Source organism: Diabrotica undecimpunctata, chromosome 3, assembly GCF_040954645.1.
Source record: "Diabrotica undecimpunctata isolate CICGRU chromosome 3, icDiaUnde3, whole genome shotgun sequence".
Taxonomy (NCBI): Eukaryota; Metazoa; Arthropoda; class Insecta; order Coleoptera; family Chrysomelidae; genus Diabrotica; species Diabrotica undecimpunctata.
This window is the reverse complement of record NC_092805.1, coordinates 29,589,835-29,734,013: the sequence shown is the minus strand read 5'-3', so window position 1 is coordinate 29,734,013 and position 144,179 is coordinate 29,589,835. Positions and strand designations below refer to the sequence as shown.

Here is a 144,179-nt window from a genome sequence, read left to right as displayed (position 1 = left end):
CCCCGTGGACGACTATGAAAGCAAACGAATTGGTTCTTTACAGAGTAGATTCGGCATATGAGTTGATTGATAGCGTCAAATCTAGCAAAATATCATATTTTGGACACATCTTTTTTTCTTTGAGTACCGTGCCCAAGTTTTAGGCTTGGTCCATAGGCTTCCATGACGATTTGCCAATATCGTTCTCGATCTTGCGCGGCATATAATAATTCATCTGCTGATAAGCCAGTCCATTGACAAAGGTTTCGAAGCCATGAGTATTTCTTCTTACCAATTCCTCTTTTTCCGTCGATATTTCCGTTGAGTATCAACTGCATTGTCCTGTATCTGCTTCCTCTCATTATATGCCCCAGATATTCGAGTTTTCTCTTTTTATCGTCTTTATTAAGTCGCCTTCACCTTGACCTACTCTGTTCAAGCCTTCTCTGTTTGAAATGTGTTGAACCCATGATATTCTGAGCATTCTACGATATAACTACATCTCGAAGGCTTCTAATTTGTTCATCATGTTAACCTTCATAATCCAGGTTTCACATGTATACAGTAATACAGGATACACATAACATTTTAGGAACTTAATTCTCAGCTGTAAGTTCAACTGAGAATTGTTCAGAATAGATCTAAGTTTCATAAATGCTCCTCTTGCAATTTCTATACGAGTTTTAATTTCTTCATCCGGATTTAGTGTCTCGTTTATCCAACATCCTAGGTATTTAAAATGGTTAACTTTTGTTTTGGTTTGTATTAGTATGGACACATACTACAGAAAAATTATTATAATATTCTTCAACTGATTCATCATCATAATTTTTTCGACAATACTTTGGGCATCTTGGCTTGCTCGCAGGGACGTCACAACTCCCGTCAATTCCTAGCAACTTCCCTCCATCTTTTGACCCTTATAATCTAAAGGTCTTCTTTCACATTATCAATCCATCTTCGCGCTCGTCTTCCATTCCTTCCGCACTCTGGGTTTGAGGTTGTTAGTCTATTCATGTACTCATTATCTGACATCCTAGCAATATGTCCAGCCGATCTTAGTCCCTACACCTTAATAAATTTCATAGTATCTGGATCTTAGTATAGCTGGTATAATTCAAAGTTATATCTTCGGCGCCATAAACCATTTTCATTTACGGATAAGGGGATCAGAACAACTGTTAAGAATAGATGAAGAGTGCAAAACAGTGAGCGTGTTGTTACGTTAATCGTTAACGTCAAGGGGACTTGATTAAGCACAGAAAGAAGGTGAAGAAAAATGATTATCATGATTTTTCGCTTCGTTCCATTTTTCTAGTTCACTATGGTTATTTTTATTGAATTTGTTAATGTAGATCATCTTAGGGTCTTGTAGATTTTAATTTTGTGTAAAGGTGTTGAGTTTTTAATAGTGTATGGTTTCACAATTATTATTTACGTATTCTGTATTGGAAGTTTTTACCAATCTTTAAAAATGCTGCTTCGTTGAAAGTTTACATTCCATAAATCTTCTGCATCGTCGCTAATAATATATAATCGCTGAAGTGTTTTTCAAAAACTCTGTTCTGTTTCGCGAAAATAAATTTCTAAACTTCAAAACCATACAAAAATTACTTAAAAGCAGAAAGTCCTGTTCATCGTTTACTCGTTTTTAAAAAACAATCTTCCATAATTAATTTAAGTGCAGTTATTTAGAGTGTTGATTAAAAATTAAATTTTTTCGCGGAAAAAACCCTTTTTCATGATTATAAATTAAATCAAAGCCAGACTCAAACCCCGTCCTGTTTCACCATTATCACGGTTGACTAATTTTCAATTTGCTTACATAGATTGGATAAAAAAAGGCCAAAATAACGACGTAAAAATAAGTTCGACGGATTCAGTCAATTCGACTGGGCTATATTTTTATTTTTCTAAAAACAGAGCTTTCTCCTTAATCAATTTTAAGTGTTACAGAAACAATATTGTATACAGGGTCTTCCAATAGACACTTCCGAACTTTGACAGTTGATGGCGGAAATCTGTCAAATTGACTGTCACTTATTTATTGTCTTTTGTCAAATCACCATGGATGGATATAGAGTACAACAACACGTGCAAATGATATAAAGTGTTTTATCAAAATGAGTGTTTAGCCGAGTCAGTCCAGTTCACGTCGCTTACAAGAACTCGGCATTTCACACACCACAACTTGGCGGATTACATCGTCACTGAAAAATTCGCGAACGACACCCATACAAAATTAAACTGACCCAGGAGCTGAAGGTAAACGACCATAGACAACGGCGTGTGGTGTTCGCTATCAAATTGTGGAATTTGGGACAATACCAATGCAGATAAGATTCAAACGCGTCCATGCCGAAAGTATCACTTTTTGGGCTGGCGGCGTCATCAATCCATATTTTTAACCGTTGGCTAGTGCTATAGGTCGATGATTACAAACTTGTTTTGGACTGAGTTGAATGATATGGATACCAACGTCATGTGGTTTCAACAGGACGGCACACAATGTGATGAATTGCTGAAAAGGTGGCCAAAAGTCTAAATATATATCAATTTGGTCATGAATGTTTATTATAAAATTTTCCACCTTACTGATTACAAATTTAATGTCAAAATTAAAAGTATCAAAATCGGGGATCCAATATGACGGACAAAATTTCATATATTTCCAAAGAAATCAAATTAATCGAAGTCGTACTTGTCAAATTTTTTGAAGCCTTTGCGCCACTTGCATTGTGTTTAGAAAGTTTATTTGTTTATTTAATAATGTTTGTGTATTTGTTTTGAGATAGAAAGTTTATTTATTTATTTATTATTTTGTTTGTTTATTTGTCTCGTTTGTTTCTTGCACAAAAAATGGAATATATTATCTTTTCTACCTTGTTAATTTCTTGTTCAATAGAATATAAGTAAGTGCAATAATCCGTACGATAAAATACAATAATTTAATTCGAATATGCACGATTTTCTGATTGCCATGAACTGACAACACTGACTTCTTTCCTCAATGCAATGGAAGCACAAGAGACCCAAACGACAAATAGTAGAATAAAACCAAACGTACTAGAGAGAAAATAAGTAAATACGCCAGAGAGAAAACAAAACACTAGAGAGAAGACACTACAAAAAACAACAAAAACAACACACCAAGAAGATAGTTCGTAGCTCAAAAAACTCGTGGACAATCGCAACGTACAGCGTGGACCCAGTTAATTTTAAGTAGATAATTATTATACTAATATGCACTAATTCTAATTTTATGTTTCAGGCATCCTACAAAAAAAATCTAAAAAAAAACACAGAAAACGGCTGCAGCCACCAAAAAAATAAAAAACTACTAACAAAAACCGGCGCAAGCCACAAAAAAAATAATAACAAAAACCATTAAAAATCCGGGCACGTAGGGCCCAACCCCTTGAGCACCAAGTCGCCGAACTGAGCCTAGCTCAGAGCAGAGTCTTGAGGCCCAAGTAAGCAATTTTAGTTCGCGGATAAGCCATACTAAGATAACAGGATTATAGCGACAATGCACTGTTCTGAGTTTTGAATTCGGTTAGGAAACCATGGTGGAGTTCTATTACCCAGGACTCCCACATGAAGAGCATTTGGCTGATAGTTGTGCCCCTATCGTGCATCAGAGTGCTATAGGGTGGAAAGGGTTGGTCTGGAGCATTGGAGCGTGGTAGAGTGACTCCTGTTTTTACTCGAGTTAATACACCTCGCTCCAATGAATTGTTACACCCTAACGTAATTCTTAGGGGTGAACATGTCTCACAGGCTGGGTTTAATTAAATTGCTTGCTTGCTTGATAGGAGTTGTTTGTCTAATGGTTTAATATCTCTGCATATTTCGGATTATTTTGATATAAATAGGTACTCGTCTAGTTTTTGACCTCGATTATTACGAATTTTATGTCAAAATTGAGAAATTCAAAATTATGAATCCAATATAGCGCACTAAATTTCATAAAATTTGAATTAACTGGACCCAAATTGGGTCTGGAAAGTTTTCAACCTCGGTGAATACGAATTATGTCAAAATTTAAATATTCCAAACGGCAGATCATAAATGTAGAACATAATTTATTGAAATTTAGAACAATTAGACGTAACAGAGTAATATAAGGTTTTTGACATTTTTGAATACGAATTTGATATCAGAAGCGAAAATCTTAAAATGCTAAATCCTGGATCTAAAATTCGCGAATAAAATCCTTTCAGTTGTATTAGAAAGTTTGTATACTTGAGACATATTATGAGAGATGAAAAATATGAACGGTTAAGGAATATAATACAGGACAAAATCAAAGACAGAAGAAACGTAGGAAGACGTAAAAGGGTACTCCCCGTTAAGACACAAAATGCACTTATTCCTAAAATTCAATTTTTTTACGTTCTATGTGATTAAAAAATAAGACTCAATTTTTTTTGTGGGATGTAATCAATTTCACAATTTCAAAACAATTGACACACATGTTTTACAAAACATGTCTAGTTTTTATAGACTTGTAGGTTGAGTGTGCATAAAGTAAAAATTCATTTTTATTTTATCTATTTCATCAAAAACTGTATTTCCATAAATCGCGCTATCATCAAAAATTGAAAAAACAGGTTTTGTAGGGGTTTTTGTGGATTTTTCCCATTTTGTAGATTTAAAAAATCAAATCACTCACATTTAAAATCCAATAAAATCCCCAAAAATATTTAAAAAACGGATTTTTTGCATGTTATATGAAATCTTTAGCTTCTCTGAATATGGAAAATACCTCGTCTTATGTTATTTTATAAAAAAAAAATTATAAAAAACATGCTGTTTAATCTTTTAGAAAGATAAAAATTGGGGTACACGTAAACTCATCACCAATTACCATAAATACCCTCGTAGAATAGGTACATAGTATTATACATAGTACAAACTGATCACCGCCATAAAAGTAAGGATTCTCAAATAGACCCCGAGAGATTGGTAAACTCATCACTGGTCTACCTGCACCAGTGGCAGGTATAGACCATACCATTGCAAACAGCTAAGATTTGGTAATTTGACAGAATAAATCTAAAATAGATGTATTGAATGCAAATGTAATTTATTGGTTTTTATTTGTGAATTCCTCAAAATTCTATTGATAGCTACCTAAAACTATACGCCTAGAAAAATTTCTCTTCATTTGCCCTGGTTCCTTTAACATGGATAGTGAGCTGCTCATTGCGTTTTGAGCCGACGCGGACGAAAAATAATAAATATCAATAATTTTAAATTTCAATTGCGAAAGACTCTAAAATCGAATTGCTTTTGTGGACAATTGCAATAAGAATAAGAAAATTAATATTTACAAAACTGTTGAATACAAACCAAAGTATGTATATAAAATATCTATGTTACTTATGCATTATCCATTTCAGAAAAGTATGGTAATAATAATAAGTGTAAATCGGTGTAATATTGAACATGGTGTTCTATTAAAAACTACCTAAATCATGCCACATTCCACATCTCGTATAGTCGAAAATAATTTTTGGTGATCTACCACTTAAATCTAGATAATTTCGCAATTTTTTTTTACTTGACACAATGTCCATATTTCGTAAACGGTTTTAGAGTCAAACACCCTGCATATTTAGAAGTTTAAATCTAAACACAAATGTATGTCAATATTGTTCTTTAAAGTTTGTTAAGAAATACTCTACATTTCTATTGCTAGATATTTTTAATAAAAATTCAAAGTGCCAGGATTGGAAAATTATTTAGTATAAATAACTAATATCTGTGTAGAATTGCAATTGTATTCTTATAATAAGTTTTGCAATACCAGCTGAAGATACAAATATTTTTTTGACTTAACCATAAATGGATCATTTTTTATAATTTATTCAAGTAATTTTTCACACGAAATGTAAAAATAAGCAAAGAACTTATTAAAATTTTAAAACTAAAGAAGACTTTATTTTATGTAATAAAGTCCAGTTTTCTGAAAATGACCAGTATGTGTTTATATTTCTATAATTATTTTAGTTGCGAAAAATATTCTGCACTGCATCTTGGGACACAATTAAGTAAGCGACCTTCGAAAATTAAACCGTCAATCAGCAAGATGAAAGCTCAAGGGAGGCCATCAAAAATCATTCCCAAAAGATTGCAACTTCTTCTTTCAAAGAACACATCTCTTGTATTCGGAGGAACATGAGCAACGATCGTTTCCCTTTTATGTCACCTGTACCTAAGACAATGGGAAAGCGCATCAAGCAATCCAACAGATGAATCTAAAGACGGACCGCGATAAATGTTTTATGTTGGATAACGATTCGCAACAAAATATTATTATTTTTGGCATTCTTGAGAATTTACGATACATGGCGAAAGCATAGGCATATTACTTGAATGTTACATTTCAATAAGCTTCAAAAATGTTCTTGCAATTTTGTGGCTGATTTCGTAATATCCGTTCGACCATCTGTTAACCGAATTGGGTGTTTATTTCACTTGACTCAAAGCTGGTTTCGCAAAATTCAAAAACTTGGTTTGGTAACTACTTACAAGAGGGAAGATTCCAACGGCAAGTGGCTGCACCACTTATTTGCCTAGCCATTTTTGGACCCAGAACGAGTCGGCGATTGTTTTGTCAACGATTTCATGCGGATATCCCTAACCTGCCTTCATTTATGAAAATGGCCGATTATATGGTAGAGAACTACGTAAGTAATGGGTCTCTTTTCCCTCTAACTGTTTGGGCATTCCAGTCTAGCCATATACATTTTACCACAAATCCATGCGAATCCTTTTATTGCCATTTTTCCAACTATTTTTACCATTCTCATCCCAATATCCTCACTTTTGTATCTACGCTTCTACAGTACTCAACAATGGTATACATAAAACTGTAGAGTTTACATGTACCTGTCCTGTTTTCACAGGATAATGTTTCTTTAAGTAGGCTTTACCGTTTATAGAAGCCAGGAGATTGTACTAAAGCATTTTGATTCATTCTGCCATAATAAATAGATTTCTAATTAGTTAATAAGTTGAGGACTATTTCCGATATATACGGAAATAGCACATGCTCATAAATATTTTCATTATAAAGTCACTATCGAAAACCTATGCAACTGAATTTTCAGATCTCAAAACCGCTTAGATTGGCAGATATGTCGAATAGGCCACACCGTAAAAAAATCGATATTAATATCTATTTTAAAGCAATTTGCTTAAAATAATTTCTGAATTTAATAAATTGCCACATAAACGAGAAGTGTAACAGGTAACTGGCAATCTTACGCATTAGAAACCAGCGCCTGCCGGGCAAAAATACTGGTGATGAGTTTACTTATCTGCGGTGATGAGTTTACCTATCTGCGGTGATGAGTTTACTTATCTCCAAAGGATGCCGGTGATCAGTTTACTATATCTCGGAGGGTCTAATAATTTTATGGGGGGCTATAAAGTGATGAGTTCGTAAACGTCCAAAAATTGTTGGGTAAATCCAATAATAAACCACCGAATAACCCTTAAAAACCTAGCTTTTAAATAAAGATGTTGCTTCTTTGTGGCTTCAAAATATTTTTTTTATATATTTTTTGAATATAAATTGGAAGCACATTGATTCAGATTGTAGGATAATTTTTTGGGGGTTTCAACGTGCTTTGCAAAATTTTTGAATGTCCTAAAGAACTCAATTACTTCAAATTATATGTAACCTATAAAAAACCTTGATTTAATCTATTTTGAAGCCTATAAAATTAGAACATACCCAAAACACTCTAAAAAAACCAGTTTTTCGGATTTTTGAATGTGACGCACCTTACGGAAAAATCTGGAAACAATCACTAACATAATTTTTGATTAAATACACGAAATAAAAAAACATTATATCTACAGTCATCTCCAAAAAAGGTAATTTTAAAAAAACATCTTATTTTTAATTATTTGTATGTTGATTGTCAGGAATGATGAAAAATTGTAAAATATAATAAAGATTAGGTATAAAATTAACTGTCTTACTAATGTTTACCAAATAAAAAGTATGTTTAGACTTGTTCTTTGGAGGTTAGAGGAGTAGGTACTTGATAGTCCCACAAATAAAGAGAAAGGCAAGTGGTCGTTCAAAGAAGCAAACAATACAGCACATAAAGTTGAAAAGAAGTGTAAGATTAAAAAAATGACTAGATTAAAGTGTGGATATGGACACAAACATGGATTAGAGACGGGATTAATTTCTAACCTGACACTAAGAATATAAAAGTTTTTTGTATTTTTTACGAAAAAACAATTTTTATCTATATTGCTCTTTTTACATATATTAAATATTCTTACTAATATATCTACAGGAGACCCCTTTTACCACTTAATAAAAGGATTTTTTATTGAATCGAATAAAAGCTGAGTCGAATGAACATTGTCCCGAAAAACTGCGAGTAAAAATAAAATTCATTTCCCGGGATTATAAAAAATCATTGATTTACTGCAAGTCTTTACAGTTGGAGAGCGCGGTGGGGGTAGATGCGAACCAATCAAAATAGATTATTTCCGAGGCACGCCTTTTATAAATGTGCTCTCTTATGTTTTTATTTCTTTTTTATGAGGATTTTATAGCCCCTACCACCGCAACAAAAGCCCTCTTGTTTTTATTTCGGTATTGCTCTGTGCTGTGATGCTGTATGCCACGTTACTATATGGTCCGACAGGGTTGCCGCTCGAATTCGCCCGAATTTTCCGGGAAATATTTTTGTTTTCTTTTTCTTAGTATCTGGTTTACACTTATTGGAGCTAGAATTATTCCAAAAAAATAACAGATGAACGTATTCATTTCCAGAAAATATAACCTTATATCTAAAAATGTGAAAATATTGAAAACATTCAATCAGAATATTTCACGTCATCTAAATTGCGCTCTTATTCTTCTTAGATTTTGTGAGTCCCGAATTGCGGAAGTAGTTCATTCTCTACCTGCTATTAGATATTTGGTAGACAACTAATCGTTCTAATATTCATCTCCTTTTAATAACTACTAAAGCGAGATTCTAATCTGCGTCTCCAGGCCGTAACTATAGTCATATTCTTAATTTCATTTTCTTATCCAGATCGAAATCAAAGATTTTTATAATGGTTGATATTTTTAGAAAAATCTTTATTTTAATAGCATTTTTTAAAAAGTAGTAACCTCTTGAGCTTAGACACTTGTTAACTATGGTTTGTTAGTTCACAACTTAATAACAAAACTTAAATAAAAATAAAACTTAATAACAAAATAATGTTATACTCGATTTGGAAATGCACGATAGCACAATTTTTATTGCCTTTATACAGAATTGCTTTTGTATAAGAATTATCAAAAATATGATTACCCGGATATACAGGGTGACCGAAAAGTCCCTTTACAGTAATGAATTGGTTTTGTTACTACAGAGGGAAAAATAATAACACAATTTTGTTTTTGAGATATTTATTATTTATTTATCTAAAACATCGGTATTCGTACTTCGACTATCACTACACAGCTAAATGCGACGATATGTTCGTATGTTCCTCCGTTTCAGCATGTCCGGAGTCACTGACGTAAAAGCTTGACGAACTTAATTTCCCAAGTCCTTATTCGAAAGATATCTTCGTCTTCTAGCCTCCTCTTTAATGAAATCCCATAGTGCATTGTCCGGCGTTATCAAATCTGGACTTCTTAAAGGAAAAGGTATTAATGCAGGATAGTTGGAAGAACCTCGACCAATCCATCGGTCGGGGAAGATTTCAATCCGACAGTTGCGGACAGCGAGAACCAAATTTGATGGAGCGCCATCTTGTTGGAAATAAACAGTCCCAGCAATTCCTTGAGCTCTTAATTGCAGTATTAACCACTCGTTGATCTGTAACAAACAAGCTAGCAAAAGTAGATAAATAAAAAGCTGATCGTTACTTAATGAGGAGCACATTGCTCAAGTTAAATCAGAATTAGATCAAATGCTGTAGCACCCAAATGAAAAATAAGATCCGTAGATCATTGTGCCACCATACTTTTTTTTAATTATCTTGGGAAACTTGGAAGAATGATGTCCAAATTGATCTACTAATATATAGAACTTCGATTTGATATATACATATCTTAGACCCGAACTCACGATTATGTCTATAAAATAATGTTTCCAACAGTTTGGTAGTACCCCTTCTTATTCATTATTAATCCCTTAGTTTTGAGTGCGTTTATTATTACTGAGCTCTCCAAAAAATTTGTTTAACTGCTTTGCAAAAACATTGTCTTATGGAGTGCTTGGGAAAATATTTAGTATTTATTTTCATATTTTACATTTTTTTTACTTTTAGTACTGTACTATAATATAATCTTATTTAATGGTATATTCTAACGACTTATTTGCTTTAGAAGATATTATTTACTTCTATTCAGTAAAATTTCATTGGTCAACTGACTTAAACATATGTAGTCTGTTTTAAGTTCTAAAAATCTGACTTCTCTTTGTTATTTTGGAACTTACGTCGCAAACACAGGCTGTAAAGTATCATATTTCTGTGACCATTTAGTTGAATTAGAAGTATGGCCAGAGAGTTTCTGACCATTTTATACCAAGAACTACACTTTCTGTCGAGACAGCAAACGAAACGCATCCAGTTTCTCGGTTACGTCACTTTTTCGAGCCTTGGCGCCGAGCGTCACGACGGGCAGATACAACTCTACAATTCTACTGCTTGCTGCGATTAATACACCAATATTTCAGAGGTAAGTTCTTTTCTTTGTACATATAACAGCAATGAGTAAAAATAGCTAATTTTCGTAATATTTAAATTAATTGCTAATTTATTCACAATCAGAATATTGCATTTTTTCTTCTTTATTATTATAATTTCATTTAATCAGCTACACAAGTTTTGCACAAAACATGAGAATAAAAAAAATTATTTTCAAAGAACTGTTAATTCTACTGAAATCAGTGACTACAGAGAACATATTGCAACATTGTCCACATTCGATCCACTATGTTACAGAGAAAAATGCATTTTTACATTTTAAATACATCGATTTGAGTTGCCCTTTCATTTAACTTGTTCATATCATGTTTTACAGTACATTGAATAATCAACAGATAAATAAATATTTTTGCTATATCTATTAATATGGGATTTTATATAAAATTGTTCAGTTTAATTAATTTTTTATCCAACTAACAGTCAATTAGACCATTTAATCGGAAATCAGGAAACGAATTAAATTAACAGGTAAAATATTTAATTTTATTTAAAAAAATCGTTTAATATTTATAAATATCTGCTCTTATAATGTAATATGTGAATACGTATGGACTAGTAGGAAGATATGGGCAATAAACATTGGCTAACAGAGCAATCTTTAAAGTAATGATATTAGCATGTAAAGAAAAGCCTAGGTAAGTGGGAGGTATAACTATACTACTGCACTTTGGGCGTATTAGTAGTGTGTAGACTGATAGAACAGAAAATATGCAGTTATAGCACTGAAAAAAAAAATTCTTCCAAAAAAATCCAAAAAAGAATCTACTCAAAAGAGGTGAGATGTATCTTAAATGGAACACCATCTTTTTTTCTTCGTGTGCCGTGCTCGATTATTATGCATTAACTATAAAATTGGCTATACTAATTTTGATGACGGCAGCTCGGAAAAGAGATGCACAGGATCTGTTAAGCCATTCCCTCAGGTTTTTAAGGCATGACGTTCTGCTTCGATCTGGTCCACTTCTTCCATATATATTTCCATGTATTATTAAGTGAAGTATATTCTCTCTGGGTAATGCATAACATGACCAAAATATTACAGTTAAATATGTATTACAAACCTCATTACGAACTCTATATACAAAATTTATTCGTAGGATTTTCCGCTATATCCAGATTTTAAAGGCTTTGAGTTTTCTAATAAGCGTCCATAATAAAGTCCATTCAGTTCTACATAAAATGCTACTTCTGATTGTATTGACAATCTTGATATTTGCACGTTGATGCCAGTAAAGATTTTTAATGATATATAGGTCTTTATCATCAATACCTACCTGCTGAAGAATGACTTTGAATTTCAGTATGTTTTACTCAAACAAATACCTTCTCAAAGTCGATCAAACACATATAAACTAGATGGCCGATATCTCTGCATCTCTGTACCATAACCTGAATACTAAATCAGACCCCACGTGTGTGAAATTATCAGATAATTAAGCCCTATATGTGCTGGTTCACTGATAAAATTTAATTAGCTGTGTAGGTAAGGTACCAGCGAGACTGCTTTTTAAAAGGCTTATACTGTATATTTTCATACCTCTTTTTGTTAAGTTTTCATTTAGAATAAATGTGCTAAAACCACTTCTCTCTTTAATATTTATTGGGCTAGATTTAAGCCTTTTAAAATGCTGTCTCGCTGGTACCTTACCTACACAGCTAATTAAATTTTATTAGTGAACCAGCACCTATAATACTTAATTATCTGATAATTTCACACATGTGGGGTCTAATTTAGTATTCGGTTTATGATACAGAGATGCAGAAATGTTGGCCATCCAGTTTACATGTGTTTGATTGACTTTGAGAAACATGCTCTATTGGATTTTTGTCGGGCTCAACGCAGGCCAATTTATTGTAGGTATACCGATATAAGTCAGATAGGTGATGGTAACTCGTGCGGTGTGGCATCGTGCATTATTGTTTAATAAAATAATGGTACCACCGATAAATCCCGCGTATGGAACCATATCTTCCTCCAAAATGTCTCTGATGTAACGCTCCGTCGTTAAACTTCCTCTACGTCCTCCACCAGGCACAAAAACTAATTCGGTTTTTGTGCCTGGTGGAGGCACATTGGTCACAAAAACACTGGCGACATCCACTCGCTTAAATTGGAAAATACTCAAGAATTAGTCCCGTTTGCTTCCTTATCGTCTTTGCAACGTGACGTTGCATGTTCTATCTCTTGCACGATTAGAGACGATTTCTATCGATTGTGCTTTATTGCGTCGCGTTGTATTATTGTTCTGATTTTTTCCTTTATTGTTTTGATAGTGTTCAGCGGCAAACTTGCCATTTATTGTATTTTCATTGTTATACTGTTGATTACTAGCGCAAAGAGGTGCTTGGAACTTCTTCTGTGCACTTCGTCTTTACATTGAAGAAAAACATGGTCATACTAAAGATGAAGCAATAGATTTTACCACGAAAAAACGTGAAGACTACGACATTCCCACCCAAAGACGAATTCGATGTCAAAAACGAAAGGATGGTGAATTAGCTACCGATACAGGACTCACACTTCGAGCCAAACTTCAAAAGGATATGTTGGAATGTTTTGACCGATTCAATGTTGAACTCGAAAGCAGATTAAAGTCCATTCATGATGTGACTTCATTGTTCGAGGCTGTGCAGATACACACTTTGCTTTCCGCGAACAGTGAACAGTTGAAATTAGGTGTTTCAACATTTTGTGACTTTTGCGATGAAGAGGTATCAGAAGCAGACCTACTGCTGGAAATACCAAGGCTCAGAAGACATTTTTAAATGGCCAATATTACAACCTCTAAATGGTTAACTGTAGACTTTTTAAAATTCATTATGGAATGGGATTAGTCAATAAAAGAAAAGTAGCTGTAACAACATCGGTTAAGAAAATATGCTCAAACACAAAAACAACCAAAACATCTAAAACAAACGGAGTACCAAAAAGAGCTAAGCACAAGACTAAACTCAATAGAGACACTGAAACAAATGGATATAAACGGACTAGCCAATAAAATAAAAGTAAATGTAACAACATCGGTTAACAAAGAATACTCAAACACAAAAACAGCCAAAACATCTAAACTCCAACCTAATACAATTAAACTACTCCAAGGAAGACGAAACAGAACAGATCGAACTTCGGACAGCTTCAAAAGTTTAAACAAAAACGTAAAGAAAAAGAAATTAGGAACGATCATAGAAACTATACTAACAATCCAATAAAAGATATAATACAAGATAACTGCAATATGAAAGTACTGAAAGCAAAAAACTCAAGCGGTATAACAAAAATCGTAGAAATAAAAAATGAGAAAACGTCACCGTCCGAGACAGAAAGGAAATAAGCGAGGCCATTGAAAAATTCTACACTAAATTATACTCGGTAAATACACAACTACAACAACGACGCGTCGTACTGAATGAACAATAATTAACACCGGCTCAGAAGAAATACCGGACATAACCGACTAGGAAATAAGAATGGCCGTAAATCAACTTAAAACGAATAAATGTCCGGAAGAGGATAAAATTACAGTTGAAATGTTGAAAATTGGTGGCAGCAAAATGGAATAGGTATTAAATATTTTATTTAATAAAATAATTGATGAAGGAAAGATTCCTCAAGAATGGTACAACTCCGAAGTCATTCTACTATTCAAGAAAGGAGACAAAGCAAACATCGAGAATTACCGACCAATATCCTTGCTATCACATCTGTATAAATTACTAACTAAAATCATAACCAACCGCCTAACACATAAGCTCGATTTTTATCAACCTATCGAGCAGGCTGGATTCAGAAAACATTTTAGTACCATAGACCACTTGCACACCGTAAGAATACTGATAGAAAAATGCACCAAGTATAATTTTCCAATTCATATGGCGTTCGTCGATTTCCATAAAGCATTCGATTCCATCGAATTATGGGCAGTGCTTGAATCTCTAGAAAATGCACGTATAGATTCAAGATACAGTAACATAATTAAAAACATATATGAAAATGCCACCATGCAGATAAAGCTGGACAGGGAACAGCTGAACGGGGAGTAAGACAAGGAAACATCATCTCTCCCAAACTATTTACCCTTGCTCTAGAATACATTTTTAAGAAACTAGAATGGAACAACAAGGTTATTATATTATATATATACAACGTCGAGGGATCATACTTAAACCACTTGAGATTCATAGATGACATAGTTTTAATAGCCGACAATATCCAGGAACTAAATGATATGTTACAACAATTGAATGCAGTTTCAGGAGCGGTAGGCTTAAAAATGAACTACAACAAAACAAAAATACTGAGCCGAGACCAGACAAATATAACAATACAAAATCATACCATAGAAAATGTTGAACATTATGTATATCTAGGTCATGTCATCAAACTCGGAAAACCAAATCAAGATGCTGAAATTAAAAGAAGAACACAACTGGCATGGGGCGCTTTCGGCAAACTAGCATATATTTTGAAAAACACCTCCATTCCTGTAAACTTAAAGAAAAAGGTGTATAACACATGCATACTACTAGCTTGTACCTACGGCTTGGAGACAGTAGCTTGGAATATCACTGAGATTCAAGATTAGAAACACCGAGATAAGACGTAGAACGAAGATTAGGGATATTGTGGAAGAAATTACAAAAATGAAATGGCGCTGGGCAGGTCACGTAGCCCGATATAATGACAACAGGTGGACACGGAGAATTCTAGAATGAAGACCAAGGACGACAACAAGAATCATGGGAAGACTAAAAAAAATGGGTATATGACATAGGAGCAGTGGCAGGCAAACAGTGGATTAGATTGGCGCAGGATAGAGAAAGATGGAAGCGATTGGGAGAAACCTACATTAAGGAGTGGATAGAAAATGGTTGACAAAGAAAGAAGAAAGCTAGAAAAAAATATTTTAATTCATTTACATACTAAAAACAAAAAATAAACTGTTGTACACTATTTACTTCAATTTCATTAACTATAATACTTAATTTTTTTATTATTCAAAACATACGTTTATCGGATTTTCGTTGATTTTAACAATATTTATTTTTAGGAGTTGGATTGGAGTGACACCATCGATTACCGCCCCGGGTGTCACCCATACCAACTACGCCGCTGGTATGCATACACAGATTTGTTTACAATTGTATATATACGGTTATGTATAACTTTTAGGAATTATTTTAGTACGTGAGTCATCAAACTTTTTGTACTATGACTTTTACACTCTTTAGCATTCTTCCTCTTCCGAATTGGAACGAAAGTCGTAGTCATCCAGTCGTCCAGTACTTCTCCAGTTTCACAAACCGCATTAAATAATTCAATAAGCATACAAACATTATTTTCATTAAGTAATTTTATGATATTTCACTTCGATAGGCATTTCGTCTAGACTCGGAGATTTTCCGTTTTTCATATTTTTCAGTGCATAAATCACTTCTTCATTTGTTATATGATGCCCGTTATCTGTTTTGTCTGTTGTTGTTAGTCGTAAAAGAATTCTTTTATATATTCAATTTAAGTTTTAAGTTTCGTCCTCATGTCCACTATTATGTGCCCATTGACGTCTATTAGTTTGTTGTAGCTGCTTCTGTACCGGTGAAGTCTTTGATAGCCTTATGTATATTAAAAATGTGTAATTCCTGCAATCTTTCAATTTCACAGTAGTTCTCATTCAGTTAATTTTCATATGCTTCCTTTATGTTCTTTTGTATTTCTCGGTGAGATTTACTATATACCAATACAATACACTCTTTTGTCTTGATTTTTTACTAATCTTCTTTTTTCCATTAACTGGAGAATTTCTTCGGTAATTTTTTCCTTCTTTTGTTCAATTTGCTTTAATTGTTGTTTGCTTATTTTTAGTACGTTGCTTTTAAAGTTATTCCATTGACTGCTATTGTTCTGATTTTTTCTGTTATCATCTCTAGTTTTATCGTAAATTTTCGTTTATACTTTTTTCTATGTTTAGTTTAGTTTCTCTGTTTCTTAATTTTCTTCTTCTTCTTCTTTGGCTTTTCCCATTATGAGTTCGCCGTTTTCGTCCTCCACAGCACTCTATTCTCCCAGTCACCTTCTCTGAGGTCTCTATCTATCATAGCATTTCCGACGTATGTTTTCCATCTTGTAGCAGGTCCTCTCCGTCTTCTTCCCGGCGGGTCCCAGTTTAATATTCTTTTCGGCCACCTATGCTCTGGCATTCTTTGTACATGCCCGTACCACTGCAGGGCTCTGTTTGTCAACTTTTTTGTAATTGAGCATTTTACTTCCATTATGTTCCATATTTCCTCCGTTCTTATTCTATCCGCTCTTGTGATTTGTAGACATCTTCTCATAAAGTCCAGTTCAATTGTTCTTATTTTATTTCGTATTGTTGTTGTCATTGGCCATACTTCCGCTCCATATAGGGTAATATTCATCACTATGCTTTGAAAGATCCTCTTTTTGTTTCCTTTGGTTAGAATGTTGTTTCATATCACTCCATAAAGTACTCTTGTGGCTTGTTTTCCCCGTGCTATTTTCATTTCTATATCTTTCATACAAGTACCACCTCGGCTAATCATTGACCCTAAATACTTAAAAGCCTTACAACTCTTAATAGTCTCTTCTTCTAAACTTAAGTTCAAATCTGCAACCTCGGATCCAATACATAAGTATTCGGTCTTGCACATATTTATCTTGAGTCCCCAAAGTTTATATTCTTCCTTTAATTTCCTTATCATATATTCCATATCCTCCCTGTCTTGTGCAAAAATGACTTGATCATCTGCGAAAAGTAGTGAATGTAATATATTCTCTTGTACTGGTATGCCCATTGTTCCGCATTTTCTATACCATCTTTTCAAAGCCTGATCTATATATATATGTTAAAAAGTGTACGTGAGAGACCACATCTCTGTTTGAGGCCTTTTGTTGCGGTGATTGTTTTTGTTATTTCATTACCCAACTTTATTTGCACTTGTGTTTCTTTATACAGTCTTTGTGTTATATTCACCCATTTCTCTCTAACGCTCATTCTTCTCATTGTTTTCTATAGTTGTTTCTTGGGCACGCTATCGTATGCTTTCTTCAAGTCGATAAAGGTCATATGTGTCTCATTGTTTTTTTCTTTGTTCTTTTTTCAATCACCTGTCTCATAATGAATATATTATCTAAACATGATCTGGCTTTTCGGAATCCGGCTTGTTCTTCGCTATAATGGTCCATGTGTTGTTCTAGTTTTTCTTTTATAACTGATGAAAAGATTCTTGCTATTGAAGGCATTACACTGATCCCTCTGTAGTTATTTGGTGATCTTTTGTCACCTTTTTTGAAAATGGGGGACATGTATGATAAATTCCACTTATCGGGAATCTTTTCTTCCTGCTTCGATTTTAAGAATTTTTTATACAACATTCGTATAAAGGATATTATCCTTGCGCCTCCATATTTCAGCAGTTCCATTTTTATGTTCCCTGGTCCTAGTGCTTTATTGTTTTTGGATTTCTTTAGTGCTTTATTTATATCTTCCCCTGTGATTTCTGCTTCCTCAGTTATTATTGTCACAGGGTCGTATGAGATATTCTCCTGTAATAATTTTGTGTAATGCTTTGTCCACTCTTTTGATGTAATTATCTGTATGGTATTTTTACTTCGTTTATTACTTCTAATGTTTTTTTATTTTTTTCCATGCTTCCGTTGATCTGTTATACCCTATCGTGTTGTCTATGTCTCTGCACATTATCTCCCAGTATTCCTTTTTCTCGAGCTTTATTCTTTGTTTAACTTGTTGTCTGAGGGTATTATATTCTCCCCGTGTTCCTGGGGTTCTGTCGTTTAGCCATTTATGAAATGCACTTTTTTTTCTTTTAATCATCTCTTCTAAGTCGTCGCTGTATTTCTCCAAATATGTATTCTTATGTTGTTCAATACCCAGCACTTCGTTTGCCGCTTTGTTTATTTTTTCCTTTAGGTGTTGATACATTTCTGTTGGGGTCCATTCTTCGTTCATCTGTAGCATATTCTGTAGCCTATTCTGATATAGTGTTCGAGTACTAAATTGTTGTAGAAGTTCTACTTTATACCTCGTATTTGCGATTTTTTGCATCTCCTCATCTTTCTGGATATTGTCTTTTTGTCGTCTTTCCGTGCATATAAATTTTTCTAGCACTAATCGGTGGTTACTTGCACATTCTGCTTGTCTGTATACTCTTACATCTTGTATTATTGTTTTGCTGGCTTTTCTTACTATTATTAAATCAATAATTGATCTTTGGTTTTTACTAGGTTCTTCCCATGTGTATCTATGTATGTTTTTATGCTGGAATCTTGTGTTGGTTATGGCTAAATCGTGTTCTCGACATATTTCGATTAGCCGACTTCCATTGTCGTTTCTAATTTTGTCTTCTCCGAATCGTCCCACTATATCTTCATCATCCTTTCCTATGTGGCTGTTAAGATCTCCAATTAGTAGAATATCTTCTTTTTCCTTTGTTCTGTCTAATACATCTTTTAGTGCGTTGAAAAAATCTTCCTTTTTCCTTATGGTCGCATTGTCATTCATTGCATAAACTCCAACAACTATTGTTGGTGGTCCAAATATGTTCCTCCTAATTTCCATTATTCGTTCATTTATTTGCTGGTAATCTTATATGTATTTTCTCCATTTATTTTTTATTAATATTGATACTCCTTTGGCGGCTCTTTCATGTTTGCAAACTCCACTCCATATGTGTGTATATATTTCCCTATAATTTCCTGTCCTTGACCTTTTTTTTTGTTTCGCTTAAGACTATTATATCTGTGCCTAGTCTTTCGATTTCCGGGATTATTTCATTTTGTTTAGATGCGATTTCTTGTATATTCCACGTTCCTATTCTTATAGTCCTTTTTCTTCGCTTAAGTCGTATATCCTTGTTTTCATCCAAAATCCAAGGCTGTGTTGGATTGGTTTTTGCATAATGACTTTTTCCGAGTGTCGGGTATCAGGCCCGGCGCCTCAAACCCGTATTCTTCGGAGGACCATCTTCCTATTCGGTAATCAAAAATCATTTCCTTATTCAATCTAGGGTCGTTATCGGTAAATCCATCCAGGGTACTGGGAGAGAAAAGGTAGGTTTGGATATGGACTGAGGGTAGGACAATGGTTTCCCCTGTATGGTATTAGGAGATAAACCAAGACTCGCGTGGGCAGGGGCATATCCCTGAAGTAGATTTGTCACCTATCGGGATCATAGATGAGTATCTACCCGCTACCTGTTTCTTAATTTTGAAATGTCAATATTCGTTCCTCTTGAGTCTTCTGGGCTTTTTAAGCGTTAACCTAAATGTTTTAACCACTGGGTTGTTATAAGAAGCTATGTCTTGGCGGATCTTATGCAGTTGCTAAATTTTTTCCAATCATAATGTAGTCTGTTTGGTTTTTTATAATTTTTATGATACACGAATGACACTCATAATTATTCGATGGAAGAAATCGGCCCGTGTGATATGGATGTAACATAACTCTCAATATAAAACACTTATATTTACAAAAATACTAAAATCTGTCTGAAATTTATCAAAGAAGAATCTAATAACAATCTTCCTGAAAACCTAAAAACATTATTGGATGAGAACTGTAATAAAAAAAAATATTGTAAACTCGTCTCTTTCAATAATTGTAAATTAATTATACAAATGTACCAAATATTGTTTTATAGATTTCTTATTTTTTACAATCTGTTATACTCCATTCGCTTAGCTCGGGCATATTTTGACAGATTCATTGTCGGAAACCTACAACACAATAATTCCTACTTCTCAGTATTAATAGCTCAAGTATCCTACTATTGCAGACTTCTTTCTTTAAAAAAAGAAGAACTATTCTAAATAGTGGAAGTGTATACTAAACCCATTTATTTTATTTACTATTAATATTGGCTATGAGTACGTGTGCTTGGTTGTATAGTAATTTCCAGCCACTTTTAGTCTGTCAAAAAGTAACTAACTTCGCAAAAAAATAATTACTAAATTCACTAGACAGTTCGGACTGGGAATAGCGAACCGAGTATATCAATATGACACAGTGTGAGCACCAGTGGTGAGCACCCTTTACTTATATTTAGTGAGCGTTACCAACCGACTTTTATAAAAATGAGTATCTTCTATCTAGTTCCTGTCAGTGGAGAGATCCAGAGGATCCAAAATTTTTAGTATTCTAAGCAATGGTGGGGTCAGGAGGTCATTGGCGAGTGGATTTGGATAAGATGATTATGATAATCTTTCGAAGTAGTTTGTACACTGAGTGACAGTTGTTTCTTAACAGTTTCAACATTCAGGTCATGATGAATAACATAGTTTGGCACTTACCATGAGCATTGCAGATATCACAAAGGACTTTGGATTGGAATCTTTGTATTCTTTACATATTTGTATTACTTACAGTTCCTGAGATTGGAATCCTGTTACATCCATGCCGATCCTAGTATTCCCTTGTAGAGAAGAAGTTTGTTTTGGATATTTAAATCTGACTTCCAATTCATAAAGCAGTACATTTTCTTCTAAAGCATGTCCAGTTGTAGCCCTTTGGACCATATAAGTTTTCTCCAATTTAGGTGATTATCTATGTGGATACCTAAATATTTGACATCGTTCCTAGCAGGTAGTTATTTTTGGTTTATAGATAGCAAAGCTTTGACACATAGTTTTAACCATTTTTTAATTGGTTTAAATGGTTTTGAAAATTTTTGGATGCTAAAGTTCGATTCACATGAGGCCATTATGACGGTATCGACTGCATACGCAGTAATCGTTTTATTATTTATGGTAGATATGTCAGCTGTGTACAGTATATATAGGATTGGACAGAGTACACGACCTTGAAGGGTATATCTGTTAAATATGACTGTAGAATTTTGGCTACGGAATAAGGTAGCTGTGACTTGATTTTGGAAATTATAACATCTTTTCAAATGTCTGCAGGACGTCTAGGAAGGGAGCTATACTGTAGGACTTCTATTTAAAGGCATCTCTCGCTGTTCTGACTACTCTATGTATTCACTTGATGGTACCATGTTTTTTATTATCAGGGTGATATGGTGAACAAATAAGTTAAGCCTTGTAGAAGACAAGAAATTGTTTATTTAAACGAAATAAAAATACACTTCTTTCAGAAAACATATTGGAAACAACTTAACATTCTCATAGTTGACAAAGTTGGCAGCTAATATATTTGATCCAATCAATGTTCTTTTAAGTGTAACTGTACAGTTCACAACACCATACACAAGAACAATCTTTATCGTCAACGTCATCATCATCGTCTTGCAAGTGGATATCCAGCGATGAGTCAGATTCGGTGTCAGTAGTATATGCTTTTCATTTCTTAGGTTGCTTGGTTTTGGTATTTTCTTTAGTAGTCCTTTGGTTACTCTTATTTCTTTGACCTTCCGTTAGCACAGAGTTAATCCACTATTCACTGACTCAATTGTTTTATTTTGTCGTTTTATCTTTTCGAAGGTTTTTAATGTTTTCTGGAGGATTCAAAATCTCAGCTAAAGCTCTAGAATTCTTCTTGGCAAATGTAACTTTATCTAGGAAAGGTATCGGCGAAATATGATGCAGGAGTTTCCCAGGGGTTGTGTGATATTTTTCTGTTGCTACTGTTAACTTCAGAACTAATGCTTCTGATGAAGGATACATAATTTCTTGTGAATTTTCTGCACAGCCCAGTTGTAATGAAGTTTGCCTGTGTTCCTGATCTTTATCTACTTCTGCTGTTAGCTTTTCTGAGAAATTCGTGGTTTCCTGCCAGTGCGCACAACCTGGTTGAGGTGAAGTAGGTCTATTTTCACGTCGCTTGTTGTTTTTCTGTTGTTGATCTAAATCTGCAGAACTGAGAATGGAACAACAGAGAGAGATGAAAACGGTTGAGCGAGGGAAGGCAGTGAATACTGTAGAATCCCTAAATATATATATATATGATCTAAATCTGATGTTAAAAAGGCATATTCGGGAATAGCATCACAATTAAACGAAATGATTACTGTACTTTTGAATCCTGATATTGCATTTTCTGTCGTAGCTGCTTGTACCCATGTTTTTGTAAGCAGTTCTCCACTAATCTCGAAATTTTTATATTTGGATTTTAAAATGCTCTGTCCAGTGGCTGCAGATAATGGGTCATGTGGCTGGGTAGACAGAACAAAACTATGTTATTTTCTTCTGCAAACTCTAATGTATCCACACTGCTGCAATGGAAGCTAAATCCATCCAAAATGATCAAAAATATTCCCTTAGGCTTTCTCGGTGTAAAATAGTCCCTTAGCCAGAGAAGGAAAATGTCAGTTCTTACGTACGCCGACTTTTGTGAAATGAAAATTATGGAACCAGGCGGCATACCGTCCTTTTACTCGGTTTTTTTATTTTTCCCTTCAAAGCACATGCTGGAAGTAAAAACACACCCTCTCCGTTGCAGCAAGCGATTACAGAAATGGTTTCACCCTTTTCACCGAATGTTATTGCAGCTACGCTCTTAGATCCCTTTGTTGCCAACACATAACCTGGTCTATTATTTAGTTGAAGTCCTGATTCATCAAGGAGGTTGTTGTCTCAACTCTATCAAGATGTTATGCAGCAATGAAAAGTAGTTTGCAACATTTTTCTTGTTTAAACCCCTTCATCGTGGCTGTGAAACTCCTGCCGATTTGCAGATTGAGAGTTCAGGATTTCGTTTTAAGAATAAATGTAGTCAATCCATTCCAGCAGTTTCCTTTTCACCGTTAAGCTTGTAATGCAGATTACATTTCTCGGTCAGTTTATATCCAATCGTACGTACTTCTGTTCTAGTCGGTGCAAATCCGAATTCTTCTGACATTTCAGTATTTAGACAAGTTCTCCTAAAGGCTTTTTTTGTAAAGCACCGCTTTGCTATTCTTCTCTTCAGCGTTGACCATGGAACGCCAAACTTATTTGATGCTTTATTCAGGCTCTTTCCATTTTGTACTGCTTTTACGGCATCTTTAATTTGCTCTTCCAGAGTACGTCTAGTCAGCACGAATGGATCCTTTTATAAAACATAGGCATCTTTGCCTGAAACAATGATGATAAAAGTTTTACTTGTGCCGAGAAATACGAGTACAGTTTGTTTTTTTTTTTAATCACTGGTAAACCAGAGTAAATCAATAAAAAAATGGACTTGCAGAAATTGAAACAGCGGCACTAGAAATAGGTATACGCGTTGGAAAAGGCATTCACCATATCGCCCTTGTCCGAGTTCACCACTTCTCACATTTACCATGGGAAATGGTAAATAGCACGGCAAGAAGTTCACAATGTTAGAGGTAACGATTTTTAGGGTATGTTGTATATAAACAGTCTAAGAAGGCAGAATATACCGAAAATACCTCGCGGACTAAGCTACCTGAAGCAACCTCTACAAATGCATGCATTGTATAAAAATTATTGAGCACCGGAAACAGCTTTGCACAAATTACTTACGATGTACCGGGAAAAGAAATAGAGCATTTTGTCATTTCGCCAGATTAACTATATCACCCAGAATTACGTTATTGTACTTTAAAAAATAAAAACTATCGTTAAATCGTTCCTCAATTGTAAATTAATTAAATGATTGTACCTACATAAATAATAATTAAGAATATGTAATGTACCTACATAATAGGTAATTAATAATAATAATAATAATTTTAAGTTTCGTTTAGGTATTATCATTATTAAAGTTAAAAAATAAAAAGTATCGAGATTATCTCATACAATCATATATTATTTTATTGCTTTACATTTTACCGATTTCCGTTCTCAAAAACAGAAAAAAAAATAATAAAAACTCAGTATTTATTATTGATGTGTTATTATTTCCTAACAAACTTTAAAAATCAACCGAAATATCGCTGTATATCTGGTATAAATGTGCAACTTAAGGGCGCTACAAAATCGAATCAAAATATAAAGAAAACTCCACCCCTTGAAATAGCTCAAGCCCAACCCCCTGTACCGGTCTAAGGGTGGCTTTCACTACAAATATATCAGTTCAGTTAAATAGCTACCACTGCGCAGAAGGGTGCTTGTAAATCTCATCCTGCTCACTTTTCTATATTCATTTCCACCACGTGCTTTTGTACGGTATGAGATTGTCCAGTTAAAGCATAATTATGTATCAGAGTACGTTGCAATATTTGAACAGCCATAGAGAAAAGATGTTGAAGAGCATCAACAATCACCACAATTCTTTTTCTATGGAAAATCTTCTTTCAAACGGTAAGATTTCTCCAGAAAATTTGGATACTAGCAAGGATTCCGAAGAATTCAAAACTTCCCCTAATCCCCACCAGCACAAGATGGAAGATGAAGACGACAGATTATCCCCGATGTCTTCCGGTAGTTTGCAGGCCGACAAAAACGACGTTTTTCTACGGTTCAATAGTTGTTTAAGAAATAGGATATGCTCGAACTGTGGTAGATTAGACTGCAATTTTTTGCAATGTAGACTCAGTGACGGTATTAAAGATTCTAAACCCGTATTAAAGTTCAGTGTTAGTGCTATATTGGGAGACGATAAACTTCAACAAAGAAATAGTAATAATAACAATGGTAAGTTGATATTTTTTAACCGTTTACTTCACTAACTTTTGTATAGATAATCGAACAATAACTTTTATACATATGAGCAGATATAAAGCATATAAGATAATAGGGTATTCGTTCAACAACGCTAGCTAGTCTGAGAGTTTTCGTAAATTTGTGAGTTATAACAAATACGATTATTTGAAACATGAACACATAAAAGGTTAAGATGCTGAGATACATGAGGTCAAAAATTTGAAATAAAAATATTTGACGGAGTAAAACGTTTTTAAACTTTTTTTTCAGTTTGTTGACCAATGTTTTTTTATATAATATATAGTGGAGTTATATATGGTGGGGTTACCAGCAAAAGCACTAAATCTAAAAACAAATTGAGGAGTTATAAGGAATTTAAAGATTATATAATATTTCTTAAGTTTGTATAAATGATTTTTTGCTTACCCATTGCTTCAAATAAAACATACGTGTTTTAGGAATACAATAGTCTAGTTTTACATGATTTTAGCAATATTACAATTAATAAAAACGTAAACAATTGTCCAAAAATACCACTTAATGCCATTTGGTTTGTAAAAAAATTTGGCTTGCAAGCTAATATTGTTTATCGGACTTGGTTAAAACTCATTATTGTTTCATTACTAATTTTAATCCCGTAAAAGCTCAGTAAAAAAATCCGAACACACTAACCAAAAATTAGACAAATAAAAAAACAATAATTATGTAGGATCTCAGGCAAAATGTCTCTAACTCCCAAATCACTTGAAGGGCTATTAAACTAAGGATGAAAAACTTCAGGAATGACCAGTTTTTCAAACATGGTTAACAGGTTTTCTTTTTTCGAAAAGCTAATTTTTAACTCTTGGGAATACAGTGTTGGAAAACCATCTTTAAATGTCTAATTCGTGACTGACTTGAGGCCACGTCGACTTATGTCATATTTACAATTACATAGCAGTTTTAAAAAATACAAACATTTTGTAAAATTTGACAGTTTGTTATATAGGTTACAATTTTTGAAAAATTTTATTGTTTTACTGATGTCTTTATTAGCTCTATAAAAGCTTCTTTCAGATTGTGTAGTATCTTTGCCGTCGATCTTTATGTAGAGTACTACTTGATTATGTCCTTGAGCTGGGAGCGGTTGTAAAGCATAAGTAATATCTGGTTTGAAAATTTTTAATTTTGCTTCTATTTGGCTGCATTTTACTTGGCAAGTTTTGTTAATGTAGGTTTGTATTAATGTTTTTTGGTCTGAAAACGGTATGTTTTGCATTATCGGGATTGTTATGTTATTGACAGTTTCCGTTAATGCTTTATCGACTGCTTTATTACTCCTTATCCCAACATGGGATGATACCATGTCTTTTATTTGTGCTTAATTGGCATAAGTAGGATACATACAGTGCTTTTCAGATACAACTATCCACCTTAAATAACTTTCGAACTTCTAATTTTTAGGGAAAACACAAAAACACGTCAATTAATATTTGAAGGGAGAGACATTATATCATATTTAAGGTTGCTGGGAAATGAACTCTCATACCCCCCGTTATTTTAATTACTTCCCCCTTTTTTATTTTATATTTGGATCCTCCTTTTTGTGCTAATTTCAAAAATGATTAATACATTTGGCTTGAAGTGTTTTGTTTACAAGATAGACCATTTTTCTTTTTAGTATCTCTCTCACCCTAATTGACTGTAACAAAATAGGTTGTATCATAATTTAAACATTTAAATATTTAACCGTACTATTTGTAGTATCTACAAAAACCAAGAAACAAAAAACTCCTCTTTTTATTAAAGTTTTAACAAAGGTTTTCGATATTATTTGGACATTTATTTTAATCGCTTAATCGCCAATGACAATTTGTTATAACTTGTAACAGCCTATTTTGATACGTGTACAATTTGATCGCTGAAATGGTTTACACTTTGCAAGAAAGAATCGAAATTGTAGGTTTATACTACAAAAATAATAATTATGCAAGAACTGCTGCTAGAATTTTTAATGAAACACACCACAATGGACATAAAACTCATAAGTATGTGGCTGAACTGATGCAGAAATTTAGAGCAACAGGGTCAGTTTGCAATAAAAAACATAACCGACAGGGACTTGTAAATGACGAAGGAATCCAACTAACAGTTTTAGGGCAAATTAACTTAGAGGCTGAGCAATCACAGTCAGTGTCAACAATAAGCAGAGCAATCTTCTACAGCCTTCCGAGTCCTCCATAAATTTAGGTTTCATCCATACAAAATAAAATTAGTACAAGAGTTAAAGAAGAAGATTTTGATCGTGGTCTCGAATTTTGCGAATTAATGACACAATGCATCCTCAAAGGTTAAACGTATGGTGTGGTATTCTAGGTGATAATATTATCGAATCCTTCTTTATTACTGGAAACTTGAATGGTGTATCGTATCTTGAATTACTTGAGCAAGTGGTTGATCGTATTAGAACAATAGTAGAAAATGATAACCTTTCCGAAAATTTGGTTATATTTCAACATTCTGGAGCTCCTCCACATTTTGCTTTACCTGTGCGACAATATTTAAACGAAACGTTTCCCGGTCGTTGGATAGATAGAAGAGGGCATATAATGTATTGGCCACCTAGGTCACCGGATTTAACACCCCTAGACTTCTTCTTATGGGGGTATTTAAAAACAAAAATTTATGCTACTCAACCAGAATCTCTAGATGATCACGATGCAGACGTATTAAGCAATGTCAGAGAAAAATTTCAAAATAGATTGTACTATTGTACGGAAGTGAAGGGCAGTCATTTTGAACAATTATTGTAAACATTTTTTCTAGTTAAATGTTCATTCTAAATGTTTGTAATAAGATTGTTAAAAAAATAATTTTTTTTTTTCAATCCAGTTTTCTTGTTTTTGTATTTACTTTTCTCATAAACTGATCAAATTCAAGCATCAGGTGTTATACATTTCTGAAATCAGTTCAAAGAGAAGAATCCAAATATCAAATAAAAAAGGGTGAAATGATTTAAAAAAAATAAAGGGATGATACGGGGGATGAGATTCCCTTCTTCTTATGGTGCCTATCCGTTACGGATGTTGGACACTAACATGGCTATTCTGACTTTGTTGACTGCTGCCCTGAAAAGTCCGGTAGTGGTTAAGTTAAACCATTTTCGCAGGTTATGCAGCCAGGATATTCCTCTTCGTCCTGGACCTCTTTTCCCATGCACTTTACCTTGAAGTATGGTCCGAAGTAGATTGTATCGTTGTTTATTGCGCATTATATGGCCCAGGTATTCTAGTTTGCGACGTTTTATGGTTACGACTAGTTCGCGCTCTTTACCCATTCTATGTAGTACTTCTTCGTTGGTAACTCTGTCTATCCAGGAAATCCTCAACATGCGTCTATAGCACCACATCTCAAATACTTCGAGTCACGCCATATAAAAGAACGGAGAATACGTAGCATTTTACGTGAGATTCCCAGCAACCTTAAATATGATAATATCTCTTTCTTCAAATAATTATTGACGTGTTTTTGCATTTTTCTTAAAAATGAGAAGTTCAAAAGTTATTTAAGGCGGATAGTTTTATCTAAAAAGCACTGTATGTTTGACTCTATTTAAGGCACTCAGAGAATCTGATATAATAAGAAAATTTATATCGTTGCTGGTACAATGGTTCAATGCATTGAAGGTTGCTTCCAATTCTGCAGTATATATGTTTCACTCCTTGACTATGCGAGTGACAGAGTTGCTATCTTTGAAAATAGCTGCAACAGCTACACTATTACTGCTTTTGGAGGTATCAGTAAAAATTAGTTTAAAAATAGGATATCATGGAGATGGCAGAGTGAAATTTCTGTTTTATTTGAAGGATTGTGTGAATGTTTGTAATTAACTGTGGTAAAATCTACATTTGGTATTTGAACTTTCCAGGGAGAAAACTGGCATCTGTTTGTAGAAGTGGCTCCCATTGATGTATATCGTTATTCAAATCGTTAAGCTCAAGCTCAAGTTAAGCAAATTGTTTAAATTATTAAGCTTGTTGTGAAGAGGTTTCATTTGCACTGAAATATTTAGTAGCACAACACATTGAAAAATATTGCGTTCTAAGAATTAATGGCGGTTCTCCTTCTAAAACTAGAAAGCTGCTAATTGGCATGCTTCTAAATGCCCCGAAAACTACGCGTAATGCTGTGGATTGGATGATGTTCAGTTTGTTCAATTGACTTTTAGGAGTAGTTTCGTAGCATATACATCCGTAATCTAGTTTGCTTCTAATCAGAACTTGATATAATCGTAGAAGAATGGTTATGTCTGCACTCCATTTGTGATTAGAAAGGACTTTTAGAAGGTTTATTCTCTCTTGGTGCCATTTAATTAGTTCATTTATGTGCGATGTCCATTTCAGCTGAGAGTCGAATGTAATTCCCAAGAATTTGATTTCGTTAATTATTGTTGTAAGAGTGTGTCCGTTTAGTTTTAAATTTAAGTGGTGTTGTGTTTTTCTTTTGTCAAATATTATTACTTTAGTTTTTTCGGTTGAAAATCTCAAGCCTTTATCTAATAACCACCCTTCTTATTTATTTAATGTATTTTGTAATATTGATGCAGCTGATTTAGGGCTTTACTTCTCATATAAATTAAAAGATTGTTCGCGTTAAGATTTGCTTTTACTGGAAGCCAAAAAAAGGTTAGATACGTTGTTTATTACAATTAAAAACAACAAGGGACATTTTGGCTTTGTTTTTTCATATTTAAAACATTTAACTTTGAGCTAATTTACTTACGGCATTTTGCTAAAAATATTTATTGTTTGCCAATATTGCTTTTAAATCCAACATGTCAATAAACATCCATTTATTTACGCAAAAAACTGATATAAAGTTCTTTTGACGCTGTGCCAGTGGCGCACGCAGGGGGGGGGGTTTGGGGGTTAACCCCCTACCCCCCGGGCAATATTCCGACACTGTTACTCACAAATTTTAAGGACTTAAAATGGAGGTAGCATAAAAAAATTTCGATACCCAACCAACCGCCCCCCCCCCCTACAGGAAAATTGTAGGAGCGCCACTGCACTCCTAGATTAATTAATTTTAACTTAGCTGCAGCTTGGTATACCGTCAAGTTATATATGGTTAGTTTTCGCGTGTAATAAGTCAAAGACACTTCAGATGACGGAATTTGCAGTACACTTTGGAAGTCAAATGAAATGTTTTTAGCTCTTTATTTATTTGCAGCTGTAGCTTCTTGTGCTTGATCCTTTCCTGGCAGATTTTCTTTATATTTTCCTTCTAACCCTATTTTCACAGCAGGAATAGATTGTCAGTACTTGACAAAAGTAAAGCATTAGTTCTTCTTTGGATGAAAAAAAAAACATAGATTGTATTTACTGTCAAAAATCTTGCGATATGTTATTAAGCTAACAATTCCCATATCATATCTTTCCCTAAATTCTTCTTTATTGAGGTCAAATATTTTAGTTATGGATAGCGTGCTGTCTAAGTATTTTCTTTAAGTACATTTTCGCGTGTAATAACTCTCCACTGACTAACACTGGAAAAGGCTCTATGTGTAATCTTATTTTAGCAGCCACCTTTTCTTTTGTTTTGTAGCCTGTTTTGTATCTTTGTCTTTAAAAGCCAATAGGATTACACGATATAATATACAAAACGTTTTTATAAAGAAATTATGACAGACCTGAAATTTTTGCTAAAATAATACTGTATAGCTCTTGCTAAGTATAATACCTACTGTATAACTCCTACTTGAAATATTTTTTAATATAAAATTCTTTTTTTCTTTCTACAATTTCATTTTCTACAATTTACTTACTTGGGATATTTTGGACCCTATCTAACTCATTTGTTATTTTCATATGGAGGGCAATCATCGCTTAAGTTCCTAGTCTTTTGTTTTTCCATGGTTCAGGTTTCGCTTTTCGTCATCTAATTTGTTGCCTAGGATTTGCTCGTTTAGTATTAGCATATTACTGATTATATGATATTAAATATATACTTCATCGTTTTTATCAACGACGGAATCAGCACAATCACGTAAACAACTGTCGCCATCTTCATGAGTGTTGCTTGCATGTTTGCTTGCTGTTTGGCATACAATGCGCTTATTAGGAGTTTTTGCAAAAGTAGTCAAAAAAGTAAATCTGTCAATTCAGAAGTATCATGGCAGGTTACATCAATAATCTAAAAATATATCAAATACATACTACTATCATTTTTTTAAATACTTAACTAATCAAATAAAACAAACTTTTTTATGGAAACATTTTTTCACAACAGACGAACAAAAAACAAAATTTGTTTAATTTACTAGTGTTTGTATTTTGAGAATTATTTCCGAAGTTGAAATTGAATCGTCAATAAATTTACTTTAACCTTTAATTGTGGCTTATTCCCATTTAAATAGTACTACTACTACTACTAAGGATTTCCACAGTTTTCACTGTCTTCCTTCACTCAACCGTTTTCTCCAATTTTCCCTGTCATTCCAGTCTCCATCTCGCAGGGTTCTTTTCTCCATAGCCTCGTCAATTTCATCTCTGAATGACCTTCGGGGTCTTCCTCTCTTTCTTCTTCCAATCGGGCTCCATTCTGTGATTTTGTTTATCCAGCGTCCTCTGTCCGCTCTTCTGACGTGGCCATACCAGGATAGTCTCTTCTCCTCTATATAGTCGATTATGTCTGATTGCACTCCCATTCTCCGCTTAATCTCTGCGTTTTCAATTCTGTCTCTGTTTGTAAGTCTACAGCTTCTCCTCCTACTGCTCTTATTCTACCTCTATTTCTCTTGTTTATTGTCCAGTTTTCGGACCCATATGTCAGGATACTTCTTGTCAGGGTGTTATTTAAATAGTAATTACTTTAAAATGCTACAAGAAAATAGCTTCAGAACAATATTAAAAAACTTTTGTTCGTCTTCTTATTTCTTCTATCCTTGGAGAGAATCTATCCTTGGAGAGACCTTGTTGGTCTGGGTCGACAGAGGATGCCCACAGGGGGAGTTCTGTCTCGACTGCTGTGAAATCTGATAATGGACAAACTAATAGGAACTTTAGAGGCAAATGGTCACAAAACAATTGGATATGCGGATGATTAGGTAATCATCTCACAAGGACACGCCTTGACACGCACACGAAAACTAGAGGGATTAGGTACTCTAAAGCTGCAGGGACAAATAATTCAGCAAAAGGGATAGGTAAAGTATCTCCGGGCTAGACTCGAAACTTACCTGGAACCGGCAATTAGAGAAAATAACAAGCAGTGCAGTTACAAAACTTGTGAGGATCAAGCGTATGTATGGGAAGAAATGGAGAATAAAACCGGACATGGTGCACTGGGTGTACACCATGGTGATTAAACCGTCAATTACATATGCAGCGACGATGTGGTGGACTAAGACATTTCGCACAGCTGCAAAAGTCAAACTAACCAATATGCAAAGATTTCCGTATATGAAAATAACTGGGGCCATGCGTACTACTCCAACAGCAGCTATGAAGACTTTATTAGGCCTGCCTCCCTTGCATTTGATAATAGAAGGACAAGCAAGATTGGGAGCCTACAGAATAAAAGAATCACTAAAACATTGAAATGAAGGGACAGGGCATCACAAGGACTGGACGAAGGACATTTTTAATGAGAAACCGGAACACATGACAAAAAAATACAATTTTAAGAATTCGTATACGGTGTCTATTCCAGACAGGAATGTTTGGAGAAACAAGGAGAACCATAACCAACAGAGTAAGATCTGATATATAGATGGATCCAAAACTACAGAGGATGTGAAGACAGGAATATACTCCAATAATCCAAGAATTAGCGAAAGCTTTGCCTTCTTGTAAAGCTACCTTGTTTTCTGCTTTTCTTCTTTTCTTTGTTCATACACATGTCAATTTCAGCACAGCTTTTATGAAGCCAAAATAAATAAATTACACATTGTAACCAGTCCTAAATAAGTTGATAGTCTTATTGTTTTTGCTTTTAATTTTTATCTTCACTTCTTTGGCGTTTTTATCCTGTTCTTTGGCTTTTATTTATTCTATGTGACATCAAGAAGTTAAAAGAAAGCCCACGTGCTTTGCCTATTTTTTTAGCTTTAACAGCTTTATGTAATATTGGTGAAATTTATTTTAGAATCAAAGAGTTTTTCACAACATCGTTTTTAGAAGCACTAAAAGTGGTTTCATTTGATTTATAGTGTGTCGTAAGTCTTTGGCAGCTACGAATATTATCCTTAGAAGAACCAGGTAGTATTGATTGGTTAGTACAGATCCTTTTCTGTGTATCAGATGGCATTTTAGATGTACCTACACACACGTTTCATTGTTGAAATATTGGATTTACAACAGGTGATGTTATGGGTGAACCTGAGACTATTAATAAGCTTTGACATACAGTTGGATTAAGTGTTATGTATACCAAGCTACTAAGAAAAGCGTACTCCGGTATTGCAGCTAAGTTAAAATGGACGTTGATCATTGGTGTATAGGTTGAGAAGTATGAGTGTTAGTACGCTACCCTGAGACAAACCGTTTGTTTGGGGTTCGCCACAAACTTTTGCTCCCTTCAAAATTCATGTAAAATCGTCTATTTTGCAGTAGTGGTTTCACGATTTTGGCTAGTTGGTAGTTCTTAAGAGTAGTAGAAAGATTTCAAGAGGGCTAGACCTATTATCTTGTTTCTTTCAAATTAGATCTTGATGTGTTTCGTTAGAGCTAGAATCTGTATGGTGTAGGTACTCCTAGATCGGAAACAAGCTTGCTGTGGAATGATTTTTGAGTCGATCGTTTTCTCTAGGCGGTGTAGGATAAGTCTTTCATATAGCTCATATAGGTAGCACAGAAGCCATATGAAAACGTAGCTTTTTCGCGTTTCTGGGTCTTTTCCAGGTTTAAGTATAGCTGTGACCTTTCTCTACAGATTTAGTATTTGCAATATTGTTGGTAGTTTCTCGAGTTTTTTCCTGAAAAATTCCTAAAAAAGGGTTTTTGCAACTTGAACAGGTAAAAAGATCGTCGAGATGAATAAATGGCTTCGTTAGATGCTTAGATCTTTTGTACTGAATATAAAATGTAGAGTATACATACAAAATCTTACAGATTACAATCGGCTTTTTTGAAATCTATAAAATTATAAAAAACCAATATCATAACTTGTAACTTATCTTGTAAATACTGCAAATTTCCATGTAAAAATAATCATTCATTGTTATAACATCCCTTTTAAAATTAAGTTTAAAAGTTGCCTCTAACTCTGATAATGCGCCACTGGTTTCATTACAAAAAAATGCTACTTTATTTTAAATAAATCGGTCACCAAATTTAAACAAAATACAAAAGCATTTTTGGTTTGCGCCAAATTTTTAGTTGATTCGAAGCTTTTAATTTGCCCGTATCTCATGGACTAAGCCCTTTAAAAGTTCTATTTTCCTATATCAAAGTTTATAAATAATTTAGGAGATGATGCGTGTACTTATTTTTTTATCCTATATTAAAAGTTTATTTAATAATCATTAGTAAATTATTTTGTTCCATAGCTAATGTTAAAGTGTTGCTATAACAACTGTTTTGAGTAGATAAAGTATCACTTTAACCGCAAGGGTAGATAAAGTGACACTTTAACAGCAGAGTAGATTTTATTTATTTAGCGTATGGACTTTCACAGTACGATAAATATACAAATACAATAATATATACATATATATTAAATATATTATTTAAACACTAAAGATAGAATGAATGACACTAAATATTAATGTCCAATTTACATAGCCATTCAATTGCTTCTGGGGAACATTCCGCGGCAGATTTGATCCGATGAAACCCTGAGTTGGGGTGGATATCTTAATATAGTCCGATTCTACTGTTGGCATCCATCTTGTTGTCCATTGCCTATGTATATCATAGGAATTACCAATTTTTCGGGCAGATCGTATTGGAGGATTTCTCGATCTCAGTCGCTGGTGCTCTTTTGAGATGTCTGGGATATCTTGATGTACTGGTAATTGTACGTTGGCTACAATTTTCTGGTACTCTCTCACTAATGCTGCTGTACGGCGTAGATCTGGTGGAGCAATATTGCTTAGAGTAGGCAGTCATCTCGCTGGCGTTGGTTTTATTGTTCCAGTGATTATTCTCATGGTTTGGTTAAGTTGGACATCGATTTTGCTTGTATGTGCACTATTTAGCCATACTGGTGCACAATATTCTGCCACTGAAAAAACCAAAGCTAGAGCAGAGGTCCGAAGAGTATCTGCAGAAGCACCCCAAGTTGTTCCAGCAAGTTTTGATATTAAGTTATTTCTTGTTCTTAGTTTACCGGCTGCGTTTGTAAGATGACTTTTGAAGGTGAGTGTTCTATCAAGTGTGACGCCTAGATATTTGGGGTTGTTGTTATGTTTGATAGCTGTATCATTTAGAGTTACATTGAGAGTATCTCGCGCAAGTTGATTCGACAGGTGAAAGAGACAGGTTTCAGTTTTGCTTGTGTTAGGACGTAAGCGAAAGTTCTTAAAATAGTTACTTAGTGTAGTTCTACGTTTAGGTAGACTAAGTCCTCGTTTACAGCTCGTTCTCCTGCTTCTTTACTATTATCTTGAAAGCCAATGGCCAGGTCGTCAGCATAAGCAAATTTTCTCGATTTTGTTTCAGGTATATCTGCTGTATAAAGGTTAAATAATAAAAGAGCTAGCACTGAGCCTTGAGGTAAGCCGTTGTTAAGTTTTCTAACGTTACTCTGTGCATATATACCTGAAACAGTCTGTTAGTCAGTAGATTGTTTATCAGCTGACAAGTTTTGAGGCGAGGTATGATTTTCATCAGCTTATAAATAAGGCCCTTTCTCCACACAGTGTCATAGGCAGCCGTGAGATCTATAAATGTTATGGCAGATTTTTCGCGTCTTTCAAAGCCAGCTTCAATAAATGTAGTTAAGGACAGCACTTGGTCACAGCAACTTCGTCCTCTTCTAAATCCAGCTTGTTCAATTGGTACAGCATCCTCAATGGTGTTACATATTCGGTTATATAAAAGTCGTTCTAGTAATTTATAACAGCAACTGAGTAAGGCAATAGGCCGGTGAATATTAATTGCAAGAGTAGATAAAATGTTTTAACTTTTTTTTATTCAATAAAATTTGCAAATTCAAACACATTAAGGATTAAAAACAACTAAAATTTTACAATTAACATTATTAGAAATATCTATTCTTGATTTCTTGATTGATTGATATTCTTAATTAAATTGATTTTCTTAATGCTTTTCCAGTTTTTAAAAGACTGGTATTCTTTCTCATACATCATCCTAGATTTTTGTGGCAACAATAAACTTTCTGCTTCCAACGCTGCATTTTCTACATCTGATGGCAGGTTTTCCTTTTCTTGTGTCAATTCTTTTCCGTCCATTTCGTATTTATTCACTTTGTACACAAAACGCAACAATATTCTCCGCAAAAACCAAAACGTAACATTTGTTTGACATTTGTTGACAGAGTAATGCATATCCCTAGCAACGGACCAACACAATTGCGATTTTTGTGCTAAAAATTACAATTTTCTTTGAAATTCTATTTTTCACCTGAACTTGAAGTCTTGATATAGAAAAAAATGTTGTATTACACACGACGATAAAATCGCATTATCTTCTCGAGCATAATTAGCGTCTCGACTGTCGTCTCGACAGTAAAAAACGCTCTCGAAGATAAAGTACAATTTTATCGTCTTGTACAATAAATAACTATTAACACCTTAACCTCCGTCAATGCCACAATATTTACCTTTTAGCACACATTTTAAACAGTGTTTAAACAGTGTTTCTTTCTCAATTATATTTTAAGCTCCTACGGGGGGTATATACAGATTGAACCAATTTAAAACGGAACATACAATTTAATATATGTCTGTTTGAACTGCATTTGAAATAGTGGACCAATATAAAACTTGGACAAAAATAAATCCATACGCGGTGATAGACATTGTATAAAATATCGTTCAACTATCTGTCTTCTTTAAAGGAAAGAGGAGCTTGCCTAATAGTCGGAGAGATAGAGCCGAAATTTTGAACTGATCAGTAATATGACATTTCTCTATTGGAATATATTCATTGTAACTGGGTTAAGACTTTGCCTTACAGGCGGACGCCCCTCGTGGTACAGGGGGTGGCTATACAGGGATGAAGTTGTCATTTTTTTCGGAAAAATTAACAATCGATAATATGGCTGAACATTTGCCCAGAGTAAGATCTTGGTATAACTAGACGAAATCCCAAAGGGCGGACGCGAGAGTGGATGCATAAGGGGTGGCGGACAGTGGTGAGGATGCAATTTTTTGGGGAAAAATTAACGATAAGTAATATGTCCGCCATTTTCATGGCTCATTATTTAGCCCCTAAAAACTCCAAATATAAAAGGGAGGACAGCTGGGTTGGTACAGAGAGCCATAAAACGGGGTCAAATGTACCACTTGCCTGCGCATTTTAGGTCTCGGTAACAATTTTCAAACTGATTTTATTATGATATTTTTATACCGATTTATTTAAAAATTTGTATGCTCACTTCTGTTACTATTCTGAAAAGCGTCAAGTAGAGTTTCAAGCCTCAAAATTTTCCAAAAAAATTTCCGTAAATGAAAATTTTCGTAATTTTTTGAGGTAAAATCTAATTTGTAGAATCCTTTCGATTTTCTGTCAGTTATACCATGATTTTTTTCCAAAAATTTTCAAACGATTTTTCCGATAAGAAAAAAAAATTTAGAAAAACTTTAAAAATTTCGTCATTTTTCTCACTCTCATTGATGTCATCACATTCATCATCTTCGTTACTTTCACTTTCAATAATATCACATTCATTATCTGCTTCATTTTCAATCACTACTTCTCGAACTGATTCTGGCATCTGAGGTCCACTAAATCATTTGAATTTATATGTTTCATCTTCAAACTCCCAACCAGGTTCTTCAACAATCAATTCTGTTGGTACTTTTTTATGAGCATTTGTCCAAATATTTGAAATATAATGAACTCGCAGTAGATGTTGGTGTAATTCATGACATGATGGTAAGCTTGAAGCATCGAAATTTTTTAGTTTTTTTTTAAGGCTCGTTCACATCATGCAACTTATACTGCCGGTTAAATAGTGAAACTCGTTTACATCGTTTACTTTTCTTTTTGGAATTGTTCTCGTCAGTCCTGTTCCATATAAGTGACATATGAAAGTTTCTAAGGTGTCAAAAACTTCATTACAATCGAAGTCAGTTTCACCAAGTTGAATAAAAGCATCTTGATACTTATTACATTTAGCGCATGCGTCTAGAATTACTGATCTAAATGAACGCGCATCATTATTATTTTAATATTTTAAAATAATAATGATGCAAAATTATTGTCCAAACAGAATTTTTAAAATTATAATTAACTAATGAAAAAAAATTCAATCAATTTAAAAGTTAAAAAAAAATATTAAAAATATCTACAAAGTAAATTTCAAAACTTAAAAAATTGATAATTCCACTATTAAATTAATTTTTATTAATAATTATTTGTAAAATGTTAAAGGAATTCTACAAATTGAATTTTACCTATTGATAAATAGAAATATTTTGTAATTGATTATTAATGTAAGAATAAATCAAATTTTTCTTATATCTGAACAATCATTATTTATGCAATATAAATTTAAAAACCTTTTTATTGTAATAAAAAATAAGTAAAATTACTATTTGTTATACCAAAAATATTTAATAGTTAACATTATAAAATTACTTTAATTTAATAAAATATCAAATATCAAACATTTATTCAATTAAAAATTAATTCGTAAAATATTTATATTTAAGAAAAAAATGTGATTTGTAAAGTAAATATGACTTTAGTTTGAAAAAAAACATTGTCATAATATCATTTTAAAACTACAAAATATTCTATAAAAGATTCAGACGACGACGTAGAGTTTTATCAAATGCTTTAGAAAAGTTTTTCTAAATTTTTTTTTCTTATCGGAAAAATCGTTTGAATATTTTTGGAAAACAAATCATGGTATAACTTACAGAAAATCGAAAGGATTCTACAAATTAGATTTTACCTCAAAAAATTACGAAAATTTTCATTTACGGAATTTTTTTGGAAAATTTTGAGGAAAACTCTACTTGACGCTTCTCAGAATAGTAACAGAAGTGAGCATACAAATTTTCAAATCAATCGGTATAAAAATATCATAATAAAATCAGTTTGAAAATTGTTACCGAGACCTAAAATGCGCAGGCAAGTGGTACATTTGACCCTGTTTTGTGGCTCTCTGTACCAACCCAGCTATCCGCCCTTTTGGATTTAAAGTTTTTAGGGGCTAAATAATGAGCCATGAAAATGGCGGACATATTACTTATCGTTAATTTTTCCCCAAAAAATTGCAATTTCACCTCTGTCCGCCACACCTTATGTATCCACTCTCGTGTCCGCCCTTTGGGATTTCGTCTAGTTATACCAAGATCTTACTCTGGGCAAATTTTCAGCCATATTTTTAATCGTTAATTTTTCCGAAAAAAATGACAACTTCATCCCTGTATAGCCACCCCCTGTACCACGAGGGGCGTCCCTGTAAAGCAAAATCTTAACAAAGTTACAATGAATATATTCCAATAGAGAAATGTCATATTACTGATCAGTTCAAAATTTCGGCTCTATCTCTTGGACTATAAGGAAGCGATAAGTGGTTTGACAGCATAATAACTGCTTGTTTAGTCTAGTTTTTTCAGTGATTCTAGGCAACCTATTTGGGTGGAGTTTTGACTTGTTCTTGAATGAGTTCCGAATCCAGCAGCCCGCTGAAGTATTGGATTTTTATAATATAATTATTTGACAACCTTTTGTTGGCCAACCACCTAGAGCGGAGTTGAGCCGAAATACATTGATTTCGTATGTTCCGTTTTAAATTCGTTCAATCTGTATGAATAACAGACCTCTACCTTCTTTGGAAATAGAATTTTAGTATTTATTTGTAAAGTAATTTTGTGACAATTTGGCAAATTTGCTAATTCTAACAGAATGTTTTTCACACTTTTCAGTTAACTTGAAAAGTATCTGGGGGCTTGGCAAATATAGAAAGTGGGAGTGTTATCATAATAAATCTACAAGCTATTAATATACATTCACACGCCCAATACTAATACATTACAAATCCCAGAAATACATTTCTTTATTATGTACGCCCATTTTTCCCTTTTTTATTACGGGGATCTAAAAAATCAGCCAAACCTAAAAAAACAACTGACGATCATGTTCTGCATTATTGAATAATATTGTTGAATTTATTGCAATGAAAAGAACAGTCGCACAGGGCCTTATGAAAATACAATGTAGCTAATAAAAATGCCCTTTGTTGGTGCGTTTCTTAAATCCTTACTATAAATATACAGGGGAATTATCGCCAAAAAAGCCCATTGTGAACCCGCAATACAATGGTTTGTTGAACATTGTTAATAGATAGTTACATAATGGGATGTTTTCATAAGGTGTTATGAAATGAGGAATGTTTTTAAGGGCAGTTTTTTCATTTGCTTGGTAATCTCTAAAGATAATAGTGTTGGACTATATGAAATTTTCTTTAATACTTGGTTTTGTTTGCTAACATACAAGCTGAGATATATTTTTTACAACACATCATAGTAACATATCATTCAATTTCAACTTAAATATAGAAACTTGGATCTCAGATAGTTAATAATTTCATTGGAATTAAAAATTTTGAAATGCATGCGAAAGAGAAAGAGCGCGATATATATAGTGAGAGAGGAGGGGGTAGAGGGAGTAACAGGGAGAAAAGAACATGAACAAGAAATTCTCACAAATATGTATTTAAATTTGAGCTGTGCTGGACTTTTATCATTTATTGATTTTTTATCGAGGTAACTAGCCTAACATTAAAGTGAATAAAAAGACCTGCACACAGTAGAAGAGGTTCTCAATATTTTTAAATTACCGTAAAAATAATAATGTTAAGTAATGGTACATATTCGTTGAATATGGAGAATTTTCTTAATCTTAAAAATGTTTATAACCTACTTCGCTTCGTTTTCTGATTTTCAATTTCCATTGATCCTAGTTATTCAAAAGGGTACTCCTCTATTCCTATTGCTTTTATATCGTTATCGGCTTCTTTTTTCCAAATTTTCAATGGCTTACATTTTTTTGTCTTCCCTGCGGTGTCCAGTTTAACACTTTTTTGTATTCTTTTGCCATTCATACTTTGTACGTGTCCGTACCATCTTGGTTGGTTGATTCTGATTTCCTCTGTTATTCTATGTTTAAGATCCATGATTTTTTGAATTTTACCATTTCTTACACTGTATGATCTTGATTTACCTGCCGCTCTCTCAGGGGCGGATCCAAGGATCACGGAGGTCATGACCACCCCCAAAACAAAATTAAATATCAATAAAATAATCCTAAAAAAATTATTTAAAACCCATCAACCCTATAAGCAGGAAATCAAGAGTTGAAACGATTCAAACTCATTTTTTCTAGTGGTAAGTGTAGAATAATACGGAAGCCTTTTTAAATTGCTCTTTAAAAAATCAACAATTCTTACTAAAGTAATACCTCGACTATCCACGAATTCAGAGTCAAGCGATTTTCAAATTTTGTCAATTCGTCATTTGAGTGCCAGAGAATCCTTCGATTATTAATGAGATAGAATTACCACCCACACATTATTGCTCATTCAATGTACATGTCATGACTTTTCGCACGAAATCAGCACATTTTTATTTCGTATTAGGTATTTCTTATCTTCAGTTTTGTCTACGAATTGGTTGTTTGTAATTTGAATATGTGTTAAAATTGTTGAGACTGTGTGCTACATTTTACAATTTATCTATAATAAATATCAAAGTGAATATTGTTGTTGCATTAGCTCTGTCTGATACGTTAGTGAACACAAATAAAGGAACTGGGAGCTGCTGTCCAAGGTATTTTTGAAACTGTGAAACAGTAGTTTGTCTTAGTGATGTTTTAGGTAAAACTGTATCACTTAGTCGTCTTCTTCAGTCACCAAAATTATATTTTAAGTAGACTACTGAGGCTATAGAGGACACTAAATGCATTCTTCAAAATAAAAGATCAAATGCTGAATCTGTTTTTAGCAAACTTTACTGTGAAGTAAACAAATAGCTGAACAACTAGACATCGAATTGAAAATGCCTCGTATAGTTTCTCGTCAAACCTGTCGTCAAAACCAATCTGCTAACTCTAGTGGAGAATATTTCCGAAGATCTATTTATTTATCCCTTTTAGACAATATCTTAACTGATTACTATTTAAATGGGAATAAGCCACAATTAAAGGTTAAAGTACGTTTATTGACGTTTCGATTTCCACTTCGGAAATCGTTCTCAAAATACAAACATTAGTGTTTGTATTTTGAGAACGATTTTGCTCTCTATCTTGAGCTGTTCTAAGTATCGAATGTGTGTCCATGCCTGTCCAGTCTGTTACATTCTTCAGCTAGGAGCATTTTTTTTTCTTCCTGGACCTCTTTTTCCTTCTACTATTGTTTACAAGATTTAGGAGTTCTCTCTCAGTCCTCATTTTTCTCAGCACCTCGTTATTGGTCACGTGCTCTGTCTTCGAAAAACACACATTTCAAAGGCTTCTATACGCCTCAAACTTGTAATTCCGAGGGTCCATGTTTTCACTCCTTATAGCAATAAGAAATAAATGAAAGTTTTTACAAATTGATATCGAATATCCAACGATAAGATAGAGTTTATTAGGAATGTTAAATACATTCATTAATGTTGACTTACATTGAGTTATTGCATTTAAATTACTTAACTTTGGTTTATACTTATTTATCCTTGGTTTGTTCTTGATTTTGTAGCTATAGGATAGGTGGGTTTAAATTAATTGTCTTTAAAATACCTAGTTTAAATTGACAGTCCTCGATTTTTCAGTATTTATATTTTAATAACTTTCCTTTGGTTTAATAGTCTTGTACACTTAATTTTACTATCATAGAGTATGTGGGTTTAAATTATTTTTTTTTTATTTAAGTTTAAGACCCCTTAATGTTGTACCCTTCTTTGCACCCGTAGGGTATTTGGGTTTTAATAACTTCTCATTGGTTTAATATATCGCTTAAAATAATTATTGAGAAAATGGTTCCCTTACATGAGGCACAAATCATATCAATCATAAAGGTGCAAAAATCTAAATCCTATATCAAAATCACCCTCAAGAACCATTACCCCCGCCCCCCCCTTATAAAAAATTTCTGGGGATCAGCCACTGAAAGGTGCAAAAATCTAAATCCTGTATCAAAATCATCCTCAAGACCCATGACCCCCCCCCCTGACAAAAATTTCTGGATCCGCCAATGCGCCCTCTTTCAATAATCAATTTCTATTGCTTCTAAAAGTCTGTAGAGTTTTCTTGTTTAGTGACATTTGTTGCTTCTGTTGGCTGTTGCTTCCATATGTTACAATGCTTCCGAAAATACTATTATAGATTTTATGTACATTTTCTTTTAAAATTGCTCTGTCTCACGACTATGCTATTTGTCGAATGACTTTCTTGGTTATTTCTGAGTTTAATCTCTTCGTCTAAATTGGTTATGTGTATGTCTAGATATATGTGGTTGGTGTATTTTTAACACTGGTTTTTTTTTATTGGCGTTGCTCTTAAAACAATAAATTTCCGTTTTTAAATCTTTTTTCCACGTGGGAGTTTCATGTTCATTTGTATGACTTTTCATTTCTTCTTCGGTCAATGTCTGCTGTGGAGAGTAATTTGGGTTTTAGACTGTATTTTAAGGGTGTTGTATTTGATTTGAATGAGAGTATAAGGGTGCTGGATTTGTATTAACTTGAACCAATGGTGATGGTTGTGGCTGAAGGTTGAATTGATTAGCAGAAGTGTTAGGAAAAGGTTGTAATTGGTTTTGATGGTACTGTGACATATCTACCGATATTGGGTTTGGCTGTTATAGAAGTATGTATAATGTTTGCATCCCTGACATTGGATATGATTGTTGGTCGACTGGATCAGGCTGCTGGTTAAGATTTAATCCAGGCCCATTCCCGGCCGGGAAAATTTTTGGTGTAAGGAATTAAATTTAATGATGATTAAATTTTTTTCCTTTTGTGTAGTTGGTTCTCTCCCATGAGAACATTGATAACGACTGTCAACATTATTTATTTTGTTTTTAACTTAGATTAAAGAAACCTTTTCTTTAATCTAAGGATTTTAATCAGCTGTGAATTTATTTTTATGTAGCGATTTGATGAAATCTTGTTAAATTATGATTTGCAAACACTTACCCAGAGGGTACATATTGTACTTACACTTCTGACACTTTTACAAGATATTAAACTGTTGAGTTGTGAGTTATTTGGTGATTTCGATAACGTTAGGAACAGCGGCTATTCACTGGGTGATGGTTCAATTGCACTAGCCCCAGTGATAATGAAACAGTGTTTTAAGAATATTTTAATCTTTTGTGGCAGGAACAGGAACTATGCTGCTTCCAAGAGATGCGTAAGTCAAATGTCAAACTCAGTATTTTATAATGATTAACTACGGGAAGAGACGAATCATTTATAAATATAGGTGTAGGAGGCATTGGAGGACGTTTGCTAAATTTAATAATTTTGGATTTTGCTTGTAAAAAGTTAGTCCCAGGGAGTGAGTCAATAAGAATTGAAATTTTAAATTATTGATAATCATTATTTTTCGACCCTGTTGGCTAGGAACCTAATTAATGACCATTTCACTGTCGACGTTAAAGGATCAATGGAAAATGAAGGAGAAACATTTGTATTTTCTCATAGCTGGAAGTAGGTATCAATAGAATTTAGTGGAATTCCGAAATACCAGAAAACCCTTGCCTTTAATACATCCGGTCGTGGATTATTCTTTCAGATTAGCAAACCTAAGCAGTTTGCAAGCATTTTATGGTATTTTTCTGCCACAGGGTGCAGGTAGGCAAGTGATCAGTTTGTACATCTCTCGATGTCTATTTTACAATTCTGGTTTTATTCCGGTGATGAGTTTGTACTATCTATAAATGCATTTATGCTAATTGGTGATGAACCATTTTAAGATATACGCCCAATATAGAACTGTATCACAAATTAATTATGGCCAAATTACTAATCAAAATACCGCTAATCAAGAAAAATACCCAAATAGTCTGAAAAATTTAACATAGAGACTCTAGAGTAACAGACTACGAAATGGCTGTATTAAAAAACATTTAAGAGAAATATTTGAGATAAACTCTGTAACAGAAGAAGAAATTGTAAACCAGATGTGGACAAAAATATAATTATATAGTAATATTAATAATACAAACGGTAAAAGAAAGTATACGAGTCAGGAAAATTACCTTACACAAGAAAATATCAAGGAAAGCGATAACATCGAGAAAAGCTGGGAAAAACTCAGAAATAACATAATTAACGCAACAAACGGAATCAAGGAACATGAACATATCAAAAAAGAAAACCTCACGGCTTAGAGAGGAAATGAAGACAACATGAGAAGAAATAGAAGAATCAGAAATAAAACGAATACGTTAGTTAGACAAATAAAAAGGAAACACTGGCAGAGCTTCTCAAACAGATAAAACACGACTTCTACGCAACACAAAAAGAAATATGGAGAATGATTAAAGGACAAAGAAAAGAGATGAACGAACTAATAAAATCAAAACACATTTAAAAAGAGACATGGGCAGACTACTTTGGATCTCTATTTGCTAAAGTTAACTATAATGCACCACCAACACCAGGTGAAGACAACGAAGAAATAAATATTGAGGAGAAAGAGGTAAAGGAAGTAGTAAAGAAATTAAAAATAGAAAATCACCAGGCGAGGACAGGATACCGAATGAACTCCTAAAGTACGGAAGACCAGATCTGACCATCTATTAAAATCTATTAAAATAATCAAAAAATTATAGAACAAAACAGAATTCCTCAAGAATGGAGATCAAGCATCCTAATACCTCTCTTCAAAAAGGGAGACAAATCGGACTCAAAAAATTACAGAAAAATAGATTTATTAAACACAATACTAAATTAACAACCAAAGTAATAACAAATAAATTGAATAAAATTATAACACTAGCAGAAGAACAACAAGGTTTTAGGTAAGGGAGATCAGTATTGTTGGGAAGCTATTTTCTTGTGGCATTTTAAATTAATTACTATTTAAATGGGAATAAGCCACAATTAAAGGTTAAAATACGTTTATTGACGTTTCAATTTCCACTTCGGAAATCGTTCTCAAAATACAAACATTAGTAAATTAAACAAATTTTGTTTTTTGTTACTTAGTGAAAAATTCTTCTAATAATTTAATTTTATCTGACTCATCTATATTGACAATTCAGACATACATTATACATTTTAAAGTAGACGACTTTAAAATGATATTGCCAATATTGTTGAGTTGCGTTCCTGGGACGACTTTACTTACTTATAAGATAGTTCATTCGATTACATGAAATCAACTTTAACTTGAGAATATCCGTCAGAAAAGATCATAACAGGTAATTCGTCTTTAAAAAGACAAATACATGCCATGATGACAGTAAAATTCTCCTGTTAGTGATTCCATAGTAAATTATGAGGGAAAAACCAGGAAAAAACCTCATAATACTATCCCGACATGGTAAGTATTTGATCGTGCATTTAGTTTACCGTCAATAAACACCAAATTCCGATTTTATATGTTTGTTATTTAAAAACATAAATGATGCATTCTCTATATGTTACTGACTTACCAATACTGGTATTTTCCTTTTAATAACTTCCTCTTTCAATATGGGTAACCAGATCCTACTACATTCTGCCGAGGAATTCGCGACACAATTGGTCTCATTTAGCATAATTAGAGCTGCTTCTTTGATTTTTCTCTTTTTACTATCCGTTTCTTTTAGGACTATATTTGAATCATTCCATTGAACCCTATGTTCATTATCCCATGCGTGTTTACATATTTGAGATCTATCAAATTCTCTATTTTTAATATAGGATTGATGTTCACTTATTCTAACATTTAATGGTCTTGATGTTTAACCTTAATAAAACTGATCGCATTCACAAGGTATTTTATAAATGCAATTCTTTGTCCTTTCTTGTTCATTGTTAGGTTTGGTTTTGGACAAAATATGAACAATGAACAAGAAAGGACAAAGAATTGCATTTATAAAATACCTTGTGAATGCGATCAGTTTTATTTAGGTGAAACATCAAGACCATTAAATGTTAGAATAAGTGAACATCAATCCTTTATTAAAAATAGAGAATTTGATAGATCTCAAATATGTAAACACGCATGGGATAATGAACATAGGGTTCAATAGAATAATTCAAATATAGTCCTAAAAGAAACGGATAGTAAAAAGAGAAAAATCAAAGAAGCGGCTCTAATTATGCTAAATGAGACCAATTGTGTCGCGAATTCCTCGGCAGAATGTAGTAGGATCTGGTTACCCATATTGAAAGAGGAAGTTATTAAAAGGAAAATACCAGTATTGGTAAGTCAGTAACATATAGAGAATGCATCATTTATGTTTTTTAAATAACAAACATATAAAATCGGAATTTGGTGTTTATTGACGGTAAACTAAATGCACGATCAAATACTTACCATGTCGGGATAGTATTATGAGATTTTTTCCTGGTTTTTCCCTTAAAATTTACTATGGAATCACTAACAGGAGAATTTTACTGTCATCATGGCATGTATTTGTCTTTTTAAAGACGAATTACCTGTTATGATCTTTTCTGACGGATATTCTCAAGTTAAAGTTGATTTCATGTAATCGAATGAACTATCTTATAAGTAAAGTCGTCCCAGGAACGCAACTCAACAATATTGGCAATATCATTTTAAAGTCGTCTACTTTAAAATGTATAATGTATGTCTGAATTGTCAATATAGATGAGTCAGATAAAATTAAATTATTAGAAGAATTTTTCACTAAGTAACAAAAAACAAAATTTGTTTTAATTTACTAATGTTTGTATTTTGAGAACGATTTCCGAAGTGGAAATTGAAACGTCAATAAACGTATTTTAACCTTTAATTGTGGCTTATTCCCATTTAAAAAGTAATTAAGGGAGATCAGACACCGAATCTATATTTATAATGAGGCAAGTGCAAGAGAAATCATTAGAATACAATAAACCGGCATATCTATGTTTCGTGGACCTTAAGGAGGTATTTGACCGAGTAAAATTAAAGGACGTTATCCACTTATTGTACGCAAGAGAGATACCTCTAGGAATAATCAAAATGATCAAAAATATCTACTAAAACAACAGAACGAATATAAGTCGAATGACAACAAATAGAGTAATAAAGATGGCAAGAGACGGTTTCCCAATAGGGGCACGATCAGTAGGAAGACCACATAAACGATGGAACGACAACTTATTGAAGGCACATTGAAAAACAGAGTCATGTCCACACAAAAAGATGAAGAAGAAGAAGAAGAAAATATCTAAGCCATTATTCAACACCAAAATCGGAGATTTGTGATAAGAGAAAAGGAAAGCATAACTAAATACTGCAGCAACAAAACAACTAACATCTATAATGCGCAAGGAAAAGGTTGGAAATCCTTGGAAGGGGAAAACTTATTAATGAGTATAAAAATCTAAATAAAATTTGGATAGCACACTCTTAACTACTTATGGTACAAAGTTACAAAAGAATTCTTTTTGTAGCTTTGTCATTGTTTAATTTATATCTTTCGGGTCCTGTATACTTACCACTTGGTCGTGTGCAAAGCTCAATGTAAATATTTATTCGTTTCTAATTGGCATACCCACCAACATTTTTAAGATGTTCAACCTCCTTTCCGTAAACCCTTTGTTGTAATAAAGTGACCTTTTATTCTCATTCGTTTTAAATTACGAATAATTGTGTTTTACTAGAAATACTACAGTAAATGATAACGTATTGATTGGAATGTTAACTAAGAGTCTGATACAATTATCAGTTTTTTTTCAGTAATGAATAATGCACCAATTGAAGGGTTTCGCCGGCTATAACAATAAAACAAAATAGTGAGCTATAGATGATTATTAAATGTGCCCCAAATTTATTTAGTACTGATTAGAAAATTAGCCAAGTTAGCCAAGGATGGCAAAATGTTAAAACATATATACATTAAAAATAAGATTGTACCATGAATATATAAATTATTATTTCCTATATTTTTTAAAGCTCTCCATTAGAAAATGCTTATCTTGGTTTTTATCATTGAAAGTTTGTTTTGGAATAAGAATACAATAGTACAATAAGGAAACAAACCGTTAGAATATGTGAAAATCTTCCCATAGATCGGTGGCACAGTTATTGCTACTTGAGGCGTCCGAGTAGCCATGGCAACGTTTTCCAGAGAGAGCGCGCACACTTGACGAAGGTGTTGAAGTATGTGACGTCATTTGCTCCTCCGGTGCAGGCGACGGCTCGACTTGGCACTTTCCCGACGCCCCGACGCCACCCTGTCACAGACAACTTGATATTTACGTTGAGTAACGTGGCTGGAAGATGTAAACACCACTAATTTCTAATTGGAATAGGGATAATAGATTTACACTGCAGGATACTTCAGATTTTGAAGGGTTCGTGGAGGTTGCAGATCCTGGAAGTTTATCGTATTGTGCTTTCGGTTTCATTATATCGTACACCAAAATATGTTTGAAAATACTTCTAAACACAAATTTCTTTTTCCTATTATTTTCTTAGCAGTATCCTGCTATGTATTCTGTTAAAGGTTTGGTAGTATAGGTATAGGAAAATAGGTAATAAATATAGCTACTTAGACATAATATTATCATTTTAAAATGGCGTCGCATGGAAGTTTATTACAATTTTACTTGGAATGTTATGCGTTTAAAGACGTCACAGATACAGTCTAATTTTTTTAATTGCTATATTTAACTTATTTATTCTTCCGTTTTTAGATATTATTAAAATTAAATTTTAGAGAACAAAAATAAAAGCGCAGCATAAATTTTAAAAGAGTTTTAATGCATCGAACAACATTTTTATTGAATTTCCTAATTATAGAAAATATTTAATGTGAAAGTTTACCACTGAGTTACAACCCCTTTATTTTTAACCCTTTATCGGGCAAAAGGCGTATATCTTAAATGACAAATTTGAAAATTTGACTGGTGTGTTAAAAGGGACAAAATAACGTAAAAACATTTGATTTAAAACAAATATTTTGCAAATAAACAAGTTTGATAATGTAACCATATGGTCACATTGACCATTCATGGTTATGTTTTAAGACATAACTTACTTACTTATGAAATGACACAAAACAATTTTTTTTATCTGTGATATAAAGTCTAGCATTACATTTTTCACACTGAAATCGACTTGTACCCTTTTGACAGTACCTACACCTCCCTTTCGTTGTGTGGACAGGCCAATGGCCAACACAATATTTTCTTGTTTTATCATCTGGTCTAGCAATAACTGGATATTTAATTTTTTCTATTGAAACCATATTCAAAGAGCTAGGTCTACCACGTCGACATTCTTTCCCGGCATTAGCTAATGAGGATGCAAGCTCTTTTCGAAAAATTTTAAAGGTTTATATTTTTTTATATTTAAAACCTCACAATCATTTCGATAGATAAGCCAAGCATTTACGACGCTTATATCCAGAAGATAGGGGTAGGTTCCACATCAGCAATGTTATATTCTTGAATGTGTTCATCGTGTTCTAATATGCTACAATCAGAATCACTGTTATCTGTAAAAGATATTTTATCAGATTGTATTCATATTTTACCTGACAACTGAGGGTTGTCATATTTACCGAAAATTAAAAAATCGTTATGGGGCGAAGTAACCAGATGGATAAATTTGATTTTCAGATGCAATTCAGTATCAAATACTACAAATAATGTATCTGCAATCTGTCTTTACCATAACCTCAAACGTCACCTGTGACCGCCAAAACAAATTGATGAAACGAGTAGTTATTTTCAACTCTGTGTTTCACGACTGTTACCCTCTTCGACACACAATGTAACCACTCGGTAACATCGTTTATTCGTATGTAAAAAGCAAGGAACGTGCTGCAGTGTACTTTGAAATCAGTGCAACCATATGGTTACAATTCCCGATAACGGGTTAATGACATCCACAATTCTTCGAGGCATAGTTTTTACTAAGTTTTGACAAAATTCTAATGTAAACGAATCCCATATTTCTTGCAATTTTTCCTTCCATTCATGGTCTTCAAAGTCAATCAGAGTCATGGTCTTCAATCTATTTTAAACTCTTTTTGGAGGTATGACAACCTGCGCTGACCTGTTGGAACACAAAATCTTCCGCTGTAAAAGAGATTCTTCTAAAATATTCAAATATTTGTCCGCGTTTACAATCTCATCGATAAAATATAACTTTCCCACACCTTTAGACGGCATGCTGCCCCAGATCATGACAGATGCAGGAAATTTAACTTTTCTCTTCAGACAGTCGAGATGGAAAGCTTAATTTTTCCTGCGAATGACGCGACTCCTACTGTCTCCAACACACACTTCAAATCTGTACTCATTGTATTGAATCTCATTGCGACTGAGTCCAATCTTTATGCACTTTTGACCATTTTAGTATATTTTTCTTTTGTTGTAATGGTAAAAGTGGCTTTTTCTTAGCCTAAAACGAAATGAAATTTATTAAAAAGAATTCGTACTAATTTTTTAAACTATAAAACTTAAAAAATAAATAAAAATTTAATTCCAGCGACAGATATTGACACCGTTAGTAGACAAAAAAATAAAAACAATTGGCATTTACATTACAGAAAATGTAAGACTGGCTTAAACTTTTATCATTGTAACACTAAGATACCCTCAAGAAGATGCTTTTACCATTGTGCTTGTGGCAAAATAGGCGATCTAACTCATATTCTATTAGAATTTGATTTACAAATTAATAAGATAAACGAACTTTATAAGGAATTAATAAATTCCAAGTGTTGTTTTCCAATAAACCTTAATCTTTTAATATTTTCAAATAATATGGAAATTCTTCATTGCATTTACAAACATGTTAAAATATGTAAAACCAAGTTGTAAATAGTAGATATAAGGTATAATCTGTTAAAAAGGTTTGAAAAAAAAAACAAAAAAAAATATAAAAAAAACATATAAGAAGATAATAAAAGAATAAAAAAAATAAAAATATATCAGAACAAAATTATGTATCCATAAAAATATAAGGTATATGTAGTACAGACTAACATTCTTATAACAAGAAAATTTTGACTATGAATCTGTAATCAATAATAATTAAAATTCAGTCGACTTTAACAACAAACACAAACAAGTCTGGCTAATTGGCTCTGCCAAAGCCATTTTTCAGATAAAAAAAATTAAAAAAAACTATAAAACTTAGTTTGTAAGTACCAAATCCTAATTTGGAGGCCTCTCGGTGACATGTTGATCTAGAAACGTGTCTTACAAGAACGTCACTATAAAACGTTTAACTCCATATAATTTGCTCGTCGATTTTTCACTGTAACGCGTTTTAATGCCCTTAGATCTGCTTCGGTTATTTCACTTTTTCCTACATTTCTAGGTTTTGTTACGACCGAACCTGTAGTTTTGTATCTTCTGACTATATATCTTACACTATAGCGTGACAATTGAAAAATATTCGCGATTTCCGAATTGGAATTTCCAGAATTAAAAAATCTAATATTGATTAAACAAATTTTCTCATCGATAACTTTACCTCGACCCATTGTACAATCCACAAACAATTTTATATATGTGTGGGAGCAAACTGATAGGACGGTAGTTTTTTAGTTCTGTTATTGTCGCCAAGTGCTCGGTCAAGAGTGACCAATGAGCACTCTTGGCGCGCATCGCCCCGCCTTCCTTCCTTTTCCAATTTTTGCATTAGTCTTTTGGTTTGGAATCTTGTAAAATATTATGTATAAATATTAATTGATTTCCAAACCAAAAAACAGTCTACCTCGGTCTCTCCTAGAGCCCTAAACTCTAGGGAGCCGACTAGCGGGGCTCTGCTCCTACCTCAGACTCTGAGGCTTTGCCTTCGCCTCTTACAATTGAGTTTTATTTTATCCTTCAAGAATAAGAAACAATTCAACGTCCCAACTAGAATAAGGGATAAGTGCCTAGGGTGTTTCGCTCATTTAATTCACGAAGCCCCTAAGCAGAGCGTAAAACAGAGTGGATAAGTTCATATGTCCACTCTAGCTACGACGACATGGCACCCAACAAATGGATTAAAATCCGAACCTACGACCCAGTTCCTGATAAACAGAAGGCAACACTCCATTGACTTTAACATGGGTTGAAGTCAAGTGAACAGTGGGGAGAACCACGGAGTGTTAGAAAGCTATATTCTAACACTCCGCCATCGAGCTTTGCAGCAATCCTGATGCCTTCAGTGTAACAGGTGTCTCAGCGAGCCAGCCTTCTTCGACGTTTTGAAGCCTTGGAAGCTACGAAAATCCTGGAGTAGCCACAGTCCCTGCCTGCCCTCCATATATGTGGTCCGCGTCACCACGGAGCCCCAGGCCAACTCGCCTACGAGACCCCAGGATAAGCGGATAGAAGCCGGATAGCAAAGAAGAAGACGAACCCGCTGGGAGGAATGGTACACCGACCGTGTATGGAGCATGCCGCAGAGGGAGATGCAGTAACATCTGGCCCCCCAGGTTCAAGATAAGTGTTGTACGTGAGTTACGAACTTTTTGAATTTATTTTGGACACTTTTAAATTACTGTATTCATTATTCTATATATTTTTTTTGCATTTCTTAAACTTGTAATATTTTAAATTTTTCAATAAAATTTTCCACAGCCTCAGAGTCTCGAAAGGAGGGGGGATGTCGCCAAGTGCTCGGTCAAGAGTGACCAATGAGCACTCTTGGCGCGCATCGCCCCGCCTTCCTTCCTTTTCCAATTTTTGCATTAGTCTTTTGATTTGGAATCTTGTAAAATATTATGTATAAATATTAATTGATTTCCAAACCAAAGGACAGTCTACCTCGGTCTTTACTAGAGCCCTAAACTCTAGGGAGCCGACTAGCGGGGCTCTGCTCCCACCTCAGACTCTGAGGCTTTGCCTTCGCCTCTTACAATTGAGTTTTATTTTATCCTTCAAGAAAAAGAAACAATTCAACGTCCCAACTAGAATAAGGGATAAGTGCCTAGGGTGTTTCGCTCATTTAATTCACGAAGCCCCTAAGCAGAGCGTATAGCAGAGTGGATAAGTTCATAGGTCCACTCTAGCTACGACGACATTATGTCTCCTTGATTGTGTAATAAAATAATGACTGCATTGTTCCATTGAGAAGGAGTTTTTTCGTGGTAGATGCATTTGATAAAAAGCTTGGCCAAAGCCTGGATTATTTTATTTCCACCTAGTTTGATCATTTGAATCACTACTCCGTCATCGCCGTAATTTTAGGTATATATTTTATATTGTCCTGTATACCACTTCTACGAATTTATTCGTTTCTAACCATATCTCTTAAAATGTTTTGATATCTTAATGGTAACTTTAACCATCCTATAGTCGGTCTTTGTTGAGAATCTGTTAAGAACGGTCACATCTTCTAAATATGTATTTTTCATCCGTAATAAAATAATCTATTTCGTTGTAGATATTTTCGTTTGAGCTTCTCCATTCCAAACGTCTTTGTAGCTTTTAGTAAATAAAGATATTTATTTAATAAAGATTGTTCTCTAGCAGAAATAACAAAATTTCATCCCTTTCATTCCTACCCGGACTTCCGAAATTTCCGAGAGATATTTCCGTCTGTACTGTGACACATTTTTGCGTTAAAGTCACCACCTATGAGAGAATAGTGAGGATTCTTCTCTCTTATGGCTCTGAACACATCTTCGTAAAATTGTTCTACATCTTCGCCACGACGCGACGAGTTGATGTTCGTGCGTAGACTTGTATGAACTAAACGGTACATATTTTATTTAACTGTATTTCTATTTATATATTACTCTCTCAGATATTACTTTTACTAACGACACATTTTTTGAGAGATTCTTGTGTATTATGATGACTACTCCTCTTACAGATGTGTTAATTTCACATATAATAAAATAAGTGACAAGAGTTTAGTGTTTCGAGAGGCTTCTCCTTCTCCTTCTTACTTCACTGAGTCTGGCTACTTCCCATTTAATGTTCTGTAACTCGTTTTCCAATTTCAGCAATCTGTCTTCCGACCTCAAGGATCTAGCATTAAACGTTGTGCAACTTTCAGCGTAAATCGCTTTCTATTTTTTTCTTAGGTTGTGTTAGAACTTTGTCCTAGTGCTGCTTCCACTAGTAAGGCCGTCTTTATCCGTACTCCAATGTTTTACTACACGGAACTGGGTTCCTATCTGAACTTAGGCGTCTGCTCACCGGTCTTGTGGGGTAAGACATGCTCACTCCCGCAACCTGGGTGAGCCAGACTGCAAAGAGCCATATGAGTGATAGAGAAGGTACTCTACACTATGGCACAGTTAATGGATATTTGTAAACCAATGTCCAAAGGCCTCAGGGTACTACATAGAAACCTGGAGATTTTTTTGTTCCTATAACTGCTTTTTATACTTGTTCCATTGGTATGCCGACTCTTTCTATGACTACCACTTGTTTATTTATTAGTTAAAGCTTTTTTCATATTATCAACAGATCCTTAAAATACTATATCCATATTCCGTCTGATATTCTATTTACTTCAATTTTGTTATTTGTTCTTGTCACACTTCAGAGTTTTTTGTACCTAATATAATTATATATTTCCCAAGTTTCTTTTATTTTGTAGGTACTTTTCTGTATTTCCTTATTTTGTATTTTATTTAAATATAAAGAAAATAAAGTGTCCATTAAAATGGAAACAAGAATCATAGGAGATTTCACCACAACCTGCAGGCTCCTGATGAATGTTCCACATCTCCAACCCTATTTAAAATATACTTAGAGAAAGCCTTGACTAAAGGGAAAAGAAAATGCGAAGGCATGGGAGTACCGGTACGAAACGAATACCTATATACGTTAAGCTTTCCTGGCTTGATTTTTTTTCCGTTGCGTAATGAATATAATTCGTTGTTTGTATCTTTGCTTTAATTTTTTGGTCCCACCAGTTTGGCTAATTTAATTTTGGATTATCCCTCCCTCGTAGGCATGTTTTTTCATTATTTATTTTATCTTCCAGTATTAAAATTTCCTTCGTTAAGTTCTCTGTGGCCTTGGTATCAAAATGTAGCAGTATTATGTATATTCTTATCGGCAAAGAAACCGTTTCGAAATTTAAAGTCATATTGTTAACACAATTTATGAATATTTATTATTCATTATTATTTATTAAACTACCCACTAGGATCTTTATCGGTGGCTATATTTTAACAGTCGCTATTTTGTGATGATACAGTGGTGTCCGGGCTTATAAACCAACCCTGCTCAATGGTTTTTTATGGGTAACGGTTAGAACTACTTACCGGATAGTGGCTGATTGTTGGCAGTCACCAATTAGTTGCTAGTAGCTGATATTTGATAATATCTGCTGTGGCACCTGATAGAGTGTCTGATAGAGATAATTACAGACGATGGTCTATAAACCCGTAAACTAATGGTTCACTAGAAAAGAGAACTTATCATCATTATTATCTTTGCCATTATCAGCATGCGAGATTGTCTTCACTAATTACATTAGATAGGTACATAGGTCAATTTCTTTCACAGAAAGGTCTTGTCCAAGCCTCCCCCATCACGTCTTCTTTGACACATATCTTGGGCACAGTTTTATAGAATTTGTTTTTAGATTCTGTCATACAAGACACCACTTACCTGGTTTTATTTCGTTTACCCCGCTCTTATTGTATTCGATACATTTCTATATATTTCCGCATTATCCTGTAATGCCATCTTAGGTACTAAAAACTATCACCTTTCACAATAATTTTACATTTCAAAATTATCAATTAGGTATCATTTCTTTGTAGTAGTATTTTATCCTAATATACATCATTACTAAAGCAAGGGCCAAATCAGCAAAGTACTTGACTCAAGTGCGGCAGATTAAGAGCGTGGGTGGAAGAGTGTTACGAACCGATATTCAAATAAAGCAAAGATGGATGAGTACTTTAGAAAGCTGCTATGAAGAACACAAGAGGAGAGACAGAGAGAATGCGGGATCTTAAATGAGAATGTAATCAAGGGCGGATACAGAGAGCAGGCACCACCCACGAGAATTTAAAAAATACAAATTTGAATATTTGCAGTTCAAACGTTTATAGTTTTCTCTTAATTTGAGATACATACACAATAACAACATTCGTGAAGACTTTGTCAAGTTCATTGACGCTTATGATATTACATGAAAATAATTAGTGAAAATCAAGAAAGAAAGAACTAAAAATGTTCTTGCCTAAATCACATTTTAAACCACTTCCTTTCAACTTCTATTAATGTATAGGCCATCACAAACACAGTGGGAACAATGAAGTCAGTAATATCATTTTTTAACATGTCAGCCAAAAGAAATGAAGTTTTAAAACGGAAACTCGGACAAAATTTAACAAGTTTATGCAAAACACGATGAGTTGAGCGCGATGAAAGCGTAATTCAATTTAGATCTGGCATTTTACATATAATTGAAGTAGTAACGGATATCTCAACATGGAAGGATCTCAAGACCACTACATTTGCATCAACGTTACTTAATTCTTAATTAAAATTGCCACTAAGCCGGCTTCTACAAACAAAATCTCTTGATGCTAACCTGGCGACTAAGGCTGTTTTCAATGCCATATCGACTTTGAAAGATAGAAGATCTAATTGCAAAGAAAGTTTTAATAAGATTGCATTATTTGTCCTTGTTTTGGTCAGTATTAATGTCATTTTTTTGTCGAGGTACTCGCATAATAAATTTATTATTCGAGTGCCTCGACAAAATTTAAAATAATAAATTTATTATTCGAGTACCCCGTCTCGCAGCAAAAAATCGCAATCGTGCCTCGCATCCCGTCCCTTTCCGCAGGACAAAATGCTGGACAAAGTGCGGGACGGGACGTCCCGCGTGCATTACTAAACGACCAATATTATTCAGCTTTTTTTTAGCTATTTTAATGTCATAACCTAAACTACATTTCTTTCCTTGCAATTGTTGGACTTTATGGGATTTTTGGTTAAAATTTGCTTTAATAACGATAAGTTTTAAATGTCTTTATGGCACTCAAAGTGTGTGAAAAGTGTATAAAGCTCACTATTTTCACTCCAGTTTTTAAAAATTTCCCCCAGACCCCCCAAAAAAAGTTCATGCTTTCCTCCGAAAATCGGTACTGAATACGCTCTTGAATGTGATACCGGTGATAGCTGGTGATGTGATAAAGTTGTCGAATCGTTAAATAGGAAAAATGGTAAGGCTGTAGGACCTGATGGAATACCTGTGGAGGTTTGGAAGGCTCTAGGAGAAGAAGGGGTTGATTTTTGTGATAAATGTTGAGTAGAATATATTAGGAAAAAAGGATGCCCGATGCAGGGAGAGAGAGTGTAAGTATTATTGTATAAAGATAAAGGAGACATTCAGAACTGGAAGTACTATAGAGGGAGATAATTATTGTCGCACACAATGAAAATTTAGTTAAAAACTATAGAGCGAAGGTTAATGAGAGAGACATCGATAGGAGGATAGTTTGGGTTACGACGCACGACACGTACGAAACAGTTCCTAGACAAGAGCTGTGGAGGTGAATGAGAGGAAAATGGTATTCTGAGAAGTACGTAAGACTTGTGAAGGATATGTATGAGAGTTTTCCGGTGACGATTAATTTGCATCTAGGCTCATTATTTGTTTCGTACTTTAATCTTGTTATGGATGTACTGACATAGAAAGCAAGGTCCTTGGTCAATGCTCTTTGATGGATATGAGGATATCGTGTTAGTAGAGGAGAGCGAAAATATGTTGTTGGAGGGTTGAAGAATGGCTATTGAAGGAAAAGAATTTAAGGTTAGCAGGTCGAAAACGGAGTATATGTGGTTGGGAGGAAGAGGAATGGTTGGAAACATAGAATTGCTTGGAGAAAAACTGGAAAGCGTAGAAAAATTTAAATAACTTGGTTCCCACATAAAGAAGAATGGGACACTAGATCGAGAAATTGTCCAAACGATACAGGGTGGTTAATTTAACTGGAAGCGAATGATCGAAAAATCGGAAAAAGGCTGAAAGAAAATATATACAAGAGTGTGGTGAGACCTGAGTTGGTGTACGGCGGTGAAGTATGATCTGCAAAGAAGATTCAGTTGAAGAAGATGGAGGTAGCTGAAATGAAAATGTTACGGATGATGTTGGGTAAGAAGGTAGAAGGGACAGGATCAGGAACAACTTGATTAAGGTAAGAGCCGGGATGACTACAGTCTCAAAAATGACTCAAGAACAAAGACTGCAATGGTTAAACATGTCAGAGGTAGAAATGAAAACTATGTGGGAGGAAGAATCAAGCTGTTAGAAGTTGATGAAAGGAGAGGTGCAGAAAAACAGAGGAGAAGATGGAGGGACTGTGTGACAAAGGAAATTAAAGAGAAAACTTTAGGTGAAGTAGACCCGATGGACAGAAATGAGTAATGACGAAGAGTAAGGAATAGCGACTCCTGAAAAGGGATAAGCTGAGGAAGAAGAAGAAGAAGTATTTGGTCCTACTTAGCTTTAAACCTTTTTATCAAAAGCTTATCTCTACGCTTCCAGTTGCCGTTCTAATTCCCTTTCAGTATTTAATACTAACGCCACATATTCAGCATCTATTAAGCACTAAGGAATGCCGCTTTTAAATTTTCTGATATCTGATTCAACACTAATGAGAATAATAAGGACTAAATATGTTCCCTGATATAACCCTACTTATCACGTCACGTCAAATTTATCATTCTCGCATAAACTTTACAAACTAACCAATATATACTTTCACGTTGCAACTCAAGATGATGTGATTTTAACATTAGCTTAAAACACTGCACGAATACACCGAATAAGATTGATCACAAGATCATTTAGAATAAACATTGAAGAATCATTAGTAGATGGAAACTGCATGCAGCCAGCTCCCCAAAACAACAAATAAATTGCACAATGCAATAATTTAATTATATCTCGATATTTGTTTAAAGCAAAACTGAGCAAAGTACTTAAATATATATTTTAATTATTTTTAAGCTTCCGAGTCCAATCCAATGAAAGTCACATTCCTTAAACGAAAATTAAGACGGTGAAGTGGAGAGAGCTTCTCTTCCACCATCAATAAACAAGGCTATATTGTCCGCTCGGCAAAAATGCTCGTCCGAGTAACAAGGGGTTGATTCTGGCGCGCGTCAGCTGTGCAGGCACTTAGCTCCGGCTTACACTGTATCCGTCCGTAAGCCAGAGGGCCCTAAGGGCCCAAATCCCGCTACTACCGCCGCCGACTAAATCTTTTGCTCTGCCGGCCTCGGCCTGTCGAAAAAACCTGCCGCCGCATTTCGCACGTATTAATTCAAACGCGCCATTCCGAATGCTAAATTCGGGAATAAATTGACTTGCATCCGTACCAATTTTATTTTATTCCATTCAGATGCCGCCTTCACGGTCTCCGGCGCCACCATCGTCGAGAGAGGTATCATATAAATCAGAGAATGTGTTAGGGAAATTTTCTCCTTCTCTGCGGGATTGTTTTTAAAATACCTCTTTCTGCAGATGGCTGCCTTATAATAGAGGTATGATTGAAATCACCGCAAACTGGGAAATTTACAGGATAAAGTTGGAGAAAATCATCCAGATTCATTGCATAAATAAATGCATGAATTTTTATTAGAATATGATTTTTAGAGCAGAGCAAAGTAATAATATGAACAAGGAATTTAGAAAGAAAATAACTGTTAGAAAATTTAAAAATTAATTAAATGTTGGTCGAGTCAAACTATTCTTACATACTTCGCACATCAAATGATACTGTTTTTTAAAATCAGTCACCTCTTAGACTGCCTAATGGACTAACTGATTGATAAAGTTATCAATTTCATTTCGAACAAACAATCAATTTGTCGGTTTCAATATACTAGAACAGACTATGAAGATAACAACTAATAGGTTGACATCAAAGCTAGACTTCTATCAACCTTGCGAGCAAGCAGGATGTAGAGCTACAGACATTTCAGAGCAATTTAAAAAATAAATGCAGGAATATCGTATGATAGTGTATTCGAACTAGACCTGTAATTATCGTATATTAGTAATATCTCTAAAATAGGCCATAATATAATAAACATATTTGTAGATGATATGCGGTGCTGGCTGTTACAAGAGGAAGCGCCAAAAAATTAAAAGACGAAATCATCATCATCATCATGCAACCTCTTCTGTCCACTGCTGGACATAGGTCTCTCCCATTTTTCGCCACTCTTCACGGTTCTGTGCTTCTTGTTGCCATTTCTTGGATATTCGTCCAATGTCGTCCATCCAGCGTGTTGGTGGTCGTCCTCTGCTGCGTTTGTCTTCTCTTGGGAGCCAGTCAATTAGTTTTCTGGTCCATCTTGTGTCTTTCAGTCTCGCTATGTGACCGCCCCAATTCCATTTCAGCTTGGCTATACGTTCGTTGACATCACTAATACCTGTTCTTTTTCTTAAGTCTTGATTCCTTATTTTGTCTTTTTTTGTCACGCCGAGAATTGATCTTTTCATACGCCTTTGTGCCACTCGCATTGACCTGCGAAAAGACGAAATAATACTGGTAAATTAAATTATTAACAAAATCAGAACGAATCAAAATACAACGAAAACGAAAAAGAACAATACAAGATATGGGGATCTGAAGGCAGCGACATCTACCTACTCAGACCATTTCTTATTGGTAGCACGCAAACAAGCAAAGCTAGTATCTCGCCTGGAAATTGTCAGTGAATGCGCCTCCAGACTCTACCTCATGGGTGGTCGGGAAAAAGGTTAATAATACATGAATAATACCATAGGAATGATACAAAATAATAAATTATATGACTAAAAAATATATAAATTATATAAAAAAAACTAAGCCTACTGGTTCGTTTTTATCGTATTCTTATGAGTATTTAAGAACCTGGTCAGCTTCAGAGTGCTGTTAAACCCAGAAAAATTATTGAAATTAAACATATTTGTATTGAAAATTATTCGTTAAACACCCTTTATAATATTCTTCTGATGTATTTTTCTTGTGAAATGAGTAGAAAAAAAGTTATAAGATCCAAAAGAAAATTTGTTCAATACCTAGTTACTTTTGTTAATGCCTTTTTTATTTTTCATTTTACGATAAAAAGTAGTTGGAATAAAGTTATAGCCAATTTAATTTGCTACAAATAATATCTAATAAAATTTTTTGTAGGATTACTAGTTTACGAGACACAGCGCGAAAACCCTTTGAACCTCTTGCTCCAAGATGGCGAGTATTCAAGAACTCGGTGAACTTCGGAGCGCTGTAAAATCCAGAAAAATTATTAAAATAAACAATTTTGTAGTGAAAATTATTCTTTGAAAAACCCCCTATAATATTGATTGAATGTCATTTTATTGTATAATAACCAGAAAAAAAGTTATAAGGCCCAAAAGAAAGTTTGTTCAAAAGTTTGTAATTATTTTTGTTTGTAACCTTTTTATTTTTCATTTTACAATTAAAAGTAATGGAATTAAAGTTATAAGCAATTTAATTTGCTATAAAATAATGTATAATAAAATTTCATATAGTGTTGCTAGTTTATGAGATACAGCGCTAAAACCCTTTGCCCCCCTTTATATATAACATATACAAAATAACCATGTAAATAATTATGCATTAGTTAATAACGTAACCTTACTACTAAATATATACTAAATATAATCATTATTTCTACACTTTTGGTGTTTCTGTATTTATATAATGTCATAGAATAATAGGTCTTAGTGTTTAAATAATTGAAAATGGAATTTTTACTATTTTTACTCTTTCTTACGTTACTGTTTTTAATATGTTAAGTCGTTTTATTGTTAGCTGATAAAGTTACTGTTGAAATAAACCTAGTGGTAATAACTCAGTTTTAAAAAAGCTAGGGCCATAGATCTTCCTCTACAACACTCGATCGTGTTTTTCATTTTAACGAAATTTTCGTTTGTTTTCCACAGATAATTTAGTGCACGTAACAGCGGCGGCAGCGGGAGCGGGTCCACCTAGTTTATTGGGCCTCTCTACGTACCTCAACAATCATTCAACGTCGATAGCCAAACCTGTTGCCAGTCGGCCGCCACATTTCAACCCCCACCTTTTACTGGCGGCGCACTGTAGGCCGCAACCCTACTTGACAGGTAAAAACAAATAAATAATAGCTCAATTAATGCTTTGACTGCTACTGCATAATAAAAAAGATTTATAGATTTTTCGTAAGTTTTATACGTTTATAAGATATATATTTTCCACGTTGACTATTTGAGTATGTTTCAAACACAAAAAAGATTAAAAAATATCTTTGAGATATGAGTACATGGAGAAAGTATCAACATAGTGTAGCTTCAATATCATAACTAGATCGATTAGATTAGACCATTTAAGATCCATTTAAGATATTCTAGCAAAAATCTACAATGTCAATCTTTGATATCGTTAAAGTCATATTGTTGTAGTCATAATACAGTTATTTAGAGAAACTAAAAGAATCTTTGAAACTTCAAAGTAATTTTAAAGCGAGAAAATCGCTTGGTAATTACTTTTACGGTATGCTTTTGCTACCAAATTTTTGCTTCGAAATTACTGTGATAAGTCTATTAAAGTATTGGTTTTTAATTTTAATTTCAGAAGCTTCAAGGATAAGAGTATTTTCTTATGAAGTTAATTAGTTTCCTGGTAACTATGTTGCATATATCTAAAGTTGCTTCCAGGTAAATTTTGAAGGAACTGTGGAGTATCCAAACCCGAATTTTTAATATTCATATTAAATTGAATTACATAGGCCAACAAAAAGAAAGATTTATAAAACTTTTCTTACAAATTTATGTGAATCCTATATATTTTTGGCCCTAAAAAAGAATCTGAAATTAGATTTTACGTACCACCCACAGTTTTCCCACAATATGACACTAGTTTATTCTACATTATAATAATTTGAAAAAGACAAAATATCGGAAAACAATGAAATGATACATTATTAGAATAATACCTTTTATTTAATTCTTATCTTGTAATAGGATAGGTTTGTACAATCATTTCAGGAGTCAATGCTTTTGTATTTTCTTTCTCTTTTTTTTCTCTAAAACTTCTCAAGTAGATTTTTCTCCTATGCGAGGCATTCTGTCGTTCCCGATAAAGTGGCCAACATTAATCACCCATCATGTTGGTGTTCCAACTTTCCTGGTATCGTTTCCTTATCATCTTGATATCCTGGTGGAATCGTTCGGCTTGTTCTTCACTGACATCACCTAGGTTTTCAGGCAAAAATTTAAGATGGTTATGCAAAAAGTGGATTTTAAGACTCATTATACATCCCAAATCTTTAAACTTATCTAATAAAATAGCTACTATAAGCTCGTAGTTTAGGTCTTTTTTTATATCACCTAAAAATTTGGTTACAATTTTTTTGAATGCAATCCAAGCTTCTTTTTTCTTAGTAGCCATCTTGGTTTCAAAGGTGGAGTCGAACATCATTTTACGAATTTCTGGTCTAACAGAAACACCTTTCTTTCAATTTGGCTTCTGATAGGTGGAGAAACTTTCCACTCAAGTACTTAAAACATTCTCATTTCACGGCTACCAGGTGCTATTTTGCGCCCAATCCTTTTATTAAATCCTCAATTATATCGAGAAATATAGAGGTAACACTCTACAAAACAATAATACGCCCAGTCTTAACATATGGTTCAGAGACCTGGACTCAAAAAAAAAGAAATGAAAACGTGTTAGATTTTTTCGAGAGAAAAGTACCAAGGCAAATCTGTGGAGCGGTGAATGACAATGGAGTATGGAGGAGACGGTAAAACTTTCGAACTTTTTAGAATATACCAGGAATCAGACCTCTTAGAATATATTAAGATGTCATCTGAGATGGGTTAAGCATGTACATGTAATGCAGATGGAACTAACTGACACAGCTAGAAAAACACTCCTTGATAAACCCAATGGTCAGAGAAGAACATGAAAACCAAGAACAAGGTTTCTTGATAAGATCGATGAGATATGAGAAATATGGGAATACGTACTTGGAGAAGGAAGGCGGCGGATAAGGACGACTGGAGAGAAATTCTTGAATAAGCTAGGACTCACACAGGGTGATGATGATGATGATGATGACATTATTGGCTTAAAAAAGAACAGGTATATAAGCTTACTATTCAATCTATACAAGATTTTTCCTAAAACAGTAAATAAAAGATTTGAGAAAAAAATAGACTTCTACCTGACGGAAGATCGGGTAAGCTTTGACAAACCAATGATTTCTTGACTGAGAAATATCTAAATGATGTACAGTATCAACTTTATTGGAGAATTGGCTTACTCATATTTAAACCCAAAATTTCTCAACAACGAATTCACACTTTGAATTCTCTCTTTCCTTTGTAGAGATAATATAATAATTCGAAGAATTCTCAAAAACATAAGTAAACGCCCCTCAAGTACTGTTTATTACATAGCTTGAAAGAAAATAAAGGTATTTTGGAAAACAATCTAATCGGTTGACATGAAATGTCTTATCCATACATATCGTTTCTTTATAAAAACTATAATATACTTTATTACATAACAAATTGTCATTTTCAGTGTCAACCCCAGTGTCCGGTACCCACTCGGCAGTTTTCCCGTTACCTGGCTCGTTTCCATGGGCGCACAGCGGCAGGGGAAAGCCTCGAAGGGGCATGATGAGGCGTGCCGTCTTCAGCGATTTACAACGAAAAGGGTTGGAGAGGCGGTTTCAAATTCAGAAATATATCTCCAAGCCGGATAGGAAGAAACTCGCTGAAAAGTTGGGGCTTAAAGACAGTCAGGTGAGTCGATTTAAGGCAATAACGTATTATCTATCAGCGCCGTTATAATCGCGATTTTACAATATTCTGGTAGCATGTTATAGCATGATTTGAATGATATATATATATCTTCCTAGGACAAAACTAGATTTAGCTATTCTGGATACTTTATTAATATCAATCCTCATACAAAAATTAGTATCAAATTTAACTGATTGTGGATGTCAAGTGGCTGCCGACTCATTTTTGGCACCATCTTTAAGATTTTTCACTTACCTTTTGTTTGTTTTTTTTTATTTAAACACAAAACCACATCAACCGCGTAGGGTTATTAGTGGGTATATCAATTGAATAACTTGATGTCTTTTAAATAGGTTAACACTGTTGAAATTTTTTTGGTGAGAACTGTTTTGGGATCGTCATCTGTGAATCCGTGGGATCTTCTTTTTTCCATGAATTGAGGACAATCAAGCAGGACACGTTTGACGGTCAGAGGATTAGAGTAGTTGAAGCAGATAGGTAGTGGTTCTTTTGTTATTAAGTATTTGTGTGTAAAGACAGTATGGCCAATTCTTAGACGGTTAATAATAACTTGGTTTCTTCTGTTTGAAGGAGTCTCCAGGACAGCGTTTATTTGTGGGCAAATTACATTTAATTTTGTTCCTAATTATTCCCAATAATTTTGCCATGTATTAGTATAGTGGATTTTAACCAGGTTTTTTAGATCGGTGTACGGATATGTTTTCAATTTTACAGTATGGTTTGAGCTGATTTGACTTTTGTTTGCCAGTTGATCTGCTTTTTCATTTCCGTAAATCCCTGTATGTGAAGGTACCCAAATAAAAGCCGCTTCATTTCCCAATGATCGGAATGTTTCTAGTTCCTTTTTTTAAAGTCTGTATAATAGGGTTGTTGGTATATATTTGTTTCAATTCCAGTAATGCATTTAATGAGTTTGTTACGATAATGCACTTCATAGTTCAACTCTTTTTGAAGAAGATTAGGACTTTCAAAATAGCTGTAGCCTCGCCTTTGAGTATACTGCAGTTTGTTGGTATCGATATGCTATAAGAATTTTCCTTACAGTAGTAGACAGCAGCGCGACCATTAGGAGTTTTAGAGGCATCGGTAAACATTTGCAAATAATTAGGATAGTGGTCTAGAATTTCCATGAATAGATGTTTTAGCGATACATTGAGTTGATTCCTATCAAAAGTTGCATACTACTAACCGGACTCGTTCTAAACGCCCAGTGCTAGTCTCAAAGCTGTAGATTAAATATTTACCTTTTAATTTGATAATGAAGTAGTGTTTTGAATAGTGATAATAACGACGAAAGAATTGTGTGTTTTATTGATCCACATATTTATTATTGTTAATGGTGTCGCAGAAATTGTTTCTTTGTTCTATCTGAACTTTAAAAAAAAATTTTTTGGTGATAAACTCCTAATTTTAGAATAAAATTAGGAGTTTCTCGTTATCTAACGATTTAAAAGAAAAAGTTAAACGCAGACGTTTATTTTATGACTCTTATGACGTTTGTCTCTCACAATGGCTTCGCTTACAATAATTCTTATTGTGATGAAATAAAGTAGAGCTAGTAGAATTCTTTAATAATATTGAAAGATAGATAACATATTGGGAAATAAATAAATAAATATATTGGAAAGGTATATAAACATAAAAAATTCATCTTATCCGAATTCGATTAAAAAAGGTTGAACTACACTTAGTAGAGGAGTAGGTAGGTTTAAAATTACAGATAATGACTTATGTATTGATTTATTTATTACTGTATTAAATATAAATAAATATAAACAAATCAAAAAATTCACTTCGCTCAAATAAATAATTTTATATAATAGTTTATTTATGTTTATGTATGGCACTTATTCCCAAACCAGGAAAAACAGATTACACCTTAGCAAATAAGTCTGCCTTCATTTATGTTTGAAAACTTTGAGAAAAAATCTTGAATGAATACGTCAAGAAAAACAATCTTATAATGAAAACTCACTGCACCAGCGATAATGGGCGTACCAACCAGGGAAAGAGACCGCCTGCACAATCTGATGTCGGAACTTAAAAGGAGTTTAAGAGAACTAGAAAAGAAGTCGCCCTTGCTGCGTTTTTAGATATAAAAGGTGCATTTGATAATACCTGCATCAAATTAATACAGCATGCAAGTGGATTATTCAGATGCTTCAGTGCAGAATAATATCCACAGATACGTATGAACGTGCGATAAACCTGAGGGCAACTAAGAGATGTCACATTGAGGGTGTATTGTCACCAATATTATGGAATATAGTCGTTGACGACCTGATTCAAGAGCTTAACAGTCAAGGAATCTGGATCAAGATATTCGTAGACGACATTGTAATAGTGACTAGGGAAAATTTCCCAGTACTTATGCGTATCATATGCGATATTCCCTTCATTACATAGAGAATTGGTTTCTGAAATATAATCTTTCTGTGAATCCTTCCAAAATGAATTGAAGCTTACTAGACAGAGTGAGTTAAAAATATTTGGCAAGGAACTGGAAAGAACCAATAAAGTCAAGTATCTGGGGGTAACGTTGGATGGATTCCAAACTCAATTGGCAATATCAATATAACCAAAAAGGCTACGCGACTCTTCTGGAACTGCGGATCTGAATCAACCTGGGGTTGAAACCAAAGGTAACCTGTTGGTCATGCACATCAGTGATACTACTGATAGTTATTTATGGTTCAATACTTTGGTAAAAAAACAAGATTTGCAATTTTATGTGACCATCCTACAAATACAGGTGCTTCTAAATATAACAGTAGGTTTGAACACTATAGGAGGAGCATCTTTAGAGGCTATAATAGGTCTGCCTCCGCTGGAAGTGTATATTTTCGCTGCAGCCCTTATGATCATCCTGAGATTTAAAGCAAACAATACTTGAAGGCCCAATTATGTATTGAATAGCCCTATAAGTACTACTGGGACTATACTTAAGGAATCCATCTTTATGATGAACTCAGATATTATGACACCAGAATTAATCTTCACTGCGAAGATTAACACAATTATACCATCTAGAGAACTAAAAGTCCCAAATATTAATGATTCACTGATGGACCTAAAACTGCCCATGGTATTGGATCAGGAGTCTTTGAGCATATATGTAATTATAATAAATCTTACAGCCAAGGTCAATTTACAATTTTACTTCAGGCTGAAATTTTGCTTTGATGGCCTGAATTGATGAAATCATAGAAAAAGGCCCCAAAGCAAAGAGAATCAACATTTATACAGATAGCCAAGCGGCTATAAACTCTGACAGTAAAGAACCCATTCACCAAATATCAAATCTGGTGAGGAACAAAGATCTCCTAAACAACCTGGCAAAAGATATTAAAGTGTCTTTAATATGGATGCCTGGTCATAAATAGGTACATGGGAATGAACGCGCAGATTTGTTGGCAAATAAGGCTTGAGGGGAACCTGTGTAGGCCCAAAATCATTCTGTGGATCCCTCCCTGTCCGTGTACTCAGCTCGAAGTAAGCTATTTGTCTGAGTGCATGGTAAAAATTGTACTTGAAGGCCCAATTATGGACAATAAATTTGCCAGGTTGCTGCAATAAATTTTACAGGGAAAAGTGGAAAGAAAACGTGGACCAGGAGGGCGAAGGATTTCCTGGCTGGAAAATCTACGCACGTAGTTTAACACAACAGTCACAAATCTTTTCATAGCAGCAGTGTGGTCAGAAAGTGCTATGCCAGCGTGTGCAAATACAGATTGCCATGATCGTCACCTACATCCGTAACGGATAGGCACTACAAGAAGAAGAAGTACAATAAAAAAGAGGTCTTGTCTCCAGGGTATCGATGTATTCATCAGAAAGTTCGTTGCTGGCAAAGGTCAGCAGTTTTGTGAGTAATAATGAGATGAGCAGGCAGTTTTGAGTACGTTTTGGACTCTGAAGTTTTGGCTCGTGATAGTTTGTTTGTCTTGGCCTACACAGAGAGGGGAACCTCTTAAAGTAGTCGGATCGTTTGCAGTTTACTTTACGCAGAATACTTCTTTCCAATGATAGCAGCTGTTGCGATGGGTCGTAATGGAGCAAGGCGTATATGTTAGCCTTTGTGCCTAATGTATAACTTGTACGTGGCTATAAGTGTTTTTTTATGCATCCGTCTGTATTTTCCACATAGAGTTTTGAGTAGACCGACTCTTTTCCTGACCCTGTTATGGGTAGTGATCAGATTTTGTCTTCAGTTTAGTGTTTTGGTAAACATCACTCCTAGGTACTCGATTCGATATCGAAGTTGGAATAGATCTTCCCATAGCCTCAGGTTAATTCTTTCCTCAGCATTACGTGTACCGAGATCGCTTATCTTAAGATGTCTAAACAGTATAAGTTGTGTTTTATTAGGATTCGGCGTTATTCCCCAGCTCCTACATGACCTATCGACATGGTATAGGTGATTTTGAGCGTGCCTTTCGAGGACATCTGCATTTTAAGGTGTCGACTAAGTAAAGTAATGTCAGTGTGTTTATGTTACATGGGTTGTAGAAGTTACTATTATAAACCGTGTAAAGTATGGGTGCTAAGACGGAACCTTATAGCACTCCTGCAGTAAAAGCAAAGAGTGTTGAGAGTTGACTTCTGATCTTGACTGTGATTTTGCTTTCAGAGATATACGAGTGCATTATTCTGACAAAGAGGATAGGCAAGACGATGTTCATTAGTTTCTACACCAGTCCGCCATGCTAAACTTGGTCAAAGGCTTTCTGTACATCGATAAAAATGCCGATAGAAAGTTTTTTGTCATTTAGATTTTGGTTAATGTGTGTGACGATTTCAATCAACGTGTATTTGGTAGAGTAACCTTTTTTAAAGCCGAAATGAGAGGATAATGTTATTATATATTTTGACCGCTATCCAACTATATAAGGACACTACTGGAACCTGATAAAGAGGACAGGAGCTGTCGTCCGCGCCAACTGGGTGCGCGTACTTATAAATTCTGCTAGAGTGAACTTCTGATTGTATATTATTCTGTGGTATTATGTTTTTAAAGAACATATTGTTTACCAAATTAAAAACAAAACAGATTAAACGTTTTGGATAAAACAAAATAAATTTTTCATTTCGATTTTAAACTTTCAACCCTTTAAATATAACTTATTACCCATGTTCATAGAAACTTAATGCTTAAAATAAATAATCAATGGCATAAAAGTATTTCAGATTACTTTCAAAACAGCATGTTTTACGGAAACCCTACACATAACATAGATCCATGTCATTTGGGTCATATTAATGATAAAATGAGACGAAATGAGGATTAGCTAATACAAAAAATAGTTGAACGTCGAATTCATGGAAAGTATATAAAAAAGTCAAAACCGACCCTCGAATGACAAATGAGACATCGATCTAAGGGAGATAAATCTTAGTGTGATCCAATAAAAAAGGCGATTCCGAGATACTAAGAAAATCTATCTCATATTGCAATCATGATACTGATAATGATGATAATGATTATTTGTCTTTCTCCAAAAAATTTATTGCAAAACTGGGGACTATCAAACCTGTTTTGCTTATTTGTACAGTCTATTTTTAAAACCTCTAACGTTAAAAAAACCTAACTTGAATCGATATCGAGGACAACCGACATCATCCCTTTAAATATCAAAAAGGTAGATGTACTTATTTCAAAATCGGATTTGCAAAAGAAATCCAAACATTCAAAGTGATACAGATTTTTCGTGTGCGGTTAAGTCAGGAGGGTGACTCGAAGTAAATATTCGCATCCGTAAACGTCGTGTTTTTAAATGGAGATAGAACTACCCCTTGTTAAGGGCGCTATCAAAAACATATGTTGCAGATCTAACGCAGTGGATAATATAATAGCCGAGACTTTTGACTGAGGGGAAGAATCTATTACGAGTCGGTTTCTCTGTTGATGTGCTATCGATCAAAAACATCGGTTGTGATATACAATCAGTTATTATTTTGTGTCCTTATATTGCAACCGATGAACTTTTCTTCTTGTGTTATTGGCAATGACATATTTACTAAACGATGACATATATAATTAACACAACATGAACGTTTTTTGCAAAAATCTTTTGAGTTTATATTATTCTTCCTTGTTATTGGGTACACATAAACTCATCACCAATTATCATAAATACCCTCGTACATAGTACAAACTCATCACCACCATAAAAGAAGGGTTTTCAAAATAGACCCTAAGAGATTGGTAAACTGATCACTGGCCTACCTGCACCCCGGATCAGGTATAGACCAAAAAAACCCCAGCAAACGGCTAGTTTTTGGTAATTTAACAGAATAATCCAAATCCAGATGTCTTAAATGCAACTGCAATTTATTGGTTTTTATTTGGGAATTCTACAAAATTCTATTGATAGCTACCTAAAATCATGCGAAAAGAAAAATTTCTCTTCATTTGCCCTTGTTTCTTCAACATGGATAGTGAACTGCTAATTGATTACGTCCTGAGCCAACGCGGACAAACAATTATGGTTATCAATAATTTCAAATTTCAATTGCGAAAGACTCTAAAAAAATCGAATTGCCTTTTGTGGACTTGTGCGACGAAAGGGTGTAAGGCTAAATGTCATACAACTGGTGAGTAGAAATTTTATACCATTTTTGTTTAGTTGTTTCGCACTGGTTTTCGAATCATCCTGATCCAACAGAAAAAAATCAGAATAATTGTTAACTGTATAAGATGTTTCTTGTAGGCAAGGCAAAATATTAATTTGTTGCTGTAGATTACCTTTTCTGATATTATATTTTGAGATTTCTAATTAAATTGTTAAAGTTACATTGTTATATATATATATATATATATATATATATATATATATATATATATATATATATATATATATATACAGGGTATCCAATTAAGTCGGCACCATATGTGAAACCTTTTTATTTTTAGTATTATGAATTTTGTTATATAAAATAACTATGTTACATAAAAAGTTTTGTATGATCTAAAACCTAGAATACAATGATCAGATATTAAATTTTTTTAGTTGTATACGCGGTTTGTCAAAAAAATGAATTGTGGATATTCTCAAGTCTTAATAAAATTCATGTTTTTTAACGAACCGCGTAAATGACTGAAGAATACTAATATCTGATTCTGATGATTGAAGTTCTAGATCATTCAGAACTAGAGAATAAATTTTTTTTTCATAAAACTAAAAATAAAAAAATTTTCCATATGGTACCGACTTAATTGGACTCCTTATATATATATATATATATATATATATATATATATATATATATATATATATATATATATATATATATATATATATATTAAAAAAGCGATAAACGCTTGTAGTCAACGCTGATTAGTTAGACACACAAAACACAACTATTTGGGTGTGCTGCTGAAGATAGGACAAAGAAGTACTCTTTTTAGTCTACCAAGCTTTCGCAAATCTTTATTTGCATCATCTGGGTGCTATAATAAACAAAATTAGTACAAATTACAGAATAAAAATTATTTTGTATCTTACACTAATTGAAGTTGGTTGTCATGATGTTTATAAAATGAAATGAACAACTCATCTGACTCTTACAAATAATGGCGAAAACTAACCAAAAAATGTAAAAAATTTGCTTTTAAAAGCACTCTAATTGTGGGATCTTTGTACAAGTCATTGAAAGATAAAGTACAGGAAACTGTATTTAAGCATTTTGATGCATTCTGTCACAATAAATGCATTGCTGATTACTTCAAATTTAAAAATTTCCGCCAATGATGCCATAAAATGTAAAGCTTTGCACGTGTAAAAAATTAAGTTTCCTTCGACTTCAATGCACTAATAGCACACTCAAGTTTTTAGCTTTTTCTATTTTTTAGACATTTTATATTTACTTCCTGTCCAAAATCGTCTATTATTTTCAAGATAGTCAAATAACGCCAAAACAGTAAGACTTAGACCGAATGTATGGTTAACAAATTATCTCGAGAATTCAATGAGAAATATAAAAATGCAATGAAAATCAAATAACGAAGTTGGGACTACCACTGTTGACCAATATTTTCATTTTAAAGTTCACTATCGAAATCCTATGTAACTAAGTTTTTAGATCCCAAAATCATTTAGATTGGCAGATACATCTAATAGGCCACACTGTGAGACATATTAATATCTCAGTTAAATTTTAAAGCCACTTGCTTAAAATAATTTCTGAATTTATTAAATTATCACATAAACGAGAAGTATAACAGGTAAGAGGCAATCTTAGAGCAAACAATCATTAGAAACCAGGCAAAAATCCCGGTGGTGAGTTTACCTATCTGCGGTGATGAGTTTACCAATCTCCAAAGGATGCCGGTGATCAGTTTACTATATCTCCGAGGGTCTAATAATTTTATGGGGGGCTATATAGTGATGAGTTCGTACACGTCCATTTTTTTATTATCCTTTCGATCTCATTTGACATATTAAGCACAAGCAGTTTTATTTTAAAATTGCAAAAGACGTCTGATATTTAGTTCTGGCAACACCTAATTTAAGCATAGTACATTACCAGTACGGTTTTAGAAAAGGAAGATCTACGATAGACGCTATACATACGCTAAAACAAGTGATAGAGAAAACATACGAGTACGACGGAGAAACACATACACTTTAAACAGGCCCTTGAGTTTAAGCAACAATAGACATCGAAAGAGAAAGAACAGAAATAATAAAAATAAAAAATGGAGTAAGAGAAGAAGATGAGCTCTCAACGGTACTATTTATTCTATCACTAGACAAGATAATAAAAAAGCTGTCAAACGCAGGAACTATAAACAAGAATGCAGTACAAATAATAGGATATGCCGACGATATAACCATAGTAGCAACTGATAAAAGGGCATTAAAGTAAACCTTCCAAGACTGAGAGAACTGGAAATAAATGAAAATAAAACAAAATACATGAACGTAAGCAAGAAAAAGAAGACATAAAGAACTGACAGAACTGAAGAGATTGAAACATTTAAATATTTGGAGTACCTACTAGTCAATAGAAGAAATGAAAGTACAGCGTTAATTAACAGGTTAAAGAAGATATCCGTGTAAACCGCCTTGTTAATTTTCATCTTTCCTGAGTTGAGCCATTGGACGTCTGTGATTCGTGTTCTATCTGTATTTAGTATTTCCATTTCTTTAACTGCATTATGCACTTTTCCAGCTTGATGTAGACTTCTAACCTTCCAACAACATTCCAAGTCGCTACTTTACAAGGTTTTCGCATATTGATGACTAAAGAGGTCTCTTCTGTCGGATCTTGTTTTCCGAGTTTCATGATCAGTAGAGTATTTGGTTGTGTTTTTTAGCCATGTTGATACTACGGATGCTCATTAAAGAATTTAATGCGTTAGTTTCACTTTGCCTTATGCATCTCCATGCCGTTGATCATTTCTGAAATGATTTTCCATGTCTAGGACAAGAAGATGCCCTTTGACTTTAGAAACAACCACTCTTCCATCCGAAAATATCGTCCAGTAAGTGGGATGTACCGGATGATTATGATTAAGATTATTTCATAGGCAGCTGAGGTTGACATTTGGATAGGAGAGGCTATACGTTGCGCATCACTATCCGTTACAACCCAAATCACTGATAGTGTGATTTAATTGTCATTGATAAATAGTTTGTATTTTACTTTAGGTGTAGTTTAGTGCTTTTATGAATACAAAGACTTAATCAAAAATAAGTTGCTGAATCGTGAGTCTAAGCTTAGATTCTACACAACAGTAATTAGACCAGTGGTCACATATGGATTAGAAACGTGGACTCTTTTAACCACTGATTAAAATCAATTGAGAATATTTGAACGCAAAATATTAAGAAAGACATTTGGATCAACCAATTGTAGCTATGGTTCGTGGAGAATAAAAATGAATTATGAGCTGAATGAATTAATGCAGAGCGCAGATATCATTAGATTTGGTAAGTCACACAGACTAAACTGGCTTGGCCACTTAGAAAGAATGCCAGATAATCGAGCTGTAAAAGGAATCCAGGGATTGAAACCGCAAGGAAATAGTGCAGGAGGAAGGCTCCGAAATAGGTGAATATACGATGTAGAGCAAGATCTTAAAACCATGAACACCAGGCAGTGGCAAAAGAAAGTATCCGACAGGGCAGAATGAAAGAACCTTGTTAAGTAGGCTATAACCCGGGAAGGGTTGTAGAGCCATTAGAAGGAAAATAAGAAGCATAGTATGGTCACGTTGTTTCAAATTAAAGCAAAGAAGTGACCAGTGCATTAACGAAGTTATTACTAAAATGGCTCACAAAAAAAGTTCATTCTTTAATTTATTTTTGTGGTTGATGGAATAACATTAGGTACTATTCCATATGGCATATTTGGTATGATCGTTACGAACTGTAGCTGGTAAATATTAATTTTTTATTATTTAACAATTAGCATGTATTATCTTTTCTGGAGTAATTCGCATAATCAATTGTATGTTGATTTTGTATTTGTCGTTCTTCTTTTGTCATCATAACAACGGATGGGTCTTTGCCTGTGTGGCTATGTCCTCCCATTCAGATCTCTCTGGGGCCCTTCTCCTCCATTGTCTTATATTCATGGTTTTCAGGTCGTCTTTCACGTCAACCAACTTTCTCGTCTTGGGCCTTCCTTTTTTCCACCTTCCACTGTATCTTCTTTTTCGTTTTCCTCTATTCTTGTCGCTGAACATGTTCCAGCCATGACAGTTCATTAACCTAGTCGTTTCTCCCGATTCTCCATGTGCCGTCATCCTTTTGAACCGGGCCATATACTTTTTCAGTATATGGTTACTACGGGTCTAGTCAAAGTTGTGTAGATAGTCATTTTGGTTCTTTTGTCTAATAATTTCGATGTCATCAATCTTTTATTAGCATAGTATGTACGATTTCCACTGGAAATACGTGCATTAATTTCGCTACTTACGGAATTCTTCTGATTGATTTCTGTGCCCAGATATGTGAAGGCATCCACACATTCAATAGTATCAGGTGTTCTTTTGATGGTCATGTACTTAATTTTTATTTCGTTTATTTTAAGCCCTCTTTTTTGTGCTTCAGGATTTTGTGTTTCCATTAGTCGTGTTTTGCTTCTACTAATAATGGTGGCATCGCCTACATATGCAGTATGCATTTGTATTTGTCGTTGGAAACACTTTTTCAGGGCGTCCAGTTGACACCTTTGGGACTTTAAAATTTCTAAAACTTTTACTGCATGATATGAGGAGTATGACTTAAATCAGAAATTTATCCCTACTTGATATCTTTGATGCCTTTTTGTTGAAATTGATTGTCCTAATACGTGCCTGCAGACAATAGGTCAATATAAAGTCATGCCATCCAGTAATACAATAAAACATTTTCCAAAAGAAGTAAACGTCAAGCGCCTACACAAAAGGCCGAATCAATTGTCGAAACAAAACCAAAAAATACCTCTAAAAGAGGTATTACAAATTTCATAGCGAAACCCCGACCGGGAGTAACCGAGAGAGACTTTTTCGCTCTCTCTTATAATACTCACAAGGGGTGGCCGATTCAACCCTGAGAGAAGCAACGACAGGCATTTGTTCTCGAAGAGTGGGGACTCGTCGCCTGCTATTGGTCGCTTTTCTTACATAATCTTCGTTGACGGTCCGCCTTGTAGAATATGTACGTACGGGCGCAGGGGGTGGCGAGCGTTTTCAACCCCAAACAGAGCTCTTAAATACTCGTTTAAATCACTTCCTTTACGATTAAATCTAATTTAATGCCGTTTAATTATGATTGCGATAAACCCTGATTGTTTAATGGGAAAACTGTTTTCCTTCTTTCTCTGTCCCTCTCGCTCAACGGTTCAGTTTTCTCTAGACGTAAGTTTTAACTGGTTTTCCGATTTGCCATTGTCCTATTGTGATGTATATATGATGAGGATATTAGACTTCGGCTATTTTATTTATCAATACAAAGATCCCAATTTTATTTTATTACGCGGTGTATAGTAGATACGAAATATTTCGTTGGAAAACATACAGTGAGAACAACGTAGCAGTTAATTGGTTTTCTAACAACTTTATAAAAAGAAGTTGAATTATCTGATAGAACATAAGCGTAGATATATGTAATTTAAAATTAAATATAAGTTAATAGTAAGTAGTTCGTTTAAAATCTAGACGGTCATCTTATCACATAAAATATTTTATTCTTCCTAATTCTTCTTCTTCTTGATGTGCCTATCCGTTGCGAATGTTGACGATCATCATGGCAATCTTATCTTATCAGCAGCAGCTCGGAAAAGCTGCACTGACGTTGTATTGAACCAGATTTCGAAGTTCTTTAACCAAGATGTTCTTCTTTTTCCTGAACCTCGTTTTCCAAATATTTTTCCTTGCAGGGTTGCTTGTAGGAGAGCATATCTGGATTCATTTCGCATAATATGTCCGAAGAACTGTAACTTTAGAGATTTGATGGTAATCAGTAAAGTTTGTTTCACGAAAAATGGTTGAGTGCTTAATGGTTACCTGAGTTGATCCTATTGTATATACAAGAGTCTCTCAATAAACCACAGGGTCGCACTTCAGAAAGTTTGTTATTTAATATATTTCATTGGTAGCTGTGTAATACAAGATTATAAAAATTTATTAAATTATTTTATATGGTATTTTCAGGTTGTTCAAGTGAATATACTTGATAATTGAACAATTTTTAACATGAAGAAAGTAGTTTTTTTCTTCTACGTGAATAATCGTAGTATATGGATCTAAATTCAGAAAGGTACTTTCCTTCACACTTTTTACAGGCTTAGGGACTGTCAGCAAAAAACTGGCGTGTTTAAAAGTTTTTGCTCTTCCTAATCGGATATCGTTAAAAATGTACAGTAATAATAGTTCTATTTACAGTATATACATACAAACGAATACATAATGACCAAAAAATAGATGAATTGAAAAAAAAATATACAAAAATATATACAAGTTAATATTTACAAAAAAAAATACCCAAAATAACCAAAATATACTTATGAATTCCTAAATACCTAATTCTGTTTCGTTGTCTCTATCCTCTTCAAGATTAATAACAATTGGTTTAATTATGTGATTCAAAGTAACATATGAATTTTCTACGTTCATTACATGGCGTACTGAATTTTTACAACTTTCTGGGGAGATATCATCAACACATTTCCTTATTAATTCGACTACACTACCACTTATAGTCGGAGAAACATTTTGTGACCTAACATTTGACTTTAGTTGGTGCCACATATGCTCTATGGGATTAAATAAACAATAGTAGGGCGGAAGCCGTAACACTGTATGTCCCATGTCCTCGGCCAATGCGTCACAAACATATACTTTTTTAATAGAAAATGATTTTAACACTTCTAACAGTTCATTTTTTAAATAACAGTTTTAGTAACAGTTTTAAATAATAGTTTTCTAACAGGTAGTTTTGAATTTCAATTTTCGTGTTATTTGCACTTGGAGACTTATGTAATTAACGACTGTGGTAACTTGCATTGTCCATTACTATCACACTATTTTGAGGAAGGTTAGGTATAAGACAATTCTTAAACCATTGCTCAAAAAGCTCTGCCGTTGTATCCTCATGGTAGTATACGCAGGAGTCTTTAATGTTTTTTGCAGAAAGCCATAAGGCATTTGGGACCCAACCATTTTTTGATTCTGCATGTAAAATTGTTATTGTTTTCCCTTTGTTTGATGGAGCTTTTGTTTGACACCTGTTGGAAGAATCGGACCATAATTTGGATGGTGTTTCATGAGTGTCAAACCATGTCTTGTCCAGATAAATTATTGGTCGATCTTCTGTACGGTACTTTCTTATGGAAGTTATATATTCAGTACGCCACTTTTGTAAACGATAGGACTCCATAAGCACTTGCCTTTTGTCAATTGTACGATATCTGAAGCCCATTTTAGACAAAATCCTCCAAAGAATAATGCGGCTACAGTTTATTTGTGTATTATCATTAGTAAGCCGTTGTTTTAAAGCATCTAATGTAGGTATCCGTTGCTCTTCGTACATTGTGTAAATTTTTCGTCTTATTAAGTCCTTATCAATTTCGTCAATACATTTGGTAGAACCGGCATCCTTACGCTTCCTTCTTGACTTAATGGGATTTGATGTAATTCTTTTCTCTGTGGTTAGAGGTATTTTCGTTAAATCAGATATTTCACTGGCAGCAGTATTAGTAATAAGTCCTCTTGTAAGTAAAGAACTATATATTGTTTTTACAATTTCTCTAGCGTCAGCAGATAAATGCTTTTTCTTTGCTGGAACACTGGAAGAAGCACCATCAATGTTTTTCCACGGACGCCACATAATGCTGTTTTATAGGTATAAATAGGTATAACACTGGTAACACTTGTAACACTTTCAACTAAATGAAACAAAATGTATATTTAAAAATTTCTCATCGGTTTTATATACTTTTACAAATTATACAGAATAGAGGGAACCTGTATAATTATTCCAGGAATTACTTAACGATCAACAAATTTATTGTGGTCATTAAAAGATCAACCATTGATAGTGAAACTCACTGTTAAAATGTTTACAACTTTATGAAATAAAATGTATTCTAATCGTTTTTATAATTTTATACGATTTTTTAATCGTTTTTATATTACCAGGAATTTATTATACAAACAAGATAACGACACTCCACAGTAGCTTTAATTTTACCTGAATATTTACCTGCTTAACTAATGTTGACTAAGCTGGGGTACTTGCGGTCGGGTTTTATTGCAATCCTTAAGCACTCAACCATTTTTCGTGAAATAAACTATACCTCTCGGTTCTTATTCATTTTTCTGAGGACCTCCTCATTTGTGACTCGGTCAGTCCACAGGATCTTAAGCATTCTCCGATATAGCCACATCTCAAATGCTTCCAGTTTTCTACATATATATTCGTTCAAGGTCCACGATTCAACACCATAAAAAAGGACAGAGAAGACGTAGCATCGCAGCATTCATACTTTTGTATCAAGAGAGAGGTTGTGACTCTTGAAGAAGGCTAACATCCGATTGAAGGTGGATCTAGCTTTTCCAATGCGTGCTCTAATCTCTTGGTTATCGGTTCATTCTTCATTTATTATGGTGCCGAGGTAGTTGTAGTGCGTCACCTTTTCTACAGGGGATTGGTTGACGTAGAGTTGACCTTCTGTTACCCTTTTCTTGCTAATTATCATAAGCTTTGTCTTCTTAACGTTGATATTGAGTCCATATTGTTGACTGTAATACGTGATTTTGTTCATAAGAACTTGTAGGTCTTCTAAGTTGTCCCCAAATACTAATCTGCATATCTGATGTTGTTTAGCCGGTAACCATTTAGTGGAATGCCTTTTTCAGTTTCGTGCAAAGCTTCGATAAATATTCTTTCAGAGTACGGATTGAAGATTAGAGGAGACAAAATACAGCCTTGCCTCACTCCACGCATGATTTTCACATAGTCAGTGTATTCAAATTCAACTCTGAGATTTGCTGTCTGATTCCAGTAAAGATTTCTAATTATTTTCAGATCTTGGTTGTTAATTCCTGTTTCTTTTAATATTTGCATCATCTTGGCGTCCTGTACTCGGTCAAACGCTTTCTCGTAATCAACCAGACATGCGTATACGTCGCAGTTGACGTCTCTGCATCTCTGGAACAAGGCTTGTACTGAGAACAAAGCCTCTCTAGTACCAACAGCATTTGTGAACCCGAACTGGTTGGGGGGAATTTGACTTTCACACAGCTTGTAGATTCTCTTATGAATTATCTTTAGGAACAATTTTAGGAGATAACTCATGAAGCTTATAGTAAGGTAATCTTCGCAATTTTGGTTCCTGGTTTTTTTGGAAGTGCAATAAACTCAGATTTCAGCCATTCTGTTGGTATTTCTTCAGAGTTGTATATGTTGTTGAATATCTTTGCGATTATTGCTATTGATTCGTTGTCCATTCGTTTGAGTAGTTCTGCTTGTATATTATGGATCTGCAAAGCCTGCCGCTTTGTCATCCTTTAATTATGTTCTTGCGGAGTAAACTGCTGTAATATTCTTGGTCCATCTTTTACCTCTTCTTCTAGCTCAAAGGTATTATCTCTTTGGTCTTCAAATAGTTTTTCTAGATATTCTTTCCGCATTCTTATTTTACTCTGTTTGTCCAAGATGATGTTTCCGTCAGAATCAGTTGTATTTCCTTTCTGCCTTCGTCTTAGTCCCAGTCTTAGTCTTAGTCTTATGACTATCGTACGTTGACTGCAGAGTCTCAATTTCTTCGCATCTTTCCCTTGCTTCTTTTTCTTTCGCTTTTCTGATTTTCGTTCTGATTAATATATTTTTGGTTTTATATTTGTCTGGGTCATTTTTGGCTTCTCTTTTCTCGTCCATTAGTTTAAGGATCTCATCAGTCATCCATGATTTTTTCTTCATTAATCTATCTGTCTTTAAGTGTTTATCCTGTACATTTTGAACTATTTCTGTAATATGTTTGATCGTTTGTTCTTCGTTCGATTTATCTCTAATTGCAGTCATTTGCTCGTTTAACGTGGCTTGGACTCTCATCCTCGTATCAAGGTCTTTCAGCATACGTAGGTCGTATGATTCTGCTTTCCTTTTCTGCACTGTTTTGAGTTTGACTCGAAATACTCCCACCAGTGGAACATGGTCTGTTTCCAAGTCTGCTCTAGGATAAGTCTTGACAGATGTAAAGCTGTTTCGGAATCTTTTATTTACTAAAATGTAGTCTATGTGATTCCTAATAATTTTCCCGGGTCTGTCTTGAGGGGATTTCCACGTGTACAGCTTGCGAGGTGGTAATTGGAAGAATGTGTTGGTGACAATTAGTTCTGAGTCTTCTGCGAATTTTTCTAGGAGGTCTCCTCTCTCGTTTCTGACGAAGTCCATGTGCTCCAATGTACTGTGTCTTATCTCCAGCTCCAATCTTGGCATTAAAATCGCCCATAATGATGAGAACTTCCTGTCGAGGAATTTTCTGTATGATACTGTTGATGCTCTGATAAAACTCAATTGCTTCTTCCTCTCCTTTGTCTGCAGTGGTAGCATAGACTTGGATGATGATTATATTAATAGGGTTGGCTTCTACTTGTAGTAACATCACTCTCTCTGATATTGGTATAAAGTTAGTAACGCATTTGGAAACCTTGGGTGATACGATTATTCCGACTCCATATTTATGTGATCCATTACTTTTTCCCGAGTAATATGTCTTGTGATCTTCTATTTGTATTTCTCCAGAATCGGGCCATCTCATTCTGCTATTCCCATAAATTCAATATGCATTCTCTTCATCTCCTGTATTGCATAGTATTATAGCATAGGAATTATTTACGGGAGGCCTATGTTCAGCAGTGGGTTAAAAATGGCTAATGATAATGATGATGATCCCTTTAGATACAATCGTAACATGCACTTTCATATAACAACTTTTACTTAAGATTACATCATTTACTTAAAGTATTCTTTTTTTTTATAGCAGCCACTGTGTATATTAATCTCTGTTTAAAAAAACACATTTCACTTTCTGCAAACTCGCGGTTTTTTAGATTACGTCATCAGCGCACTCCATAAGCGTCATAATCGTAGGAGTTACGGTTGGTTACAAGCTTTTGCGTATAAGTAGGTTGTACAAATAAATGAAATATATAAAGAACTTGGAGTTACAGTGTTGCGATTACTACCTTCCACTTGCGAATGTAATAGCATTGAACTAAGTTGGTCCCAAATGAACGTATGTATAGTCAGAGACAATGTCACATTTAAACTCTAAGCTATTTGTTAACTACTAAATGACTCAATATCAACAATTTCATCTGATAATTAACAAAAAGATATAAGACATGCCAAAGCAGTGCAAAAAAAGATTCGGATTAGATGGTATCCAATCCGAAGACGACATTCATATTTGTTAAGATATGTAATAAATATAAATGTGCTTATTGACATTGTAGTAAACAAAGGTAATTCTGGTTTAAATCCTTGCTGTGGTAAATTTATGTGGTATTCTGGCACGACCATAGGGCCCTTCCTATATGAATTCTGCCAATATGCAAAGTCAAAAGTGGAGCTTCAGGCATTGGGAAAATATGTAACAAAAAGAGGTTGACGCCTTATTGGATGAAATTCCCAGTAACCAGGAGTCAATTGTCTCTGATATTGAAAGCGTCTTGGGAGATGAATTGGATGTTAATAAATTTCGGCGACCAAATAATGAGGATGTCTTTGATATGGGAAATATGGACATCGTGTTTGAAGACCAAATTAACAATCAAGATGAAACAACCCATATAATCAAGAATCGGATATATTCCATATAATCAAGAATCGGAATCGGATAGTGAAGACGATGTAGCGCTAGCAGTACGGCTACCAAAGCGAGATAACTCTATATTTTGGACTCAAAATGAAAGTTATGTAACACAAACAAATCAATTTATTGAAACTACAGGCCCAAATATTCCAAATTCTGCAGAGAACGCCACAGGTGTGTTTTTGGAACTATTTACTGAGGATCTAATTCATCTAATTGTATTTCAAAACAATCTATATTACGTTCAGAAATACGGAGGAGGAAATTGATTTACAGCTACCACAGAAGACGAAGTCCAAACATTTCTTGGAGTAAATTTATAAATGGGTATAAAGGAAATGCCCAGTTACAGAGATTATTGGTCGTCACATGATGAATTACGAGACCCTTTCATCAGTTCGACTAGTCATGTAACAGATTCGCTTGGTTACTAGGCAATTTATATCTAGTTAATAAGAAAAAAATGATAAAACTGATACCGGTTTTGACAAACTTTACAAAGTGCGACCTCTACTGGCCAAACTCACGGAAACGTTTCTTAGAGCACTGAATCCACATGAGTTTCAAGTGATTGATGAGTCTATGATACGATTCAAAGGTTGAATCAGTATCCGACAGTACATGCCCAATAAAACTATAAAACGAGCCTACAAAGTATGGGTTAGAGCAGATTTAAGCGGATTCATGTGCGAGTTACAGATATATACCGGTAAGTGGTATATGGTGAAATTCCAAGGAAAAAAACTTACACCGAACAACGATTCGTACAGGATCTAACCAGGGTCTTAGTAAATAAACACCATCAATACAAAGTGCTCTTTGACAACTGTTTATTATAAAACTTACGAGGTCGCTGGTTAAATGATATTAGATAAATAATAATAAAAGAAAAATTGCAATATTTTGTTTGTAAATAAATTAGAGAAAATTAGCAAATACAACTGTGAATAAATTACGAAATTAACTAGCCATACTCATTATTGTTGTCTGTACAACGTCGGGACGCCCGCCGCCGTCGATAGGACGAGAACCGATCACACTAGGTCCGTTTGGTTCGCTGTCTTGGGATGAAGTGATTTGAGACTTAAGACGGTCAGAAAAGAACCCTCTAACCGTTACGTGTAGTCTGTATACCAAGAGGGTACACCAATAAATCACTCTATTTTATTGCGATTTTGAGTGGCGATAATTTAAGTTAATTGTCACGGTAATACGAAACCGTACACTTTTCTATATTTGTGACCCAAAATAAAAAAGAGAAGCCAAATTTTCCGCCCTTAAAACATAATAAATGAGATAGCCAGTTTAACAATTTTACAAAATAACAGAAAGCAATATATTTTAACAAAGTCATTAGAATACAGCATTGAATTAGATCACATTATAGTACACGAAAAGAAAAATATTAATAGTAAAAATATGAAAAGACAACAAACAACAACTATTTCAACTGTATTGATCTTCAGAGATCTTTATTGTCGGACGGAATTTACGCAAGTGGAACCGTTCAAAAAAAGAAAGAATTTACTGCGTTGAAGTGGATGGATCGCAGAAGTGTGATTCTTTAAGCAAATCACCAAAATCCAGCAACAAACCAAGTTGTAAAGACAAGACAAAAAGACGCTACTCTGAATGAGGATTCATGTCCACAAATGGTAGTGCTATACAACTCACATATGAGATATGTTGACAAATTTGACTTGCTAAAAAGTCTTTATGAGGTGAATCGTAAATCACACAAGTGGTGGCATAAAATATTTTTTTAATTTAATAAAAATCGGGCTTCAAATGATTAAGGCTTGCTTATTTGCATTTTATGTTGTATTATAGGGTTTTGTTATAAATCGTTTTTTTTATTTAACTAGTAATTTTCATAATAGCTTTCTTTTATTTTTATTTTTAAATCTCATCTTGTTTGGTAACATAAAAATGTTATTCGAATAAAAACTACAAAACTGATACCAAGCAAAAAGTTAACCTATAATAACAATTTCCAAATCGTTAGTAAATATGTAATTTTTATAAGTATCTAACACCTGCATCAGATCATTTAGTGCAATTATCACTTTTGTACAAACTTATAATAAACATAAAAATCACTCCAATCAGTTCATTGTAATAGAAAACGGTGTATTTTCAAAAAAACTGACTTTTTAACCAGGAATTCAATTTACTGTCATTGATCTGGAAATAATTAGGCACATGCCGTATGAGTAGAGACGCACATCCCGTTTTATGTTTACACTTGAATTGAAATTGTTTTTTACGATTCTTTTTATTTCGGTCCTTTGTGTGCTGCATGGATCACTTGCAGTTGCATAAAATTAAAATCGAATTTTTATTTGGACGAGCGGAAAATGGGTCTCTCTGTTAAGTGAATATGTTAAAAACCCGTGAATATTCAAATATTCTGGTTACTACAGGCAAAGTTACAAAACGAATAATGGAATGTGAAGGTCACTGTAATGTCGGAATTTAGATTTTGTAGTATACAATTTTCTGATTGTGTATTTTATTACAATGTCCTTTTTAGAGATAGCGGAGATGGCACGAATGTTCTTAGATAAAGATCGGGGGTGAAGGAATTAATAGACCCAAAACATAGAAAAAGATACATGGATTGACTAACTGAAGAAGCTGTATACAGAGAGACAACACATGACGTTAGAAACGGAAACGAAATAATCACAAACGACAAATAGCCAGAAAACTACAGAGTTATCAACTTTGTACCAAATCAAGCGATGGATAGTATTTGAGGCACACAAAATGAACGAGTCCACGTTGCTCAGAATTGGAAGAGAAGTGGGCGTGGTTCTTTGAAGAAAAATACGATAGCTACTAGAGCTAAACCAGAAATATGGAATAAATAATACAAAGAAAAATAATAAATAATTTGCCGTAATGTACAGAAAAGAAGTTATAAAAAAATACTATAAAAGAGCACCACTTTGTGTTGTTTGTGAAAATGAACGAAAACTCAAAACGAAAGTACATATCATCGTCAACCAAGCAACATCAGGTAACTTATTTTCTTCGACTATACATGAGAGCAATAACAAAACAACGAACGAACCCTGCAAACCAGCTATTATTGTTTTTGGTTTGGAAGACGAATTAAAATGTGGTGTAATGGTTAGAAATGTTATAAGTGGTGTTACTTTATTGCGATTACGTCGAAATCTGTTGAGATTTTTTCAAAACTAGTCATTCAGATATTCCACGTGAGATTTCGTAGCAAATGAAACAAAAAGCACATTTTTATCAAAAAATTGAGTTAGGTGGTGTTGCTTGATTGACGATAAAATATAAACAAATAGTAAGCAATAACCAATATACATATAACCATATAGACAAATAAACAGTCAATAAACAAACCTACTTCATATGCTCATTCAGCAAACCTGTTAGCAATCATTTACTTGGGTCCAAGAGAAAAAAATATTGATAAATAAATTAAACAATACAAAATTAAGTATTACATGCAAGCCAAATTTATTATCAACCGAATTAAAGATTTAATTGGACATATTTATTATTAATTTAAATCTTATAAACAGAAATGCCCAGTACAAATTAATAACTTCGTACATTTGTACAGAAAGTTATATATAAATATAAATTTCTGTCGAGGACCTTAATGACGTAAGCATATTTACAAATGATCTTAATATTGAATGTTGTTAAAAAACAATTAAAATTGAAAATTTACCTGGGCCAGTATTATATCATGATATGTAATTTTTTTCGTTCTTATATTCTACATACAAAATTTAGTGTTATATACAAAAAAACAGTAGTGCTCAAAACGTAAAAAAATTATGGAGTGTACCTCTGCAAAAATCACTAACACTACACTAAACTGGGTACAATAGCAGAAAAATAAAAAAGATCAGAGATTTTTCTTTTTTTATATTGACTATCAAACGGACAGATTAGAAGCCTTCGAGTTATGGGCCTACAGAAGGATATTAAGAATAAGTTGGGTGGATAGAGTCACGAATGTCAAGATGTTGAGAAGAATGGGAAAAGATAAAGAGGTTTGAAATACAATTAAAGTCAGAAAACTGCAATATCTGGGACATGTCATGAGGGGCGAGCGTTATAACTTGTTGCAATTATTAATGCAAGGAAGAATACAGGATAGAAGGAGTCGCGAAAGAAGACACATCTCCTGGTTAAACAATTTAAGAGCTTGATTTAACTGCACTTCTGCTGACCTCTTTAGAGCAGCGGTATCGAAAGTGCGAATTGCCATGATGGTTGCCAACCTTCTTAGAGGAGATGGCACATGAAGAAGAAGAAGAAGATCAAACGGAAATATTCAGCTTAGTCATTTAATCTGCTGTTACATAATTCATAAAAAATAGGTAAAAATTTACATCGACCTGTGAGCTTATTTAGCTGCACCTATTGCAATTAAATATAACCCATTCTGCACCAAATTAATCTTTACTTTTGGTTTTTTACGTACAATTTCGTTGATATCAGTTATAACCATACTGCCACTAACACTATTGCCCCAAAAATACTTTTGTTGTCCAAAAGATGCTCAAACAATACCTAAACAACAAATTAAAGCCAAAAGGCCTCGTGGCGCTTAGTACTGGCAGAATAAAGCCAGCTTGGTAGGTAATGAATCTCAATTCTCACACATGTATGATTTTTGCTGGTAAAAATCCCCAGCTCGCCAAGACACTCCACGTTGAATCGTTTGATCACCGGTATTTCGTCGATTCTCTACCGATCTTAATGTAAATTTCGATATAAGTTTGTGTAAACAAACAAGTGAATGATTATTCTGATCCAAAGAACTTAATTTAAACTTTATTAAGGACTGGATGTGAAATACGTGAATTAAACTTTCTAGATTTTTTTTAAACTGTTACAACTTGTTTAATACCACACTGGATTACAGATCACAACTAAGGCGGCTCTCGACCTAACACACTGCGACCTTTGTATATCTATTGTGCTTTCATTTGTCACTTAAAGTCCTTAATACAACTTATATTCTCTTGATTAGCTTCCACAGTTTGAGAAGAGTCCATTCATATAGACTGATGCTTTTGGTTTTTCCTCTCTGAGTTTTAAATATCGCAACCTTGTGAGTCCTGAATGACATAAAGGCCATACTCTCATAAGATGTGCAGAGTGGTGTTCTTTTTTTCTACATAGAACTGATAATGTTTATTGAGCCTACCGGGTCCAGTCAGTAGTACCACTCACCCTGACAGTTTTTCGATTGTGGGTTAGTAAATCAGGTGTTAATTTGGCTGAATGTCCCTTAATGAACTCTTGAGATGTCTTTGTCCTGACTATTGTTTTGTGTGTATGTTCGCAACCCTAAAGCAGGGTTTCATGTCAAATAATGGCGCACCATCACCTTCTCGGGTCAGTTTATCAGCCTTCTCATTTCCATCCTAGCCTTTGTGCCTTGAAACTAATAACTATTTTTTTACGTACGTAAACTAAAGTCGTACGTTGCCATGTTATCAAATCCACTGGTAACTTTAACATATTAATATATAAGATCAAATAATGTAAACTTAATTTTAACCTACAACTTTTAACGGGTTTTTACCCAGATATTAAGTGGCTTTAAACATGTATACCTAGTAAGTATTAACCACATTTTGCATTAACCTTGGTCAAAATATAAATTTCACGTTCTTTTTAACTAAAGGGGTTATACTTTTTAGGACACTGATGATGGAATATGGATTCCGAAAACGTTTTGTCTTTATGATATAGCCCGATTGGGTTTTTTAAATATATTCCTTTTATAAAGGTGTACAAAAAGGGCGTATATGTTATGTGAAATTATGAATATAATTTCAGTTAATGAGGACTGTATTACATAGGGCTGGTTCAAATAAATTAGGGTATGTGGTAAAAGGTTATACAGATTATAGCAAATTAAGTTTATACAAGGTCTTACCAATTCTTCTGCTGCACACATACTCACGGTATTTACAGGCTTTCAGTCGCGGTTGTTCTTCATACGGGGAATCTGTCTGGGTACCGGATTCTGAACACGTGTCTCGCGGTACTGACACTGAGATCACGAGATATAGCACATTTACGTCTGTACACGATTTAAAACAGTATTTGCGGTATTTTTTGCGTAACTATAAGCGGAAGAGGGGGAATTAGAGTAGAAAAAACACCCTGTCACCAACGACAGTCAACAGGAAAGAGGAGCGTCTGTTCTCAGCGCTGACAGGCAAGAGAGGTGCGTCTGTACCAAGCGATAGGTAACAGGCAAGAGAGCGTCTTCTTGTTCGCTATTTTAAAACTGTCTGTATTTTTAATGGAGTGGGGTTGAAATGTGAGTAGGAAGGGTTGAAGAATGGGAAATAATTGTAAAATTGTGGTATAATGGTAGTTAGTAATACAGCGAAAAAATGGCACGATTTTTCGCATGTGAAAAAATTGAACAAAAGGATTTTAACAATTTTTTTTAACTGATTTGGTATTCCTAGCTCTTGCATTGCTTTGAACATTTCTCTTTTATTCACAGAATCATAGGCTGCTTTGAAGTCTATATATATATGTGATGAATATCAATGCTGTATTCCAGTGTTTTTTGTAAAATTGTCAATCTGATGTCGATTTACAAACCCCCTCTGAAACCAGCCTGGTATTTTCCTACTATCCGTTCTGCATATGGTGCCATACGGTGACATAGTACTGTGGAAAATATTTTATACGCTGCATTTAGAAGCGTAATTCCTCTGTGGTTAGAGCATTCAAAGATATCTTCTTTTTTGTGTATGGTGCAAAGTATTCCAATATTCCAATCATTAGGGAGGGATTTCTGTGTCCATATTTCTTTTATAAGCTGCTGTAATGCCATTATGGTATCGTGGCCACTTTCTTTATATAATTCAGCTATGAGATTATCTATTCCGGGTGATTTTTTCTGGCTAGTTTTTTAACTGCATCTTTAACTTCAAGAATCGTTGGTGGTTTCTCTTTCCTCTCGTCTATTACCCTTACCTCATCTCTTTCGTCTTTCAGGTTTTGTTCTTCTTCCTCTATATTAAGTGCCTGGTTATAGTACTTTACCACCCATCTATTCAATACATCTTTCCTTGTTGTTAATAGGTCGCCATTCTGACTTCTGCATTGTCTTGTGGTTGCCTTAAATTATTTTTTGTTGCTGTTAACTTTGTTCTAGAATGCTCTGAATTCTTTCTTCCTGTTCAGGTTTGCTATATATTTAAGTTCCTTATTTAAGTGGTTTCGTTTTTTTATGTATCCTTTTTTCTTCTCTTCTCTTTGTCTGATAATTCTCTATAGTTGTTCTAGTTCGTCGGCTAAGCATCTTTCTGTAGGCTTCATTTTTTTGTTGTTGCATTTTTGCATTTATCGTCTAACCAAAATGATTTTTACGGGCACAAATTTCTGCTCTTATTTAATCTTTCGCTGCTGCTTCAATGTCTTCCTTTTTTCTGGTCTAGTAGGAGTCTATATCTGTCTGGCCTTCTTTATTTACATTTAATTCCTTAGCCTGTTAGTGATGTTTTCCGAGTACCGTTCTGCAATTGTCGCATCTCTCAGCTTTTGTACATTCCATTTTTTTCTATCCATTTTATTTTCTTTACTGGTGTTTGAAATTTTAGCCCTCAATGTTAAGATCATTAGGCAATGATCTGAGTCTATGTTTGCGTGTCTATAACTTCTTCAGTTTATTACGTCTGTTCCATGCCTTGAATCTATTAAGATGTGATCAATCTGACTCGTTGTTCTTCCATCAGGAGAGGTCCAGGTTACCGTGAATGTTCTTGTGTTCAAAATAGGTGCTGCGACTGTCATATTTAGTGCTGCTGATAAGTTTATCAGTTGTAAATCAATTAGGCGACTTTCCTCTACTTAATTCTAGGTTTTAAACTGGAAAGGATCCAATAGGACTGAAAACGTTCTGAAATTTTATAAATCCGTTTTGAATATTCTTAACTTTTTAACAATTGTATACCATTTATCACAAGGAGTTTTTAATTAATAATAAGTTTTTTACATATTTCCATAAAATAACTGAACAGTAACTTAAATCCACGTACTATTTTTCTGTGGTTTCTGGTTTATAATTTTACTTTAGTAAGTAGTAGTAATAACTTTTTTGTAATTTTTCTTGCCCTTTTCATGTTTTATTTATTTTTATTTTAATACATCCAACACAACAAACCTACGCGTAAAATACATTCCAAAACAAATTTAATGCTTTTAATTTATGCTATTCCTCACAAACGATCGATTTATTACGCCTTTCCCCACATCAATCATAAAGACAAAGCATAAATACACTAACAAAGCTTATTATATCTCAGTGTGGTTGTTTCCTGCTCGCAATTTAATCCGTTTCTGCATTTCATCGATCTTTATCTAATCTTTGATTCGCTAAACGCCGATTTGCCATCCTTAATATCCCACAGAGACGGATTTTAATCGTTCTGCTAAAGAGGGAGTTTATTAAAAGGGCAACCGTGCTAGAACATAGCAAATAAAATGAACTAAAGTAAAGAAACTCATAAAATATTTCTGCTGCCAACCTTACATTAATTTTACTTGTATAATTGAAAAAATATTATATTCGTTTATACGATAATGAAAAATAAATATTTATTTATATTACTTTATACTATAAGATGTCGCTACATATTTTCGGACAGCTATATTGTCATTATACTCAAAAAAAAAGGTAAAATTAATGATTAAAAAAAATTAAACATAGTCCAGTTGTCAGAAATTTGACCTCTAAAAACAAAACAAACAAGCTGGATTTTGCTAAGAGTGTCAATTCCATCTTGAACGGTCGTCCATAATAGTTGGGTCAGTGGGTAGCCCCATTGTTCTTAGATCTGACCATATATTGTCTCTCCATCGCATTCGTGGGCGTCCTAAGGGCCTTCTTCCTGTGGGGGCCTCCTCCCATATTAGCTTGGCAAGGCGGTTATTAGGCAGTCTATGGACATGACCAGCCCATCTTAGACGTTGGGATTTAATCTCTTGGACTATATCGCCCGCTCTATACATTTGCTTGACCTCAGCATTTGTTCTCATTCGGCATTGGTTACTATTAATGTCGTGATAAGGCCCAAGGATTCTTCTGAGGATTTTTCTCAGAAGAATCCTTTTTCCCCTTACACTTTATGTTTAAATGAACTACCACTGTAACACTAGGTCGTATAAAACATTTTGTATAAGAGTATAATGTAACTGTTTGTATGTGAAAATAAAACCATTGCTTCTACATATTGCATATTTTCTGACCTATTAGACCTTCCTAAGACTTTAAATAAATATTTCAAAACCAAAATTAACCAAATCAATTCAGTCGTTTTCGATTTATTATAAAAAAATAGTTATAAAAATATAAAATGACGTTTAACAAACGTCATTTTATGACGTTTATATTTTATAACTACATGGATCAATAAAACTAAAACTGGAGAGGTGAAGTCGTATAAAACATTTTGAATTTACAATTAGGTACACACAAAATAAGGGTCATATAGGGCATAGAGCTCTATAAGCCGCCTATGCTAAAGTGATTCTTCTTTGCAGTTCAGCAGTTTGGTTGTCCCTGTCAATTTGAATTTCATATGTATATATAGTGTAGATGTGCGCTGGCATAAATATAACAAAGAAAAAGAAAATATTTATAACTTCAACCACAACGATATAAAACCAAACACTCACTAACCCCTCCCTGGAAACACAGCCCTTAAATCCACGATGCTTTCTGTAGCTAGCTTCTCATCGATCTTTCTCTCTTTCCCTTCCGCTTTCGCTAAACGAATTATCACCGAACGAACACAAGCCCTTGTGGCAATAAATGATCTTGCCGTATTTCCTGATATTGTTTTATTGAGATGTGATATTCCAGATTTCGAGAATACGGTATTGTGGGACTTGAAGGGAGCCTAATGACGCTTTAAACCAAAGACATTTAGCTGGTGATTTTCTTCGAAATATGTGATTATCGATTATGTATTGAAAAGGAATTGAATTTAAGTTTTAAAACCTTGGAGATTTTTATAGTAGGGGCAGAAACTTAGCTGGAGAGTTTTTATGAAATAAGTTATTTTGATGTCCTAATTTTTATAAATAACTTCTTTAGACGTTTTAACCCCTAGATGTGAAATCATTTTCAAAATACAATTTATAAATATACACAATTTTGAAACAAACCATCTTGGTAGTATCACACAGTTTCAAAAACACGTTAAGCCAGAAAGCATCAACGCGCTTATTTTGTCTAGGACCAAAGGATTTTTTTTGTACTTCCGACATCAAAATTATATTAGTTTTTATGTGTGCATGGCAATTTGACGTTCTGACAATTAAAACAAGGAAAAACCATTATGGTCACTTTTGGAGCACATGGTCTGTGGATAAAATTTTTTGTTCTTGGTTTTAGTCCAGACCATGTGCACCAGGTTGTCCCACACAGTTTGTAATGCATATACAAAATATATTGCAACAAATATACATATTATGGAATTCTATTACATTAACTTCTTAACAGTACTTGCATGGGTATCAAAAAAACACTTAATGCACATAAAAGTAGTTGAGGGGCAGCCTGGACAATTGTTCTTATTGTGGATCGGGAGCACCCCTGACCCCTAGTGTGTAGCAATGATAAAACTATTTTTTCTCGGAAAGAAGTAATAGGTATTGTGTTACCCGTAACATATTTGTAAAGCACATGCTCATTGACAACTTCCGTATTAGTCAAAAGTTCGATAGCAACTTTCCGGTACCACTTGATACTTCTACGAATGGGAGAACTGTATCCGCTTTTTGGTCCGAAACATCAATAAAGGCTTTTGCTGCATTGTATTCGACAACAGTCGATGGCTTAGCAACAGGTCCACGTTTAATCTCTACTTTAATCATTGAAGGAGGATCCTTAGTGGTTGGAAAGAGAACGACTCTCTTATATTTCCACTTGCTGACAATAACTTTTCTGTTGCTCTGTAAAGATTTAATTTCTCCTCGTTTGGGCTTGAAATTTACGATAGCTTTTGGATTGTGTTTCCCGTTAGAGCGTAATGTACAAACTAAGTGTGTGCTTTGTCTGTTTGTTTAACTTGTGTGCTAGTGCAACGCTTGTATAGACATTATTCGTGAATAATGTTCTTCCGGTACCTAAAAGCGGTTGCAAGAGTTCCATAACTACCCTAGAAGCTAAGGATTTCTTTGATGGTATTTCTTTTCCCCCGTAAAGTTTCACCGCATATGTATAACCTTCAGATATACAAAGTTTAAATAGCTTGATCCCATATTTATGCCTTTTTCCAGGTATACATTGAAGAAAGCTTAACTTTCCACGAAAAGGCACCATTGTTTCATCAATACAAAGAGAATTGTTAGGCGTACAAATTTTCTGAAATTTACTATTCAAGACTGTTATAAGAGGTGGGATTTTGCATAGTATGTTATTTAGTGGAATATTTTCATTATCGGAAATATGAAAACAATGTAAAAGGGCCTCGAATCGGTTCCTGCTAAAACTGCAACTTTGAGAAATTGCGTTTTTATAAAGTGGATTGTTCCAATAGTCTCTCACCTCTGGTTTCTTGTCTAATGCCATCCACATTATAACTGCTAAAAAACGAAGTAATTCATCTATATCTGTGTCTTGCCATTTGCACAAAAGCGAATAATTTTTTATGATTTTATTTACAATCCCCTCAACTACTTTCTGTTAAGCATATCTATTTGTTTCTGTTACTAACAAATCTTAAATTTCATTATTAACAAATGCTAAGTAAAAATCAATCGGTCATGACCACGTAGCTGCTCTTCATCAATGTTGAATCCTGGACTATCAGTGAATTCAAATTTATGTAGTTCTGTTGGGCCATCTATTTCTTTCCACAATATTTTATCTGCTCTTAAATTAACATTTCTTCAGTTTCTCTGGGTTCTAAATAATCAAAAAATTACAAACACAAAATAAAGAATTGCAAGTAAGACATCTTACCAATTACTAAGTCATCGACTAAATTAGAAGGACCTGCTTCGTTATACAACTTTTGTTTCTTTCTTCATCTACTAACATCGTCACCCCTTTCTAGGAAGTAAAAAAATATGAAATAACAACTATTAAAACATGTTTTTGGTAAAACAGATTTTTATTGTTTTTCTATTTTTCATTGCAGGTGAAGATATGGTTTCAAAACCGCCGAATGAAATGGCGGAACTCGAAAGAACGGGAACTTCTTGCAGCCGGAGGATCCAGAGAACAAACTCTTCCAAACAAGAACAACCCTCATCCCGATCTAAGTGACGCAGACGGAGATAAGCCGAAGTTGGACCTTAGTGACATGCAAGACATTTCTCCTGCGGGTTCACCCGTTGACCACCAAAGGGAACCATCTGGGAATTCTGTCAGCTCTGGGCCAATAAATTACCAGATGTATGAAGGTATGGACTATGAGAGCTCAAACGATAGTGATGAAGAGATAAATGTCACCTGATTTGTTATTAGGAAGAAAATAGAGTAAACAATGAAGATTTAGTGTTTTAATTAAAAGTTTCTTTTGTATATATATTATTTGGTTTTTGGTGTAAAAAGTAAGAATATTGTCCATTCTAACAAAATTATTTCAACATTTTTTTAAATCTATGTTGTTATTAGGACTTTTATGTATACAGTAATGAATTGGATGTTTAATAGATCTTTTAAAAACTAAAATAATAAAAACCTACTTTGAAAAAGGGAAAAATTAGGATTGAAAGCAGAAATATAAACTATTTTTTATATTAAATTATCCTGGGTCTTTTACTCAGTTACTTACTGTACTACTTACTTAGGCCTAGAAGTTTTGCTTACTAAAACAGTATTTTACCATTTCATAAAAACTACATTTCTATGGTAAATTATTTTTAGACTAATGCTTGATCAATAATGTTATAATAATGCTCTATGTAATACATTTATATTTGTTATATTATACAAATATATCTTACGAAAAATTATGAATGAAATTGCAGGCTAGCTTATGACTGGAGTACATACCAAAAGCATGAAGGCTAATAAGGGTTGCTTTTTTAACTAAAACCTGATAAAACCGAGCAGGAAAAAGTTCAGTCTCAAGCCGATAAGTCTGATGTCATTAGTACTGAAAACTCTAGAAAAACTGCCCGATAGGCATATTAGGGATGGTGTATTGGTTTAAAGTCCTGTTCAGTGTATCAAGTAGGAGTCTCTATAGAAAAATAGCACTACACCGTCTCGTACAGAGGGTGCAGTACGTCCTGGAAAACCAAGAGATGATGTTAAGTGTATTTCTTGATACATAGAAAGCATTCGACAACACCTACGAAGCAATACCATGGGCGATTACATGGGTAATATTACATTCAAGGCTTACTTAGAATCAGCAGATAGAACAAATAACCAAGACAGTGATAACTGCGTTAATAGTAGCCAGACGCACTTATAGAAAAATGTGGGATTTAAAAAAGGGATGTTTCGTGGCTCTTATAAACACAAAGGAAGTTTCACATAGTCTCACATTTACTTGGACTTAAGTAATAAAGCAATTCAAATCAGTTATTGATTAAGTATGTAATTCTTAAACAACATAAATACGTCAAAATATTAGATGCAAAGAATACAGAGGATCAATGTGCGGAATACACCAGATCATCAAGAGCAGTACTTAGAAACTCAACAATAAAAAAATGGCCTGGATGCCACTTAAAAATAGCATCCAAAACAAATCTACTGACTTTTTATACAAACTGAGATTGTCCACTAAATTTGAAGTGAAGAATTTTGGATACTTTGTGGAAGAAATATTAGAAAGATTAGAGAAACAAGCATATCTAAAGCACACAGCAGTTTTAGAGCAGGCCGATTGTGTATCGACAATTTATTTTGTCTAAATCAAATTTTAGAAACAGAAGGCTGAGCAATTTACGAATCCCTATTTCTGTATCTCTAAAATACTTACAATTGCGTACCAGTTAACAATGGACTGGAAGTATATTTCTCAAGATATTAAACCGTTTCAATAATTTTTCTAGGTATCACGATAAATCTTTTTTTCCGATTATTATCTGTATCTATCAACAATTCGAAAAAAATGTTCCTTATAAAAGTTGCTTATTTTTTTTATGAGGAATCCAAATCTTCGATCAAACGAGAGTTCCCATTTAAGATTTTAAAGTTACCCCTCTCCTCGCTCAAGTGGGCCTGGTGGGAGTCAGCCACGAGCACAAACGAAACAAATGTCTTAATCTTAAAAATTCGGAAAAAGTTGATCGACACTATTGCGTAAATTTACACTGAATATCATAAAATATCAACATACAAAAATGTTAATTCGTTCTTTCTATCACGAAAAATTTCTTAAGAAACTTAAAACTACATAGAATTATCAAGTCAAGTGCAATTGACATTCATTCATATAATAAATCTCCCTTTTGTCAAATCTTAATACACATCTTTTCTATTATCAAATCTTATATTTCAATATAATTTACTCATCTTAATGCTTTTAAGGTCATTTTAAACATCCTAATTCAACGTACTGTAATAAACTTTCTCTCCAAAAAATTTATGTTATTATACATTTGTAAACATTTAAAACATGTACAAAGAATCTTGTGAATAGCCATGTATATTATGTTGTGTGATATTGACACCAAATATTTTTAACTAAGAGCACAATCACATACGATTTTGTTTTTGTACATATTTATTGTAATTATCATTCACTTAGGAATAATTCAGATATTAGAATACCTTGTAATTACTAATATACATCAAATTCTTGTACATATATACTTATACCTCACAATTTCCAAAATATAAATGTATAAATAAACAAAGAAAATGCTATGACTTTTTATTTATAAATTAAAATAACTATGTCGACTACTTTTCAACAGTGAAAAGATTTTCAAGAACACATTTTTTTGGAAGTGTGAATGAAATTAAAAAGGAAGTCAATTTTGGAGGAAAATAGCTGTAAGTGTTATTATAATAGACATACTTTTAGCAACACAGTACATTGCAAAGAAAAACTGTAAAAAAGTGAATCAAAAATAGGTCTGAATCTTTAAAGTACCCAAAAAGAAAGCGAAATTTGTTGAAGAATAAGCTAAAAGGCAAAACGTAAAAAAATGTATATGATTATAAACGTATAAAATAAAATTTAGACAATTGATGGATTCGACTGTTACTTGATGAAAATTCATTTTATGTAACAATAAAACACTGAAAACTTCAAAAGTCTTTAAAACTTCCACAAAAATTATTTAAAACTCTTATCACTATAGCTGTTTCGGCTGATTGCTTTTCGCAAGTGATCTATTTTTGGCATGCGTTTACACTTTATAGTCTCTAATGAAATAGTACAAATCCAATCATTACATCTGAAATTTTACATCTTCTTAAAGTTTGCATAAACTAGGACTACTTTGAATTTAATAATGAAATACAGTAGACTCCCTCTATAACGAGAACTGAAATGACAGACTAATTACCTCGTTATAAGCCGATCTCGTTATATCAGACAATAATAATACTGTGCATACATATGAATCTGTAGTTTTCTAAACCATTAACTTCCTATAGTGAAGCCATTCGGAGCAATGTAAGATGCTAATAAATATTGTTTGGATGGCGTTTTTGAAAAAAAGTTATTTACTTTTATTGTCAATGAAATATATTAAAACATAAAAGAGTTGTTTACTTTTATTATCAATGATATACGTTAAAACAAAAAAGCTGTACTTATCTTTTTTTCCAACTACATAATGTACAAAGCGTATTTTCAAGGATAACATAAACTATTGTTTCATTCTGAAACACTGGTCCAGTATCATTCTATCATATTTTCTAAAGATGTGAAACAGTTCTATTTATTCATTGTAAAGAAGTTTATTGCGGGCTGCAGTTAAGTTTATTGAGGGGCTGTTTGAAAAGGTATTTATTTATAGCCACGACCCGACCAAAAACGTAAAAAACACGTTTTTGGATCTTATTTTCTCTCGTTATAACCAAATTTGCCTCGCTATAGACGGTTATAGTTCAATAGAAATTTCACGGGACATCTAATGTATCTCGTTATAAGCGAAACCTCGTAATAACCGTGTTCATTATAGAGGGAGTATACTGTATATACAAATAACAGTGCAGGACTTATAATGGGCAATCCTCTAAGCCCATTGCTATCAGATATTTTTATGGATCATCTAGAGACAAAGATTTCAAAACATCCCATATTCAAACAGTTTTTATATTGGTGGAGATACGTAGACGACTGTCCGGTACTGGTATGTTTCACAGGAACTAATAGGCAACTCGATCAATTTTTATCGTATATTAATTCACTTCATAGTCATATTGAATTTACAATAGAAACAGAACAAAATCAATCCATAAATTTTTTAGATTTAAAAATTATCAGACTTAAAAACAAACATGACTTCTCCATATTTCATATACCTACCCATACTGACACGACTATTCACAATTCATCATCCCATCCCACACAACATAAACTGGCAGCCTATCATAGTATGTTACATAGATTAACAGAAATTCCGATGTCAAAATACAATTTTGAGACATGGCAATCTATTAGCTTCTTTTAATTTTGCTAATAAACTAAAAGTCCATCAAGGTACTATAATAGCAGGTGATTTCAAAACTGTAGTGGATTCGCAGGAAACGCCAACTTACGTTAAAAATTAATTGTCGACTACATAATCAGAATTATTATCATTTCGCGCTACAGCCCTTCGTGAGCCCAGGTCTGCCTCAAAATATTCGTCCATCCTTTCTTGTCGAGTGTCTATCTTCTCCATCCACTTACTACAATCTCTCTTAAATCGTTCTACACATAATCAGAATACAAAAATCAAAAACGACGGTTTCAAATCACCACTCGGCGGTATAGGAAAACGTGGTACTAATTGTGGATTTGATCACAACTTAATTGAATTCAAAGTATGAAGAGGTACTGCTTATGTAGATACTTTGAGAGGTTCTGTAACTGTTTTGTTGTGGATCCATGTTCATTCATGGATTTTACTGTAAACATTTTTTAATTCTTAATTACCCTTTCTAAAAATTTATAATTTCTAGAAATATATAAGTTTCATCGATTTTAGGGGACATTTCTCTGATTATTTTCATGAGTACTAGTCTGCTGACTGGAATTTGAATGCCTTTGGGTCGCGGTAGTCTCCATTCTTAATTAGATCGTTCTTGATCTTTTTAAAACCACTAGAAACTTCATCACGGTCATCAAGCTGTTCGTGCAATTGCTTCACGATAAAATATTTTAGCAGCATTTTTGATCGGAAAGTGGCAAATTTTAAAAATGTAATAAATAGTCTGTATCAAAAACCTGATATATTTTTTTTAAAAAGACAAGGTTTTTTAACTTGGCTAAAGTGCTAATCTCACTCAACAGCATTCCTCCTTTATCCGGGCTTAGGACCGGCAACAAGAGCATTAAGGTAGGAAATCTACTCAATGATCTGGTAGGCGACGTTAAAAAACCTTGACTTACCGAGATGTAAAAGTACTAAGCTAAAATTAATATTTTCAACAAAATATAAAATCATTACGTTTTCAGAAAATTAACTGAAAAGTCAACGAGGTCTTTATCAACTAAAAAAGACAAATATTACACTTCTTTACCAACACGCAACTTTATTAACATTATAAAGAATGTTCTACGACATAACATTAAGTGAAATTAGGCTATTTCTTCAGATTTGTTCACGTAGACTGCAAAGAAATAGTTTTCGTCACCGGAATGATTAGGATGAGTGGGGTTTGGCTGCAGAATTTGGTTGAAATGTGGTTTATCATGTATTTTGTGTCGTATGAGTGTTTGAATCTCAGTTGTTTGAATCGGGCTTCCATCTATAGTAATGGACACTCGGAACAAACGGGATGAGCATACCCACTGATTATCAACTTTCTATTCAACGACTGTAAATATTTGTACCTATGGGGTCTAAGTTGAGATGAGGGTTTTGTAACATAAAGTTGTTTGTCTTGTGTCATGTGTTCGATGTCGTATTTTGAATGGCTTCCGGTGTTTAAGATGTGTGTGTATAATTTATTGTTGTGGTAATACTCTGTGATTAGTGGGGTAGGTAGCTATGAATGATGAGTTTTGGTGTGTATTTTGATGTGTGGGGTGTCTTTGTGATGTATAGTTAGTAATTTGTGTGTTGTATGTTGTGTCAGTGTTTTGAATGTCAACACTGAAATTGTCCAGGCTGTGACCTGGAGGATGGTGATTGTTGTAAGGGTTTGTGATTGGGTGCCATGGAAACGGCGGTACCTCGAATTATGAAGCATATTTCATCTAGACGGAGTTTTTAATTTGAAGAGGGTCGTTTTTTATTCTGACGGTCCACTCGTGAGGAATGCTTTTTTTGTGTTATTTAGTCATCCCGTCTCCCTTTCTAATATAGCTTTTCCAAATATAAGTCCATACATCTTTTATTTTTCGATATAGATATTTTATGTTTCCTGGTCCCTTCACTTTCGTTGTAATACCAAACCTCCTCTGTATCTTCTTTTTGGCAGGATATCATTTCTATTTTTGCCACGTCGTGCCATTCCTACATGATTAATACCGAATAACAACTCTAAGTGATAGGAAAACACCAGACTACACCACAAAGATAAAAGTTAAAGCTTACAGGATGACTCAACAAGATACGTATTCCAGAAATGAATAACAGAAAGAACCACATTGTGCAGCATTTGCAGGGAGATCTAGTCTTTGCCTAGGTAAATGTTTCATGGGGTACCAATTACAAATAAAACTTACGCCATATTACTTTTTTTTATATTATGTTTTATTGTGTAGGTACCTATTTTATGAATAAATTTTGATTTTCTTGTAATTTTGTATTTTTAATAAAATAGGTCTGGTTCATGCGACATCTATCAGGCAGTGCCTTAAGCACAGTACTGGAAATATTGAAGATATGCTTTTTGAACAATTTGTAAAACATCTATATCTATGAATCGTTAATTATGTAGTGTAGAAGACTAACAATATGCATATTAATCAGCTATTGCTATAGCATTGTTTAAATAGGACTAGTTAGACAATCCTTATGGAACAAAAGTTTGATTTTCATTCTGCCGTCATGTGGTGGCCTCTAGTCATAAATTTAAAAAACTGTTAACAGAAACTTAATTCTTTGCAGGATTCTATTCGAGTATATTTTTACCTGTCTATTAACTAATGCAAACCTATACACGGGTGCCAGATTGTGAAGAAAATATAAGACTTTAATAAAATGCTTATTGTTATTATCGTTGTATGCGTCTTGTGGACGATAACTTGACTATTTCGAGCGAATATTTCAAATTGTTTTTCTACTTTGAGACTTGCTAAATCTAAATCGGTTAGTAATCTATTTAAATGAAGTAGGTAAATGCTACTTTTTTTTTTAATTTTTATTAGTTTACCAGATATTCAATTTGGTTACTTATATGATTTGTTAGAAAAGGATTAAATATTTAATTGAAATAGACTCGATTGATATCGTCTTAGAACACTCATGCGGAGGTTTATTTTTTAGTCAAGACAAGTTTTAAGTTTTATCATTGTTTAAAAAAAATTCTTTTTAAACAATGGTTTTATGTATGTTTTGAGAAAATTTAATTTTAATCTTTTAATCTTTAAAATGACGTTTGAAAATATAGTAAATTTATGGTTATGGTTTTTTGATAATGGTTTGGAAGCAAATAAACAGACCGATATGCCTCAACAAGAGGCAACACATATTAAGGGACAAATTAATCTATGTGTTGGGATAAAAGGAATAATAATTAACAAGACTTTAATAAATAGTACCCTTTATTTTATTTATTTATGTACTTTATAATATACACACCATTTTTGTATTTCTGTTTACATAAATGAGAATGTTTTTTTCAATCAACTCGCCCGATCTGAAAAGTTTATTAATGAAATAATTTTAAATTACAAAGTGATATATATTGCAAAAATTAAATTCGCATTATTTTAATAGTTATATAACACTTATCAAAATTCTAATATCTACACCATAGACAATATTAACAAAATAATAATTCAAGGTAAAAAAAAAACAAAACAAAATTGTTTACATTAATAGTTATAGAAATTGATTGTAGCATTGTTTTCATGAACTAAAATAAGCAATGTATGAGTTGGATATATGTATGAACCAGCAAGACTAGTTTAAAAATATTAGATCGATGTTTAACTACAATGGTACCAAGTCCAACAAACGTTATGCTAGCAAAGTGTTCAAGAAAAACTGCAGCAGAAAACTGAGTTTGTGGCTTTGATGCAGTTTGTACAGATTTTGTCCTAATCTTAACCAGTCTCTTTTTTAGTGCTGTTATGCGAGTTTTCATAAGATTAATCCGTATTCGAGATGCATGTAATCTCCTTTAAAGTGTGTGATAATTATGAAATCTTTTTTTCTTGACCAATGGTGATAACGGCATATCTATAAGCTCATCAACAAAATCGCCAAGTTCAGAATTATCACTGTGCGAAACAGTATTGGCACTGGTTGATGGTTGTTTCGGGTAGCTTCAGACTTTCCAATGCAGCATTACCTACAACAATATTATCATTAACACAACTGAAAAAAAAGCAACTTTCTGCACAATAAAGTAAAAAAACAATTTAAGTTCTGTATTCAAAATATAGATAACTTGGCAGTTATGCCAATATATTTTTATATCTATATATATATATATATATATATATATATATATATATATATATATATATATATATATTGTTATGATGTGTTTTTTGTTTGAATGATGAGCAATGAGTATTTTTAATAATATATAGGGTTTTTATCGCGGTTCTCAAAGAATTAGCTTGTAAGTACTTTTTTAAATTATCTTTATTATAACTATTATGAAACACACATATATATCTAACCTAGTCAATGTAAATTTAAAATAAACTATCTTTAAACTGATGTTCTTATAAAACTAATTAAATTCTATAGACAATCTAAAATTTAAACAAACTATCTTCAAAATTGAAATTGTTATGACACTAACTAAATTATATTAACAAAATTTTGTACCTTTCTTTCACTGAATGCCTAAATGAACTATTTTCCACTAAGTATATAGATTCTAATCACCACTGAATGTCTTCGTACTTCAGTTATCCTTGTTTTTTGTGAAATTACTTTTTTCAATTATCAGCTTCTACCAATTTAAGATATATTTTTCTTCACCAGCATTTATATACCACCAATCAAACCAGCAAACAGCATTTATATTTATTCTTCTTTTCAATATACCAATATCCAATTATTATAAGTTGATTTATATTAATCTCCAACCATAATATAATTTAATTTCTTCCAATATACTTTTATAATCTCCAATAATTATTTGTGTATAATTATAAATGTGCATTAATTGTATGCATAATTTTTAATCTTCATTTAACTCACTATATTAAACAATTCGACTATTTGTACCTGATTCACTGACTCCAACTAACTTTCATATTTCTTACTAAACTTTTCTGACTGACTTCTTGAAAATTCTGAACAATTTACTTCAATATTCACTAACTAATTGTATCTTTCTACTAACTTTCATAATAAACTGCTTGACTTCTGACTAAAAACTTAAAAACTGCCCGAAAACTTCTGAACAATTGACTTCACTAAGTAAATGTATCTATCTTCTAACTAACTTTCATGATAAAACTGCTAAAAACTGCCATCTTGAATCCAAATCACGGGTATTTATATCTTTTGGACATTCTAGAACCATCTCGTAAGATATCATGTTCTATTCAGTTCTATTTAATACATGTCTGAATTTTCTGGAACAAACCATTTCGCAAACATGGCCATCTCCGGAGATCCAGAGAATTCCATTCTTTTCTATTAATAATTTTGTTGACATTTAGGCTTTTCAGATCAGAATATATAATTAAATTAGTAACTAACACTCTAATTTAATAAAATACACATTTCAAACAATATATTATTATAATAACCCCACTTATATTCGTATTATGATTCTTAATTTGACACTTGGAGTATGTATAGTTGGTTGCCTAGGCACATGGCTCACTTAAATCTATTTACAAAATTAAAATTACTAAATAAAACTTTTTACAATTATTATATGCTAATTTATTAAAAATGCCCTCACATAAATATATTTTTATTAAATTCTCTAGTATATAACTTATTTAAAACAACCAAATATCTAATATTATGTAGTATATAACTTATAAATTATTTTCTATAAACCCTAATTGTCACAATACCCCAAAAATAATATTTAAAATAAATAATTTACTTATTATTTTTTTAAATATTAATTTTCTCATACCTTATTAAATTTAATAAATCAAAATTTTTTTTTTATTTAAAATGTGTTAAATACATCCCTGTTCGCTGTCTATGTCAAAACAGAGAACAACGGATCACAGTTCGGCTATTCTATGGTCAAACTGTCATGTCAAATGGAGAGAATAAAATATAACCTTAATTACAATATAATCGATATGGTGTTCTGTTTGTTTATAGACAAAATCTAGGAATTATTTCCATTCAAAATAACTTCATCAATATAAATTGGTAAGTTTTTCCACTTTATTATATTAGAAAGACATTTTTATAGCAATTATAGTATCAATTTTGTGTCTAACCCCAAATTATGATTTTTAGGGTACAAATTAATTTCCATATATACAAAATTCAACAAGTACGATGTCAAATTGATTCAAAATAATGAAATCTACCATCTACCATTTAACAAATCAAGTCTATTGAACAAAATGGACACATCAGTAAGTTATTAGTGTTATTATATTTGTGTTAAAGGTATAGAAATCATTATTCAATCTCTTCATGATATTGAAAAATGTCGTTGATATGAAATATGCCTCTTAGTCTGTTCTCTGCATCTATTAACACATAACTATTTAGTCCATTCTGATTTTCAATTGTATATGGACCTTCAAACATTGGTTGTAATTTCTTACAACGGTTTTCTTTAACATTACTTTTTCTAAGTGAACGAATTAACACTAGGTCTCCTTTTTGAAATGTGATTGGTTTTTTTATATTTCGATTTTGTCTTCTGATATATTTTTCAACTTTCCTCCTAATTCGGTTATTCACTTTCTGCATTACTTGTTCTAACATATCCTGATTATATTCACTAATCCACTTTCTGTTTCCTATATGGCCAAACATTAAATATTCTGGTACTTCCTCTGTATTCAAATTATGTGTATTATTTAAAAAATACTCTACTTGTGGTATATGTTGCTGCCAAGTTTCGTGTTGATTTTGGCACAGTATCCTTAAATATTTTATAACTTCTTTAATATATCTTTCTGCAGGATTTGCCTGAGGATGTCTGATACTTGTAAAATGAATGTTGATTCCCTTTTTCTCACAAAATGCCCGAAATTTTTGGTTGTTAAAATATGTAGCATTATCTATTATGCAATTTCTAAATGGTCCTATTTCTTCGAAAAATTGATTAATATATAATTTTAATGTTTTAACATTTGTTCTGGAGCAGGGATATAGTTTAATAAATTTTGTATATAAATCAACTATCACTAGTATATGCTTTTTTCCTGTTGGACTGAGAACTAAATTTGAAATAAAATCCATGGAAACTGTATTTAGTTTTTCATATACAACATTAGATTTATATGTGTTCTGGTTTTTGAAATTCTTTTCTTTGTTTAGTTGACATATTGGGCATTGGGTAGTAATTTCCTTTGCTATACTTATGTCATTCTTTGCAAAATAATTGTCCCTAAATAGCATCCATAGCTTTCTTGAACCAATATGCATATAATTGTTATGTAAATTTTTCAATATTTTCTTTGCTAAAGTTCTAGTTATTACATATACTTCTATGCCATTTATTATTTTATAATATACCCCATCTTTCCTAAGGACTTTTTGTTTTTCACTCAAATTGATCTGATCTCTTATAATTTCTTCTTTAGAATATAATCCAGTACTTTCTACTAATTGATTTAATCCAATTTTTATTGTTCGCTGCCCTTTTTGTGGTGTATTTTCTAACCTTGATAAAGCATCTGCCACTATATTGGATTTTCCAGAAATGTATTTGATTTCAAAGCAGTATTCACTAAGTATTAGACTCCACCGATGTATTCTACTGTTTCCATATTTGTTATTTAATATAGATGTTAAAGCTTGGTGATCTGTTTCTATTGTAAATTCATTACCCAACAAATAAAATCTTAATTTTGTGACACAGTGTATTATACTTGCTAGTTCTAATTCTGAAACTGAGTAACCCTTTTCATGTGGCTTTGTGATTCTTGAAATGAATTGTATTGGGTATTCGACCCCATCATGTATTTGTAATAATACCCCTGATAATCTCTCTATTGATGCATCTGTTCTTAGTATGAATGACTGTGTATAGTCAGGATAGTATATTTTCAAATTTGACAGAAAAATGTTTTTAATTTCTTGGAATGCTAGTTCTCTTCTCTGATCCCATCTCCATTTTACACCTTTTCTCAGTAGTTCAAGTAATGGAATTTCTTTTATACTTAGATCTGGTATCATCCTTTTATAATAATTAATTATTCCAATAAATCCTCTTAAAGTTCTTAAATTGTGTGGTGTTTTATATTCCTGAATGACTTGTGTCCGTTCTGGATCCATTTCGATTCCCTTAGTATTAAGTTTATAACCTAGATATATGACTTCTTTTTGAAAAAATGTACATTTTTCTTGATTTATTTTTAGTCCAACTTTGTCTAATCTATTTATTATAATTTTTAGGTGTTTCTCATGATCTTCAGCCGTTTTAGAAAAAATTAATATATCATCAATGTAGTGAATTACAAAATGTTCATATTGATCCAAAATATCATGAAGACATCTACATAGAGCACTGCAAGATGATTGAAGTCCAAATGGTACTACTTTGAATTGATATACTACTCCATCTATCTGAAATCCTGTATACTGTCTACTTTTTCTTTCTAGTGGTATTAACCAAAAACTATGCTGTAAATCGATTTTAGTGAAAAATGACATTCCTGTAATTCTTCCTAGTATTCCATCTATACTCATTGGTGCTTCAAATTGCTTTTCAGTAATCTTGTTAATATTCCTTGCATCCAAACATAACCGGATTTCACCTGATCTTTTTCGTACTACTACTATGGGGTTAATAAAACGTGTGTCTGCCTTCTCAATGATCCCATCTTCTAACATATTATTAATTGTTTTGTTTACTTCTTCTCTGTATTTATATGGTATTGGGTATGATTTTGTTTTAAAATCTTTTTCCTCCTTAACTCTTATACTATGGATATAATTCTGTGCAATTCTATTTTCTTTATTGACAAGTCCCTTGTGTTGCTGCAATATGGAAATGACTATTGATTTATATTCTTCAGGGCAATTTAAAACTTTTATCACATCTTCTTCTTTACAAATAAAATTATTCTTCATTATGTACTCATTATTCCTTGCTTCCAATTTTACGCACTCCGCCTCGTAGGCATCCATCTGCTTAAAATTTCCATTCCTTAAATATTCACTACAATAATTATTCTTTACATTCTTTTGGGACATTTCCCTATCATCAAAATACATTTCTTCTTCATAAACATCATTATTTTCTTTTAATAATATCCTATCAACTCTTATTCCTTCTTCCACCTCATCTTTCTGCATAAATTTAATTATTTGCCCTTCCAAAGTTACCATTTTTTCTTCAAAATCTATCTTTACTTTCTTCTTTTCCAATTCATCATTTCCCATTAATATATCAACACATAAATCCTTGACAATAAATCCTTGCATATTAATTTCTTTATTAAGAATATTAATTTTAAAATTGGCTAGTTTATCAATTTCACCCAACTTCTTATTATTTGCACCAACAATTTTAATTTTTGGAATCTTTATTATATCTGATAATTTTAATGTATTAAAAATAAAATTCTCCGAGACTAAAGTACTTTCTGAACCAGTATCTATCATAATTTTAATCATTTTATTTTTGGCCAAAGCATTTATATAAATTAAATTAATAGAGTCAATAATTTTATCCTCATCTAAAGAAATAAATTCAGAAGGTTTTTCATAATAGCAATGGCCTAACTTGTAATTCAGAAAGTTTACTGCACAAAATTTTGATTATTAGAATTGTCAGATTGTATCTGACCACTTGGATCTGATGTACTATGTCTTTCCCTACTATGACTTCTACTCACATTTTCTTGCCTTGTACTATTTCGTTCCCTGTCTTCGCAGCTTCTATTCCTTCGAACACAATTTACCTGTCTGTTATAGTTAGGTCGCTCTGTATTTTTTCTATTGTTAAAATCTTGTCTATTATTATTAGTACTGTTATTAAAATGTTGTCTATTATAATTAGTATTATTATTAAAATTTTGTCTATTATAACTAGTATTGTTATTAAAATTCTGTCTATTTTGATTACTGTTATTATTATTGAAATTTTGTAAATTATCACCATACCTAGTGTTATTGTTATATGATTGTCTATATTGTTGATTCTCATTTTTATTATATTGAAAGTTATTGTTTTTTCTGTTGTTATTATTACTTGTCATATTGCCTCTTTGTATTCTTTGAATAAAATTAATAAAACTATCTATTGTTTGAATATTTTGTACAGTTACGGTTTGCACAACATCAGCATCAAAATGTCTAGATACATTTAAGACTGTTTCATCCTCTCTAAGTGGTGGTTCTAAATATTTTGCAACTGTTATCAATTTCAATGCATAATCTACCATATTTGATTTTAAATTTTGATTATACTTTCCAAAATATAGAATTTCTCTAAACTTGGCTTGCTCTAATTCACCCCAATAATAATTTAAAAATTTATTTTCAAATGTTTGAAAATTATCTAAATCATTCTCAATACTAGCAAACCAAGTTGCTGCATTGTCATTTAATGTCATTCTAATATAATCTTTAATATCATTAATATTATTCACAAATCTTAATTTATGTTTTAAACTATTTATGTATACTCTAGGATGCAAATTTTTTATATTACCGGAGAATTTAATCCCAGTCTCATTTGTTAAATTTAAGTAAGGTCTCCCTATGTCTCTCATTTGTGAAATATCATCTATTCTCTGTTCCACATTTCTTATTTGATTATTATTTATTTGGATATTTTGTTGTATATCATCTAATTTTTCTTCTGTGTTTCTCCTGTCTTCGTTAATTTTTACTTCTAAGTTACATTTCTGTAACTCTATTTTCTGTTCTATATCTATCTTATTATCTTGAATAATCCTCTTTACTTCTGTCCTCTCATTTTCTATCCTTTTCTTGTAGTCATTCCGTATACTTTTTATTTCATTTGCTACTTTTTTCTCTGCAGTTTGAAGTTTTTTATCCATTTGTTTTTCTATTTGCTTTACAATTTTATTATTATTATCTTCTATTTTCTTTTCTAATTTTCTATAATTCTCTTCCAATTTCTGTTCCATTTTTTTCATGTCCTCTTTGACTTCTTTTGAATTCTCTTCCATTTTTTTCGTATTCTCTTCCATTTTCTGTTCTATTTTTTTTATGTCTTCTTTGACTTCTTTTGAATTCTCTTCTATTTTTTTCGTATTCTCTTCCATTTTTTTCGTATTCTCTTCCATTGTCTTGTTCATCTGCATCATTAATGACATCAAAGCTGCCATATTGACATTTTCCTCTCTTTCTGGATTCATTTCTGCAGTATCTTGTGGAGCTTGTACTAAACTCTCCTCTTGTATAGGTTGTGTTTCTACTTCCAAATCTTCTTCATTCTTTTTGCTTCTTGTACCTTTCTTTCCTTGAGACATTTTGAGACTTTACTTGTTCAAATATAATTAAAATAAATTCTATAATTTTTCCTTTCTACTGATAATTAATTTAATTATATGAGAGCACTTATCTTCCCAAACTAATTCTTTTAAATAGAGAGCCACCGCGTTGGGTGCCAAATTGTTATGATGTGTTTTTTGTTTGAATGATGAGCAATGAGTATTTTTAATAATATATAGGGTTTTTATCGCGGTTCTCAAAGAATTAGCTTGTAAGTACTTTTTTAAATTATCTTTATTATAACTATTATGAAACACACACATATATCTAACCTAGTCAATGTAAATTTAAAATAAACTATCTTTAAACTGATGTTCTTATAAAACTAATTAAATTCTATAGACAATCTAAAATTTAAACAAACTATCTTCAAAATTGAAATTGTTATGACACTAACTAAATTATATTAACAAAATTTTGTACCTTTCTTTCACTGAATGCCTAAATGAACTATTTTCCACTAAGTATATAGATTCTAATCACCACTGAATGTCTTCGTACTTCAGTTATCCTTGTTTTTTGTGAAATTACTTTTTTCAATTATCAGCTTCTACCAATTTAAGATATATTTTTCTTCACCAGCATTTATATACCACCAATCAAACCAGCAAACAGCATTTATATTTATTCTTCTTTTCAATATACCAATATCCAATTATTATAAGTTGATTTATATTAATCTCCAACCATAATATAATTTAATTTCTTCCAATATACTTTTATAATCTCCAATAATTATTTGTGTATAATTATAAATGTGCATTAATTGTATGCATAATTTTTAATCTTCATTTAACTCACTATATTAAACAATTCGACTATTTGTACCTGATTCACTGACTCCAACTAACTTTCATATTTCTTACTAAACTTTTCTGACTGACTTCTTGAAAATTCTGAACAATTTACTTCAATATTCACTAACTAATTGTATCTTTCTACTAACTTTCATAATAAACTGCTTGACTTCTGACTAAAAACTTAAAAACTGCCCGAAAACTTCTGAACAATTGACTTCACTAAGTAAATGTATCTATCTTCTAACTAACTTTCATGATAAAACTGCTAAAAACTGCCATCTTGAATCCAAATCACGGGTATTTATATCTTTTGGACATTCTAGAACCATCTCGTAAGATATCATGTTCTATTCAGTTCTATTTAATACATGTCTGAATTTTCTGGAACAAACCATTTCGCAAACATGGCCATCTCCGGAGATCCAGAGAATTCCATTCTTTTCTATTAATAATTTTGTTGACATTTAGGCTTTTCAGATCAGAATATATAATTAAATTAGTAACTAACACTCTAATTTAATAAAATACACATTTCAAACAATATATTATTATAATAACCCCACTTATATTCGTATTATGATTCTTAATTTGACACTTGGAGTATGTATAGTTGGTTGCCTAGGCACATGGCTCACTTAAATCTATTTACAAAATTAAAATTACTAAATAAAACTTTTTACAATTATTATATGCTAATTTATTAAAAATGCCCTCACATAAATATATTTTTATTAAATTCTCTAGTATATAACTTATTTAAAACAACCAAATATCTAATATTATGTAGTATATAACTTATAAATTATTTTCCCTAATTGTCACAATATATATATATATATATATATATATATATATATATATATATATATATATATACTCAGGTGCAAAAAAATCGATCAAAAAAATCATTTATTTATAGAGACATACGCCAAAACTCAAAAATACAAGAATATTCAAAACTTTCTGAAATTAAGAAATACATTGATAATAAATCAATATCTAGTGTTTCCCCCTCGGGCCCTTATAACAGCCTGTACACGTCTAGGCATTGAGGTAATTAACTTCTGGATATCAAATTGATCCAATTGGTCCCATATTTCTTGAAGAGCCGCTCTAAGTTCAGCCAAGTTGTTTGGACGGGGTACTCGTGCTCGAAGACGTCTTCCCATCATATCCCATAGATGTTCTATGCGATTGAGATCGGGACTGCAAGCAGGCCAGTTAATACGGACAATTCCCACCTTCTCTATATATTGGTTGACGATTCTTGCACGGTGAGGATGCGCGTTGTCGTCCATAAAAATAAAATTAGGTCCAATGAAAGGAGCAAAAGGTACCACATGCTGATCTAAAATACTTGTTATGTATCTTGCAGCAGTCATAGAACCTCTATCTACAATAACTAAATCAGTACAGGCTTCTGAACTGATACCAGCCCAAACCATAACGGAGCCCCCCCGATAACTTATTCTTTCCGCAATATTACATTGAAAATATCGCTCTCCGTGTCTTCTCCAAACCCTTTCTCGGCCGTCTGGTGACCTTAGACAAAATCTGGACTCATCTGAGAACAATATATTGCTCCAATCTGCATCACTCCAGTTTTCATGTTCTCTTGCAAAAGCAAGGCGAGCTCTGCCATGTTCTATGGATAGTGTTGGAGATAGGGCTGGCCATCTGGATAATAAATTACCTTCTACAAGTCGTCGACGAACTGTCCATCTGCTTACATCCACATTTCTCACTTCGCTTAGACGATTTGCCAGTTCAACTGAAGTTAGATGCCGATTTCTCAAACATGATGAGACCAGAAATCGATCATCTCTTTCGGACGTTACCCTTCTACGACCTGATCCTGGTCTTCTTGTGAAGTTACCAGTGTCGCTAAAACGCCAAACTGCTCTTTGAACCGAAGATCGACTAACACCCAACATTTCAGCTGCATAATATTGACTACGACCATCTTGAACTAAAGTCACCGCCCTTGCAGCATCTGTCGGAGTTAGAGACATTTAGGAAGGATAATTAAATAAAAATATAACACGTTTTAAAAATAAAATCACAACACTAGTATGGTTGTTGAATTAAAAACAACATTCAATAAATATCTACTTGCTTCATGCGACTCTTTGTGACAAAAACCTGAAATACCAATTTGTTTTAAGAAATATAAAAAGCAATATTAAAAATATTATTTTATTTCTCGTATACGAGAGTACACCTAAATTTACATACGTAATTTATGTCTCTTAAATTATACAACTTCAAATAAATAAGAAATAAGGAATGGATCGATTTTTTTGCACCTGAGTGTATATATATATATATATATATATATATATATATATATATATATATATATATATATATATATATATATTATAAGAGTATGAAAAAAGAAATTTTTTAGATAGGAAAAAAAAAGATCCCATAGGACTACCAAAAACAAATTTTGCACTTTTTTCATTCCTTTTATTAAAAGATATGTAGATGATTTAGTGTTGGTACTTCCTAAATACAAAATTAATGAAATAGTCAACATTTTCAACAATCATAATCAATACATATACATTTTACTTTTGAGGCAGAGGTAGATAATTCTCTAGTTCCTTAGAGTAGGTATAAAGTCCAGTGCTTTATACAGGTTGGTGAATTGTTTGCAGTCGGTAAGTTTGGTATGGTTGATTCTGAGTCTTCTAATAGTCGATGCTTCTCTTCTAGTTATGAAGTCTAGGGAGAGATGACCAATAAAAGATTGAAGTTTATGAAAAGTTGTTTTGCTCTTTTGCTATAAGTTTTGTCAAGTATCCTCGACTGACATTGTAAAAACGAATTTCGAGATTCGTTAGCTAGTTGAATTGGGGTGACTTCAGTCACCCCATGGTTGGTAGCTTCTTTGGCAAAATTATCTGCTGTTTTATTACCAGTAATTCCGGTGTGAGAAGGCAGCCATATGAGACAGACTTACATCGTAAGCAGAGAGATTTTGGTATATGTCATGAATGTTTTGAACTAATAGGTGGTCAGTGAAAATTGTATTGACTAAATGGATATATGAAAGTTAATCTGGACAAATGGCAATATGTTTGTTTTGATCGGAGATGCATTTAAAAGCCAACAGAATACTATATAGTTCACCTGTGAAAACGTTGCATATTAAGGGTAACCGAGATGATCTTACAAGTTCACGTTTAGTGGTCACTGCACAACCAATACCACTGGTAGTTTTAGAAGGATCTGTATAGAGAATTAAATTCTAAAAATGCTTTCTTTATAAGAAGGTTAGAAGATTCAAGTTTGTTAAAAATGGTGAGTGAGGTATATATTGAAGGGAGATCTTTAGCCCAGAGGGGAAGTAAAGTTAGAGGAAATGAACTAGTCAGAAAAAGGTCAATATTTTTAAGTAGTGGACAAATTAATTGAGGTATAGATTTTATGATAAGGTGTTGGATTTTATGATAAATGGATTTGCGGATGTTGATGCAGCATACGAAAGTAGAAGTGATTATCGTCTTAAGGTACGAGAAAGTTCATTAGATTCACGGTATACACTCTCAATAGGACTAAATCGAATGTTTAACCTTTTAAAACAATTGATTTTAGGTTCAGATTTGATTCTTTCAATTTAATTTGGAGTCAAACATAAAACCGAGAATTTTACATTAATTAACAACAGAAAGTAGAGAATTGTTAAATAAAATTTGGGGTTAGGGAGTGGAAATCCTTCTGGAAAATTTTACTAATTTGGTTTTGCTTTCAGTGAGTGATAATCCTAGTTCGTTAGATCTCTCTTGAAGTAGATTTACTACACTTTGTATAAGTTTATATGAGGTTGGGACAGATTTAACATGACAGTAAATGATTAGGTCATCAGCGTATTAAACATATTTGATGGGAGGCAAATTTCGTTGATTGCAAGAATGAATAGAGTTAAACTTAATGCAGATTCTAAAGGGACACATTAATTTCGAGGAAGAGATTGAAAAAGTTTACCCTTGGCAAGGACTTTAAAGATTCTTACAATTAGATAGTTTTTTACAAATGAGAAAATATTACCATTTAAATTAAAGTGGGAGATTTTGTCAATGAGTGCTTTTCTGGAGATTGAATAAAATGCCTCTTCAACGTTAAATATAGTTGCTACGACATCTTGTTGATTATAAATTGCTCAAAAAATGTGTGTTTGAAAAATAAAAAGGTTATCAATAGTAGACCGATTACGTCGGAAACCGGATTGAGCGTCGGGAATAATATTATACTGTTTAACGAACCAAGTGAGTATTTTATTGATCATTGTTTCAAGAAGTTTGCAGGTAATACAAGTAAGAGAAATCAGACGAAAGATATTGGAATTATAGAGGGTTGGTCAGGTTTTTTAATTGGAATGATTATAGAATTGCGCCAAACATCTGGGAATTTTTGTGTGTTTCAGATAAGGTTATAAATTTCGAGAAGTTTGGAGAGAGATGTATTAGAGAGATTTTTAAAAAATATATAAGGGATATCATCGGGATCATCAGCAGATTTTGTACATGAAAACAAGGTAAATTTTAGTTTATTTAGGGTAAACGAGGCGTTCATAAACGTGACATCGTGTGGAGTTGACGAGATGGTGGAGAAAGATTGAGCGCGTAAAGACCTGGGAGTAAAAGCGATATTACTTTTATTGAATCTGTCTTCAACCCAATTAGCGAGTGTGTCGAAAATGAATTGAATGTCAGAGATAACTGTGTTGTTGAAGATAATAGGAGAAATAGTTAGGACATAGGAATGAAGGATGAATAAATTCATAGGATGAAGGTTAGTTATATTGCCTTGGATTTGTGAAACAGTTTTTTTATAAATGAGTGGAGTTTGCATTGTGTGTTAGGGTGGAAGTGTAATTTTGCCAAGAAGATGTTTTGCTTTGCTTAATAAGGAATTTGGCTTTAGCTTTAAGTTGTTTATGTATTAGAAGATTTTCCTGGGTTTTGTTTCACCGATATTTATTTAAAGCAATCTTGGATAAATGGTGAGTAGCAGAGATGGTTTTTTTTACCGATATGTGATTTGGCAGCAGTAAGTAAGCATTCGTATAACAAATTTAGAATAATGTTAATATCCTCTGAAATAGCTAAGCAAGATAATAATATTCCAATTTAAGAAATAAATTTTAACCAATCAGTGTTTTTAAAGTTCCAGAAACTTCTAGTAGTGGTTTGCTTATTGGAGGAGCTGGATATGATGATAGTGAAAAGTGGTTGCTATCATGTAGGCCATCAAAAACTTCTTAGGAGAGGGAAGATGAAATTTTGGAGTCACAAAGGATTCACAAAGGATAAGATCAATGGCTGAAAATGATCCTGAGGAGACGTTAAACTGGTTATAAGTCCAGTAGTTAACAGAAATGTGTCTGAACAATTTAAGATGTTTTTAATAACTTTTCCTTTACCAAAGGTACGGAATGAGTCCCAAATTCTGTTATGGGCATTAAAGTCACCAACAAGAATATACGGGACGGGAAGTTGAAATATTAAATCGACTATCTCTTCTACATTGAGGGTATGGTTAGGAGGAATCTATATGGTGTCTTAACAAATGGGAAGTTTGTTAGAACACCAAGCAGTAACCGCTAATGTATCGCAGTACTGTATAGCAGTAACCGTATCCTCTGAAGTTTTTAAGTTTGGCTTAATGGTTGATTTTAAAATTTGTTTCCTGAAGACAAAAGATATTGGAATTATGAGAAGAAATAATCTTTTGAATTCTTTCTAGGCGATGATAAATTCCATCGCAAATCGATTGTATCAAACTGAAAGTTATTAAATTTTAAAGATGATATGGGAGAAAAGAGAGAAAAACTATTGAGAAGGAACAGAGGAGTCACTTGTGTAACCATCGTTAGTGAGCAGTTGTTCTGTGAGATCTTTTTGATCAGGATAAAGAATTTTATTTACTAGACGTGTTATACGATTTTGTAATGATACACAAGAAAACTAAGTTCCTGTAGCTGGCTGTATACCATATATCACAAAAAATTTTTGTTAAAATCCTTTATAAAAGGTATATAAATTAAAAACCCAAACGGGCTATGTCATGAAGAGAAAACATTTTCGGAATCCATATTCCATCATCAGTGTCTAGGTCTACATGTTTTGAGCCACTAAATATGTGGGTAAAATCCCGTTAAAAGTTATATGTTACAATTTAGTTTACATTATTTAGTCTTATATATTAGGATGTTAAAGTTACCAGTGGATATGATATGATAGAATTGCCATGTTATCATATCCACTGGTAACTTTAACATCCTAATATATAAGACTAAATAATGTAAACTAAATTGTAACATATAACTTTTAACGGGTTTTAAGATATTTAGTGGCTCAAAATATGTTCACCTAGACACTGATGATGGAATATGGATTCCGAAAACCTTTTGTCTTCATGACGTAGCCCGTTTGGGTTTTTTAATTTATATACCTTTTATAAAGGATTTTAACAAAAATTTTTTTTTGTAATGATCTTTCTTTTATCTTAGTATAGATTAGGGCAAGATCTTTCATTAATGATTATCAGCGGTATCTCAGTGGTAAATTTACTGGCTTAATTTAGAGGGTCGTTGGTGCCTAAGGAATTTTCGAGAAATTTTTCAAGATAATTCTAGAAAACATTAAATTATTGTGTTTTTATAGGATTTGAGTGCAGCTTTTAGTTGGAAATAGTTTATAGGAGAGTTCGGATAATTGATATCTTGTGAAACTGAGGATGAATGAGGAAAGGGTGAAGGAAAAAAAAGAGTATATATGGTTAAGTCCAGATTTGTTGTAAAACTTTTATTTTATCAAGTATAACCATTTGATTAAAAAAGGGATTGGATATTTTAAGGTTATTTTTTATTAACAATTTTTTTTTTCAAACTAGACTTGGGCTAGTATTTGAAGTACATAAAGTTTTCTTACTTAATTCAATATCGTGTCTAAATTTGGCAAAAGATGAAGTAAAAATATACATAGAGCAGAAAAAATGAATAAATGCGAGAGAAAGAGAGAAATTCTATTCATCATGTATGCTGTGATTAGATTTGACATCAGAAGATTTATCAGAGCATGCGCTTATATATACTCTTGTAAGTCGGTGGTAGGCTGTTCTTTTAACTTTTTTAAGATAAACTTTTTTATTTTTAAAAGCTAATTTTTTTAAAAAATACGGTTTTTATTGATCTTTTCCTTGTACCTATGTAGAGCTACAATAAGTTCTTTTGAATACCATCTATGTTGGAGGATAGTGGAGTATTAGTAGTAGTAGTAGTAGTAGAGGAGTAGTGGGGTGATACATATAAAAGAGTTCTCAGGAAATGCAATAAGTTGCGTGGAATTGAGTGTAAAATTAGTCTGATTATCTTTGTAAATCGTTTCTATAGCGGAAATATAATTAGGTTTCATCGAGTAATCCAATCAAAGATTAGATTTGGACATTTTTTGGGTGGTTTGGGTGGCATTGAGAATGTCGAAGGAGGAAAAGAACTTAATAGAGCAAGAATACCGGATGAAGATAGAATGGTAGGAGTATCAGGAGGACTGTCATTGAAGTGTCCTCTTTTTTGTCCTACTGTCAACATGGGCTTTGAATTAGTACGACGAGGGATGGATAAATCCATAACGGCAGCCAGGATGGGTGTGTAGTTAACGGAGATGGACTCAATTTCCGAAGATAGAAGTTCTTTTGATGAAGTTAAGGATTCAAGATTAAGGACTCCTTAGAGTCAGCTGAAAATGAAGAAGAGGGAGGAGCATTAGCTGCAATGAGTGTGAATATGTGATCTGGTCAACTGGAGACTTTGCGATCAAAGTCCACGGTACGACTCGTAAGCTTACAAAGAAAACACTATAGTCTGTCAGAGAATAAAAATATGTTAAAGGATGTATTTTCATGGTTAATTAAGAGAGAAGATTGCACTTCGAAGTCCTTCTTGTCAGGGATTACAAATGTTACCCTAGAAAAACTCATGATATATGCCTATTGATCATCTGATGTTCCGTATTTTTTAGGGACTGTTCGATTAGTGAATGCGGGATGGAAGGATATACATTTGAAATAAGGATTCTTTTGGTCGCAGAAAGAAGTCTGCAGATAAAGATGACGGTGGAATTAATTATGACGTTCGGTGTATTAGTTGATCAACGATGTCGGTAGAAGTGAGGAAAATGCAGATTCGATTATTCGAAATGTGAGTTGTAAAAGTAATATTTTTTGGATAAACTATTTCACCAATTTCTTTAATATATTCAAATAAAACAGTATTCAAAATGGAGTGCATGACAATAACTTGTTCCCTTTTAGAAAACGAACGGGAAGGAGGTCTAGAGACTGCGGCAACGACATATGATTTTGGGTTGGAACTGGAGTTGTTTTGTGTTAATGTAAATATTTAATTGCTATTCATGATGTGTAGTCCTGGTTACCCAGACCGTAACACAATGCCTAAACGTGAGTACCTAATGGACCCTCTCCCGAACTGGAAAGAAAGAAAAAAGGATCTCACCTATTTCTTGGGATTTTCACTGGTTTTCTTTAATTACACCAATATAGCCACAATTAAATTCGACTATTGAAATAGTTATAAAACCAAATTTGATACTAGTTTTCTTATCACATTGTGATTAAAGAACTTCGCTTCGTATTGTTAACTCGTCGATGAATAAAATTAATTTATCTGTTTAACACTGTTTAAATCTTTAAAATTCATGAGGAACTTTAAAAAGGGTGTTTAACCTTTGACAGTTATTTGATGTTTTTGAATCGATTATTTGAAGCTTTATTTATAAACTTATTTTATTAAACTTATTATTAAATATTTTATTAAACTTATTATTAAAAAAACAGTTTGCAAAAGTGCTTTTTAGCTTCTAAACATTTATACTACTTTTGATATTTTTCATGTCATACGGCTGTACGTAGGCTCAATGAGAAGCTGATGTAAAAGCACAATTAAAAAGAACAGAACTTTCCATAACCAATAACAAGAAACAAGCTGAGATATTGCAGCGGACAGATCTCCCTTGCATTTTTCTGTGGCGAAATTTTACGAGTACCATTATTTTAATGTTTCAAAACTAATTTACTTCTTCACTGTGTATGCCATTTATAAATCGAATTATAAAATTTAGGTATTCTTTTACAATGTGTTCATTGCAAAATATTTGCAATTTCTTAAACAAGAAAAAATTTTTTGATTTCCTCTGGGCCATAGAAGGTTTTGGTTTTTTTAAATGTTTTTTTATTAGCTTTATATTGAGCTTACATACAAGTGTATGACAAAAAAGTCAAAGTTATTAGAAATTTTTATATGCTAAAAATTTGTTATTCTTCATACTGATTTTTAAAAACAAATTTAATGTAATCTTGATGTTTTTTTTTTAATTTAAAACGAAGCCATAAAAAATCGATTGCTATTTACAAAATATCCCTAGAGTGACTGTTTGGACAAGTACAGTTGTTTAAATAATCGTTCTCCTAGATAAACAAATTGAATAACTCATAAACTGTATGGTCGTTCTGTATGAAATTTAGCAAACTTTAAAAACTCATTAACTGTCATAATTTTAAATAGTTGTATTACATATCGTTATGCAAAAAGAAAGTTATTAACATTTATAAACTATACTTTAAAAATAAGGGTTTTTAAATTATCTCGGTCAATTCTTTATGTATTTTAATTATAAAAATCTCAATATAACTTTTATTTTAACCATATATCTCTAACATGTATAAGAAACGTTTTATGCGCATAAACTTTTTTCACTTTTTAAGATTGTTTAATAAAAATGCAAAGCAAAATTAGCTGAAGTCTTCAGATAATCGTCATCAGCTACCCCTCATATACCTTTTAGAGACTTTAAATATCTGTTTAAGATTTTTTCAGCTTTTTTAGAATTGTAGATAATAAAAAGTTATGTAACTTTTGAGAGTATCCAAATTAAAATACATGAAACTATTAATCGAAATAGTTGCAAAAAACCTTATTTTTGCAGTTATTTATAAATTAAAATAACTCTTTTTTGCGCAAAGACATGTACCATAGGTCCTTGAAATTATGGAAATTAATAAGTTATTAAAGTGCGCTAAATATCAATCAGAGCAAATAGTTTATAGGTTATTTAATCTGTTTATAAACATTTATATTAACTTTGATATCGTTTATGCCACAAACTTATATAGGGGCTTAATGAGAAAAACTGAGCATTTTATATTTAAAACCAAAGCATTTTATTCTTAAAATCATACTTCCATTGTCTATTAACAGTAGGAGCTGAAAATTGAAGGGATTCTAAATGAAGATCTGAATTGTGCGATCCAACTTACAGATGGCACATGCGGTAAAGAAATAAAAATTGATAACCCGTTAAAATGATGGTATTCGTAAAATACCGCTTCGGAAAAGTAGAATGGAGAACCATCTGAGCTCCGTTTTTTTTTTACATTTGAACTTTTTTAAAATGAATCGCGCTTGCAAAATTTGCAATATCTTGCAACAAAACATAATTTTTTTTTAACTGGGCTCAACAAAAAGTTGTTTAAATAATAGCTTTCCATGATAAACAAATCGTCACTATTTTTATTAGTTACATTACATACCATTATGCAAAAACACAGTTATTAAAATTTATAAAGTTCTGCAAAATCAAGGGTTTTTTGCAACTATTTTGGTGAATTCTTTATATATTTTAATTTAAAAACTCACAAATGGAAGAATTTTTGGAGATCTACAATTTTTATTTTAACTATTTTTCTCTAAACTGGATAAAAAACGTTTTATATGCAAAAGAATGACCTCTCACTTTTTAAAATTGTTTAAACAAAAACAAACCAAAATCACCTGTATGTCTTCACAGATTTATTATTAATTAAACCTAATATATCTTTTAGAACCTTCAAATATCTTTATAAGATTTTTACATGAAATCAATGATTTTTTCCCAGATGGACTTGTGTATAAATTAGTTCTCCGATAAAGATGAAATTATTTCTACTTTTCAATATAATAACTAAAAATAGCTAAAGAAATACATATTATTCAAATATCTAATACTTTGTTTATGTTTATTAACTTGATATCTATTCACTAATTTGTTTTTCCGAAATTTATTACATCGTATTTATAATACCAACGAAAACGTAAAATTCGAATTAATGCATCTCGAATATGACTCATGCACCCTGGCGATAATAAAAAATGATGAATGAAAAAAAAATAAACATTTTTTTAAGTTAATTACGTAACGGAAACTGTGTAAAATAAAAGAATATAAAAAAAGTTTCTATTTACTTACCAGAGTGTAATATCCATGTTTGACAAGCCGAAGGATTTTTTGTCGGAAATCTGAACATTCTTAATCCATGAATTTTGTATGGTGATAAACCACATTTGTAATAACAACAAATATTTCCAGTCATCTGTAAAAAACCATTTATTTATTATGGAAGTAACATTACTTTAATTTAAAATCACTTTTTTCAAATATTATCGAATGTATGTATTATCCGGTAAAAGTTATTTCTAAATACCTAATTTGTTCATTTCTCTTACAAATGTTTTTTGTTTTAAACACATAGAATTAAAATGTTCTACTTACCTCGGACAAAATTTTTGTAATACACTTCCAAATAAAATAAAATATTTAAATTCTTTAAACTTTTTAGATATAGGAAAATTTAGAAGCCACAGCACGTTTATGTAGGTACAATTTTAGTTGACACGATATTTACTATGTAGTTGATAGTAATAACTCTATTTTAAATGAATACCTGTGATTCATGTTCTGTTTTTTGTAAACATTTTTATTTGTAAGCAAACCTGTTGTTACTATGTCAGTGAAATATTGCAACGCTGCTGGTGAATTTAATTCAGTGGATCAAAAATGGACGTTTAGTTTAGTCGTTAACTTTTTCACATAGCACCATCTAGTATAACGTATATCAAACAAACAATAGTATATTAAAATCTATTGAGACAGAAAGAGTGGTGACATCTAGTGACTATCTCAATTAGAATCAAACAAATTTATACATTGCGTTGGCTAACTAGTCCTATTTAAACAATGGCTATAGTTAAAAACGATCGTCATAAATTAAAAAAATGCTAGGTCTGCATTTTATTTACGTGGAACTGTTTTCATATTTTATTTTTCGCAAAAAAGATGAGATTACATTTTGCCTTTAATAATATTTTAAACTTTTTGACTTTCTCCTGCGTAGTTTCCATTTTTTTTTGAGGGACGAATAAACAATAAAGAAAGTTTTAAATTTGAAATAACAAAATAAAAAAACATAAATAAAATTATTACATCTAAATTGTAGCTTTTAATATATGTTATATTAATTTTACGATCTCTCTCTCTTTTATGATTGAATAGCAATTTGTGAAAAAATAAAGTCTTAGAAGATTTCATGTATTAAGTATAATGTAATTTTAAAGCTTTTAACAAATATTTCATCCAGAAAATTTTAAAATGAAATCGTGTATTAGTTATAGCATAAACTAAAAGTTTTCTTTTGTGATTATATATATTTGATTCATATTTTATATTGATTTTCTTTTTATTGGTATAATTGAGGCAGTGAGCGCCATCTTTCAGACGACTTTCAAAGTATTAAAGAAAACCAGCACCTCGTACATATTATAAAATAAAGTTGTATTAATAAAGTAATAGGAACGGTAATATAGATTTTAATTGTTATAATAAAATACAGAATAAAAGTGTATAATATATTACATTCTTTTCTTTTGGCTAGTTTCTACTTTTAAGCCCAGCGCCATCTTTGAAAATAAAACGGAAGTATTGAAAAAATAATATTTTGAAGGAAATAACAAATAGTAGAAAATTATTTTCTGTTAAAAGGAAATTATAAACCTGTCTTATTAATAGGTCAAAAAATATTTCAATATCTATGAAATTCAAATATACATTAAAGATTTTTATTTCTCTTTTTTTAAAACTTTGATGACTGCCGTTAAGATGTCGCCGAAAGCGTCTATATTCGTGGTTAAAACTAAATGAAAAATGTTTATAAAAATAAATATACGTACTAAAGTATATTCTTGATAACATGTTATAGAAACAATATGTGTATAAAATCAATAATAAATTATAAAATTAAATAAATATATCCACCGATCAATCCGAAAAGATATAAAAGAAAACAATACAAGAGACGCAACAAAAAAGTTTTGAGTCGAAATACAAGAAATATAGGCAACAAAAATATGTACAAAATAAGAAACAAAAATGGAAACATTACTATGGATAGAAACGAAATTCTCGAGGATGTCGAATCCATTTAACGGGAAATGAAGGAAAGGACCAACGAAAGACAAGACTAGCTCCTGCCCAAAATCACAAACCACGGATGAGAAGAAATGCCAGAAATAACACAGTACGAAGTCAAAACGATACTTTCAGAAATGAATAATAACAAATCCCTGGGGATGATAGAGGTAGTGATCGGGGTGATAAAACTAGGATCAAACAAACGAGGCAAAGTTAGACCTTTATCAGCGCAGAGAACAAGCTAGGTTTAGATCGAGATACATAACTAACGACCATTTACCTGATAAAGAATCTGCAGAATACAACAAACCATTTGCACTGATATTCGTGGACTACGAGAAAGCATTCGATACTAATAAGCCAGCAGAAAATGCTAAAAGAATTGACAAAATGTCGAATAGGCCATATCATAATCCATGATATCTACTACAGTGGCACGGCTAGCTTAAGACTATCTGAACAAGAAACAAATAAATTCTGCATATAGCGAGAAGTACGTCAAGAAGAGCTTTCACGACACTTTTAGAACATATCGATTTGTAAGAAGACAGATCTGAACGAGTATGCTATCGGCATAAATGGAGATTAAGTCGGTTGAGACTCTCAAACGACCTCGTCTTTATAGCCGATTGTGTGGATGATGCAATAACAATGTTGGAAACATTATATTAAGCTTTCTTGGAAGTCGAACTAAAGATTAACATAAACAACAAGCAAATAATGATTATTCTTCTAGTGCCTACTCCACTAATGAAGGTTGGCTATAAACATTGCAAATTTGCTCCTATCCTCTGCCTTTCTTAAAAGGCTAAAATATTTATCATCTACCGGGACCCCTTTTCCTTTCAAAAAGAGGCGTACTATTTAGGACATATCGTTTCAGTAGAGGGAATTAAAACTGATCCAGAGAATATTTCAGTTATTAAAGAATGGCCAAGCCAGGAAATAAAAATGAAATTAGAAATTTTCTCTGATTTTTTTTATATTACCGAAAATTTATTAAAGATTTTAGAAGCATTGCTTAGCCTTTATTGGCTAACCGAAAACAACATTGAATTTGACTAAACACCGGATTGTCAAAATGCCTTCAAAGATTTTAACAAACGACTTAAAACAGCACCTATCCTGGGCTATCCAGTTGCCTGGCCTGTTGCATTGTGACACATCTCAACATGGTATTGGCGCCGTATTATCACAAGAACGGGAAGACGAAGAAAAGGTATTGAATATTTTAGTAAAACAATGAAAAAGGCTGAAAAGAATTATTGCGTTACCAGATTAGAGCCCCTAATTATTATAAAAGCCTTAGAACATTTTCATATTTTCCTTTATAATAGAAATTTTATAATTAGAACTGGCAATAGCGCTTTGCAGTGGCTAATGACTTTTTAAAAGCCAGGACAAGTTGCTCGGTGAATAGAGAGACTCCAATAGTATAACTTGGACGTAGTACATACGAAAGGGCGTCTCAATAACAATATAGATATTCATTCTGAGTGACCCTATTTGGATCGACAATGTCAGTATTGTAAAAGACTTAAAAAAAAGAGAACGTAACAGAAGAAGTAAGTCTCCTGGTCACCACAGTTAAACAGGAAGAAGATCATCAGACTTTTCTGGAAAACCTCAAAAAGGTTCAAAAGAAATATAATGACTTAAGAGTCATACGAGAGTGGCTTAAAAATGGAGTAAGATCTATTTGGCAGGAAATAATCAAATACAGTAGAACTGTCAAGACGTATTGGCCTCAATGGGAATCTCTGTATCTTTCCAATGGTCTATTATATCGGAAGTAGGAAAGTCCCGATAGAGTACGTACAGTTCAACTAGTGATACTGCTACGATCACACATTAAAAGTGTGTTGCAAGAACACTGGCCAGAGTTTAATAGATCCATTGTCGTCGAGATATAAAAGATTGTTGTAAGAAATTTGATTTATGTAACCGTAGAAAATAAATCGTGATAAAATGGCACACTATTTTTCCGGAGAGCCTTGTAAACGATTTGCAGTGAATATTCTCGGTGCACTTCCGTTGATGGAGAGAGGAAAGATGTACTTAATGGGGTTATTTACAATGTATTTACAATGGGAAACAAGTACGCAATGGATTATTTTTCCCAAATGGCCTGAAATTGCACCACTTCCTAATCAAGAAGCGAATACAGTAGCTAAGCCTTCATAAAACACGTCGTATCAAGACGAGGAGTTCCTTTAGAGTTACATTATGATCAAAGACGAAATTTTGAATCAAAATTATGGCAATAATTAACGAAAATCTTCGGTCTTAAGAAAACTCTTACTACTTTTCTCCACCCTCAATCTGACGGAATGGTCGAAAGACATAATAGAACTTTTTGTCAATACCTTTCAATGTTTGTCGATAATAATCAAAAAGATTGGGATACTTTAATTACTATATTCCTGTTATCCCATAGAAGTTGTTTGAAGTTCTGAACGTGAGTCAACTGGTCATTATATATCGATGATAATCACCCGTGGTGTCATGGTGCCGGAACGCCGTTCCGGTACTGGTTAAGAAAAGAAGAAAAAAATAAATAGAGAATTTAGGTTTTGTAAATAAAACGAAGATCGAGGGTAGGAGAGGAGCCGGCCGCAAACAATTATCCTGGTTAAGAAATATTAAAGAATGGACAGGAATACACAATACAGGCGAGCTGTGTCACGCCGCCAAGAACAGAATTCTAGTAATGAGATAGTCGCCTACGCACTTTGGTGTATGGCATGTTAAGAGAAGAAATAAAACACGCATTATAGAAAACGCTCTCTATATAAAAATATTGATATATATTACAATAATTATTGTATTAAATAAACAAGTTTAGGTCATTTTATTTGCAGTATAAATGGGAGTAATATAATATTAAAAGTGCTGATAATTTCGCTGATCTATGACATTAGGTGGCGCTCTTTCAAGCTTTTTGATCAGTGTGTGTTACCTGTACTCACTTATGGAGTGGAAACATTAACACTCATAAAAAAGGTAGTTAACAAGATTCGTGTAACTCAGAGTTTGGGTGTCTCTCTGAGAGACTGAATTCCAAACGAACACATACGTCGTAAATCAAAATCAGCAGACGCTATCGAAAGAATTACGTCATTTAAATGGAATTGAGAATACGGACACGTCGCCAGATTATCTGACAACCGATGGACAAGACAATATCGAGTGGAGACCAAGACAAGACACACTACGGAGCAGAGGCCACCCACCAACTAGACTAACTAAAGGGACATGAAGCATGTTAGCAGTAACTGGATGAAAGAGACATGTGGAAAGAGCTGAGGAAGACTTATGTCCAGCAGTGGACACACAATTTTGTTAGCTTCTTTCATTATGTCGCTAATAAACTATACACAAATATACTCAATAATAAAATATCTAAGGTAAATGTACTATTCTAGTATTATATTGTGGCAATATTAAATACTTAAAAATATTTCTAATTCATAGAAAATAAAAACCGTTTTTTTTTAAAATAGTGTACGCCTTCGCCAAATTTTGAATACGTTTAGAATTTTGAAAAAAAAAAAATAGAAAACCAAAAATTAAGAACAAAAGAAATAGTATATTACTTTATGAGGCGGAGAAGCATGACTTTTCTTGACGCGCCCGATATTACGCGCCGAACGAAGTGAGGCGCGTAATAGAGGGCAAGTCAAGAAAAGTCGCTTCTTTTCCGAATAAAGTATACTATTTTTTCTTCAAACGTAACAATTTTCAACCATAAATAGTACAATTCATACGCTATTTTTACTCGAAATTAACTGTGACAACTATCAAAGTCGTCTAGATGTTAGAAATTAAAATAATTAAGTCGTCGGTGGGATTTGCGTCTCCCTGGTTACAGTTGTTTGACAGTTGTTTGCAATTATTAAAGACAGCTTATTGTTGTTGCAACCGCAAGCGCAAATTTATGCGAAAATGGAAAACCTAAACGAAATTGAGTCCTCAGCTAATGATGCAGTAGCACGTTTGGGGCCCTCCAAGTCCGGAATAAAGTATCGGTTAGCGTACAAGCACTTCCAAGAGTGGTGCGATACAAGAGGAGTACGGCAAGTTACCGAAGACGTTTTACTGGAATATTTTAATATAATGGAAAATGAAAATAAATGGAAATCTTCTACAATGTGGTCACAATACTCTATGATAAAATCCGAGTTAGTTATTAGAAAAAATGTGGAAAAAAAGCGAAGGATATACTGCAAAGAAGTCTAAAGTTTTCACTAAAGACGAGTTTGATAAATTTGTGTTTGAAGCGCCAGATAAGTTGTATTTAGGATTAAGGGTAAAAAAAATTATATTGCAAAGCATGTAGTATACCCTGTCGATGCGATGAAATGGTAAAAATGAAGACTGTGGACATTGAGGATAAAGAAAATGTAATAATTATCAAAATCCCAAAAAGTAGCTAGTTATTTAAATTTAAACGATGCAAGCGCATACACGGGTCACTCTTTACGACGAACTTCAGCAACACTTTTAATTGAGGCGGAAATCTAGAATGCCTCAAACGACATGGGGGCTGGAAATCAAGCACGGTTGCCGAAGGATATATAGAGGATTCAATAAGAAATAAGCTCATGATTCGCCAACATCGCGAATGATTGCCGAAAGTTGTTCTCGGCCATCAGTATCATCAACAATTACCAATGCGTATCAAGAGTCGGGAACATTTTTGCACGGTTTCAATTTTGAAAATGTACTTTGAAAATGATTGAAAAATGAAACTAATTGTACTTTTAATATTACTATAAATAAAAATGATGTTTAATTGTTGTTAATGACATTTGTATTATTGCTTTGTGACATGTTTCATATTGTTGCCATGACAACATTTTTCCCTCCGCCGTAAAGAAATGGGAAAAAAAAACTGCTGAAGTGGAAATCGATACTTCAATAAAACTTAATTTTAAAGTAAAATTAGAAAGTTATTCAAAATGGTATTTTTTCAAAGTAAAAAGCAGTGCAACAAAATGTATCGTAAATAATTTATACACCATGGTTGGGGGAGGAACCTACCGGTCAGCGAAAGAAAGCAGTGACAAAGAAGTCTAGTACAAATTTTTGGTACTAAAAACGTACTAAAAACAAACAATACAAACAAAGAAATTTATAAAAAGTAAAAGAGAAAAAATCCAGTTGTTGGCTGTATACCATAGTTTAAAAAAAACTTACAGAGAAGTAGAGACTTCTTCTCTATACACTGAAGCTATTTTCTTGTGGCATCTTAAAGCAATTACTATTTTAATGGGAATAAGCCACATTTAAAGTTTAAAATAAGTTTACTAACGTTTCAATTACCACTCGGAAATCATTCTCAAAATACAATTTATTAATGTTTGTATTTTGAGAATAATTTCCGAAGTGGAAACTGAAACGTCAATAAACTTATTTTCAATAAACTTCAGTTGTGGCTTATTCTCATTAAAATAGTAATTTCTTCTGTATGATGGTACATTTTATTAAAATATTAAAATTTATCCAAAAGGATTACTAATCCTTAAAACGTTTTCGACCCAGTCGGATCATCATCAGTGAAACTAGCTATTAAAACAGGTTTAAAACCTTTGGATTAAATGACAATCATAGTAAATTGTAAAATTATTACACAAGGTCAATGTTATAGGATTTCACATAAAGGAAACGTACATATTCCCCATTTAATGGTGTCAGACACGAAAGAGATTTCGAACTTATACAGTAATTGATAAAAATATAGATTGAATCAGCTATTGCTAAAGAACGGTAACACTGGAACTATGTATTAAAAAGACTAATGAATATTGTGTTATATTTAGCAAAACACAATTTGGCTTTTCGTGGTTCATCCAATCCATTGTTCACTTACGTGAAGAAACCGAAATATCCGTTAATTAGTTTGGCTTTATGCAGGCAGATCAACAAAAGATGCAATTTTCATTATAAGGCAGTTGATGGAAAAATACTCTTTGATGTCTTCTTCAGAGCTTCCGAGGTCTCAGTCTTTCGAGCCCTCAGGCACTACTATACTGATCACTAACCAATGCATTACTGGTACTGGGAACAAAGGACAGTTTATTTATAGTCGATGGTGACGTGGTTTGGGTGGAGGTTGGTGTGGGGGTTAGCGTGTGGATTGGCGCGGGGATTGGCGTGGTGGTTGGCTCGAATATTTCTGACGGTAGGATTTCGATTGGCGGGTGGAGCGGACGATATTTGTTTTATGAGAGGTCTCCATGTCGAAGATAACCGTATGCCGTCATCTCTTTTATTGAGACAATTTGGCCTTTTTTCAATTTCTATGGCTTCCCAGATACTTCTTGGTTTATGGAAGCCGATGAAGGCTATGCTTCTGGAATTTTCAAATATATTTTTGTTACCTGTATAAAGATAGTGTTCACCTAGAGCTGAAATTGAATCGGAATTGAGAATAACTACCCTACACAACCATTGTCCAAGTACTTGGCCAAAACTCTACAACCTCCCACCGAAAATGCTTCATCCTTCGTCAATTTTTTTTCATTGAATTGAACTTTTTAAACAATACCCTATCTCACCGTTAAACATTCTAGTAAGTTTCGATATCGTTTCACTCTTTACAAACATTCCTATAGACGAAACTCTAAACGTTCTGAAAACTAAATACAGTTTCCAGCAAAACCACTTATCTCTCATTAAACATTTTAGGTCCAACACATTTTCCAAATCAATTCTACAGACAAATAAATGGTGCCCCAATGGGCTCCCCATCATATCCAGTAATTGTCAATATCTTCATGGAAGACTTCGACCCGAGCACTATCCACATCAATGCTTAAACCCACATTTTGGCTACGATATATTGATGATACATTCGTCATTTGACCCCATGGCAGGAATGCCTTGGTGTCTTTTCAAACCCATCTGAATGGTATACATATAAAATTCACGATGGAGGTGGAAACTGATTCATCCCTACCGTTTCTCGACGTTATCATAAAAAAAACCAATTCCAAGGTTTTCATCACTCTGTTTATTGAAAACCCACCCATACCAATCGTTACTTGTATTGAAGCATGTTTAAAATTTCTTTAAATTATTCCCCTTAGAAAATTACTTTCACGCCGTCTATGTCTATATATTTTGTTAAAAGCCTTAAAAATAACCCAACAGCAACGAGCGATTTCATATATTTCAAATATTTCACCAAATGTTCCCTGTTCTTTTTATCTATCCTTTGCTAAATAGAAATCTTTCCTAGTAACAAAGGAATCAGTGCCTATTGTGAAATACCCGGTCTACCTTCTCAGAAAAGCAGAAGAGTTGAAAAGTATAATTCCTGTCGGGAGATAGTGGTTATGTTACAAAAATGACCACAGTAGCCTTGCCATTTAAATATCATTTTTGCGTGGCACTCTTCAGCCAATACTCCCACTCATTTTTTATCCTTAGCTTGGCTAAGAACAGAATTCGAATTCATTTTCGAATTGGTTCCTGTGGCAAGCAGTTTGTCTCCATCAAACGGCAGTAAGTGTATTTTCAATTCTTATCTATATTTATCTTCACACAGTGATTCCTATATTAACTATTTTCTCTTTTGTCAAACAGACGTCTTCCAATTCGAAGGAATGAAGCCACTTCTGTTTACCAATTATTTGTTTCATCATTCGTCTCTACGTTCATTCATCTCTACATTCGTTCATCTCTACCTTCATTCGTCTCTGCTGTTCGAATCCTTCATTTATCTCTACGATCATTCATCTCTTCATTCTTACGTCTCTTCGTTTATCTCTACCACTTAATACTACCTGTGTTGTTCCTGTCCGGCTTCTTCTCTTTTCCTCTGCCTAAATCAATTTGAGAGATTACGGATTGAAGACCGTAATTCGTTACTGTACCTGCCGTGTCAAGTACCTGTTGCGAGGACAACGTGTCAAGTGCCTTTATGGAGAGCGTTCTATAAAAGAACGTCACTACCTGTGTCCACCTGTTGCCTACTGTATTGTGAGTATCGACAATTTTTACCTAAATCGTATAGAAGTAATTTACGACTTATTTAGTTCAGTGACTTTGTGTATTTATAGATGTTTACTTTAACTCCAACCGAACGAATTATCAGTATAAACTTACGATATAATATATACGTATAAGTTACGAACCATTTGTTTTATATTAATGTAGGTTATGTTTATGATAAATGTTATGCATATATTTAAGGTGATCACGTTCAAAATATAGTAAATTTTTACGTATTCTCAAGGCATAATAATAACTTATTTAACGAATATTGACAATTATAATATTCCTTGCTTTTTTTTATTCTTGAGAATACTACATTATTCAGAATTATTTTTCAAAAAAGATATTTTTTGTTGTATTCGATAATAAATTGTGCAATCACTTATCTCGTGCCATTTAACTCTGCAATAAAAATTTTTATAGTGCATTTTTTGACTACTATACCTCAATATAACTTTGTAGACGAACTATTTGCCTTTTATTATTTTGTTATCAATTTATATTTTTGTGCATGGTGTATCTCTTTTAGGCATTTTTGTTGATTTATATTATTATTTATTTTATCATATAACTAGCGTATATGTGTCGAAATATTAAATCTGTACCGCACAATCATAATACCTTTTCTCTCACGGTTTACTTTATTCTCGCGTGATTATCTTAACTGTACCTTACCTTTCTTGTTATCTTATTCTATATGTCTTAAGGTTTCCCTGTTCCTCTAAAAATAGGGTGGTGCCCAAATATTTCTCTTCTATTTATCTTCTAACTTCTCTTCTCTTTATTTTTTAACTTCTCGTATCTGTATCATCAGTACTTCTCTAATTGATTCTTTATATTTGAGCTGTAATAAGAGCCCCGACCAAGATATCTCTACCAGACTGAAGCCCGAGCCTAGTACCGTTCTTTGTGTAACCTCTAATCCGTCATTAAAGAGGGTACAGTATGCCAACTCTCATCATCTACTTTTACAAATTCATTCAGTTATTAATAATCTTGTCTCTAGATCAACACGCCTTTACGATGATGCAAGTAGACCCGCTGATCTCTCTAGTTTAAACCAAGCCCTCATCCAAAACGGTTATGAAACGAAAACGAAAATCACATCAATAGGAGCATCCACAGACATCAATCTCACTGACAAAATCGACAAAATTCTTAAATCAAGAGGAATAAAGACAATATTTACCCCCCAATAAAAACTTTCATCTTTTGACCGATCACTCAAAGATAACATTCCAAATGAAAATGAACAGCACGGAGTTCATAAAATTTTTAATATCAAAAATCGGTTGCCTGTAAAGTCGGTTTTACGGGCGAAGATTTTACGTGACAACGTCTTTTTCTCGGTAGAATATTTATTGATATGAATATTATTAAATTGCACAATAGTTGTTTGCAGTTGAAACGCGCTGTTTCTTCTCAATCGACTGAATTACGATTGATTGCAGAGTGATTTAAACTAATAATTTACTTAACACTATCAACATTTGTCAATAGTATGACATAAACTATAAACTCAGTTTCTCAACTTTTGTGTCAATCTAACAATTAATCAATCAATCATAGTTTACGATAATGAAATATTAGTGTACAATTATTTACCTTTATTGTTGTAGTTGTTGTAAATGACGAATCTAAGCACTCCACATTTTCACTACAGACACAGCTGACGATACTTTAACCACACGTGTGAACTTGTATTATGACGCTTTCTCGGTTTTCCAACGCCAAGAACGCTCGAGAAAGACAGAGACACAAGCACGCACCGATTCAACGCGCCTAATTCTCTAGTGCTGCGCGCGCAGCGGACCGATCATGTTTGAGTGGGAGAGAGACGCAAGGCATTCGCCGGTCCGGCGGGCCTCTCTCTCGTTCGGTGACTCATCGTAACAGACGTGAGCGGGCGTTACACTTTTTCATGAGTGACTCCGAGCCACAACCTAATTTAAGACGTTGTCACGTCAAAAAACGTAAATTGACCATTTACTGAATTCATCATATTTTTGGAAATTGACCATTAAGTAAATGAGAAATATAGTAAATGTTGTATCGACTCGACATTTTCTATTTTCAGAGCACGTTTCAAAAAAATTGAGATTTAAAATTTGTAGAATACAAACTAGTTTCCATTTACATTTGTTCCAAATTACAATAATTTGTTATTTTATGAAAGTCATATAAATAATAGTTTTTTAATAATGTACGATTAACATACCCATTATTGCAAGTATTGTTAGAGTGTAAAGTGTAGATATATCTTATAGGCTATTAAATTTACATATTTTTTTCTGAAAGTTGTGAAATAGAAACCTTGAAATGTTGTGTTTATTGTGCAACCCTTTCCTAGAATTAATAGAAATCAGAGACGGATTAATGAATCTTTGTAATAAGAACATACATCTAGATTTAGGAAAGCTAACTGGGCTGAAATGCAGGAAGTAGTACCTAAGTCAGACTGAAAATTGTAGACTAAAAACAGCTGGTACAAAATATAGTTTTTTCAAATTATAATTAAAGTTCTTCGGAATTCCATTGAAAGGGTTTATAATTTAATTGAGCAAGTTTAAATGATTCAATTATTAATGATTTAATAGAAGTAGATAAATTTACATTTTATGGGTATTTTAATTAGCTGAAGCAAATAAATGAAAAAGTATATGAAATGATATATGAAAATAAGCTATTATACATGTTTAAGTATTTTAAATATATTTAAGACTGACCAGAAAATATACAGTTTATGAACAATTTTTGTCCAGAAAATAACGTTTTGCTGGTCAGCACCGAAAAATGGACGTTAGGGAGCGCCAATAGTAATATACGTAACAAGTTCCCAGAGTGATATTTTACGAGACGAGTAGGAAGTTTCCAGAGCGAGCTGTAGGCGAGTCCTGGAATCCTGCGAGTCTCGTAAAATTACTTTTGGATCGATCGAGTTACGTACAATATTTTTTCTGCAGCCGTTTTGTATGTTAAAAAGAATATATGGATAAACTTTACTGATGAACTTGTATTAAACACTTAGTGTTTAGTTACTAAAGTTACTCTCCTGAATTCAACATTAGAAAAATCTACATATGAATATTAATAACACACTTATAACAATTATTTACATTGATATTACTAGGAATATTAACAGAAGTGGCAGTATTGAAATTAGTGTTAGACGTGTCAGTAATTTTACTATTTTTTGAGATAATAACTTGGTTGCGGCCATTTTCAATCTGTGGAGCTATGTGAATTTTATTTCTTAAAGAATTGTCTACGTGTCCCTCTGCTATATTAATTGATTTCCATCCTCCTTATATGGAATCATCTCGGCTTCACTTTCACTGCTAATTTCCATTTCTTGGAATTGAAAAACGAAAAACTGAGCGAAAACACACGAATCTTAAATGACAAGCGTTGTCATAATAAAATACAAAGCTGATGCTATTGTCAAAGCCGTTACCTATTCTCCGTTCATAAATTGTTGAGAGCACGAAATGTGCCTCAAACTCATAAAACGGTCGTAAATCATAGGCGTTCCTGAGGTGTTTATTCATTAAATAATAATATAATATTTTTTAATACTGTTATATATATAATATTAATAATATTTTAATACTAATATATTTAGCAAAAAAAAACAATTAAAACTTTCACGGCTAATGTTATGTAATTATATTATATTAATAAAAATAAGAATTTAACCATTAACAATTTTGTAAATAAGAATATCTTATCTCTTTGGATATTTCAATACTAATCTTCGCGTTTAATCACTTTACTAGAAAACCTGGAATTCATATCCGAAGGTACTATTCGTTGCAAGATAATTAGGATGGAATTCCCCAGATTTTTAATAATATAATGGGTATGCTTTGGCCACGTGCCTCGTTGGTTAAGTTTATATTCGAAACTTAACTTAAAAGGGTGAAGTTATTACGAACGAAAACAATTTTTTTTGTTTAGTACGTTTTTGATCGCATGTAATTTACGGCTCGTCGGTGTGTCCGCGTCTACGGCAGTAATTAGCGTCTCGAATATTTCTTTTGCGAATTATGTGCAGTGCGTGAGTGATTTTTTATTCCATATACCTACGAACATATACGTACCTTTCGCTCGTTCTCGTTTTGTTGGATTGTTTGTGATGGCTTCATCATCAACATCATCAAGTTTTACACCGGTACTGTTGCGTACAGTCAGTAAGTCTGTCTATTCACCAAGAGAGAAGACTATTGTCCTGAATGTTCACGATGCCCTAGTTTCTCAGAATCCCACAAACACTGTTCGCAACATAGTCGAAAGTTGTGCCAACATGACTGGCGTAGGAGAGTCAACTATATATAGGTTCTATCAGAAAGAAAAAAACACGGAATAGCTAACCCAAACACAAACAAACACTTAAAGAGAGGGAAAAAGCCTATTGAAATTGATGAATTTGCCAAAAATGGTATTCGAAGGAAAATTCATGGATTTTTTTTAAAAAAGAAATACCATTCCTAAACAAAATTTTACAAGAAGTTAGAGACGACCCGGATTTGCCTCATATCGGACGAACTAAATTGTGGCAAGTTTTAAAAGAATTAAATTTCCGGTGGGAGAAATCAGACCGAAAATCACTTTTGATTGACCGGGAGGAGATAATATGTTGGAGAAGAAATTATCTAAGATCCATACGAAAATTCCGGGCTGAAGGAAGGCCCATCTTCTACCAGGATGAAACGTGGGTAAACTCAGGTCATACTCTAAAAAAAATTTGGTCAGATAAAAATATATTAAGCTCCAGGCAAGCCTTTATGGAAGGTTGGTCTACTAGTATCTCCCCACCTTCTGGTAAAGGCAGTAGATTAATAATTTCTCACATTGGCAGTGAAAAAGGATTTGTTAAGCATGGTTTGTTGGAATTTCAGTCCAAAAGCACAAAAGACTATCACGAGGAGATGACAGCTGATGTTTTCGAAGAGTATTTTGAGCAGATGATTGAACACATACCACCAAATTCAATTATAGTATTAGATAATGCACCTTATCATTCACGGCTAGTAGAAAGACTTCCAACGACTGCGTGGAAGAAACAGGATATTCTTGACTGGCTGCGGAATAAGTATCTGCCTTACGAAGATGGAATGGTAAAAGCAGAACAAGCAAGAAGGAATACGTAGTTGACAAAATGGCGGAAAGGCGAAACATTACAGTCCTTAGACTTCCACCCTACCACTACGAAATAAATCCAATTGAACTCATTTGGGCACAAATGAAAAGTTATGTGGCTAGAAAAAATACGTTATATAAAATACAAGCTGTACGTGAATTGTTATACGAGTCTTTACAACATATTACAGAACAAAACTGGAAAGATGCAGTAAGGCATGTAATAGAAGAAGAACAAAAATGTGGGAAGTTGATCCTATTTATTTTGAATTTAAATAGTTTTCTAATCTTAAGTATATAAGGTAAGTAATAATAGTTGTAATCGTAAGGTATTAAAGGGGAAAGGCGCAAAATGTCGCCTGTCAAAATGTTCAATGTGTTTTAAATGTAACCATTTTTTTTCAAATCCTGAGAAAACTAAACAGCATTTTTGAAAAATTTAAAGGCAGAATGAAATATTTATTAGAATAAATAAAAAGTTTCTTTTGCATGCAATATTTTCAATTAAAAATTATACTATATTTTCTCTTTTATTTTCACCCCTGTTACATAACATATTAAAATAAACATTTTACAAGTTTTCAGGGACTTTCTGCCCTCAGTAATAATGTAATCTTTCATTCTGCGTTTAAATTTTTCAAAAATATTTATTAGTTTTCTACGGATTCGAAAATAATGGATACATTTAAAACACATTGGAAATTATGCCAGGCGACATTTGGCGCCTTTCCCCTTAATTAAATAAATGTATCTTTTACAAATGGCAAGAAACTTTTTATTTTTAAATAAAATAAAGAATTTTTATTAAAAAATACAATTTACATAAGTACAATTTAAAAAATGTATTTATTTAGTTCAAAAAAATGTTTCAATCATATACTCGACGACACTGGTGTAACACATCTGTAACCATCCAAAATACCCTCGTAAAAGGATTATAAGGTATTGTATTCCTTCAGATACAAGGTGGGTTAGTCGAAAACATCTTAAACCGTCAGTTTCAGGTTGGTTTTTACTATTATATCGTATTACCTATCCTCTCTGTATTTCAGCTCTCTAATTAGGGTTAAACTTGTAGTGAGCTATCGACAAATTGTGAACCGTGTATAGCTACCCAAAATCGTCCCGAAAGTTAAAAAAATTTGTCCCAAAAGTAGCTACTTTCGGTACGAGTTGTGTAAAATGGTACTTTCGATTTAATAAATCATACCGAAAGTTTTATTTTCGGGACGGCTGCAGAAAAAAGCTTTTTCCGATCCCTATTTTTTATCTTTTGAATCGTTAATTGATAATACGGTCTACCTTGATTTCTTATTGATCTCTTCTTATGTTTTCGCTTCTCTCTTTATCCAACAGATGTTTCCCTGATATTCGTCGAAGTATTTTCATCTCTGATGTTTCTAGTAGTCGTCTCGTTTTAGATGTGTGATCTCCGTTGTGTATGTTAATATAGGTCTAATTGCTGCTTTATAGATTCTTGTTTTTGTGTCTTGTCTTAGATGTTTGTTCTTCCAGATTATGTCATTAAGATATACTTGAGAGATTACTTGCGTTTAAGCTTTGTTGTCATACTTCTTCTTCAACATCTCCGTAACTAGTTATATATATTCCCAGATATCTAAACCTTGCTTCCCGCTTTATTGTTTTCCCATCAATTTCGATTTTACATCATAGCGGGTTATGAGCAGAGTGGGAACTCCTCCTAGGGGCTATAGCCCAGATAAAAGAGGAGGGTTGATGGTCTAGGTTAGCATCCTACCTATTGTAAAAGAAAACAAGGTTCAAAGAACCGATATAAATCCCAAATACAAATTTTATAAAAGATTTTGAAATATCTACTAATATTATTATTGGATTGTAACGTACTGTTAATCATTGAATAATTCGACTACACTGTTAATGGCTTTTGTTATTGGACCAGTTCCAAAAAAAAACCAATAACACCGTTTCTGAGAAAGAACTGCGTGTTTTCATCTTCAATTCCATAAATCTAGAATACGCGGTATCGTAATTTTTGTGACTACTTTCGCTGCTTTTATTACGTCCAGCAATAGTCCAGCGGAGTTAAAGAAAACTTGGAATCAGTCGTTTTTGTACTTCATATTAATCAAAATATCTACTAAAAAACCACTAAGTTTTTAATTTTTTAATCCAATGACAGAATTAAATTGACATATAATAGGATTTCCTTAATACATAACTATTTGAGATTTAATAAAATAAATATTTTTTTAAATATAAAAGATGTATTACAGGATAGTATATAAAAGTCTCAATTTCTGTCGACATTCCCATAAGTGCAACATTATTTTTTCTATTTTGTTTTCGAAAAAACAGTAGTTGTTTTCATAGTATGAGTAATAGTATGAGTGTAATAGTATACTCCATTCGCTTAGCTCGGGCATATTTTGACAGATTCATTGTCGGAAACCTACAACACAACAATTCCTACTTCTCAGTATTAATAGCTCAAGTATCCTACTATTGCAGACTTCTTTCTTTAAAAAAAGAAGAATTATTCTAAATAGTGGAAGTGTATACTAAACCCATCAAATTTTGGGTAGTATATATTTAAAAAATATATTTTAGTTGTTATAATTTAACATAACTATTTATTATATGGTGCAGATAAATAAATATTGATTGTCGGTAATTCGCAAAGTTCTATTTTATTTAATATTTAGTTTGTTTACTATTAATATTGGCTATGAGTGCGTGTGCTTGGTTGTATAGTAATTTCCAGCCACTTTTAGTCTGTCAAAAAGTAACTAACTTCGCAAAAAAATAATCACTAAATTCACTAGACAGTTAGGACTGGGAATAGCGAACTGAGTTTAAGAGGCGTTTCCTATGATTACTACAGGATTATGAAGAAGTTAAGGATCAAATTTTTCTTCAAATCGTTTCTCAAATAATTACTAATAATAATTGCTAATACATACTAGATGTATAATGAGCCATGCCCACGAAATCTTATATACTAAAACGCTAAGCCCTTTTCTTGTCCACCACTTTTATTTTTTCGGAATATTATTAGTATTACGTATGAGATTGTCAAGATATACTTTTGGTACAAAAATTCACTTCCGGTTTTGAGATGACCGGAAGTTAAAATTTACTTTAAGTTTTAGACCCCACAATGTATATATGGATCGAAAGGTCTCGTCGAGACGAATCTAAATATGTACTTTCGGTTGCGATCCGACACCGGAAGTGACCCGAAACGCGCATAAAACGTCAAGATAGAGCAAATCTGACACCGGATTCGTGATCAGCATGCAAAATTAACTGCTAAATGATATCCATGTCGACATTTGATGAACTAAAAATTGCATTCCGGTTTTGAGGTCGACTTCCGGTTTCGTTTTTATTAGTCAAATCAATAGAGAATTCCACGTAGAGTTCAAAAATGTTATCTTCTAAAACGCTAAGCCCTTTTCTTGTCCACCACTTTACTCAAAAACTATATTAGATAATTAAAATATTTTTTACTTGCATTATTATTGATGAATGTTATGTATATTCTTGCTTATATTGTTTGTATTGATCTTTTAATTTTTCTCGCAAAATAAAAATTTCATTTAAAAAACTCGATGTCGAGTTGGTCCGCTAGTATTTTCCTAATTCATACATGTGCGAATATAAAACAAGAGAATTTTAAGAGAAACCCAATTTACGTTTCTCGTAGTGGTCTCGGAAGCAAGAAGCTCTATTGGCAAGGCTGGTCTTGATTTATGATTTGTGTAATTACGAAAGGAGAGAAAGGTTTCCTGAGAAGCACAATGATAAGTTTATAAGAGTAATAGTTACCTGGTATTAGGGACAAAAGACAGTAAAAACTGAAGTGTCCAATTTACCAAACCTATACATATACGGAAAGGAGTACTATTCACGTTACTGTTCAATTTTAATTCGAAGTAGCCTTCATGAAAAGCACTAGAAGATATGGGGAGAGATAAATGGCGAAGGCGAGAATAGAATTAGATAAGGAAATAACAGGATATTAATAGCGGATAATTTACAGAGACTGTTAACAATATCTCGGGCACATACTGAGACGCGATAAGTATCGTCTACTTCAATTGATAATCTAGAGAAAAATCTAGAAAAAAAGAGAGCCCAGGCAAGAAAAGGTACTCGTGGCTCTAAGATTTTCTGCGGAAGTAGTTCGAGCTCACATCAGTCGAACTATTCAGAAGTGCTGTAAACAAGATTGAGAATTGCCATGCAGTGGCTTATAATATGTTTTTGTTACACCATATTGTGTTCTTGGCAAAAATTCGAGTCTATTCACTCGTTGATTGCTATGTTCCACGCCATATTCAATAAGATTTGATCTATGCCCCTCACCTTTTTGGCATTAAAATTGCTCATTACG

The 144,179-nt window shown here is 33.1% G+C and overlaps 1 protein-coding gene across 1 annotated transcript; it reads left to right on the top strand.

The window, feature by feature from the left end:
- Positions 1 to 24,791: 24,791 nt before the first annotated feature.
- On the top strand, positions 24,792 to 99,367 carry Dbx (homeobox protein Dbx). The gene is made up of 4 exons (XM_072524277.1): positions 24,792 to 25,294; positions 63,460 to 63,639; positions 66,083 to 66,306; positions 96,813 to 99,367. The coding sequence occupies exons 1-4, from the start codon at positions 24,856 to 24,858 to the stop codon at positions 97,128 to 97,130; spliced, it is 1,161 nt and encodes a 386-aa protein (XP_072380378.1). The 5' UTR covers positions 24,792 to 24,855; the 3' UTR covers positions 97,131 to 99,367.
- The last annotated feature ends 44,812 nt before the right edge of the window (positions 99,368 to 144,179 follow it).

Coding starts and splice junctions, on each gene's coding strand:
- Dbx (XM_072524277.1), top strand. CDS start 24,856: ATGTATCAGAGTACGTTGCAATATTTGAACAGCCATAGAGAAAAGATG. Junction 25,295..63,459: donor AAATAGTAATAATAACAATG/GTAAGTTGATAT, acceptor TGTTTTCCACAG/ATAATTTAGTGCACGTAACA. Junction 66,307..96,812: donor TGGGGCTTAAAGACAGTCAG/GTGAGTCGATTT, acceptor TTTTCATTGCAG/GTGAAGATATGGTTTCAAAA.